Raw genomic sequence first — 121,896 nt, 5'->3', positions numbered from 1 at the left:
CTTCCATTCCTATTGTTAAATAATCCGTAACAAAGTTTAAAAAACTGAAAATATGGGCATTTGGGGAAGGTATGTACCAGTTAATTTAACTTTTGTTTTTTCCGAATGAAAGCTTCCGTATAAGCACTTGAAGTAGATTTTGACATGAACATACATTTAAACAGAGTTTAAAATGTGTTGCACAACTTCATTTTTATTGATTTTTGGAGGGTCAAAAAAAAGTGTGTCAAAAAAGTATAGCCTTTAAATGAGCCACACTTGCTCCACTACTATTGACACGTTATGTGAATTTCCCGTAGGAGGAGCTTACTGAGAAACTTCCTCGAAATTTTGTGCAACAAGCAGTTACAGCGAAACGGGCCACAGCCAGTAACTTCCGAAGTGTGTTTATCTCTTGCACATGACTTTCGGTACGTTTTATCTTGTATATATATATATATAGGCCTATATATCCTTTGTTGCTAAGGTTACATTTATAAAAAATATATAGTGCGAAAATATTTCAGAACTACCCGGGTAGCTTGGTAGCTAACAACCCAAATATTACACAACACTTCAAGATAGTTTCTTATTTTGCTTCTACATTAACCGTAGCCTAGTCTACATGTTGTTAAAGGACAGTTGTAGAATATGTTTTCATAGTTAGTCATTGGATTAACATAACTTGACTGCTTGCTTCTCATGGAAACAGCGTCACGTGTAGCTATAAAAAATGTCATCAAGACGGGAAAATGTTCGAGTTGCTCTTTTAATTAAATTGAATTTATGAGTTCCATACGTCTTTGAACCAGTATTATTGGTAGATCGACCAGGTAAACAGATATGAAGACCTGTGCCGTTGCAGACTAAAACAGTCTCTCCGCTCCCTGGCGTCACCTGGCGGGTGACCGGCGGCCACCTATCGCAGGGCTCATGATCGCTGGAGTTCCGGACAGCCGCGCTGCTGACACTGACGCCTGCACGTAAACGACTGGATGGTTCGACTCCGGGATGGGTCTCCCTCTTCGCAGTAACTCTGCTTGACTCTGCTGCTTGTCACCCTCCGCACCCTCGGCCTGACCCCTCCCTCTGACGAAGCTCGGCGACTGCGGGCCACTGAGGAAGAGACCAGCTGGACAAGTAAAGATGTAAGTCCTTATGCGCTCTCTTCTATCCGTATAGCTAAATCGTCCATTCCCTTTATCCAGTTACTTTAACACGTGGATATTTAACATGCAAAATTTGTTACTAGAAAACGAATGTTTCATTTGTTTTTTGTTGTTTGGTTTTCAGTTGTTTTCCTTCCTCATTGAAATATCAACGTGTATCACTACGTTATTTGAATAAATATTCTGATCAGTATAGCCAGTATGTTTTGGCCGAAACATTTGCTTTAATTGCTCCGGCCACGGAGGAACCAGTACATAAATCGTGGAGGGTTAGTGAATTTATAGCTGATCAAATAACGAGGCGTCCCTTGGAAGCATTATTAAACTCTGTATAAACAAGTCGTTTAATTAATTTGGTGGCATATTCAAAATCTCTTTAAAAGGAGCTGATCTGTTGATACACTGCAGAGGTTTTCTACCGTAATAAAACGGCACAGTAAGGAATCCTGTTTTAATGGGAGCATTTTGTCCTCATTTGTGTCATTGTAATTAACAAAATGGAGCTCTTCTCTAATGAAACAACTTAAAAATGCTACTGCAGCGACGATGGCATGCCACAGCATTGTTCTGATTAGTGCCTCCATCTCCTCTGTGTGTCTCCAAGTATCTCAGCTTTCAGTGATACCAAAGGCTTAAATAGGCCGGAATACCCAGCGCTACTGTTTTTTTTTTTAAAAAAAGTATATATAAAAAGTATATATATATACACACACATATATAAATCTTAACAGTCTCTGGAATACAGCTGGACAGACAGAAACTCTCAAAAACTCTCAGATTTTGGTTGTCAGGATTGTCAGGGTATGGCCATTTAATTTAATGCTGTTTCAGAAGTACAGTTCACTTATCATCACAAAGAACCTGTCAGGGGTTAGTGGCTCCTTATCAGTGTGTCTCAGTGTCTCACTGTCCTGACCGTCCTCTGTATCTCACCCGGTTGCATGTTGCTGTCCCTGTGTCTCTCTGCTCTCGGCTCTTTCTTCCAGTGGCAGCGTGCACACTCATATGTTTACAACTGGATGTCTACTGAGGCAATTGTGGATTAAGTGTCCTGCCCAAGGATAAAACAGCAGAGCCTCAGCAGAGAATTAACCCTGCAACCTTTCGGTTATGAGCTGTGCTCCTTACCACTACACCACACTGCCCGTTGTTCAAAGAAATATCAAATTATCAAAATACTTATGTTAACATGACATATTCCTTCTTTACTCAGCATAGTTGTAAGTGTGCAGAGATGTACAGGTAGACTGTATGAGACTGTATGTTTATTTTTACTATTTTCCACATTTTAGAATAATAATAGTAAAGGCATTAAAACTATGAAATAACACAAATGGAATCTATTTTATATTTTTGATTCTTCAAAGTAGCCAAAAATATATATAAAAAAAATGTAAAGAAAATCATACATAGGCATCAACTTCACTATTTATATTTGTCTAAGAAAAAAAAACATTTAAGCATGAGTCTTTGGATAAAAATGTCTTTGAATGTGTCCCAGGTGTGTCCAAACCTTTGAGTGGTACTGTATATTAATGTATAAAATGTAAGTTGTGGTAATGTTTGTGTATACAACATAGATGATGTTTTTGATGAATTTCATATCTTAAAGTTGTGTTTATGCAGCTTTTGCCTCTCTCCTACTGTGTCTATCCCTTATTTTTCTCCCCTCCCATCTCTTTCTGATGGAAATTCAAATAAACTTTATTTGCATGACAGGAGGTCTTGTGTTGCTGAAGCACTTACATAGTTAAAAGTAACAGAATAAAACCTTATAAAAGAGAAATGATTAATACACCACTTTACCCCATCTTGAATGAAACCAGAAATGAATCCAAATTAAATAACAACCCTTCCAGAATTAATGGAGATTGCAGAGATTATATCTTTGTTATGGTTCCTAAAGGGAATGAATGAACAAATGAATCCCTGTCTCCTCACGCCAGTGTCATCCTGTCTCTCCCAGGTTCCATCTTCTCACTTTCCTCATCCCTCTGTCTGTGGTGCTGGTTGCTCAAGGAGAAACCTCTGTGACTGCACCCAGCCATGATTCAGGTGAGTGACTGCTCTAACCATGGGCTAGTGGGTGTTGCATGTGGCAGAAAAGATGTTTTGCTTTAGTTTGTCCTCTTCTGGCTTTTCTTATTTCTTAAGATGGCTTAACAGTGACTGAAAGGGCAGTGTGGTCTGTAGTGAGGAGTATTAGCACCACAAAAACTGGAAACTGAGAGTGGAGCAGGGATCCACAAGCCTGCTGTAGAAACAGTCTTTATGAAGTGTTAAGGTGCAGGCCAGTGATGACGGGAGTGTGTGCACACGTGCATGTGAGAGGAGGCTTGAGCTGTCGGTGTTTGTCCCCTGCAGTTCAGTGCCTTGACTGGGGTGTGCAGAATGCGGGCGCAGTGCGGGTGTACCAGGGTGAGATCGGCTGGCTGCGCTGCCCGCTCTTCTCCCGGAACGCCATCTACAGCTACGCCTCAACCCAGACCGCCGGCCTCAGCCTGTTATGGTACTGGGTCCAGGCTGGCCAGACCCTGGAGCAGCCCATCAATCTCAGCCTCCCGGGTCAGCGGATCAGCAAAGAGGGCGAGCGGCTGTGGTTGGAGCCCGCAGCTGCTGAGGATGCAGGACCCTACATCTGCATGCTCAGGTACACAGCCGTCAGCAGGAGAATGAGCAGAACGCGGCAGGATCGGACCGAGTGGAAAATTCGCTTTTTCGTAGCGGTATAAACCTGATAAAAGCTGTTTGGTGCCATTGGTTATTGACCACTATTTCTAAGAAACTGTGAGCTGCTAAATGAAATACTTCAACAGTACTAAAAATGCTACAGCTAAGGCCAATAAAGCAAAATGTTCATGCAAATGAAATGATTAGAGAGGAGTAGACAAGAAAGGCCAGAGTCCCAACCAAGTGCCATTCCCCTCCACCAGAAACAGGACGTATTGTGTGAAGGTGACCGTGCAGCTGGAGGTGATCCCCAGGGACAGTGGGGTGTGTGTAGCTACGGCAGCAGTGGACCACCCCCTGGTGAATATTTCCTTGGAGGCAGGGAAGACGCTCCACTGTCCCGACCTTGAAGAATTTCAGCTCTCCCACAAAGTTCAGTCTGTCACCTGGTTCCACGTGAGTCAGCTGCATTTATATACTCTCTTGCCCTCAGCTGTCTTCACCTGTACTCACGTGCCGTAATCTGTGTAAACCTGTCCTCTCCTGCATTCACCTGCCCACAACTGTCCTCGTGGTGGTTTGGTGTTGTCTGTGTACTTGTGTTTGTGTCATTTGTGCTTGATCTTCCTCCTTGGTTGTGTTTGTGTCTCTTCCTGATTGTAGCCTATACAGTACATGCTGTGCAGATTCACTAGGTTTCTTTTATGTGAATGGTTTTCATGCAGGAGGCACAGCCACAGCTTTTGTTGGTTTACAGGCTTTTTTCTTTTGTGATGGTGCTTAGCTAGTAAGCTGTTAATTTCCTTTTCTGCCTCATAAAACAGACTTTGCAGTGGTTGTCTTGTAATTATTTGGTTGCGTCAGCTAGCTACGAATTTACCTGTCACTTCCTGCTGTGAAAATTGAATCAATCTAGAAAAATGAAATAAATATTGCAAAGAAAGGAACGGTCACTGTTCCATGCACTGAAAAAATAAAGTTGAAAAGCATAACTAGTGAAATAAGACACCTCAAAAAGGGTTTTAAAGGAACATGCAGTGCTAGTACATTCATGCTTGACATTGTTTAGTGCTTTTGCTTCAGAATAAGAAAGTAATCAAATGTTGAGGCAGCCAGTGAAGGAAGAACCCATCATGCCTTTTAAGAGGACAGTAGGAGACAGAAGAGACGATCTATTTCAGCTGAAGTGAAGGAGGTCATCAGAGCCCAGCATGTGCCATATATTTATTCCTTTTTCTTTCATATGTATGTCTGCTGTCTCCTAACACTCCTAGTTCTTAAATTTGTCAATGTGAACGGGGTAAACATTGCTTTACGGTTGTGATCTTATTTGTCTAGTTGTGCTTCTCACTCCAGTTGTGTATATGCCTCTCTGTCTTTATCCCTCTCTGGTTACGTGTGTGTCACTTTGGGTGTGTTCGTGTGTCTCTGTTTATGTCTCGTACTCTGTGTAACGCTGTCTCTGACAGTGTCAGTAATTGTGTAGATGTGTTTTGTGTTTGGTACAGAACTGCCGCATGGGTTCAAGATGGAATGGCGACCGGGAGGTGAAGGGTCACAAGCTTGTAGTTCACATCATGCGCACACCGTTTGCGGGGAACTACACCTGTGTGGTCACCAGTGAAAAAGCCCTGAGCTTCACCAGGGTGGTCAATGTGCGGGCTATATGTAAGAGACAAGACTCCCTATTCACCACTGCTCTTATGCCATAAGGCTTATCTGATTTAACTCTAAAATAGGAAATGTCAATAGGAAAATGAATTTTAATTACATGATGTTTACTGCAGGCTAAGTCTTAGGGCTTCATTCCGCTGGGGATAGGGGTGGATAGGCCAGCCAGGGTTACCTAATGCTCTCAGGCAGCTTGCAAATCCCTGCGAGTAGCACAGATGACTTGATCAGTATAGTTGCATCTATCCTCCATTGAGCACTGTCTGAACTGTGCGAAAAATATTTGTGTACATAGTTGCGTGTGGATTATGTGGACTGTGTGTGTGGACTGTGTTCCTATTGTCTCAGTGCTCCTGCACAAGTGTAGAGGTTGTCGTCAGGAAAATTGGTGCAAAACTGGTGGCTCCAAAACAGGGTTTTTCATTTCTGTAGTTTCCCTGATGTATTATTTCAGTTAGGCAATAAAATAGAGATTTATTTACTGTTTATGAGAAAAAGGCATATAGCCAATTACTAACAGTATAATTAAAATTAACAACATATTACATCATAGTGACTGTTTATGATATTATATCATATTTATGATATTACAATATATATTAAATTATTTAAAACGCATTAACATATATAGTATACATTAATTATTGTCACTGTCACTCTGTCCAGTTTTATGTATGTGTATGTAGTGTGTACTGTGAAATATCTTTTAAAATATGTAACTTCACAGAAACCACTTTAAAGAACATGTTCTTTGTTGGGGGGAAAATTCATTAGATGCTAGCTTTTGGCTCCTTAGTGAAATTGAAGAAATTCATGTTTCGTCCATTTTTGATGTTTACAGCCTCCTACCTGTGGCCAAAAAACCCGGTCATACACAACCCAGATGAGCATCAGGTCTTCACCGTCAAATTAGGTTTGTAACTTTCTCCTGATGTTACCCACAGGTTTGTGTGGGATTTAAAATGTTGCAGCAGCAGTGTGCAGCAGTGCGATGGTCAGACTGTTATCCTGTGTGGTGGGCAAGGCTGCCTCGTCATCACTGTCTTCACCTTCGTCTGGCTCTGTTGGTTAAGCGGCCTGCTGACTGATTTGCTGTCATGTCAGTCGGAGGCCTTCAGTTCTGTGCCTTTAGCTGCTTAAATTCCTGCCCTGTTGTTTCTTTCCTGCAATGTTTTATTAGATTCTGAGATGCACTACTCTACTTGTGTTGAACTTGTCAGTAATTACAAGTAATTGTTGCCTATGTTTGTGCTCTTTGTAAACACTATTTAAGGGGTCCGAACACCTTGCAGATTGCAAGTCCTATTTTATTATTTTGGGGCTGCACAAACAGGAAAAGTTGTTATTTTACACATGGCTTTTTATCATTTGCACTGATTGGGTGTGACAGGTGTGTCACCATTATTTTTGGGCAGTGGATTGGCACAAATGTTTGGCGCAGTGATATTTAAGTGATGCTGTTTTTTTTTTATAAATTTGGAATGCCCAATGCTTTTGAAGCTGTCCTGTAGCTGCACCTAACGTTGACAGTCTGGGAGGTTGAAACAAAAAATGTGCCTTCCTCTGAAACATGATGTCAGCCCCTGATTCTTTATACACTGCCGTCCCCATGTCAACCCTGTGCAGACATGAAACTGAAGAGGACATTTCATACCTACAGTAGCTCTGTACAGGCAAACTGTGAGTTCCCGACTGACCAGCAGGGGTCATTAATGAGCTACAGGACAGAAAAGCCCCTTGCAAATCCAGCAGGACAAAGACAAATTTGTTCCAGCGCTACGGGCTCCCAGTCATCGTCGCCTAATGTCATGACTGGAATTGAACCCAGGCTGCGGGGCTCAGCCTTGCGATTAAACTTGAAATGCTTTTACTGACTGAGCTGCTCGAGAGCTGAAAGATACTCTTTATGCAAACGCAAAGAACTAAGTGTAACCGAGGTGTCATACCAGAACATCTGATCTGAGGGGGTGATTATAGGGCCAAGAGTAACAGTGTGTGAAATTTCAACAACCTCATGTTAGGAAACATCTCATCTCAGTCGGGACACATTGTAAGTCTTTCAGTGTCTTTCTCTGCCTCTTTGTTGCTTCGTTGACCAATGCCCTTCTTCCCCAGCTGCTCATTTTTACAGGACAAGCTGGGTGACAAAGATTCTGGGTAGTTTTGAGTTCCTTCCACTTCTTGATAACTGATTTCACAGTGCTTTGTGGGATATTCAGAGCTTTGGAAATCTTTTTGTATCTCTCCCCTGACGTGTGTCTGTCCACAACTCTTTCCTTGACTTGTTGGGAAGGTTCCTTTGAGTTTATATTTCCTTGTATGGAAGGCCCAATAGTGGGACATCACACAGACAGGTGTATTTAACCTTACAGAGAGGTATGTTCAATCTGAACCGTTAACCACTTCAGTTACTCACAGGTGGATACCATCCAACAAATTGTGGCTTATGAAGGAGTTGTGTGTATGTTATGAAGGAGTTTTAAGAGGAGTTTAGCCTTCATTTCTTAGCGCATTGACAATCTAGAACAGGTTGTGTAGATTAGATGAAAAAAAAAACTATTAAATTGTTTGCGTGTGTGTGTCTGTGTGTGACTATAGCAGCACTGTGTCCCTGCAGGATCTGAGGCTCACCTGGTCTGCAGAGTGCTCTTGCCCCTGATGGAGGGAGAGCCGGAGCCACAGGTGTGGTGGGACATCGACGGCACAAGAGTAGAGCAGCTGTCAGATCCTCGCATCACAAACAAATGCAGGTGAGACAGACAGACAGACAGACAGACTGCCTCTCTGCTCTGCCCTACAACCGCTGTGCTCCTGGTCACTCCTCTGCTCTCTTGTCTGACCCTCGTCCCCTGTTCTCCTGCAGCTCTGAAGTGGACAGTCTCGGGGACCAAGTCAAGGAGTGTGTTCTTCTTGTCCAGGATTTCACTTCCCACGACCTGCAGCGGAACTACACCTGCCATGGCCGCAACAGCAGGGCCCATGTCTCCAAGAAAGCAGTGCTCAAGGCTGAGAGTGAGGACAGAGCACACATAGCAAAAAGCACACTCCACAATCAATACGATCATCTCCTCACTATACACTCCACACAGTCAACACCTCTAGCTCTAAACTGCATAGAATCAGCACTCCACAATCAGTGCTTAAAACTGTATGTTCCACACAGTAAACACCACTAAATCTAAACTGCATAGAATCAATACCCCTCACTGTAAGCTTCACACAGTCAGCACCGCCAACTCTAAACCGCATAGTCTAAACAACACTCCACAATCAACACTGTGGGTTATACAGTATGTCCCACACAGTCAACATCAATAAACCCACAGTGTGCAGAATCTGTACTACACACTGAACAGTGAATTACACCTATGTGAAGGCTGACCTCAGTGTCGCAGTATCGCTGCTCTGTGGTGGTGTTGACCGGCGTGTGAAGTGGTCGACTGTGGTGTAAAGGTTTTGACTGCAGTACGCTTTTCTTGCAGAGTACCTGCCCTCTGTGGAGCTGGGCTGCGGTCTGGGTGTAACACTGTTCCTCATGCTGGTCCTGTTTGTGGTCTACCACGTGTACCGGCTGGAGCTGCTACTGTTGTACCGCGCCTACTGTGGTACCGATGAGAGCGCCACTGGTAGGGCCACAACCACCTTACTGCCATTACCGATACCAGCATTCCCTCTCACTCTACTGTGTTTTCTTCCTTTCTCTTAAATTCAAATGGGGAGTACTTGCAGTAATTACATTATTGTAAAGTCTACAGTTGCATACTTTACAGTAGCAGAGGTGGCCCAACTCACTCAAAGTAGGAAACTGAATTTGCAAATGTCCAAGGGCCTCAGCAGAAACATTCTCTAAATGTGTCTACCCATTTCGTTTATTGTACTGTCAAATGATTTTGCTGTCAATTTATGTATTAATTTGTACATGAAATCTGTTTTATTTTACACCAGACAAGATGGGGAAGTGTAGAATGTTACTGTCAAATTGGCAGATGATTTTAAGAAATTATGTCTCTTCCTCATGTAGATGGGAAGGAGTACGATGTGTACATCTCCTACGCCAGGAACAGTGAAGAGGAGGAGTTTGTTCTCCTGACGCTCCGAAGGGTCCTGGAGAACGAGCTGGGATACAAAGTGTTCATCTACGACCGGGACAGCCTGCCAGGGGGGAGTGAGTATGGAACAGTGGCACACCAGAATTCCCACACACCTCGAAAATCTTCAAAAAACTCTGATGGGGCTGGAAAATCCTTGAAAATGTCAAAATATTTAGAGGTACTTTAAAGTCCTCACCTACTTTTGGTGAGAGGCTCTGGCAATCATCTTGAAAAGCTTCATGCCCACAGTCTACGTAAATGATGTCCTTAGAAACTGATCGTAGATCAGAATCCACCATCCACTCAGAATGGCTGTTATCAGGACTGGGTGAGTTGGCCTTGAAAAAGCAATCAGGGGTAGAGAGTATGCATGACTTCCAGGGGATTTTGAAAAACAAAAACAAGTCTAATATTTATTGCAGTTGGGATCAGCCTCCGGAATGTACATAGATTAAGCCATGCTTGATTGCATGCTAGATGTCAGCTAAGGTCAAAAGGGTCACTGCAATCTCCTCAGTGTGCCTGTGTGAGCTTTACCTTGCCTAAATTGGAAGCAGTCAGTGGTGTGTGTGCTGGGAGGTGTGTGTAACAATGTATGTAACAGTGAGTATGTGTGAGGATATGTGTGCACGTGGAAAGGTGTGCGTGTAAGATTGTGTTTTACAGTGAAAGGGTGCATATAACGGGGTGTGTAACAGTTGGAGTGAATGTATGCAAGTATTGTGTTACAGTGAGAGGGTGTGTGCGACAGAGTGCCCTACAGTGAGTGGTTGTTTATGGGTGCGTGTTACAGTGGAAAGGGTGTGTGCAGTAACAGTAAGTATTGGTGTGTGTAACAGTAACAGCGTGGGTCCGGCGGTGTGTAATGTGGATTCATTCCTCTCTAGCCATCACGGATGAGACTCTGCGTTACGTGGGCCGCAGTCGGCGCTTGATGGTGGTTCTGAGTCCTCGGTACGTCCTGCAGGGGACCCAGGCCCTGCTGGAGCTCAAAGCTGGGCTGGACACCATGGCGCGGGCCGGGGACCTTCGGGTCGTTCTGGTCCAGTACCAGCGCGTCAGCAGGGCCAGCTGGGTCCGGGAGCTGCGCAGAGCCCGGGTTGCACTGGCTCTGATCCAGTGGAAGGGGGAGAAGTCCTCTGACCTCTCCTCACGCTTCTGGAAGCAACTCCAAGTGGAGCTTCCCATCAGGAGGGCAAAAGCCACACACTCTGACGACAATGCCGTACTCCCACTGACAATGCACACATACACTGACAGCAAATAAAAACACACGGTCTGATAACACACATACCCACACTCACACATTGGTCTCACACATACACGCAGTGTAGTTATAAATCCAACTCGTGTTTATTCACATCTGTGAATAAAAGTAGTTCTCTTCATGGTATGGTCAAGATTATGTCACATGACAATCTGTTAGGTCTCTGTTAGATTTCACCCATCCTCATTTTCACAACCAGTCATGGACACTTTCATATTCATGTATATGCTAGCTAACTCATGACATCCTCTCCATGGAACATTATCATGTTGCTGAGGCATTATAGCAACAATGTATGAATGTTATGCGTTTATGCAAGAAGTGCAGCCAAGTTAATCCTCATATCTGTGACAGAATGAGGCTGACAAGACTGCGTTTGCAAGGAAGAGTCTTACAGTATGAATCAGAGCTAGACACTATCTGGTCCCATTCTGATCCTGCCCATGTTCTGTGATTTGGTCATTAACACTCTGGTTAGTTCTAAAAAAACAGGCTTAATAAATAAAAAACAGGTCAGTTGATACAAACATGAATTGAATCCTATCTTCCACAGACAGAATGTTATAAACACAGGCTTGAAATTGAATTTTGTAAAAATAGCTAAAATATGTACACATAATATGGTGTAAATTATTTGTATATTTGTATGTAAGCATACTTGACCTATCAGAAGTCTCCGCTGGGGAAATGTTCAGCATTGTTACATAAACTACTTTGGGCCTGTGTTTATTTCTCCTCAAAGGGCCAAGCCCTGATTGGGAAAAAAAACTTTGTTGTCTCTTTGATTACTTTTTTACACCAGCAAATTCACCAGCTGTTTTTCTTTCTCTGTCTTACTCGCCTACTACTGATGTAAAGTAGGATTTTTTATGTGTCATGCATATTCGTTGGTGTAGATTCGTGGGAGATGTACAGCGTGTAGGTAAATTGTTCTATAGAGTATAGGGGTGGGATTACAGAGAAAGAGAAGGTCCTATCATTTTCATTTTTAGTCAGGTTTTGATGGCATGTGTTACTGAAAATAGGTATTGCTCAGTTTCCGCAGTTCACCTCCACATGCCTGGCTTCCAGCTCTGGTAGTGATTTAGGTTGACTATGCATTTCCCAGAAGTAAAGAAGTATATGTGGAATGCCCAGAGCTTTTTTCCACTTTTTTCATCCATTTGTATCAGTGCCCCTTTGTGTCATAGAGATGTCGCTCATCTCTATAGCCCCCACTTTCAATCAGGGCGACCACAAACACATGCTCCTCTCCGAAACGTGATGCAAGTGCCACTTCCTTTCACACCATAATCCCCATGCCAGGTTTGCACAAACATGAGTCAGAGGAAGATGTGTCCTGTGCAGCTTTATACAGCAAACCTGTTGGTGCTCCATTGACCAGTAGAGGGAGCTAGTGTGTGATGAGGCAGACAAACCCTTGCTGGCCTACACACCCCTATCCCGGGCTGAAAAAAAATAGTTTTTTCGCCGTTGTGGGCTCCTAGTCATCGTCAGCTGATGACATGTTTGGGATTTAGCCCTGGCCATCGAGTTCAGCTTGCGTTCAAAGTGAATGCCTTGACCACTGAGCTAATTTTGGAGCCCCTGAGGAAATAACACTTAAAAAAGGACTGCCACCTGGACCTACATTTTTCTACAGGAAAGTTTTCCAGGCATTCACATGGAGCAGACTTGTGTTCAATAAGTCTTTGGAAAACATGACTACATACCTGACTTACGCAGTCATGTTACCGCTGTATTTTGTCATCTTAGCTAGTGAAATAGCTAGCCACTTCAGCAGAGTAAGATGTGCACTTTTATAACCTATTTGCACTGCAGCAATACCAAAGAAAACCAGTTACACTGGGTCTGAGAGTTATTTGTGTATACCTATTAAATTATTTCTCTGAAAGAAGCAGGTGGACTGTATGTTGCTAACTTAACTTTTTTAGGAAGCAGTGGTAAGGTGAGGTCAGTATTAGTGTTTTTGAATCTGACCTGTACCTGGAGGCTGTGGTATTTTGCTGGTCTTTATTACAATGTGTGTTTGAGGAGGGTATTGTATCAATGCCTTTAGATCAATTTCTGGTTCATTGCAAGTGGTGCCATATGCTGAATGGGAAATGTCTCTGTTTAGTTTTCTCACCATTCTGTATTTTTGTCTATTAGTTATACATTTTATACATTTTTATTGTTTTGTATGTTTTTATTTAAAATATTTGCATCATTTTAATAAAAGCTTTATTTTTGAACTGATGCTTCAGTATCCTCATTTATTTAATTGATGGCATTCATGATGGCTGCCATTTTTATTCATCTATCTCACTCAGTTTTTTTCAAATTAGCTTAACAAACTCTCCAGGATAACCGCCCTAATCTGACAGCAATAACCTGCACAGTTTAACAGGAATAGTCCCCAGTCCACACAGTGTGACAAGAATAACCCCTTAGAGTCCATCAGTGATAATCTCCAGGGTTAATGGAGTTCATTCTGGAGAGCTCTGAAACCACATGAGAGAGAGAACGTGTGGGTTTTGCAGCTATTGTGAGCGCTGGTGTGTATCTGTGGGTATATTTGAAAATGTGTGTGTGAGACAAAAGAGTTTTAAGACTATGAGTGTGAGAGAGGGCGTGTGAGATGAAACGTGTGTAAAAGTGTGAGAGAGACAGTGAGTTAGAGACTATGTGTGAGATGGAGTATGTGTGTGAGGGAGACAGCGTAAGATTATATGTGAGGGTGAGGGATAATTTGCTCAGTTGTGTTATCCTGCAAATGATCACGCACACACAGATGTATGTCGGCTTTGGATATGCTCAGGTGTGTCTCTCACTCTCTCCCATTTGCAGATGCGCAGAATGCAGTGTTCAGGAACATGCAGGTGAGCCGCAGGTTGCTGCTAGTCCTGAGCCCGGATTACCTGACAGAGAACAGTATCAGTCTGCTGGAGTGCCACACCGGCATTTCTCTGCAGCACACGCACAATGCCCACATCATCACTGTGCTCTACCAGCCCGTGCATAACTGCATAGAGGCGCAGCACCTCCGAAATACCACCACCCTGACCTGGAGGGGGCGCCACTCGGAGCGGCCGAGCTCAAACTTCTGGAAGCTTCTGCGGCTAGCGCTTCCTGTGCGGCCACTAACGTTGGGCGCACGGCTCATTGACAGCACGTCTTCGCACTCTGACCTCGCGGCGGAGGTGCGGAAGGGTCAGCCGGGGGTGGCTGTAGGGCAGAGGGTGGGGGCATTGGTGGAGCCACGGGGTCAGAGTAAGGTCTGTGTCCACCACAAGGAGCACCAGGCACCCATGTTAGCGGCCCACATCTGTCTGCCCAAAACCTACGGCACAGAAACCCGCTGGACCCACGCAGGATCAAACCTAGGATGGAACCCAAGACCAAACCCAGGAGCACATGCAGGACTGCAACCTGTCGACAGTCACATCCACTCTTATCAGTGCAGCTGTGACATGGCCAACGACCATGGCTGTCCGCTGTAGAGTTTCCCACTCAATAATGTATGGTGAGCAGGTGCAGCAGCGATGTAGCTTTGAGTGTGCACAGTAGCACACCTACAGGAGCATGAAACTAAATATAGTTGTCAATACTGATGTACATTGTTCACAAAGGAAGTTGATTTGAAAAATACTTTCAGACTTAAATGGCCCCTAGCCTTGACAAGGAAAGAAAACACTTAATAATCTGTGATAATGCATTGTTAATATTTTTGACAAAGATTATAAAAAGATAATTAACATATAATAAAAATACCTGTGCAGACTTGAGTATCTAATATTTTCATTCATTATCCTCTGTAAGCCGTGTCCTGTTCATTTATCAGCATCCACCAGGAGGTGGCGCTTGTGAGCTGTGAATAGCGGCAAATATACCGCAATTCTCTCTCTGCATGGGACTCACCACCACCCACAGAGTCACCTGAAAAATCACCTGTTTCTGTAAGTATGCAGAACAAAGTTTCAAGTAAAAGATGGATTTCACTGGAGTTAAGCACTGGTGTGTGTATTTGTGCGTATGTGTACGTGTGTATGTTGGTAGGGCAATGGATAAACCAGTCTGACGAGTCCTATAACAATTAGAGTCACTCTTGAGGGGAGGACGTGAGAGGTGTCACCTGGGCGTGTGTGTGATGGACAGGGTGACAGACAGGTCCATACCACAGGTGGGGTTAGAATGCCTGTCTAATAAATGAGTCTGTCAAACCAGGTTCTATTTGTATGTGTACGAGTGTGTGCGCGCGTGTGTACCTGCGTACGTGCGTGTGCCTGAGATGCACATCTCGCCACTGACAGAAACTTTTATGATGAGTTATAAATGAGGGACACAAGTGTCACATGAAAAACATTCTCCTCGTCTCCCGCCCACTCCCAAGGCAGCTGCAACCTCTTGGCCTTTATTTTCCACACTTTATCTGCAGTGGTGAAGAGGAGATGTATGCAAGAAAATTACTCCGAAGCATTAATAACGCTTTAAAAAGTAGTGGAAGGCCAAGGTTAGTTCAAAATTCATTCAGTTCTAAATGTTTATACCAAGTGTATTTCAAGACAGTTGAAACATCTCAAAAAGAAGGAGACTATTCCTTATTTGTTGCTTTTCATTGACGGAAAATATCACCATGAATTTCTTTTCAGGTTAACACTCGCCTGAGATCACTTTTGTGGTAAATTCAGAAACACCTTCTCACACCTTCTCCGTGATTTAAATGAATTCAAAGAAAGAAAACTGCCCTAGAAAAAAAACAGACTACAGCTGTAGGGCGTAAGTGTTTGCTTTTTTCAAAGGCTGCTTTTGGTGAAGGTAATAATTTTCTATGCAGTGAAAAAGGCTTTGGAGCATGGGGGAAACACAGTGGTAGCGCACACCTGAGGGAGGAGAGATGCCACTCAGACATGCCGCACTCAAACTCGCCGACTTTGTTACTCTTCCAGTTCCTGACCCCCTGATACAATCTGTGCACAAACATGCGGAAAATCACAGAGCTCACATTTTCTGATAGGAATCTGGTTCAGGGGCACAAAGCTGACATGCAAACCGAAGATGTGCCTTCCCTTAATGAAGCCTGTGGACCTCGATGAGGGGGCGATGCGGGGTGTGGTGTGTGGAAGAGTGTAGTGGGCCGCAGGAGGAGGTGTGCAGTGTGTGATATGGGGTGCTGTGTTCAGTGGAGTGCGGTAGGCAGCCGGTTAAGGTGCCATGGGAAGAGGTGGGCAGTGTGGAGAGTTGTCTGTGGGTGAGGTAGGCAGTGGACAGAAGTGGGAAAAGAATATGGCTGGCAGAAGGTGAAGAGGTTATTAGGCGAGCTGGGATGTGGAGTGAGGTTGGAGAGGTGGGCAGTGGATTTTAGTGAGCAGTGGGTGAGACAGGAAGTAGAATATTTCTTCCAAGAAGCCAAATATTGAATGGATTAACATAAATCAGATCATTTAAATTCACCTTTTGCCAATTGTCAAAAGTAAACACACATTAACATAATCCAAATTCATCAAAAACGCCTCAGGCGTATTACACAACAGATTCATTTTAGCCACTGGAGGGCGCCTGTGGCCCAACACAGCCACAATGAGTAGTAGGTGAGGAGGGTAAGGCTGTTACCTAGACAACCCCTGGGGTAAAACACATTTTCTGTGTCTCATTAAGAGAGAAAGCCCCAGGTCCTCTGTTAGGGGTCAGAGCTTGCTCTGCGCTGTCAGATATAACAGATCGACTAACTGACACATTGTTTCGGAAAGGGACACAATTAAAAGCAAACACAAACTTTGCATTTGGCGTATATGTGCACTAGTGAACTCTCTACCCCCCTCCCTCCTCCATGAACTGATGAACTATGACTCGAGTTGGGGGGGGGGGGGGGGGGGGGGGGCTCACCCCCTCCTCTATCTGCCTGCAACAGGTGCAAAGGATAAACTGGGTGTGTGAATGCGTGAAACCAAAGTGCATGTTTGCAGATGGCAGCGTTATCGTCTTTTATGAAATAATTACAAAGTGACATGACGACTGACAACACGCCTCCCGGGTAGTAAAAAGACATATCACTAAGAGAGAAATGATCAACTGAATATTCTCTATCATCTGGCCATAGACACAATGACGTCAGTCACATCTGGGTAATATTTTTGACAGATGCAACCCCATTTTGATCTCTGGACTCTCCGGCAGCTCTGCTCCTTGAGGTATCTTTAAAAATTCACAAGAAAGGAAATGTTCATTAGATACATGTGACAGGCAAACTCCACTCTAAATACCAAAGAGAACACTTCAGACAGACTGTGCACCATGAACCAAGGTTCATATCTGAACACTAAACCATGCAAAAATGTAGTATTTTTGTCTGCACTGAGATCATCTCCATGCTGTACAACAGACTGTGTGACTTTCCCAATTCAATGCAATGGAGGGATGCCCTAAAGTTTAGCTATAACAATGTACTTAATACATAAAGTCAATTGCCCTTTACTGAACATTTCTTGCAGTGCAGAGATAAAGATATTTAGAAATGTTACAAAACTGGAATGAAACAAACTGTGATCTGTGTAAACCAAAATATTTATAAATACACATTTTGACTGGAGACAGAAAGAAGCACTATAGCAACTGAATGACACTTTTAAAGAGATATATGTAAATTGTTTTACCCCCTTTAGCTCGCTTGCTAATGCAATTTTTGTGCATGGTTTCATGTATATTGGTTTTGTACATGAATGAGTATGCTTACATATATTTGCTGTAGCAGCGAACTTCTGAGGTGGCACATCAAAAAACACCATACATTATATATATACCTTTCAGTTATGACTGAGGAGGCACAGAACTCTTATCCAGAAATATTATCATCAGGAAATTGTCAGATATTACAGAACTTATCTCTCACAAGTTTATACAACCTGAAGCCCATCCCTGGAACAGAATTGCTTCAGATTGATTAAGTTACTGTTTATTCATGACATATTTGATTAGTCCCCACTATCTGTGATGAATGCTACGGCTCAGTACCACGATCGGCTGTACAGGGATGATCCCTGCTGTGATGGCACATTCACAACCCTAATAAACACTTATCTACTGTTAAACATCCCATCATTTTTATGCTCTGCAATGCAGGTGTTTTAGTCTAGTTTATGTTTCAGTCTCATGTTGTTTTACGATACTGCTCCCTTGTCTCTGTAATCTCGACAGTATCCCTCTGTTCAGTGTAATCCTATGGAAATATTACTTTAATAAATTACTTTGTGAAAAAAGTTTCACTTATGTGTTGAACCAGTTACGCACTCCTGGTCGTAGCACTGTGTTGGTGGGCACTGACACATGTTTGAATACGTCTAATCGCATCCCTGTTTGTACAACATGACATGCTGTTTTGCTAAATTCACTTTTTAATAGCACTTTGGCACGTTGCTCTAGATGAGAGTGAATGGCAAATGTAAATGTAAACATAAATAAACATAAATCTACTAATCCTAATTGTTTCTAATTTCTTGAAATCTGTCTCTGTGCTGTGCTGTGCAAATGGTCTGAAACTATTACCATTGCAAAAGGTGCCAAACAAAAAATAAACTGATGAATGATCATTGCATTAGGAGGAAAATACCTTCAGAGGATAGGTGTGTCGTCCTGACTCTAACTGAATAACTAACAGGGACCCAAGTGGCTCCCAGGGTGCTGAGCAACAAGGGTACTCTGGCTGACCTGCCCACCCCAATCCCCATTAGATATTTTCCACAGATGTGGGCTCTTGGTCACTTGGCAAATGAAACAGCTGGTTTCGAACCCAAGCTGCAGGGTGTAGCCTGCATTACACTAGCTTTCTGAGTTATTTGGGAGCTGAGAATGTCTGAGCCAATGTCTGAACAGGGAGCTGTTTATGCACCCTCAGTGGAGTGCAGAATCTAGATACTTTGCTTCTCTGTATTCTTGCAGACACCCCACTGCGACGGCAAAATTTCCTTATATGCAGGAACTAACCTTACCATCGGGAGTTAACAGAACACCTTCAGCGCATGCAGCTGCCAGAGGCGTCCCAGATACCGCCCCCTGTTAGCCTGTGCCCCTCAGTGGCTTCTTAAGCCCTGTACCACCTGCCACCTGGGCAGGAGAATGCCCATCCACACAGCCTGATCCAGACTGACAGCGCTCCGATCAGAAACTTTGCTGCCACGGCAACTGTCCCCTCTGTGCCAGCACCCGCTGCCTCTGAAGCAGGAACTCACTGTAGTACCCCAGGGTGAGCATCAACCAGGCCAGCCTCCTCAGCTGCCATTCCACCTGTCACAGCACCAGACAGGCTTCCCACCACCGCACAGCCACAACCATCAACAGTACGTAGTCAGAACCCCTTCATTCAGCGGCCCATGCAGCACCGGCCCTCTGAACCAGTCACAGGTATGCCCTTTGGTCCTTTCAGAAAGCGGAAGGGATGACATTCACAGAGCTCATTAAAGAGGACAAGATTGTGTACATGGTGTTGAGGATGGCATTGCACAACTTGCCCAACCTTTATGAGACAGAACAGTACAAACACCGCATAACCCTGGATCATTTCTAAGTAGACCCAGCCCAATACCTTGCCCTGGTCCACTTTGCTATGCTTAAGTGAGAAGTTTGTTTCCAGATTTAGGCAGAACCAGAAGGCCACTGACTTAACAGGGGTGAAATATGTCAGTGAAATACACAAGTTCTGGTGAATGAAATGGACTCATGCACTACACCTCTCTTGAGAAAACTCATTCTAAAGAGAGTAATTTCCATGCTCTCTAGGATTTAAGACCTGCTAAGATAAGGATCCAGAGAAAGGGCGTATAGCGTAGAGTTGAAGAAGTTGGAGCAATCAGGTTATTTACACAGATGTGAGGACTGCTGATGCAGGTATATCCCCTACCACATTGTTTGACACAATGGGAAGAGTCAACCTATCTTCAACTATTCCTTCATATACAAATGTCAGAACCTGAAAGGACTTTTTCTCCTTGGACTGACACTCTAGCTTTAGATATCATGATAGAATGTTACACTCGTTTCAAAAACAACTAAAAATACGCACTCAGAAAACTTTCATTTTTACATTATAATTTTAATAAAAATTATTCACTTATGCAGACAAGACTCACATACATTCATTCATCTTGTGTCCTTTGGGACCACTACACAGGTTGGTCACAAGCAGGAATTACATTATTAAGATTCATACTCTTCATACATATGGGTGACTTCATAACTAACCTAAGTAATAATGAAAGATAATAGCTCCTGGATCTTGTCTGTTGAGGTAAGGAATTAGAAGTCTTTCAGACTTTTCAGATCAAATCATGTCAAATCACTAATAACATCTTCAATCTGGCACACAAAGTTTTGTGCACACTCACTTGGCTATATGTAAAGTGCTACTGTCTATAAGTACCACTGCTTTGTTATTTTGTCTTTGCCTGCCTTGGACCTACTGATAACCTCTATGTATTCTATGCTCTATCTGTATCTCTGTCCAACTCTGCTGCAACACACCCTGCTGAGGACGCTTGCTCTGCTTTCATGCTGCAAATTATGTATCATCCCTGTCAAATCAATGAAAAAAATACATAAATAGATAAACGAATAAATACAAACGTGCAAAGCAAACAACACGTGGTTCACAAATACACAGATCTTTTAAAATAGGACAGGAAACAAGTATACAGCATTAACCCTGTATGAGGTTTAATATTTATATTTAATATTGTGTACTGGTTTGCTGTGCTGTAGTCCGAAATAGTCCGAAATGAGGACAATGTCACAGGCACACGCATTTATCACCAGTGCACGTGCCGGTCGACACATTGTGCCTTGCGGCCAGGGGGACAGAGGGACGACAGACAACATTCCGGCAGTGATACATTTACATGTCTTATCACTCCTCAGGTCAAAATTGTTCTCTTTCTATTCAAAACTTTATTTATTGTCAAGGTGATCATTTGCATCAATACTTCCTGTATCTCAAGTTCCTGTCACGGTCACGATGGAGGGATGGATAATAAAAGTAGGCTATCGTTTGCGAAAGACCACTGTTTATGTCTCTCTCTTTCTCTCTCGCTCTCTCTCTATGTGTCCATCAACTGCGAGGGAGCAGCTTTAACCAGAAAGTGCAGTGTTGTCACTGACGGACTTCTGCTGCGCCCCTGACTGATACTGCATGTCGAGGTTGTAGGTCGGGTCGTGGCACAGACAGGGCAATCTCCGATGCAGATTATGCTGCTTTTGCAGTCGTTGCACAAATATCTGCTTGAATAAAATCGTCCCAAATAGGGCAGCGAACGACTGAATCAGGCTGTTTTCACACAACGGATCACATGTGTGACATTAGGTCCTACCTGTCGATGATTCACGGTAGTTGGTAGTTGATCAGTTTCCTTTCTGATAGAGAATCGTGCAGCGTGTGTCCAACTCTTTTATATACTACTTTTTAATATTATGAGATTTGTATGAGTGACCTTTGGCTTTAACACATTCCGAGTAAATGAAACACGCTGTGCTCTCGGTTGCAGTCGGTAATTTTACATTCCTGTACGCCGTGCCACTCACGCGCACACCAGGACATATACGTGATAAAACGTCCTTAACGTCGTTGACCGGCGGCACATTATCTGCCCGTTTTCATTAAATGTATCAACATGAGTGGCCTATACTCAATGAAATTTTGTTTGAATACACATGCTGTTGACAGAATAACATTTCCCCAAGCATGGAGTTATTATTCAGTTATATGGTACCTTGTTTAGTGCGATCGGCCGCGAGTTTCCTGCCGAGACAAAGGTCGGGTATGTGGTCAAGTCACATTCCAGTCTCTTAACACGCGATTTAGGCAATTTGATACTCTTTGCGAAGAAACAACAACAAACAAACAAAACCGTAGAAAAGCAGAACAAAAGAGCACTTGCATATATGTCTCGTGCTTATTTTCTTTTTCTGGATGCGTTGCCTCGTCCATACCATATCACAGCTATGCGGTCTTGCTCCATATAAACGTAGTGTTTCAGGGCGTTCATATAAAGAAGCAAGAATTATAATATATAAGTTAATTAACAGAGCCTCCAAACAGAATTTGAAGGCAAAATAACAACATTGCCACACATGTCATGGGTACATTGGTAATACCTTGTCATATCCAGCAGATGGCGTGTCAACCAGAAGTATCTTCATCTGCTAGTAGGGAAACTTTTTCTTAAAATTCATAAAGTGAACTAATTATACTCAGACCAGCGAGTACTCAGGCCGCATCACAGTTATTCAATTTAACAAGGGCATCCTTAACTGCTTAATTTAATTTACCTGACCGAAAGTGTCACCTGTTTAAATGTGCCTGAATGGAAAACACCGTCACAGAAAATAGCCTAAGCACCGGCACAATTGAAGTACGACAAAAAAAAATGAGCCAGGGGGCTCAAATCAGTCATACAGAAACTTTTTTTTTTTTGAGAAAAAGAAAAGGCCCTTTAATTTTCATAACTTTTCTGCGCTATGTATATTCTTTTCCGCATTTGTAAGGCTCCTATTTAAACGTCCTAAAAAACAATCCAATGAGTCTGGATTAGTAAACTTGCAAATTTAAAGCGAACTCTAACCATGAACATTCAGATTAATCTATTGATCAGATTAATAATAATAATAATAATAATAAATCATAGATTCGTTAAGGATGCACTTGTAAAACTGACTGAACATTTTCATAGTATAAATTAAAATTTGTATATTTAATATTTTAAAAAATATTCATATTCTTTAAAAATACTTTAGAGTATACAATGGATGGCAAAACTATGCACAATAATTTTAGTTAAATTAGTTTAAAAAGAGCCGCTCAAATCAACAGAAACTGCATCCAGAGAACCTACAGGTCTAGCTCTGGAACGTGTGGCGCTCTGGACAAATGTAATTTTGTAGCCAGTTAGATAATCCTCTACAGCTCATGGTACCCTGCAGGTGAAAGCTCTACATATATTAGACAATAAAGGTGGGAACTACACAATTGAAGCAGCTCTGCTCACAGAAACAGGCCACTTGAATCCTTAGTGTTCTCCTGCTGTGTCTCTTTGCCTATTGTTCCGAAAGGTACACCTCATATCTTTTGAGCATCTTTTGAGCATTGTGAAAAACATAACAGAACTTAAATAGTATGTGGAACATAACGAATGTCTGACATCACCATGGCGACCTGTGTGCACACACAGCACATGTATTCCAGCGTGTATTCAATCTGAGCTGAGTTTACAGAGAGTTTTGCGGACCTCGGTCTGTGGTTACTCATCACACTCCAGGAGGAGGTCGGCTGCTCGTCCTCACAGCGGGGCACCGAGAGGGCTATAAAACCACATTAACCATTAAACCAGCAGGAATTTGGCCTGCTGTGCGGAGGGTGCCGCAGCGTGTGTAAGCCCCCCGCTGGGGCCAAACACTAGACAGCCGGGCCTTATACATCATGTATTACCAAAATCTAATTAGCTCTGGAGATAACAAGGGCATCCTTAATTAGGAGGACACACTCCATCCTGAGAATGTTTAACTTCAGACACGGCCCTGTGATTCCACCTGTATGTGTCACATGCGCACCTGTCCCATGATATTGTCACGAACATACTGGTCCCATTATGTTGCTTGCACACCCATGCCGTTTTATTGTCATGTACAAACCTGTGCCGTTTCACTGCCATGTACAGCCTGCCCTGTGAATCTCTGGCACACAGACCTATCCCATAATGTCACTAACGAACCTATGCAGTTCCACTGTCACATACAAATCTGTGCTGTTTCGCTGCCGCGTGCATACTGTCTCATGATCCTGTGACACGCGCACCTGTCTTATTATGTCACTAACACACCTGTGCTGTTTTACTGTCACATGCATACTTGTCCCTTGCTATTACCACATACACACATACTGTTTCCTCTCACTGTAACATAAAAAACCTGTGCCATGTTAATTTTACATGCACATTTGTCCCTTTCAATTACCATATATATATATATATATATATATATATATACCTCTCCTATGTTTTTTTTTTTTTTTGACATGCCTGTCTTTTGCTGTGGTCATATTAGCACAAGATCTCCTCACTTCTCTTTGTTGTAACCACAAATCTGAACACATCCACTCATAGTACAATTAATATTACTGAAATATGTATGTAAGAAGTTGATCTCTGTTTTTGCAACAGAGGGTGCATGCATTTAGTGTCAGGCAGACATGATGGAGCTCCACTGTTTTCTGCTGTCAAGAGACAGAGCGGTCTGCCTTGTGGCCGCTAAGTCTACATTATTTCCCTGGCTTCCAAACTAGCGTGGATTTCCGAGCTATTACTCTATGAATACCATAAATATTGGATATTTATATGGGATATGGGTGTTTTTGGGCACTACATAGATATTTCATGTAATGAATAAAAATGGCCTGGTCTTTCTTCTTGCTTTATGTTGCTAAGTAAGTAGCTAGCTAACGTTGGTTCAAGGTTTTTAATGCACAATGATGTCAAAACATCTAAGAAAATTCCATTTACGTGAGGTATATCAGGGAATATTGTCACAGCTTGATTGCAAATTGACCAATAGGAAGAATGGGTCAGAACTAGCACATTTTAAATTATATTCCACACCATGCACATCCAGGGAATGGATGGATTGACTGACGATACTGAGTTCTCAGAGGAAGCAGCTGAACAGACATTTATACATCCGTTTGGTGTGAATAATCAAACTGCATTGTCCTGAGAATAAATTTGTCAGTGTTTTTTTTTTAATTTTATCCATGAAATATACCCTACAGCTGCCTTGCTGTTTTTCTGTTAGGTGTGTGTAAGTATGTGAGTGTGTGTAGCAAAGCTGAAAAGGGCATCTGAGTCTGCCACAAGGTATTACATCACCCTAGGAGTATGGACAATAGTGAGATTGGTTCCCTGTTTGAGGGACCTGGGTCTTTATCCTATTGAACTAATAGAGGTTTTCCTGTGGTTGCAAGTGCTTTGGTTTGATTCCTTGCTTGGACCACACTGGTTATGCCTGTGTGTGTATGTGTGTGTGCGCGCGAATGCGCGCGTGTGGCTGAGTTATTGGTGATATATAGCTCATTAAGGGTTAATGAGTATCTCTGGGAGTGTGTGCATGGCTGGAGATACATGAAATTGCAGTGTTAATATTACACTGTAATATACTCATTAATCTACACACACACTGCGAGAATCATGGGGAAACACCTATTCATACAGGAGGATCTTAAGGGATAGTAATGGTGGGTGATAATGGCTTACGTTTAAATCGCTGAATCTCTCACACCACATGATGGTGATGACCCCAGGATTATTAAGGTAGAAGATTTTGATTTTCAACAGCACTTTTAAACCCCATTTTCTGTGGGGAGTGCAACAGCATCTAAGAATCACAATTATGTTCAGCAATCCAGCAATTATAGCATACTACACTGTTTCATTGACCTCTACATAGTTCAGACAGAGGACCCCCCCAATGGTCCAAGAACATTCAATGGCACCCTAGTTTTCTTTCGTGGTTCCCCCATTCAAATGCTCCTCTGCAATCTACTCCACCCTATTATCCCCTCACCTTACTACTAACTCATCCCTCATCCCATTAACTCCTCCCCCACGTTAACCCCTTTTCCTAGTCCACTAACCACTGCTCCATTCAACTAATCCTTTCCCTACTCAGGTTACTTCTACTCCACACTTCTTAAACCTTCCCTTACGCCAATAACCCTTCCTTCATTCCGCACACACTGTCCCCAAATTCAGACAACTAACCCTCACTACTTCTGCATGCTAGCAACATGTTCTGAACTTCAGGAATTTCTCTTCCACTCCTCTAACCCCTTACCGTGTTTCACCAATTGCTTCCCATTCTGTTCATCTAACTGCGCCCCTACTCCCCTAATCCCAACTGCAGTGCAAGAACTCCCCACACCAACTTCCTGTCTTCACTGTGGGCTCACCTGCAATATTATACCCATGGACCAGCTTTCTTCCTCATTCCTCATTCCTGCATTCTTCCTTGTTTAATACGCAATATTGAACAATAACCCCTTTTCTGAAAGTGTACTGTAACAGGGATTTTTCATGCTTGAGTGAGGATTAAAACTGACCACAGGAGCCCTCCAGTTTTGGGCAACAGCTTTCTCTCTGTCAATTTCTCTGGTTATTTTTTGGAAAAAAAAACCCATAAATAATAAATATTGTTAATGAAATTAGTATCATTACTTAAAGCGCCCTATTTGAGTCTAATCTTGTATCAAAATGTGATTATTTTCAAGGAAGTTGCTTCTTGCTGATTCACACTGTTCTTCATCAGGTTTAAAAACCTGATGTTGAACCTGATGTGAATACCTGTTTGAATATTACCCACTGTCAGTCTAAGACATGTCTTCTCTAATCTTCAAAACGATACATGACAAAAGATGGGTTTTACATGCTGACAATATCAGATGTCCCATTTAGACATCAAACATTCTTGCCTTTGATGGCTGATGTTTTACTTGACGTTGACGTTGGAACAAAGCTTTTGGATTGCTGTAAGTGATGACATTAGTGGCGTCCTCCAAAGGCTAGATTAAGTTACAGCCGTTGCCTAATGAGCCCTTTCCTGCCCGATACTTAGCTGGAAAACAGAGGAGCGGGTTTCACCTCCCTCCTGCTTCTCCGGCTCGCGTTCTTTTTAGCCCGGGCTGCCTTTCCTTCCTCTCACCAAACCAATCTGGTGGACATCTGGGGTGTCTTAACCATGTCATTAAGGATAGACCACTCACTGACTCCAGGACTGCACCATCCCTGAACCCCAGCCTTCTCTCGGGGGAGCAGGGGACACACCTCCCTTTCCCGTAGGTCCCGAGGGGGCAGCTCTGCCCTCCTTTTGGGTGGGTCTAGGGGGTCGTCTCTCGCGGGAACTGCCTGGCTCTTTTGTTCTCCAGTGATGAGGGAACAAAAACACACATTGATGCAGAGAACAGACAGGTGCTACGCTCAGCTCAGTGAAAGCCGTTCCATTCTGACCGTAGATCAGCTCAGAGCATCCCAGACTAACCAGGGATTAACTCTGTGAGTGCCATTTCATACTGACCTCAGATCAGCCCAGTCAAAGCCATCCCAAACTGACCACAGATCAGATCAGTTAGAACCATCTGAAGCTGACAACAGGTTAGCTCAGCCAGAGCTGTCCCATACTTACCACAGATCAGATAAAAACTATGCCTAATGAAATTAAATAATGTGTTTGGAGGACCCTGGAACAGAAGGCTTTTAAATTACATTGAAGGAAGAATGAATAAAATAATACTCCATAAATAATCATCTCTTAATAAGCACCCTTGATAACAATAGATTATACTTTAGAGAGGACAGTTCTGTCACTTCAGCAATTTACAATTCATTAAACAAAACAGAAATAAATCAGACCACAACAATTCTGTGTTAGCCTTAGTTTTTACATAAAACTAGAAATATATTACAAAATGAAGTAATTACATTTTTTACAGTTTTATACATATGATAAAGTAACAAAGATGTGCAGTTATTTGCTGTTGTGCTTATGGGGCAGTTCTGTGTCAGTTTGTTAGATTCTTTCTGTCAATCATTCTGTCTCTATCAAGTGCAAATGTAAGGCTTCTTACAGATAAGACTGAAATTATTAAAAATTAGTATTTAAAATTAGTAATTGGTTTTTAGAAATGAGAGACAGATTTAGATGTATTTCTCTTTTTCACTTATTATTGTATACGTGTTCTGGTGTCTGTGTTTTTCAGTGTGAGTGTATATCTGTTTCTGTGTATGTTTATCAGAGTGACACCATGTGCGTGTATATGTTTGTGTGTCTTTATGTATTAATGTATGTTGTGTGTGGTTAGACATAAGTTTGTTTGTTTGGCAGTGTCTGCAGGTAAGTGGCCTGTTTGTTTGGCAGTGTATGGCTAGGGGACATGCATGCTTGGGAGTGCTAGCTTCTAGGCAGTGTCTTTGGGGACCCAGGTGAAGTTCCAGCCCCCACATGTGTCCCTGCAGACGAAAGCCTGTCCCTGGGGGAAGCTGTGTGTCCTCACGCTGCTCCAGGGTTCCAGGGACATGCTGAAGGCAACCTCTGTCCGAACTCGCGGGGTACCAGGGGTTGGGTAATGCACAGTGCTGCCCCCTAATGTCTGTTGAGTGGAACTAGATTCCAGGCAGTGTGGTGTTGGGGTGTGGTGTTGCCCTGTCCCTGTGGCATAGGGAAACAGTGGCAATGGGGCAGGAGAACTGGAGCTGGTGTTGCAGCTGTAATTAGTGGAGGAGCTGATGTTAGAGCTGGAGTTAGCAGAAGAGTTGATGCTGGGGCTGTAATTAGCAGTGGAATTGATGTTGGAGCTGGAGTTAGCAGAGCAGTTGATGTTGGAGCTGGAGTTGGAAGATGAGTTTATGTTGGAGCTGTAATTAGCAGTGGAGCTGATGCTGGAGCTGTAATTATCAATGGAGTTGATGTTGGAGCTGTAGATGGAAGAGGAGTCAATGCTGGAGCTGTAGTTAGGAGGGGAGACTATGTCCGAACTGTAGTTGGAAGAGGAGTCAGTGCTGGAGGTATAGATAGCAGAGGGGTTAATGCTGGAACTGTAGTTAGCAGAAGAGGCAATGATGGTGCTGTAGTCAGCAGAGGGGTCAATGGTATCCTCGTCCTTCAGGCCCAGGGTCTGCAGGATCCAGGAGTCCATGGGTGGGGTGGCAGCCAATTCCTCGGCCGAGCAGAAATCCAGGGAGAGGTTCCGGCAAGTCCGTTTGCCGTGAGTGCCAAGGAGCAGATGGCTGGCATTTAACCGGGAGAATTTTCCATCTTCTAACAGCATCCGCTTCCTGTTCCTTGTTCCGGTGCCCCTCTGAGCAGAGAGTAACTTCTGTATGAGAGGGAAGGCATTAAAAGAAGGCCCAGTGTGTAAAGACTTGACCCTGTATGGTTCCTTCAAAGCAGGGTGTATTAGAAAGAGGGACAGTTCTGCTGTAGTATATTTAGCATAAACTACAGTCCCACACTCTGTGAGAGAAACAGCTAAACTTTTTTTGTTATAATTAAATAAGTATGTCTTCTACCCTCACTTAAAATTTGCTTATATTTAGTCATATGGAATTACCTTGGTTTTGTCCTCCAAACATTTCACTATAGAGGAATTCAGGAATTCTTTCAGTTTGTTGTTTTCTTCCTGGAGTCTTGCTAGTTCTTCCTCTCTTTGCAGTAGGGTGTCCTGCAGCTGCAAAACAGTTTTAAACAGTTTTAATCGACAACAAGCCTTTCATCGTTGTGTTCACTGCATCCATCACAGCCCTAAAAAAAGCAAAAATAGCAGCAAGATAAAACTACAATAAATAACAGAAAAAATATTATTAGCAGTAATAGTGGAAAAAGGAGCAGAAGTAGTAGTAATGGTATTAGTAATCAGTTGTAGCTGATGCTGCAGCAGCCCTAGAAAGCAGCACGCTAATACCTGCTTGTTTCTCTGCAGTTGCGGTGACAGGTGGTCAGTCCAGGTGGGTTCAGTTTCATAGCCAAGATTATAGACGGTTTCTACAAACGAATGAAAATGCGTATTTTATAATACCACATTCGCTAAAAATATTCAGCGCAACGTGTACCCTCATATTCATCAACAGTGACATGACGGAATCAGTGAATTGTACTGGGGGAAAGTAAGCAACAGGAGGCATACATATTCCGACAGCAAGTCAGAGCTGAAGAGTATGTGTCTTTCTCTGTCCGACGAAAAAATTCCAAGTGTGACACTTTTAGCAGCGGAGAGAGGCCCACACCGCTGATCCGGCATATTGCTACGGAGAAAAATTCATTTCAACAGACTTACCCTGCTGAGACGGCTCGTGCAGGCAAACTGTGTTGTCCAGGGGACCGGCCGCCCAAAAGGAGACCAGTGTTTCCTTGGAAACGTCAACACTTTCGGCTGACGTCGGGACGGAATAGGGGCAGTCGTAGCGTTGGCCCCCTACAAAGCTGGGCTCTTGGCAGGACACGGCGGTGCTCTGCAAAGCAAACGGGCACGAGTGGGCGACCCACAGTGAAGTAACGGCAGGAGTGCGTCTCAGCAAACACGTCCTAATTGTATTTGTTTATTGTGATAGTTTTGTGACCATCGTTAGACACTTTTATGTACAATATAAACCACATATGGCTCACGACACTGTGCAAATCATGTCTAAATATTGAAGGTTAAAAATAAACGTTTCAAATGTTTGAGAAAATAAGTTTACTCAAGCATACAAATCAGAAGGATCAGCATGGGACTACACACACGGTTTTCAAACTTATGGATGGCAACTTTCATGATTGCTGCATGGCTTTGAGTATGAATGTCACTGAATACAAACTATTTTAAAGTCCAATATGTGTATACCCATCAGGCTACATCACACTATATTTTCTCCACAAATGGAACAGTTTAAAGGTAGAGAGAGAAAATAGGGATAATACATTACTCTTGGTTCTCAGGCGCGCGTCGCTTTTGACATATAGTAACATCAACCCTAAATGTACCTTCGACTATTGCAATGTGATTGTCTCACTTTATGATAAACAGTAAAAATAATAATAATAAAAAAACGACTCCAAAAACACGAGATATTCAAAGTCTGGAGACACGTTCAGGTTGACTTAGGCTACTACAGCAGTCTGGAATGCACAAAAGAAGCAAGTCCACCATTAATCATTTGCGGCAAATAGCACCAAACAAACCAATTAACAACAACAACAACGAAAAATGCAAATATTATGCGTATATTCTGTAGTTCCTATTGCATATAACGTCTCCATGTGGTCTCGCAAGAATCCATTCACCAGGACAGTCTCCAGTGCCACCTCAAAGTTGGACGTTGTGCTTACAGTCTCTTGGCACGCGGGACTTTACCGTGATTTAATCCGTGATTAACCATTTTAAAGAAACCACAATACCTTCCATGCCTCCCTGTTTGTAGAAGTCTCACACATACGCAGGGCTGCCCCATAAGGTGGCATCATGCCCAAAGAACAGGTGCGCGTAAAACCACTTGGTACAATCACCATCCATGAATGAGTGAAAAACATCCCATGAAATTAAAAAAAAAAAAAAACAACGCAGGAAACACATGCTAAAGCTCCAGCCAGAAGCAGAATAGCTGACAGGAGACTCACCATGGCGCATGCAGGACGCACTTGGGCAGCACGCGGAGGGGACTCCTCGGAGTTCTCCAGACCTTTAAGGAGAACTGAACGGATCGGGGGAGGTGAGTTCTAATCTTAATCCAGCAGCTGTGACGCCCGACGTCTGTCCTCGTACCCTGCAATCTGATTTGGTCTGAAGCTGTCAAACTTGTGACGTGAGAAATTGCACACTTGAAGTCCAGATAAGTTACTTTTGCCCCACAGATGGGGACTGTGGTTTCACAAAATACATAAACATTAACAGTTAATTTCCCTCATCTAATTACATCAACCATCTTTATGCAATAACATGTAGCTAATAAAATGTGGCACCCCTCTTCCACGCTAAAGTATTGGCGCGTAATATGCCCATACATGCAACCTTTCTTCTTAAGAAAGATTCAATGAAGCCCTCATGCTCCGGAGAGCTTTAGAATTTTGATGAGAGGTGGTTAAGTTAATTTGTTACCCACGAACAGATAGTGAAATCATGACATGAATAATTAATTTAACCAAACGTGTGATGGGTGGAGATGAAAAACTCATCTAGGTTTTCAGTCAGATGAAACACACATACCATAGTGACACATTAACACTGCGTATGTGTGTGCGCGTATGCACCGGTGTGAGTGTGCGAGATAGGTACTAAGTGAATTTGTGTGTGTGTGTGTGTGTGTGTGTGTGTGACAAAGACAGACAGATAGACACACACACACAGAGAGAGAGAGAGAGAGAGAGAGAGAAAGAGAGATTCAGTGAATGCGCGTGTATAGGTAGGTGTGCGTGCGTGCACGAGCGTGTGTGTGTGATTGTGTGTTGCTTGGGGAGGGGGCAGTGTTTTTACTTTACCTCCAGTAAAAACTGAGTGCGCTATATGTTTAGACAGTAGAATGTAGGGTGTAAAATTGTTAGTCGCCACGGAGTTGGGGACTACTCGAATAATTTGCCTAAAATAAAAACCAGCGAAATGCCATTCATTATCACATATTATCATTATTATGACCTGCAGGCTAGGCTCCAAAACGCCATGTCGTAAAAAGCGTAATATTGTTGGGTGGGGGCATTCTATGTAGACACCGGGATATAAGGAGACAACTGAGGGTGCACTGAGGTCCCCCATAGCGCCGGCCCTGACCGGCAAAAGATTCTTCATTTCTTCAATTGATGGGTTTCACACTTAGTCCCGAGACTAATCATCTTTTGGATTGACACAAATTACAACACGGCTTCTCACTGCGTGCGACTGATAAGTACACAACGAGAAGCATTACAGTTTCCAGACTCAGAAGTACACTATCTGCATGGTCACGGTCATCAATTTAGAACAGGTGCTTGAAAGACCCTCTAATGCCTGTTTGATATAGATGCATTAGTCAAGTCGTTGGTGTCCACTGTCAGACAATCCGGGTGATGAAAAAAATCAGTAGATCCGTTTAGCGCCTGCCCTAAACAAATACCACTTAACCAAACAGTATAATCTTCCATATTTGTTTAACAAAATAAGATAGGGTGTCTACATCAAGGATAGGTATTATTATTATTATTATTATTATTATTATTATTAAGAAATATGCAGGGTGCAATACTGTAAGGAAAATGGAAAATACTGTAATATATTCAGAAATGTGTTGTTCAATCCAAGAATGTATTCCAAGCACATTTAATACATATTAATGCAAAACAGAAATATATTGCAATACACCAAAAGAGCAATGATTTATTTATTTTGAGTTCATTGAAAAAAAGTATTTTCTCTAAAATATATTCTGAATATATATATTTACATACACTGAATATATATTACATTACCATTTTTAGCACATTGTTTTCAGGTCTGGTTCACACTGGTTCACAGTCCGCTGTATATGCACCAACTTTCACACTAATTGACTCAAGGATGAATTAAATGTATAATGCAAATTGATTGGCTTGTGGCAGTAATATTATTTGACATAAAATATGAATGTAACAAATCTGATGTTTGAGATTCCATGCACGGTGCCTACAAGGTCATGTGTTCACTGGAGGAATAATTTATGATAACTTCTGGGGGGAAGTCCATATGGGAGTATCAGAAATGTAAGATTAAGAAAAATGTGTTATAGTAAGTTGAATAGGTGTGAAGTTTTTTAGAGGTTTTGTATGCCTCATGGTTGATATATTGGAATTTTTATGTAATATGTATGTCAAAATTGGATTTTGTAACTGAATCAAAGGATGTGAACAGATGTGGCCCATTGCTCTCTACAAACCAACAAAACTATAAAAAATCTTTTTTTTTTGATTCAGCAACAACAATAACAACAGCAACAACAACAAACAATATATATCAGCACTGCAGTACTTGGATCCCTATTCATGATAAGCAAAAGTGGTCATAAATTGATAGTCCCGCTCTCTTTTCCGGCTACTTTCATCACACTGCATCAGACATAATGAACAGGTCTGGACGATATTTACTGATTTCACTCTGTGATGAATCACTTTACTGTAAACGATAAAAACTCTCGACACAGCCAAAGGAAAATGGATTATTTTGCTGACAGTGTGTACATGGTGTGTCTGTATTGATGGAGGAGTACTGATGAGCACAGTTCTGTCGAGAAGCTGCTGCAGTGTTGTCTCCCTGCTGCATTTATGATCACTGTAATGTTTTATGATGGCTGCAAATGTTCCATTCTAATCTCATTACTGTCATAATAATACGTAAACTGGCGGTACTAAAACACTGGACCCACCCTGCACAGGTTGGCCTCTAAAATTCAAATAGAGCAGATTGCAGGTGTGCGATCTGTGATTAGCCCTGTGCCTCTTGCCTATGGAGCAAACTGTCAGTCAAATGAATTCCTGCGGTTTAAAAATTAGACACCATCTGAAAGCAGGCTTTAAGCCAAAATTCGTGCTCACTATGTTGTGTAAATGGATATTATTACATAACAGAGATGTCAATAATGATCAGTAGTCTTGAAGCTTCTGTGCTGTGCTTAAAAAATAAGCAGTTTTTTGGCAAATAATATTTGTGTTAATTTTCAAACTGAAGTCTTTAATGTTGAAAAACAGGGGAAGTATGCAAGACTGTTCTGTATACAGGAACCAAATAATAGAACCAAATCAGAGATTCCAGGCCACCAAAAGTTCACAGCTTCCAGGAAAGAATAGTCCTTATCACCATCATTGAAAATATATTACAGCAAAGCATTAGGCTTTTAGTTCTATGAAATGAGATTGATTGCAGTTGTGGCCGTACAAGGCCATTCTGTCCTTTATTGAGGTAATTTTCTTCCTGCTTTAAACCCCACGCCTTCTTGTAATGTACATGACCTTGCTATAAACTGCTTAACAGCCTCTATATGTGGATGTCTTGCGTTGTATCTTGTGTGTGTGTGTGTGTGTGTGTGTGTGTTTGTCTGGGATCTGTCTCTGTGAGTATGTGCATTTGCGTGCATGTGTGTGTATGTACTTTTGGGGTATGCAGGGAGGAAGCAAAGCTGATCACCAGAATTTGGTGGTGTTTCAGCTACTACACTCTGATTACCTGTATCAGAACTTACCTTACACTCCAATAACACTACACTACACCTTGATCAGCATGGTTCAGAACTCTTCTCTGTGTGGTTTAAAATAGCATTCCCTTGCTCTTGGCATGATTCTAAAGTGGTCTCTGTGTGGTTCAGAACTCTTTCCAGTATAGTTCAGAACATTATACCAGTGTGTCTGTGTCCCTGTTGGACCTTTGGACCTTCTACACACGCTCTCCAAAAGTCCCCTAACTAACTGAGTTTTAATAGTTTTCTTTGACACCATTACCTGATAAATTCAAGCCCCAGGGGGATGAGCTCTCACTTTTAGGCTAGTTCTTTTTTGTTTTTTTCCCTGTTGAAGGAAGTTCTTCCTTGCTCATTTCACCTTTCTCTAGTTTCACCTATAGTTCATCATATCAATTCCTTCTCTGGTACTTAGATGCAATCTCCAGATCTATCCATGTGTCATATGTTGCCTTGATCAGTGATGTTCTTCTCTTCATTGATTCTTTGTTTCATTTTTCTTACTGAAAAGCACTCTCTGACAAATGCCTTGTAAAGGTATGCTGTATCAAATGAAATTTTGCTTAATTGATTGATTGATTGACTGAACTGCTCTCGATGTTATTCAGAACTGTTCTCAGTTTTCCCAGGCAGGGGGAGGGGGGGATTCCTATAGGTTGTGAAAACCTGTTCCTGTTTCTAAAGCGTTTCTTTGGCACAAGAAGAGGGCAGTGAGTGTGTACCGGTCCTGTCTGCCCTAATTGTAGGGTTTTAGAGTGACTTAGAGAGGCCTTCCGGGTGTGAGTGGGTGGAGGCGTGGGTGTCAGTGTTTACTCCTTTTCTTTAACTGACAATTAAACTGCTGCTGCTTTTTCTCCCCTCACAGCTCCACACCGCCTTCAGGAGTTTCACATTGATAGTGACCCTCCCACGAGCCAATGAGTTTAGAGCACACACATTTTTAACAGAATGCATGAGGGTGTGTATTTACGAGTGGAAGGGAATGGGTTTTCCTCTGTGTCTGTTAGTACTTTCACCTTAAAGCTCTGATTACCACGTGCACACAAATCAGGTGAGCTCTAAGATCGGCCTGACCTTTTTTACATGGAATTTGAGTGACAGGTCAGCAGGGCATGTCCACCCGTGCCTCTGGTACTGTGCCACAGGGCCTGTATTCTCCTAAATCAATCATGTAGCTGTCAATTGATCCGTCAGCTAATCATTCTGTCAGTCTTTGAGCCTCGGCGTAACATTCTTTGCACAAGTGTTTAATAGTGAACTGGTGCAGAAACAAGGCTGCAATGAGGGTTGGATGCTGGTTTCTCTGCAGGGTGTTGTAGGGGGGAGGGGGTGTGGGGGGTACGCAGGAGGTTTGAACAGACAGGGGGTGTGGAGGGGAGGGTCTTATGGCCACAGTGAAGGGCTTTCCTGACTCTAATGTGTTTCTATTGTTAACCAGCCGCATGCTGCTCCAAGTCACAGACGGGTAAGCCTTGTTGTAAGTGAGGACTGCTGGTCAGGTCCAACATCCACCAACCACCCCCCCCTCCAACTCCCAGTCCTCCCTGATGCTTCAGGATCAGGATGCCCCGCCCCCCCTTCGGCTGGCAGTCAGACAGTTATAATTGCCCCCACCCAGGGGCAGTAATGAGGCTGCAGTACAGGTGGAGTACCTGGTAGTCTAACCCTGCGGGCCTGGCACAGATGTCCTCCGGTCCGGCCTTTCTGCGATAGGCTCGCCTGCTGACAGCTCTAATGACAGGGGGCTGCACAGGCAGGATTTGTTGGACAACAATCGAGCCACGCTGGCAACCTGCAGCCTGTGGTTAAGCGCTAAACACATTGTGAAGAGGTCATTTCACACGCTGGGCTACAAACAAACAGCTGGGGGCTCTTCAGCTTCTCCGGGAGGCCTTGTTTTTCTGTCACATTTGTTTTCTCCAAACATGCGGAGGGTATAAGTGTGCCACTCTCTGCTCCTCTCACACCAACCAGGGCCAGCTTCAACAACACCGGGTCAGCCAATCACCCCATGTGCTGAAGACTGGAACAGCCAATTAAATAATTCCTTGTAACTGATGAAAATATTGCATTTTAGGATCATAACAGGGGTACTTTTAAAGTGTGATTAGACATGCACAGATAACACGGGGAGGTGGCTTTAATAGGTTTGCAAATGTTGTTTTCTTTTTAGGACTTTTCTGTGTCTCCCGAGTGATACCACAACATGCTAGGACTCTGCAAGCTTCCAGCCATCAAGTCACACCATCACAAGTCACAGTCTTGGTTGGACCTTTTAGTTACAGACAGCACTGGTCAACACTAAGCTGTCATCTAGTATTTCATTTTAAACAATTATGTACATTTTAGCTATGGGTGTCCTCATCCAGGAGTAACTGCCTCCTGTCTCTGTCTCTTCTGACTGCCTGAGTCACTGCTGGAGTCTCTGCCTGATTTCCTACCTAAGCCATTGCTTGAAACCCTGCCTTAGTCAATACCGCATACACTACCTTAATTAGCACATTAGTGATTGGCTACCTTGACTGAGTCAGTACCTGAATCCCTGCCTGAGTCACTGCTCTGGACAGTGGCTGAATATCTGACTCCTCTCACTACTTGCTACCTCTCACTGTAATTCTTATCCAATGGTCTTGTGCTATCACATGCAACCTCTGCGCTCTCCTCTCTCTGTATCCCCCTCTCCTCTCCTCACTTTCTCTCCAGCCCTCTCTCCTCTCTCCTTCCCTCTTTCCTTTCCCTATCCTTCTCTCCTCTCTCTATCCATCTCTCCATAATTCTGCAGTTATTAATCATCTGTGCCTCGGCCCGTGCTCCGCCCGGTAGCGGGCTGTGCGGCTAAGCCTCTTTCTGTGGAACAATGGTCGCCCGCCAGGAGCTCGCTGCCAATTAAGCCCTCTCCCTGAGAGTCCAGGCTGGCCGCTGGCTCGGGGGCTGTGTGCAGACACAGGCCGGCCCAGCTGCTGAGTTGCGTCCTGCCGGGAGACAGGGGGCTGCCCTAAACAGGTCCTTTGTGTGGAGCAGGAGGGCCATATTGGCTCCTGCGGGACGCGTGTCGCCCACGTGCCCCTTCGCCCCGTCGCCCTCCAAGGCGCGAACCTGCCACCGACCCAACATCAAAGCATGGTTGGGGACATTAGGAACTGCTGTCAGTAACTTGCGCTAGCCTCACCTTCGACAGCCAGCAGTCACACCACTATTGGCTTTCCATGACAATTCTGTCACATCTTCGGCTTAGAAGTGATCACTTTGGACCCCACCGGTGCCAAATCAAACCATTTATGATGCAATCCACAAATCAGTTAATTAATCATCTCAAATGATGTTAATATACTGCAGATGATACCCCCATACCTCACTCACTGGACTATGCTCCCCTTGCCCTCACCACATTCCTCTGTCATGAGGTCATTAGGTTGCTGTGAATACCATGGTTCCCTCATTGGTTCACCTGTTGTTTCATAGAGATCAGAGTATGGAATGCACAACTGAAAAACGCCTGCAGATTATGGAAATACGAGACCTGGACTTATGCTGCTGATTATACACTCCTTATGAGATAACAATAAATGCCTTTGTCAAGGGGAATCTTGGTGTATGCATTCTAGAATTCCAGCCCAACCTTACCTTGACACCATTTACATAAACTACGCAGTGAAACAATAGTGTAATATCAAGTGGTGGCTGTTCCTCTTGTCTGTAAACATTGGTCAAGCATAATGGTTTCCCTCCTGAATAATGACATCACTCCCCTGTTTCTCCTCTATTGGCCTTTTTCCTGTCACATGACTCTCAGGAGACCACTGTTCAGGATCCTGTGCTGATACTCTCCTTGGACAAACCGTTCTTTCTAAGCAGTCAAGCGTAGAGGATATATAATACATCCTGGAAACATAACCCTTATTAGGCACGTTCAGGGTGTACTCGTCCCTTCTGGGGGCGGCATTGTGCCCTGATCTGGCAGGGCAGGTCAACCCTGCCAGCACCGGGTCTGCCAAGTTCACGGGCTTTCTAGTATTAGTATGAAGAAGAATGCGTAGGACCTGAAGCCTGAAAACACTGGGCTCAGGGCAGGACCTGTCTGATTATAATGATCTGTATCAGATTGTGTGTACATCTGAGGAAGAACAGTGTGTAAGAGAAGGAGAGACCGGTACGTCTGAACTTCTCTTTGAGACTCTTATCCAAGGCCTCATTTGCACTCTCTCTTATAAAGTCTCATATAAAGTCTCTTATAAAGTTTCAAAGTCTCTTCTGTACAGTTTCTATGGTGTGGAGTCTACTTTACAGTCTCTTCTGTATGGTCTCTCCTGTTGCATATTTTTTCTGTATGGTCTGTCTTGTATAGTCTCAACTCATAGCGCTATGGTGGAGCTCCAGCACATGTGTAATCTCTTCTAATCCCACCTGGAATCCATTTAACTCCTCACAATCTCCCTTGAAACTTTTAAATACTTCTATATTAACTCATTTATGGAAGCCTGCTGGTAAACAGTTTAGTACTGCCTTTTCTCTGGGAGATGATACTTCATGCCATTGTTTAAGTGAAACACATTGTTTAAGTGCAGACCCAAAGATCTAGTGAAAGGTTTGTGCTGCATAAAAGTTGAATTTCCCCTTTTATCAACACAATTAAGACCACAATTATATGTCTTTAATGAAGTGAATACTACTAATAATGTTAATGAAAAACACAAAGAAAAAACTTGCAAGAAACCTTTGCATTTATTTCAGTTTTTGCAAAAAATAGTCATCCCCATAACTGCCTCAGTCTAACATAGGTAGGTCTGTCAGGCTTATTTCTTGTTGATGAATAGAAACGTCAGCATAATAATAATAAAGTGCGATGGCATCAGGTTCATGATGTACATTTCTATGTAGCTTCTTTGGTCCGCAGTGTGATGTGTAGTGTTTATGGGGTGGGGTCTGTAGGCATGGTCTGAAGTGTTTTGGGGTGGAATAGGCAGATGTAGTTTTCAATGTTTTGGGCTGGAGTCTAAGTGGTCTATAGTACTTTAGAGGTGGAGAATGTACATTCAGTTTGTTGCACATTTAGTGTTCAGTTTTTTATGGTGGAAGCTGTGTGTGTGGTGTTCAGTGTTTTAGAATGAAAGCTATGCATTTGGTGTTCAGAGTTTAAGGTGGATGCTGTGTGTGGTGTTCAGTGTTTTAGGGTAGAGGCTGTGTGTGGTGTCCAGTGTTTAAGGTGGATGCTGTGTGTGTGTGTGTGTCTGTGTGAGTGGTGTTCAGTGTTTTAGGGTGGAGACTGCATGCCGACTATGATGTGCGTGAACATGGTTTGTGTAGGATAGTGATTTACATCAGTGCAACAGTTCACGGAGTGTGGCTGTGAGATTGAGTGACAGCAACGTCTGTTATACTTAAAAAAGCAATGCAAATATCAAAGTGTTAATCTGAAATGTGGTAAGGTTTGATTGTCATGTGCTTAAAGTAAAAAAAAAAAACACTTAAGCACATAATTAATGTCGAGCGAATGTTTTACACATATACAGAGGACATTAACGTACCCTATTCAAGAAACTAACGAGGAACAGGACAATTGACAGCAGGCGGAATGTGTGATAAAGACCAGGTCTTAAAAATATCATCTTTCTAATCCCCTCTTTTGAAAGTGCTGCTACTTCACTGTGACACCCCCTCTCCACAACACTACCCCCGCACTCCTGACTACTTGTGTGTGTTTGTGTATGTGTGTAATGTGTGATGTACAAATTGTTTTTGTTGAACGTATGTATGTGAATAGTGTCTGTAAGTAAGAGAGTGTTTGTGGATTGGAGGTGTTTGTGAAGTGTGTGTGTGTATGTGTGTGTGTGTGTGTGTGTGTGTGTGTGTGTGTGTGCGTGTGCGTGTGTGTGTGTGTGTGTGTGTGTGTGTGTGTGTTGGAGGTGTTTGTTGAGAACATAAATGTATACATGTGGTTGTGTGTATGTGTGTTGGGATGTCTTTGCAAAATGTGTAAGTATGCATGTGTGTCTGTGAGGTGTGGGTGTGTTCATAGAGCGTGTCTATACATATTTGTGGTGTGGATGTGTTTTTGTGCCGTGGGTTGTGTGTGTAAAATGTATGTGCATGTGTATATTTGATCTGTGGGGTTGTCTGTAGAGCATGCATTACAGGTTGAGTGTAGAGTGAGAGGATGGGGTTGGTGGGAGTTCAGCTTCTTGGCTCCATCAAAGAGACCCAAGCCTCCCCCTGCAGGTCACATGCTGCAACTATACCAAGGAGAGAGAATTTCCATACGGCTTCATAAAAAAAAAAAAAAAAACTCATGGACCTCCTGCATCACAGTTAGAACTACAGTCTGGGTAAGTGACCAGCTACATACCACATTTTTGAAAAAAAAAAAAAGAGCAATAATGGATGACAAATAAGACACAAATCGCAGCGATGAATTGGAGGTTTGCTGATGATGTGATCAGCTTGGCAGCAGGGAAGGGTAGTTCAACAGGACTCACAGGGACTTGGCCGTGGCTGCACCTCCTCTGTGTATCAAAGCCTCTTTCTACTCCTGCAGTGTGACCTGGAGTAACCCTCTGTGGGGGAGGGACTGGGGTTTGGGGGGGGGGGGCTGCAGAGGTTGGGGGGTTCATGCAAAGGTTGGGAGGGGCTGTAAAGGCGGTCACTATTCGGGGGGAAATGGTGGGGGGTTTAGGGGTTCCTCTTTTGGGGGTTGTAAGGGTAACGGGCAGGGTTGTAGGGGGATAATGGGGTTGCGTCTATGTTTTCTTTGTGGGCGTGTACTGTGCGGATAATTTGCAAAGTTTATTTGTGAGGGCTTTGATTACGCCCTCATTCTGTGATGACCGTACGTGTTACATGATCACTGGTGATGGTTGCAGTGCTGCTTTAGGCAGTCAAAGCATGGCCCTGTTCCAGCCTCCCAGCGCGCGCTCGGATGAGGACCGATTCCGCCAATCAGCACCAGAAATCCCTGAATCCCTGTTCACCACTGACTTCCAGGGGGCTCCTGGCATTCACCCCAACTGGTACAAGTCCAACCCAAGCCAGTCACAATAAAACCAACCACAACGACCAGCCCCAACCAACCACACTGCAACCAGCATAGTCCCTACCAACCACAACATAACCAGCCAGGGCCCCACCAACCACAACACAACCAGCCCAGCCTCATCCAGCCAAAATACTACGAGACACAAATAAAGTTGGGGGGGTTGGTGGGGGGGGGGGTTCCAGACACAAATGCACACACTTGCAGACTCAAAAGGGTGAGCTCTGGACAACGGCCAAGCCTCAAGGGGCGACATCGAAGAAAAAGGGAGATGAAAAGAATCAAAGAGAAAAAGAGAACCAGGCCAACATTCGCATGCTTTCTGTCCCCTCAAGTGAAATGCAGTTCTTTTTGTATTATTATACATTCACACGCTGCTTTCTTCTCAGTCTGCCCATTAGAGAGAATATGTGTGCTCTGACTCCCTCATCTGGGAGAAGCGAGTAGTGCAGCATTCATATTCTTACAAAATCCAGAAAAATCTTGATGTCTTCAGGCACTGTTAACACTCCCTTTACACAGCAAAAGAAAGGTTGGCACACTTTTACAGCACAGAATCATAGCGTTACATGCATGGACAAGTGGGAAACTAGCCTGCAATCGTTGCAATTATGTGGCACAACTCCACTGACAAGACACGGTTACTTCTTTGCTGAGGAGCCCCAAGTCTGTTGTCCATACACAGGTGAACACATTACTTGTGGTCCCCCTAAACATTTTCATCAACCTCAGTCAAACTCAGACATCTTGGTAACTGATGTATGAATGTAAACTGATGTGCACTGAACAGAGATCAAATCTGTAAACTTAGCAATGGCACAGCACAGGTGTTCACAAGACATGGACTCAAATCAAACTCTTATGGGGGAGGCAGTAATCCAGATGTCTATTACAGAAATTTCCAATCCATCTTCTACACATGTAACTAAGAATCCATTAAAGAATATGCCTGACAAACTGACTACATTCAGTCCTTCTCCTTCCATTTATCGGCAGGGATAAACTTAATGCCATTAAAACATATTGTCGCTTGGGTGGGAATTAGATGGGATGATTGTTATAATGACAAGAGCCACCCCTGTGATCCAAAGTGAATGAGAACCAAGCTACTGAGGGTTCGAATGTCAGAGCATCCTTCAGGACTGCCTTATTCAGGTCCAGGGTGCACTCGTCAGAACATAACGGACATTTAAAAAAAAAAAACGTAATCAGCACCAAATCACTTTTACAGACTCTATAAATAAACCATTTCAGTCATAACGTTTACAGCTGGCTGTTTTAATGCTCTGACCTGTGCCTTCAGCAATAAAAGACATTCAGAGTGTTAAGTACACAGCGCTCCTCATTTGCAATGCAAATACTTCCAGGCAGTAACGTGAGAGGAGGAAGCAGGAGCCTCTGCCATTTGCGGCTGATGCATCTGCTGATGGCTTTGTGTCACGCATGGCAACCTCCTGAAGTCTTTTTTAGTGTGCATGCACAAACGTCTATACAGCCCACAGAACAATGCCTGGGTTTGAGAGGGAATCAAACTATGGGAAGCTATAGGATGTGAAGTGAATGTTAAGTTTCCATGACATTGACATATGACATTAATTGTGCTCCCGTTCACTGTGGGTACTGCTTTCCAAAACTGTAAGTAAATTGTTTATCAACAATACCATAAAAAGGTCTAACATTATTTCAAATGTGTTCAGACATTTGTTTGGCTTTGCCTTAAATGAGAACTTAGACACATTTGAATCACTTAATGTTTTTTTTAACTATTAATGATCTGATTTTAGTAGAGACACGAGGTCGAACTGGAAAATGCAAGTCCTATCTGTATTCTTCGCGCCAAGGTCAACGGATTCCCGTATCTGCCCAGATACAATACATGTGGATCCACAGTATCAACACTCTTGTCATCCAGCTCTAGCTGTACCCTAATCGTTCATATCTGTGCGCAGTCTGCACACCAATATCTAGTCCCACGCTGCTCCAGCCACGAGACTCTGCTCTGTCCTCTCCGTGAGCAGCCCTCAGAGTGGAAACGTTGAGAGAGGCACATCTGGAACTGGGCTGCCGCTGCACAGGAAGCTGCAGAGTCTGTAGGAAGAGGAGAGAGGGGGTTTTCTTTGTCAAAGTCTGTCCCCTGTTTGTTTACCCAGTAATGAGTGTAATCATACGCTTCAGCAGGTCTCGGAGGCACCGCTCCGCCCGCCCACGCCTGGACCCCGGTCCCACCGCGGGCAGCCTGCCGTGGCCGACGTAACCCGAGGCGCCGTGTGAATCGCACTTTAATCGAGACGTGGGGGAAACTTTAGATTTGGGCCGGTTGTGAGCGGAGGAACCCGGCTTCCTCCGCTGCAGTTTTTCCCGGGACGGCCGCGTGAACTCTATCTGTGATTGCTCCTCACGACGTCGCCGTGGAAACAGGTGAGGCAGCGCTCTTGCTGGCGGGCGCCCATTCGCACGGCCCCGAGCTAAAGCTGCTCTGCGGACATGCTGCCAAAAGCAAACAATTACCGGGAAAATGTGGAAAAAGTAGATAATGTTCATCTTACACCCACAGTGGAGAAAGTGATGTGGCCTTCAAGAAACGGCAGGTGCCGCTTCTTAAAAAACACCTCCTCTGCCCTTCCTAGTGTCTCTCCAACCAGCTGATCCAGACAGGGGTCAGAGGTCACCTCCACACAAAAACACCGACACGGTAATAACAAACAAAGAACGCAGTGGAGGCCCAATCAAAGCACGTCAGTACTGAGAGTATAGTTAAGCCACACAATTACAGTGCTGAGTGCAGTTACAGGGCAGCATATTGTTACCTGGCATCCACTTCCCAAAGATAATAAACACCATATTTGAGCAACAATATTATCCTCCTGTCCAGAGGATGTACTCTGGTGGATCTGGCTGTATCAAGGCCTGATTAAGAAATATGGCTATGTATTCATAATTGTCAGGAAAGGCAGAAAAGGTCTGATCACTTGCTCTGATCTGGCATGCTGAGAGTTCAAATCTGTCATCAGCTGAGCACGACATGCAGAAACAGATGCCTACGGCATGATTATCTGATGGGGATACAGAACCTTTGCAAGAGTGCTCATCCTTGCTCTTTACCGTAAGGCCAAATGCTTAAAAGGACATTATGCGGTGTCTGCTGCTGGACAGATTTAAAGAAAAGAACAGTCATTCTCTCCTCAGATCTCTCTGTGTTTGACAGTCTGCACAGCTGCATGTTTGCATACCTTATTCTCTCAAGAGAGACTGACAGACAGATTCACACAATGCAAGCACAGTGTAAAACATAAAACATGACCCAACGCAAACACCATGGAAAAAGCAATGTGATCGCATTAATAACGCAACCGTGCATTTCATGTAGACACTCATCTCACACACCAGAAACAAACAAACAAGAAAAGAACACCACAGGTGTTTCTTCTACTGCTGTTTCCAAGCTGTGAAAAAAATGTTTTTGTGTAGTCATTTTAAATCAGAAACTGTGTGTTTAGTAGGGATGATGAGCAGAACCCATAAAATATGTGACCTGCTACCAGGAAACAAAATACAGAGGGTGTTTTGATTGCATGAAAATTGACATTTCAAAGGAGATTAAAATCACTACCACTAAAACAACAAAACCAAGAGCTCAGGGGCAGAGCATGCCCGTCCCATAGCTCCGTAACGTTCCCCCTTGAGAGTGAAATCACATGCAACTTTAACGATCCCCTCATTACCTGTCACTCTACCTGTCACTTTTTCCAGTGCTAGAGGTGTGTGTGTGTGGCTGCGTGCGTGTTGTGGGGTCAGGACTCATGACCCTGACGGGGGTGACCCGGCTCGCCTCTCTCTCACTGACCCTGACTCTGCAGTCCCCGGCCCTTGCTGCCTAGCAACGGCAGGTGGGACGGATGACATCACCACTGAGGTCTTCATTAATAACAGGACTCAGCTGGGATCCGGATCGAGGCGCAGTTTCCGACATTATTAAAGTATTAGCCTTGTCATTATTAACGCAGGTGTGTTTTCTCAATGACCAAATTCTTCTCCCCACGAACGGGTCCTGTCAGAGCGGAGAGGAGGAGGGCACGTGTGAGCTGTCCTCTCTGTCCCCGTTTTATTTTTACATTTTAGGGAACCCTAATTGTGGACTGGGAAATGGCCACTGATATGATTTAATTATAGCACAAAAGAGGTGTAAAGAGGTCACCCCCCATCCAGCCAGCCCGCGCTAAGGCCCAACTGTATCTCACTGCTGAACCTAATAAAAGCTCAGCATCTGTGTGGGGAGAGCAGACATGCCCTCCAACCTCCACTCACTCTGCTCTGTTCTCATCTAAGTGTTACCGTGTCTAAGTGTTCCTGAGGTGCAGTATTATGTATTAACGTGACTGTGGGGTATTACAGTTCAGATTTTTTTTCACTTTGGTAATGCTGCAGTGTTTTCACACCATCAGCTGCCTCCATGTGTACAGCTTGCTTCATTGGTGTGTAGCATGGCGTAGCATGGCAGTATTTCTGCACAGTATGGTGGGGTGATATATTCTAGCAGTGCTGTGCATCATGCACACTGTTTTTCATAACTTTTCACCTTCCTCTGCGGTGTAAAGGACAAACAGAGAAGGCTTTGCTCTGAACGGGGACTGAATGAAAGTATGAATATTATTGTGGTGACTTGTGTTTCAGTGGTAAAACAGAGGGCTTTGCTGTGCTGCTGTGTTCAAACCAAAAGCGCTAGGCGTGACCCATGAAGGGGCTGCTGGGAAAACCATCATGTGAAACTGAACTCGCACTGATCTTAGTGTTGATCTGCAAGACAGACCCAGATGTTTGGGCTGAAGCAGAATGGATATTCTTTCCTGAAAAGAGCATCGTCAAGGAGACGCATTTGGAGGCTTCCGAAAGTGGCTGGTGTTTAATGAAGAGCCATTAGCCGAATCTCATCCCACATCCCCTCATCTGTCTCCCCAGCCGGACGCCCCCCCCAACCTCTACTCAGCGCTGACTTCATTCCCTTCACCCGGCCTCATCCACACACTTACAGACTCGCACGCACACACATACACACACACGCACCCGTGTGCACATACACACACAGATATCCATAAGCATTCACTCTCACAGACAAGTAAGAGCAAAATACTTTCCCTTTCACCTTAACCAGTGATAATACAGTAATAACATCCTTAAAAGTTTCATTTGGGATCCTGCTAAGTACATTTGTCTATATTTGGGGTCATGAGTTTCTGGGATGACCATAATTGTAAAGGAATAAAATCACATTTCATGCCTTAGTTCAGACCACTACAAATTTAAGTCTGTACTCTTTGATGACTGAGGTTATAGTATGAGAGATCAGAGTTTGAGCAGCCTGAGTGCAATTTAAACTGAAAAAGATACATTTAGACAATGACGGACAAGTGAGAGATCAGAGTTTAGACTGTGGAAGATCAGCGTTCAGACTGTATCAGGTCAGTTTTTAGACTGTGGAAGATCAGTGTTCAGACTGTATCAGGTCAGTTTTTGACTGTGGAAGATCAGTGTTCAGACTGTAGCAGGTCAGAGTTTAGACTGCGGAGGATCAGAGTTTAGACAAGGAGAGATTACAGTTTAGACTATGGAAGATCAGAACTGGTAGAAGGTGGAAGATCAGAGTTTACACAGCAGCAAATCAGAATTTAGAGCTGTGGAACATCAGACTATGGAAGATCTGAGTATCGAATGTGGAAGAACAGCATTTAGACTGTGAGAGATCAGAGTTTTGACTGTGAGAGATCAGAATTTAGAGAGTGAGAGATCAGAGTTTAGACTGTGGAGGATTAGAGTTTAGACTGTGGAGGATCACAGTTTAGACTATGCGAGATCTGATTGAGACAGAGCTGCGAGATAAGCCTGCTGACTCGCCCACACATTCTCCAGGCTATCCCGTCCACCACTCTGCAGCTGCAACTCCATCACCCGGACAGCATGCTCATCGGAGCAGCACCTGACCTTTCTTTCGCTTTCTGGGACATTAATTCTGGTGCCCTATGCAGGGGGGTGTCTGGGGGTGGGCAGTAGCCCCTTCTGCCCTCCCCAGCTGGTCCTCCAATCCCCAGGCACCCATTAGCAGGTAACAACCCAATGCAAGGTAATGAAGAGAGGGGTTTAGGGCAAGGAGCAGTGGAAAACGGGGGTGAAATGATGTCAGAGAAATCGCAAGTGCTGATTGGAACAGAGATTCCAGAGGAGAGCCTATAAAAGTGGGAAAGTCCACACCAGGAACAAGCAAAGCGAGAGAAGGAGAAACGTGAGAAATTCTGGGAACTTAGTCTGGGAGTGTGTTCCAGAGTCCTGACTGAAGGTAGGACCCAAGAGGGCTTGACATCCTGTATGTGTGTATGTGTGCGTGTCTGAGTGTGTCTGTGAACGTGAGAGAGTGAGTGGCAGAGAAACATTATATTTGAGAGAGTGTGTGATATTATGTTAAAAAAATGATGTTAAATGCTATTTTGGGAGACAAAAATAGAGTGTTTTGGTGTGTGTTCTTGAGGAGTGTATGTGCACTGGGTGTGGTAAATATGGTTTTTGGCAAAGCTTATGATAGGATCTCAAAATAATCAGATTTTACCTAAATAAATACTATTTCAGTTTTTGGTGTTGAATAAACTGGGCAGCACTGGGGAGCACTGATTAGGGACTTTTATACATTAACTAGTTACTAAACCTGAATTGCAACAGTAAATGCCTTGGTGTACAAATACGTAACATGGATAAGAATGTCATTTAAGTAAATAAACAATATATTCTAATATAAAAAATAATTGTAATTTGGGCAGATTTACATATTTTTTCAACAGCCTTTCCTCTCTCATAATGATTAATGCTGGCATAACTCAGTGTGGTGCTGTAACTTATGGGGTGCAGAGTGGAGTCGCCATTGTGACAGTGTAATACAGCAGTAGGGTGTGTTTTTTCAGAAGGGACAGGAGGTGGCGGTGTGGAGTAATGAGTTTGACATGAGAGCGCTTTCAGAGCATGCGAAGGAAGGGGGAAGGATGCTTGGTGTAGAGAAGAGTCTGTTCAGAGAAATGCTAAATATGAGATCAATATTCAAGAAAACAATGATCAAAGCATGAATTTTGCATGTCAGCTGGCTCTCTCTCTCTCTGGTGTTCAAGAACAGGCAGTGTCACAGCTGGGTTAGGGTTAAAAGACAGGCAGTGGTGGAGTCACGGTTAGATTAGGGTTAAAGGACGGGCTGTGGTAGAGTCACGGTTAGTGTAAGGTTGAGGTCAGGGGTAGGTCAGGGTTAGGGTTAGGGTCAGGGTGGACATGAGTTAGATGCTGGTCTTGATGTCATGTGTTTATGTAAGGGGAAGGGTTGGGGTGTGTCGCCAGTAGCGTCGGGCCCATTCTCACAGTCAGGGCTGGGCTGCGCGGATCTCCTGCTGTTTTCACAGATGGAGGTTGGGTGAAGGTAAACACAGCTCTGTATCACAGAAACCCAACACCTCAGTCTGTCTGTGTCCGGCAGAACAAAGGGAAATCACACTCTGAACACGCCGAACACTTTCTCACACACTAAACACTCTCACATACCTAAAACCTCTCAATACGCGCTCGCACATATTGAGCACTCCTAACATTCTCACTGAACACAGTCACTCCATACGCACAGTGCCTGAACATCGTACCAGCTCGAACAGCTTCTTACACAAAGTGTGTGTGCGTGTGTGTGTGTGTGTGTGTGTGTGTGTGTGTGTGTGTGTGTGTGTGTGTGAGGGAGAGAGATAGAGAGTGCGTTTCTATGTGTGTAATCAGTCTGTGTGCATGTGTGTTTATGCATGTGTTTCAGATGCTGGGCTGTGGCTGTGTTCTGCTCTCTTGTCTCCTCACTGTGACTCTGCTCCACTGTGGTGCAGACAGCCTGCACATCACACAGGACCCCCCGGAGGTAAGAGCCAGGACAGCGCTGGGCAGGAAAGGAAGGGGGGAGGGCAGACACACTGCCATAAATGGAATGGCAGTGTGTTGTGATGTCAGACTTTTCAGAGCAGAACAGCCAGAATAGGCTCTGAAATGTCAGCAGCCGCACATAAACCTGGGCACCTTTAAACACACCAGCATGTTCAGTCGCACTTTATAGAACATGAACGTTTTACAAGAGAATGTGAACGCTGGGTAGTTCAGGTAAGATGCCCTTCATAACAGGCAGAAAGGTAAACACAGGAACCTGCCAATGAAGGCTTCGCCACACATAGGCACAACCGTGCAGAATTCACACAGGCAAAACATATGCACAGGGGCAGAACGCACCTTCTGTCTGTGGAACTAGACAGAGTAAAACCTAACATATTCTCTGTGATGTGGAGCCTGCGAGCGGAACGTGCAGGAGCTGCTGGGTCCTGCAGGACCGAGATGGAGGCGCTCCTCTTGCTCTGTTGATCCTGGCTCCACTCGGCAGGTCAGGACACTTCCCTTCCCTCATCTCATTATGTGGAACAAATTGAGATGACGAGCTGTCATCACCCACACAGAGAGGGCTATAAATACATCTCTGCTCTCCTGACGGAGGTAAAAACAACAGAAACATCAGGAAGAGTGGGGAGAGAGGTGCGCTTGTCCGTCTGTCCAGCCGTGCCTCAGATAATTATCTAATTATGCAGTCCCCGCGCAGTCAGAACAGCCCCTAGGCTCTCTCCCTTCTCTGCTGTGTGACTTTGCATGGACCTGGAGTCTGTCTGCTCCTGTATCTCTGTTCCAGATGTATGTCTTGACCGCACATGTATCCGCTCAGGAAACCTGCACCATACCGCAGTGGGGTAACTAAACAGCTGCTGCTGAGACTTGGTGAAGGGAGTCCCTTTTAGTTGTGTGAGCTTTGGAGACAGCTGTCGCACGTCCAGCTGAAACGTTGTCTTCCTGACCGCAGTATCTGGACTCTGCGGTGCTGGAGGACCCCGGCTTGCCAGCCCGGTCCGGGGAGGAGAAGCCGGGCAGCGACCTAACAGCCAAACTGCTCCTGCTGGACCAGCTGGTCCACCTGGAGAACGATGTCATCGAGACGAAGAGGAAGAGGAGCTTCACTGGGGGAAGCGCTCCGCTGGACCGCCTATCCATCAGCAACGTGGACCTGGGTAAACAGGGCAAACAGAGGTAACAGCCCACGCCCTCTAAAGGCATGGAGTCAAGAGAGGAGGAAGGAGAGAAAGTCACATAATGTTGACATCTTCTGAGCCAGTTATGGGTCTCACCATGCTGGATCTGACAGTGCCGATCATGTGCTTTCCTCAAGCCCAGTGAAGCTGGCACCAGCCTACCTTGACGGCACAGCTGTTCAGAAGTGACATGCTTAAAAACAACCACCCTCCCCATGACTTTCACAGAGGTGTATGGTATTAGAATGGGATGGAGTGGGACAGCTCAGCTCTGCTGTTGCTCCCTGTGCAGTCCACTGTAATGAGCACGCTCTGATGTATCACACCAGGAAATGCTTGTCAGTCATAATTTGGTCCCTTTTAATGTGACTAGTAGAGTGTATTGATGTATTTGTAAGTTTTATAAAGGAATAACAATTTATAAGGGAATAACAAAGAAAGTTCTGGCCTTATGTCAAGCTATTTTAATGAAAATATTTAACCAACTATTATGTTCCCAAAAAGGAAATTATAGGAAAAGGAAAATATTTCAAGAGCACACACTCACTCTGATCCTGCATGGTGTTAATCTATATAATGAACAGCTGTTAGTTAATTTTGCTCCCTGTAAAGCCCATGCAGTACAATGTTTTACAGCCTACCGCTGTTGACCATATTTGCATTTTCAGTAATAGTTTAACCACATGTATTACCGCATTGCCATTTAATTTCCTGACGCCCTTTTTTGGGCCATGGAATGTCCAGTTATGGTTTGTATCAATGGCTGTCTCATATTATTCAGGACCCCTTTGTGGGAAGGACATGTTGAGGTTACACGTGATCATACTACAGTCACAATGGAATCACATTCATTACATCCTACCTCTCTGATGTGTTTTGTTCAGCTTGAGTTGGAGCGCACATTACTTTTTGCAGCCGTTGAGTGTACAATATATCAAGATGTGGGAATTCAGGAAGTCCCACTGTCCCATATAATCCCTTGGGAAGCAGATTGTTTGCATTGAGCATTTGTGGTGAGCAATAATTGAGTTTGCAACAGTTAGCATAACATGCTGTAGCTAAGCTCAGTTTCTCCCTAAACAGAAAAGTGGAGACACCACGGAGGCGAGTGAGTGCTCCCATTGACCGAATTGGAGCAGGTCGACTCCCCAGCACACGGGGCTAGGTCAGCCTCCATCTCTCTCTGCCTGCAGGTAGGATATACCGCTTTTATTTCTGTCTGCAGTTAGGACACCCAGTACCCTTTTATTTTTAAACTGGAACACACAGATCACTGTGAGAACATTACCAAAACACTTACAAACACACAGAAACAGTGGAAAAAAAAACAGCATGGCAACATTGCTACAACTCACATATAGGCAGAGACATTTTGAAGCACACCTACACACAAACCGACATACACACAAACACCTGCGTTTTAACCAAGTAGCCAGGTTATATGACTGAATGTGAATATGAAAGATATGGGCAGGGCAATTGATAGTCTGTTTTTTAATCTCCAGGTGTTCCTCCGGCAGATGAAAAATGAGGACCCCCAGCCCCCTCCCCTTCACAACGTTGCCAGGGAAACTGAGGGAATATCTAACACAGTGTGCATATCACTGTCACATGCCACCCCTTTTACCTGTATTTGAGCTCACCTGTACAACCCGTCTTGCACAACCATCCTTATAGACACCGTGTACCTGTACTCACTTGTACAACGTCACTGTCTTGCATACTCAAATGTATACACCCACTGTCTACCTGTACTCATCTGTACAGCCTTACTGTCTCTCACACTCATCGTAATATACAATCTGTTCACAATGACTGAAGGTTGCATGTCTGTGGCCTTGACAATTAAATTGATGATAAAAAAATAACCTGGGCTCTCGTTCTGATATTTATTGCATGATTCTTTTATCTTATGCTCTTAACACACACACACACACACACACACACACACACACGCGCGCGCGCGCGCACACACAATACCATTACATTATATTACATTACATTATGTTCTTTAACAGAGTAACAGAGAGTTACAGAAAGTGCTAAACTAGTATAGAGTGTTTTTTTTTAAAGAAAATAGGGATAGATAGAGAGGAAGGTAGACTAGAGATATAGCTTGAAAAGATGAGTTTTCAGCTTTCTCTTGAAGGCACCCAGGGAGTCTGGTGTACCAGTAAAAAAACTTAACAACAGTAGTTGCACCCTGTGTGTAACTTTTACAAAATTTTCAGCATGTCAATCTATGCCAGTGTTTCTCAGGCCTACTCCTGGAGGCCCACTGTCCTACATATCTCCTATCTATCCTTATTCCAAACACACCTGATTGAAATGAGTGTGCATGCTCTTGATTAAATCAGGTGTGCTCAGCTAATCAAAAGTGCCACTGATGAGTTCAGTCAGGTAGTTAGAGCAGGGAAAGATGGAAAATGTCCGAAGCAGGGGGCCCCCAGGAGCAGGACTGAGAATTAGTGATCTATGCGACAAATAGCTATCAAGGGAGAACAGGACCTATGCTTCCTTGACTGTCTTTGACATTCAAATTAAAGGTATTCATTTTATTGTAATATATTTTTAACGCTGACATTTAACAATAACTTGCTAGCTAACTAAATTGTTGGCTATAGACACTTAAATCACAACAAGACCATTGAATAAATGTTGCTAATGACACAGTGCAGTACCATAGTGCTGGCAGAGAGATGACAAATAGAACAGGTAAAAAGTTTGGACACACCTGAATAAGATAATGGGAAACATGCATTCGTAGACATGTTGATCTAAAGATTTATGTTTAAATGCTTGAAACCTGTTTCTTAGACACACATATATAGTATATATAGCCTATGTATGAATTTGATTCCAAAAATGTAATGTTTTTTGGCTACTTTGAAGAATCTAAAATATACAATAGTTTTGATTTAACACTTTTTGGTCATTGCAAAATTCAATTTGTGTTATTATATGGTTTTGATGTCTTTACTATTATTCTACAATATGGAAAGTCATAAAAATAAAGAAAAACCATTCTATGAGTAGGTGTGTTCAAACTTTGGGCTGGTACTGTACATTGTCCTGGAACAGTTAGAAAGTATCATGGACCACCTAGCTGACCAGTAATCCAAACCACTAACTCAGTGGTCTGGACCACTATCCTGAGAGGCTAATATTGTATTACAATTTCTACAAAGTGTTACAAATCCTTCACCATCAAGTGATTCAGCCATTTCCTGCATGGGATGCAACAGCACAGACGACTTCGTAAAATTTCTCTACTTTGCTGTTGATCGACCATCGAAATGGATTAAATGAAATAATTCAACAATAAAACTCATATAGTGTACAAACCTTTCACTTCCACTCTCATATACAACATACAGCAACTAATGACAGAGAAATGTTCTCATTTTGTGAACTCACATATCTGATATTGACATTTTATGCCATTTAAGTTTGACCATTTTTGCAGACGATCTGAAAACACTGCCCACCTCAGTTCCAGAGCTGCTCCGTTCATCTTTCATAATTAAAGTTGCAAGTGTTGGTTGTGTGTGGCTGGGTTGGGTTAATAATAATAATAGCAAAAACTTTTGCCAGAAGATATTTTATTTGGCATCCAGTCTTTGATTTCTGTCAGGCTACGTGTTTGCGTTTGTGTCTACATCACAGAGAATGTTCTCTTTGGCTATACACCTCATGACAACACAACATGCGTGGTGGAGCCACCCTGATGTTTTCACATACCTTCCATTGCCTGGAGAAGCAGTCGTAAACCTTCCAGCTTGAAGAGTTACAAAAGTATGGGAATCAGGAATAGTGAGTGTGGTTGGAGGAGCGCCACTGAGAGCTCACTTGTGGCCCTTTTAATTCACGACAATGGTCCTATTAATTATTGTAATATTAAGGAACTTGCATGTGCAACATTGAATTTAGGCACTGGCATGAGTGCTGCATACTGACAAATTTAAATCTGTGACTATTGTTTCAGTCACTGTGTAAATGTGATTAAGTGAAGCCTATGTTCTCTCAAGATCACTGCACTCTATCTACAGGACTGTCTCGACCCAACAGCTTCGCTCTTCTCAGACACAATCTCTGTCAATACTGGTGCCTCAGTGGTGGAATGAACTTCCCATGGAGGTTAGGACAGCGGAATTACTGGCCCCCTTCTGACACAGACTCAAGACCCACTTCTTCAGACTGCATCTCAGTTCCACTTCAATCCCCACTGCTTACACCTGCTACCTCTAGTAATCAATGTTAATTTTACATGTAGTATTGTGATGTATTTTGATTCTGTGTTCTAGGGACTGTTGTACTGTACTATACTTGGCTTCCATCAGATTGCACAAGTTAATTTGTGGTAGGGCTTGAGAAGGGTAATGCTCACATTCACTGGTCTGGGAATGTTGTTAGCCTGGTCTGACACTGTTGCTTGTTTAAATTTTATGCATATACTTATGTTCTATTGTGCTGGAAGTTGCTCTGGATAAGAGCATCTGCTTAATGCATGTAATGTAATGCAATGTAAAGTAAAACATACTCCTCTGTTGAACCACTGTCCTCAGTTTAATCTTTATGTTCATGGTGAAGACCTGTTTTGAAAAACAGTAGCTGATTATCTGTTTTATCCTGGTACAACACATAATAATTTATGTTATGGAACAGCAAAATGGGTCCACAATGCCAGTTAAAGATTAGAAGTGTTTCTATTATATGTTTTTTTATTGTTTAAACAAATTTCAAGAGAATACTGAAAATAATAACACACATTTCACATCAACATACTGATCTGTTCATACCCTTTAATTGGGTCTCAGCCCAGGAGGAGATGTTGCACTTTGTCTGTGATCACAGATATTCCATATTTTAACCAAATATTCACTTCTTCCATCTTCTGTACTCCCTTGTTGACGAAGTTTTCGCTGGTAACAGGAGATTCCGGTGCTGTCTGCGATGATATCCTACCTATGGCTGTTCTGTCTTTGACATATATTCAAGAATACTTATAATAAGCCCACAAATCAGAACACTTCAAATCCACTTTTTCTATGGATACCCACAGAGACAGCTGAGAGTAATGACTTCCTGAGCAAGGCCAGAAGGGGGTGCTATAGCACCATCTCTCATAGAGATAGTGGGCCTAATTCATGTTCCAATAATGTTCTGTAGAATGGGGGGGGGCGGGAGAGACTGATAAAACAGAGGAATGGAGAGAGTATGAGAGAGCAAATGAGAAAGTGCGGGAGAAAACAGAGAGGAGAGGAGGAAGTAGGGGATGAGTATAGTGAGAAATGATACACCACTGACAGGGACAGGAGGCACAATCCCCTAAAAATCTCCCCCCTGCATGGTCCCCTGGGATGTCCTGCTCAGCTTCACTGCATCCAACCCATGTGTCTCGCACACTGCAAAAAGAAGAGGCTGAACTGAACATGCTGATCTCACACCGAAAACACTCCAAGAACATGCTGTGTACATACTAATTATACATAAACTGAGCACATGCACACGCGTGCACACACATGCACACGCGTGCACACACACACACACACGTGCACACACACACAAACACACACACACAAACACAGAGAGCAAATAGCATGCAAACACTAAACAAATGCACTGAATGAATGGCATACACACACTCAGCACACTTTCAACACAAACTGCACTGTGAGGACACATCAAACACGCAAACACAGTGAACACACATGCACATACAAACACCCTGTGAAATGTAAAAACGGAGAAAGACTAAGTGCACTGCAGTAAGGGGAAAGAAAAGAGGTCAAAGATTATGAGCCATGGGTGACTTTGCTTTTTCCAATGAAGAGAACAGAACAAAACCTTTAAAAAAGTGAAATCAGATGTCAAAGAGAGATACATGACATAAAATGCCAAACACTTTGGCAAATTAAGTGAGTTTATTGTCATGCCAATTAAGATAATTTTAATGAAAATGGATTGATAAATATGGCATTACATGACAAGTATTAAAGGTTTATAGCAATAGTTATAATAATAAACAGTCGTCTGTACAACATGATGAAAATCAAACACGTCATTGCCAATCATTTTCCCTCTGTAGTGTCCTGAGTTCCAGCTGCCTTGTAAGCTTCGGCATAGTCGTTAGCTCTGGGAGCCTCATTAGCCCACATTCCTTAAGTATTACGGACATCCCCAGATTATCATTTTCTCCCTGAACAAATATCAGCCACACATGTAAAGCACTGTTTAAAATCTTGTGGTTGGTTTCTGAAATGGTCACGTCATGTGACTAGCCATACTGGATCCTGGCTGCCATTCTCCTTCCTTGGTGTGACCATGAGGTCACTGAAATAACAGCATTTTCACTGTATATAGGATTTACAGTGAAGCTCTGTGAGTTTATCTGTGAAATACCCTCCCTGAGCATCTCTCCTGTTCCTCCGCAAAACCAGAACAGCTTTATGTAAAAAAAATGCACCAATTTATATTGCAATAACAAACAATGGACATTTATTCATGCACAAAATGATAGTCACCAAGATACAAATGAGCTCATTAAAACAAACAAACAAATGACAAATTCAAAAGCACCAAACACAAATATTAACTGAGATTACACAAATGCCTGCTAACATCCTTCAGAGGTCTGCAGTAACTTAAAGCCTCAAACTCTGGGCAGTGCAACAGGAATATGTGATTCAGGAGAGGGCAGAGTTACATGAAAATGTGGGAGGAGTATGAAAATGTTGTGGGAGTAAGCAGCATGGTCTGGTATGAGTTGGAGTGTAATGAGGGAGGAACTATGACTGATCAGTGGGGATATGGTGAAAGGGTATTGAGGGGATTGTGGGAGGATAGTCTGCTATGGCAGGGGTTAAGAGAGTAAAAAATGTGAAAGAAAGAGAATAAATAGAAGAATTAGTGTACTGTGAGGGATGGAGTGCAGTAGGAAGTGACATCAGAGTGCTATGAGGGTTAAAGTGCAGTGGGATAGTGAGAGAAGCGCACTATGGGGGTTGGAGTGCAGTGGAACGGTGAGAGCAGAGCACTATGGGGGTTAGAGTGCAGAGAGACAGTGAGAGTAGAGCACTGTGGGGGTTGGAGTGCAGTGGAACAGTTAGAACAGAGCACCATGGGGGTTGGAGTGCAGTGGGATAGTGAGAGCAGAGCACCATGGGGGTTGGAGTGCAGTGGGATAGTGAGAGCAGAGCACCATGGGGGTTGGAGTGCAGCGAGACAGTGAGAGTAGATGATTATCAGAGGTTTCTGGAACTCTCACCGCTGGCTGCCTGGGTACAGATAGTTCTGTAGCCACGGGGTGAAGTTGGACACTTTAGTGTATACACCGTAAACACGTTGGCTGCCGCATTTTTCTGGACCCCCCCAGGATACTAGTCCCTGGGCCACCCATCTGCCTGTGAGAGGGTCTTCCATCACAAAGGCCCCCCCACTGTCCCCCAGGCACGTGTCACGCCCCCCCTCGTAGAAGCCCGCGCAGAACATGTTCTCTGTGATGTTGTAGTTGCGGGAACGAGAGGCATAGCTGGACTGACACTCCTCTTGCTCCACAACCGGGAGCTTCACATACTGGAGGACGTCGGACAGCTCGCCGAGGTCGGAGGTCACGGCATCGTCCATGGACACATTGGGATTAGAGATACCCCAGCCTGCGACCAGCCCCAGCGTGTTGGGCTGCGGGCTGGAGCTGTCCTGGTCGGGTGGGGGCAGGCACACGGGCATGACCAGCTGGCCGAGGGGGACATGCTGACTCAGCTTCACCAGAGCAATGTCATTGTTGTAGTTGCGGGGGTCGAACTGTGGGTGCAAGACCACTCTCTCCACAGAGCGGTTTAAAGCCAGGTGTTTGCTGCGGACGTCATGGAGACCGAGGTACACGCGAATATGCTCGGGGGACACGGGGACGACGCTAGCATCGCGGCGGTGAGAGCGCAGCACGTGGGCGGCAGTCAGGACCCAAGTCTCAGACAGCAGCGCCCCGCTGCCGAACCAGCGGCCCTCTGGGACCCGAGACACGTCCTCCACCATGAGCAGTGCCTGCCAGGGGAACAGACCAGGGATGGCACTCCGCCCACCCACAATCCGCTTCAGCAGAGCCGGCAACGCCTGTCCTGGCTTTCCACACGCTGCAAGCACACACACACACAAGGTCACACACACACACACACACACACACACACACACACAGGGTCACACATACTCACACACGCACACACACACACACAGGGTCACACATACACACAAACACATGTTGGAAACACATGCAGGGTTATACACTCACAGACGTGCACATAAGTCTCTCACACACACACACACACACACACACACACACACACACAATGTCACAGAGGCACACACATACACTCGCAAAGAGGAGAGGAGGGTTTAGAAGGTATTTGTGTGTGTGTGTGCGCGTGTGTGTGCGCGTGTGTGTGCATGTGTGTGTGTGTGCGTGCGTGCGTGCGTGCGTGCGTGCGTGCGTGCGTCTGTGCGTGTGCGCTGCATGCCTGTGTGCCTGTGTGTATATGCTGTATTGGGAGTTGAAAATAAAAAATGTATCTAATTACTTGGCTTCATGCAATCATATTCCATTATGTTACTCAGACTCAGTGATGTAATGAAAATGCTTTTGGAATATTATAATGGTTTGCTGAACTTGATTAGCTGCAGCAAATCTTCGGCAGTAAAAACAGATAAGTGAAATGTAAGCAAGCTATGTAATTTCATTGTGTCTGAACAATGTCGTTGACGCTGATGCTAATCTATTAAGTCTCGAGCCCTGGGCGTGCTATCTCACTCTCATACTTTGCCTTACCACATGAGGCATTTCAATAACTGGGATCAATTAGCCTTTTCTGCTATTAAAATGCTCATATATCATAGATTATCTTACGATATTTGCAGTAAGTTACCAAGGCCTGTAAGAACCTGGTAATTTATTGTGAACTGTGAAAGTCTGTTCTTTCACAGTTCAAAACATGGTGACAGGAAGTGACAGATAGTATGCAGTCCCTCTTTGCTTACTATCACATACCTTTACATTGTGGAGACCACTGTTCTGCATTTAAAAAAATGACTGATTGGTTGACTATTTGATTTATTGATTGATTTACTGACGTGCAGGTGGTTTCCATGCAGGGCTCACCTGGCTGACAGGAGGGCAGTCTGGTACCAAGCTCCTCATTGGTCCAGGCCCCTGTTATCATGCAGGTGTAGGTACCTGCGAAGTGAGGGACGATGAGAGGGATGCAGACCTGAAGGTGATGCTGGAAACACGACCAGAGAGTTTCTTACTATTCATGCCGGGATAGATATGGTACTGTGGGTCCTTGCAGGAGTACTGGATCTTTGACCCAAGCCAGGTGCTATTTCTGGGGCTCTCAAAGGTTACCACTCCCATCTCGATGGCCCCTGGGACTCCGCAATCCACGACTGAGAGAGAAAGGAGGAAAGGAAAAACATAAGTAAAAGTAAAGAGAAACAGAGAAAGAAGAGTGATGTAAGTATTAGTGTACTATCACGATGATGTCAAGATGCGGAAGTTGGAAACAGCACATGAAAGCATGAATCAGGGACATAGGAGGCACAAATCCAGGATACAGGAAGTGAGGCTCAGACTGTTTTCCAAATCTCTCGCTTGCTCACGGCAAACCATGGCCTGAACAGGCAACAAAGTGTGAGGTACTATGTAGCTTATAGGGAACAAAGACAAAGCTTACTTCCACATGCACTTCACGAACAGGAGACACTATTGCTTTAAATATCACACAGCGCTAAGAAGGTTTTCTAAACTATCCCACTTTTCAGTGGTTAGATTGTGCTGCTAGAATCAACACTGCGAATAAAAGATTAAACTTTATCTGTCACCAGTGCTTAAGTAAACTATTAAGATATTCAGGTAGCTTATGTTAACACATAATATTATTGATAATAGCTAGGACCCAATGAATTAATTAGAATATTACTTCTACACTATACATCATATAGCTAAGTTGGAATGAACACAAGACTGTTAACATGCATTAAAATTTTACTGAGTTTATATAATTTATAAACAATGTAGCCATCATTTTTGAACACAGTAGGACTTGTTTAAAGACATTCTTTTGTGGTATGGAACAGTTCATGTACAGTATACTTAAGGGTTTGATTTGGTACATCATTTACCATGTGACTTTTGCTTCCAAAGAGTTAAGAAATCCAACAAATTGACAGATATCCTAAGTGCTTAAGAGAGCAGGAGAGATTTGGGACACAGCCATGAAGTCAGGACACAGGTAGTCAAACTCTAAGGTGTGGGATGTTGATGGAACACAGATGCCATTTCTATAACCTATGATCTAGGAAACATTTTGCTTTGGCTGCAGTTAAAATTTATTGCTATGGAAATTAATTTTATATGACAAAATGGATGAAGTAGCTATAGAAGACTCTACAAAATGAGTGGGCTACGGGTGGGATGCTGTCCAATGTGGACTAATTGGATGAGGGGCTGGAAGGAGACAAATGGGAGAACTGTGAATCGTACCTCACTTCCAGAGCACATACTCTGTTTGGTCTGAAGGCTGTTTTTCCTCTCACAGTGTACCGCATCTTATTCTCGGTTATGTCTGTGTGTCTGTTCACACTTTTATCCAGGGGTTGAAAGTCTACATTTCAGTAAATGATCACCTCTGTGTCTAACAAATTTCAGCAACATTAAGAGACAAGCAATGGTGACAGCTTAAAGAGACTAAACAAAGTCACACACATGCACACATATACGCACGCACACACAAATGCACGTGCATGCATACACAGATATTCACACACACACACACACAGTGACAGATTCCAGCCCAGTATAGGTAAAGCAGTACAGAATTTATTTCATTGGCAGTGGAGAGTGCTGGATGGAACAGTAGCTTCTACTACAGAGCAGCTACAGGGTACAGGTATAAGGTACAGGGTGTGGAATGGAGGGTGCAGGGTGCGAGGGCTAGGGGGTTAGGAAAAGTGTACCCATGTGCTTCTATACCTTACTATTCCTCACTTTTATCAGCTACGGGGATGGTGATCCAGACAGGAAGATCTATGACTCTCATACTGTCCCTCACTTAGAATATTCCAATTCAGATCAGAGGAGCCTCCTGTTCTAGTCCACCCCTCTCCCCTGCACAGCACTAGTACAGAATCTGGTTGGTTAGGATGCTGGACAGTGATCGGCGACTCTTCTGCAAATCCATTTCTGGAGGGCAAGGCGGATGAGAGAGAGAGAAAGACATAGAGAAGCAGAAGAGGAAGAAAGACCACCATACATTGAAATACACAGGAACAGAAGCAGCATATATGCATTACTTTATGTATCGGCCTCCGTAAGTCCACTTCCACAGCAAATAGTGCTCTCTCAGTACTGAGAACACTGACCTCACTCTCACAGCACATGCCGCACAAATGATTGACCTCACTTTCACAGCACTCACTGCTCAACAAACTGACTCATCTCTCACAGCACCTACTGCTCAACAAACTGGCCCTTCTCTCACACTGATACTCATACATATACTGTATACTGCACTTTCAGTACTCAACACTGGTCCTGTTCTAACAGCACATGCCGCTCAAAACATTGACCCAGTTGTCAGAGTGCGTACTGCTCTTTTAGTGATCAATGCACTGACCACTCTCACTCTCATGTGCTCTCACAGCACATACTTCTCTGCCACCACTCAACACCCTGACCTCACTCTTACAGCAAATACTGCACCACGCTCTGACCTCACTTTGACAGGTTTCAAGAAGCAAAAAAAAGTGAAAATCAATCTTACTTTTACAAGTCGGCACTTTGCTGCTCCAGGAACCATCTTTTTGACACACAATTTGATAGTGTTCCATTTCTTCATCATCCTTTGAAACAGAAATACACTGAGATGCTTCTCTCCCACAGCAGACAGAAATAAATATGTAGAATCAGTGTTCAACATTATGCTATTTTTCTCACCCAGTCAGGCAAGTGGGTCAGAAATCAGTGATATAATAAGTAGCTAGCTATACTAACCGACTGAGCTCATCATATAAATTAGGCCTATAATAAGAGGCTAGCTGTAAAAAATTCAAGGTTCAGGCTTGTTACGCCTGAAAATTTCTGTAAATCAGTTGACATCAATGTAAAAATGAGTCCCATCATGCAGACACAATTACTGTCAGATGGCAGGCACATAGGAATCAGGGATTTGTGAAATGTTGAGTATGTTCTGAATCATTACTTTCTCAAATGAGCAAGCCATTGGCTGGTTTTAGCCAACTTATCCAACCCATGTTAACCCTGGGAAAATAGGTAATCGTTTATGTTGAACGCTGACAAATATTCAGCAAGCATGCCTACAAATGACCAAACCACAGGTTCTTGTACTGAAATACCAAAATATATTTTACACTGTAAATTCTGTTGTAGGCTAAGGTAGCACAAAGAATTGCTCTTTGTGTTTCATATGATCAAACTAATTTTTTCTATTCATCTGACCAGTCTCATACATTCTTGGCTCTACACTTGGCAGGTAGAACATCAGGACATCTGTTCCATCAAACATCAAACATCGTCCCATAACCATGTCAGGGTCCCAAGACACAGCTGACAGCCGTGTCTACTGTTTTTCACACCAAATCTGACAAAACGGATCACCTGTCAGTCTTACTTTGAACACTTTGTATCCCTCATCGCAGGTGACTAAGACATGGTCTTTAAAGGAGTACTGTGGGAGAAGGGGCTCCAGCTGGCCATCCACTGGGGGTTGTAGCACCGGGCACTGACTTCCTGTTGAAAAGAGTTGAGATTTGCTGAACAGTGAGTCTGACCTGCTGACCTGTGTTTAGCCATCATCTGACTTGCTCACACCCACATGACACACTTACCCACAGCTGTATAAGACAGTCTCCAGCCAATGTTTTCACCCGAATTGTCACTGTGGAAAAGAATCTGGATGCTGTTGCTTCCGGTGTGGATGCGGCCTGGGGAACGGTCACCACACAGTGGGCCAAACTCCCTCTCCCCCGCCTGGATCTACACAGCATCGTTAATGTCTTCATCATCATCACCTTCATCATCATTACAGTCGTCACCATCATTATCATAATCATCAACAACCTCACCTCCATCACCATTGCATTGTACATATATTTTAAAATGAACTGTATCAATTTTTTATATTGATTAAATTGTTTGTGATTGACTGATCTCTGATGACTGACTATGATATGCCTGAGGAGCTTTGTTGTACAAGCACTACATCATTAGTCAGAAGGGTTTGACTGGGTGCCTGTCATGTAGTTTAGATACTGTTGCTCTCCTTCTGAGATGTTCGTCAAGCGTTACACTTAGCCCAGCTTTCAACCCTCAGATCATATGCAAGTGTTGTTCTCTTGATAAGTGATATTGACTAATGTGCGTTTTTCTGTCTTGAAGTCAACAGACATAAAATTCAGCTGGTTAAATTCATTTATCTCTTGGGGCCATCTACTTAGTCGAGTAGCAGAGCAGTGCTTACACGAAATGTCTTTAGGTTGTAAACAAGAAACACAAAGAATAGAACTGATAAATGTAACAGTAATGCAAAGAGGCAAGAAAGAAAACAAGGACACTTAAAAAAAAGTACAAAAAAGAGCAGGAGGAAAAAATGTCAAAATTGTAGAATACTTGTACAGGTTAGAAAGAGTGCATAAGGTACGCTGATTTAAGAAAAAACACTACGTAATTCTTAACAATTATCTCTACATTTGAGGGTTTGAAAAAGAAACTTTGAGTGTTACAAGTTCAGTATTAATGCAGTGACCATTGTAAACAGTGACAATTGTAAAAGCAGGGTGAGAATTGGCTTCCACATGTTGTTAAAAGACTGTAGATGGCTCTGAAGGGATGTTGTGAGGTGGCCTACAGTGGCAAGATCTAACCAGTAAGCCAAGGCTAATTTGCTTCTGCCTTTCCGTATGAGTAGGATTATTTCCTACCAACAGTACTTAAGATTAGACATTTATGGCATTTGGAGGGGATGTTTGAACCCAGCAGATCCCCAGTCAAGTGGAGGGAGGGGCAGAGTGAGATTGCTGGGGCCCAGAACGTGACCCAGTTTGTCTACAGCAGCCTTCCAGGAGCAGTGGGTGGAGACATGTGGAAACAGTGCTTCTGCAGTGTTATTGGGGCATTGTGACCACGTCTGGAAGAAAAACCTATTATGAGCAGTTTCCATTCAGTGAGCTACGTGAATGACTCTGAACTTCACTTGACTGCAGATTTGTGCTGAAGGACACTGAATAAACATTACTGCATTACTAAGTATTTTTTGCAGAGGGGTGGTCATTATCCAGTTTCTCCAAAGGTGTGGATAAGATGGATCAGATTCATAGGGGGAGCAGGGTTTGCGTACTTTGGACAGGGGGTGTTTGGTTGTGTCACATTTTCTGCAGTGATTCAAGTAATTGGAACAGTGGTTGACTAAACATGATTATTTTAATTTTTCGGACTCTCTTAATTATAGTAATTGGAAATGGTAATAGACTGGTGAATTGAACTTAGATGACAGCTTGTGGAAATTCTGCAGAGATTTGTTTTGAGATAAATGGTGCAGATATATAATGCTTTTATTTCCAAAGGGGGAAAATGATGGGGTTTATTATTAATGATAAAGTCCCATCTGGACCATACTGTGAATGGAAGATGAATGATCATGTTTCCATGAAGCAGTGAGGTTTGATGAATTTCCCTAGGTGGGGGAGATCATTAATGGATTGATCTTTATATTCGGTTTTTTCAATGTTAATGTTAAAAGGAGTTTGGGTTATTAGATTTAAGTCTGTCCATTTAGTGATGTATTGATGTTGTGCTGCCAGAAAGTAATGTCTGAGATTTGGCCAAGATAACCACTTTTGTAAATTTAGAAATGTCCATTTGATTCTTCCTTGGTTTCTAATCAAACAACAACTTGAGCATGCTTCTAGAATTTGATTAGAATGCTTTCTTTAAGATAACATTGCTCCCTGCCTGCAATATGTCTTTTATTGCCTGGCAATTCCTCCCAAAATTAATTGGTACACCTGTGGTGATGCTTTAGAGTTTAGAGAAAAAAACAACGCCATCACACAACATTACACTGATGAAGGCAGTATGCAGAAAGGCTTGAATTTTAGCTCTGTCTTTACTGACAGATATTTATCCTCACCTTAATTGAAAAACATTCAGCATGGATCTTTTGTGAATATAGGCTTACACTCCCAGGCCTATGCTTGTTTGTTTTCATTTAGTACAGGCAATTTAGTATGTATTTCTGAATTAAGTAAGAGAATGAAAAGAATGCATAAGCTTATCTTAGTGAACTCTGAGTGCAGCAGAACTCCTTTTGATGGTGAAAAGACTAATACCACAGAGAAAGAGTAAATCATTTTCAGAAGATTTTCTTCCAGAAATCTAATTTTAAATATTCATATTTATTTATTCATATTAAATATTCGAATATCTACTCATCCTATTATTCTGTCTGCCAATACATTAAAACAAATCAATATCCCAAATCTATATTATTCTGAAAACATACATGCAGAACATATAAGATATAATGCTAAGTACAGAACACATTGAATAAATACAACCATGGCGAAAAGATTTAGTTCAGTCTGATGCCTTTGTAAACAATTAAAGCTGACCAATTATGTGTGAAACTGACAAAAGCAGATCTACACTGAAAGAGCTGCAGATTTGGAGGAAGCAGTGGAAAGGCTGCTTTGACCTTGCTTGTCTAAGCCTGTGGGTTATTATTAGTTATTATATGCTGAAAGTGAAGATTTGTGAGAAGTTATTCATAAGCCTCTGTAAGGAGGAGTAATCTATCTGATGTAACCCTTGAGTGATTATGTATGGATTTTCAGGCTTATCCAGATTCCTCAACTTTTTTCACATTTAAGCTTTTGTAAAACACTTACTTCCCAATTCTGTAGCCCACAAGCACACAAAAGTACAATGGGCACAGCAGATAGAGTACTCTTCAACTGCTTCCAACATATATGGATGGCCAGACTGTGTCAATATGCATGGTTGCATGATTGTATGCATTGTATGACTGCATGTACGATATATAACTGGGTATAGGGTTTTTTTGACTGGATGGATGATTACATGATAACACATATGTCTGCATGGCAGTGTGTTGTTGGAGGGAGATGACATCCAGCTCACCTTTATGTAGTCATAGGGACAGGTGACTTCAGGATGGTCCTCAATGTCAAAGGTGTCATCAAACTCCAGGTCGAGCAGGAAGCCCTCCTCCAGTTCGATGCGGTAGAGACAGTCAGAGCTCTTAGGGTATGGGCTGGGGAAGTCTGAGCTGGTGAGAACCCCCGTCCTCTCTGTGAAGACGCTGTCACTGCACTCCACTGTAGAACCACACACAGACAATGATAATTCAAATGCATACACACAGCACCAAGTCTCACGCATACACACACACACACACACACACACACACACACACACACACACATCAAATTAAAAGCATACACACAGCACCAAATCAATCACACACACATAATAAATGCTAAATTAAATGCATATGAACAGCATCAAATCACACAGACACAGACAGACACACACACACACACTCACACAGTCATACACAAACAGACAGAGACAGACACAAGCATGTCCCTCAGGGAAAGCTGTGACTGAGTCAGAAAAGGCTCTATTAGATTGCTCACAGCTCCTATCTCAACCATATGGACATTTTTCACATTTTTAGACATTAACACAAATATTTACACTTGGCTCAAGCTGCTATCAGTGAAAGTAAGGGCAGTGAAGACAAAGAGCAGGCTTTACTGCTTCTGTACCAAGTCCTCACATACAGCACATGGGTATATCACATACCCAGCACCACACTGGATACACTCAAACACACCCAAGTTCAGTTACCCTAGTGTAACCTACTATGGTTATTACCATGCTTATAAATAAGACATCCAAATACAGAGCCTTAAGAGCAGTGTACAATATGTATGCACTGCAAATTGATTACATTTGCAGACTTTGAGCTTAGATAATGCACCAAGTATATGAGAGGGAGGATAAGATTTCCTAGAATATTTACATACAAATACAGTTTGGAATTGGTTAACATGAGCTGTCTACTAACATGTGTCTATGTAGTAAGCCAGTTATAGGCATTAAAAAGTGAAGTTTTTTGTAGCTGGCTAGCAAGTGTTTTCCAATCCCAGATTGATAGGGATTCTTTTCACTACAACAAATGATCCTGGAAATAAACGATTTACAGCTTATTAACTTACATTCCTTTTGCGTGAAGCTGCAATCCTACATTCTAATCCTCCCATACTCCTCTCCTGAACCACACTTTTGCACTTTTGCAGACTGCCACTCAGGGGGGCAGCTGAGGGTGTAATAATTCTCCTTACCTCTATCAAATTTACCCCTGACATTTTGGGACACCGTTCAATGTGAGCAGGGTAACAGCTTCAACTCCCAAAGCATGTCAACAAGGGCACAAGGGGCATTCAAACAGGCGTCCCTGCCCCATCGACTGTCCTTGCCTACAGGAGGCTGATTGGCCTCGCCTTTCCTGTCCTACCCATCTACAGGAAGCTGATTAGCCCAGGCCTACCTGCTGGTTGGGGTTATACTCTCAGTATTTCATTTTCACACCTGCCGCTCTCAGCCAACTGCTCCAACAGGCACAACAACGCAAATGTATGACTGAGTTGCAAAGCAACAACGTCCCATCACTGCATGCTTATGATATCAATCAATCATACATTCCACACACATCAACTCACATCATACTGAACTTCTGTTTAAGCCGCTGCTCCATTAACAACTCTGAACTCCAATGCCTTATGGTTTAGAGCAACATCATTAACATTTCTTAGAATATTAGCCTCAGAGGATTACAGGATTTCATCACTCTCCCATGCCCTGTTTTCCAACTGACTAGAAGTTTACATTTCATCTGATTTGTTGAGATACAGAGAATAAGAATAACACACAAACAGAGCAATACAACAAAAAGCAATCTCTACACTTGAGAGATGGTGAATTTTACAGTACGTTGAGACACTAATACCAGACACCACACTGTTCAAACAAAAGAGGGCATATCTGTGCATCCAACTAAGACCAACACCATACACTTGCATTCAATTACAGACCATGTCAGTACATGCCATACCTCTACAGGTCCTATTGTCAGAGTGCAACAGGTAGCCATAGCGACAGGAGCAGTAGTAGCCACCGATATAGTTATGGCAGTAGTGGTCACAGGCCAGATCCTCATCATTCCTGTCTCGACACTCATCTACATCTGTAGAAGAGGACATCAAATGTATATAACTGCCCACATCAATATAAAACTGTTCACCTCAGTGATGTGATGTGTCAAGGCTCAGGCAAGGACTCAGTCGCAGACCACAGTGCGTTGATTTCCGGGCAGATTTAATAAGACGTGAGCAGATCGTAAACAGTACACAAGCAGGGTCAAAAACCAGAGAGGCAGTCCGAGGATTAATCCAGGTATGGGTAAACCGGAACAGGCAGGGTTGAACAACGGGTAGGCAGAGAGATTGGGCGAACAATGCAGAGCGGCAGGCAATAATCAGGTCGAAAAACAGGCAGGTCGAAAACGGAAAACAGCTAACATACAGGGAAAACCAGCGGGGACGAAAACAGTCAGGAAACTAACTGCTACAAACTAGCAACAGGACAGGGCCACGCAGGGCAGATATAGGGCAAGGCTGACAAGGGGATGGGAGGCAGGTGTGCAGGCGGGCAGGTGAAGGCGATGAGCAATCAGACGGGTGGAGAACCGAGCGGGGAGCAGGGCAGGGCTAAAACATAAGGAAAACAAAAGCACATGGACAGGAAAAAGCAAAAACACCACAGCTAGGGGGCGGGAGCACTGAAAGATGTATGTTTCAGGTTGGGTTAGGAAGTGTTTTGGGAATTATGCATGGTTTGCTTTAAAGGAAAACAATGATGTATGGAGGTCAGAGCTGGTGTTGGGTTTGCCTGAGGCAGATATTCAGTCTTCGTGTGGCGGGTCTCACCCACAGCACTGTAATGTGCTTCAAAGCCAGAGAATCGCTCCTCGTTGGAGAAGTCCGACCTGAAGGTGACACTAAGCACATTCCTGGGAGACATGATGACCTGGTCCCCAGGGACCTGCTCCGTGTCGGTGTCCTCCCTCCCACAGAACGTGGCCAGCACTTCTTGCTCTGCGTCCACCTGCAATTGTAAAAATTGGAGACTGCTGTCAAGAATGCAGTGCATTTAGAAATGAAAGATGTCACTGTCACGACAGTCACTGAAAAATGACTACACAAATGTTAAAAGTGCATGTCTGCACTGACAGGGTGGACAACATTCAACCATAAAGGTGTTATAACATTCATATAGTTGGATCATTAGTTAAAAGCAGGGGTGATGATCCAATTGGTTTTCCACAAAAGATGCTGCCAGCATGGATTTCTACACATGGTAAGTACTGAGCATATATTGATTGAATGAGCACACTGCATTTATGAAGGACAAGCTGAAACCTTAGAGACAGCATGTACCATGATCTTCAAAGTGCTACAGTATCAGGACTGCCAGGCCACACTGCAAGGTATGAGAGAGGCCAGGGAGATGGTGTCCCTCCGGGATGCTGGCAGAGCATTGAGATTCTGCAAGGAATATAGTCCATTCAACCGCAAACAAACAGAAGGAGATTCCCTGCAGGGAATCATTCCACCATTCCTTATCTACCCAGCAACACAGGGTATCATTTACAAAGGTGAGAAGCTAACCTTAACCTAGGTAAGCTTTGCCAAAGCTGCAGTTAGCTAGGCTCTGCCAAAGCTGTGCAAGATTTCCAACTGCAGATCACAAATTTGACAGCCAGAAGGCAACCTGCCTCCACAGAGGAACATGAACAGCAGGAGGCAGTGAGGGAGGACTCCAATCTGTGGCTAAGAGATGGAGCAAATCACTCACCTGTTTTATAGATACTCAACAGGTGAAATGCTAGACAGCTATATGTGCTTGCACAGAAAGTACATAGATGTTGTACTAATCTAGAAATCCCATTTACATTTATGTATCGTGGATGTATCCTGTCTGCATAACAAATTCCACAGTTGTAGTAGCATAAAGTGACAGGAATCCGTTATACTATTTAAGACAAAATTTCCCTTACTAATCAAGAGGAGATACCAGTAAAAAGCTTTTATATTAGTTTATGCTTGTGCAATTGCATGAAATGTGCTTTTGTTTCAGTTTATGCTCCTGCATAAATTCACCATTTTTCCATAGACCTAATGAATTATTAACAATATCAGAATATTCAGTCATTATTTGGGGAGATATTAATATGGCTGTAGATTTGATCACAGACTCTTACTCTAAAGCTAAACAACTGACCTCATCCACTGTCAATACTTTTTTTCCAAGTTTTGAACCTTGTGGATTTATTTAAACTCCTACTGTTTGGGATTACACATACATAGAAGTCAAACACATCCTATAATCTTTTATCTGTTGTGTTCATGAGAGCTTAGAGCATGTATCACGGACATTGTGATACTGCCTACAATACTTTTTTATCATAATGCTTTGCAGACAGTTGCTGCCCCCTGGTCCAGAGATCACTGTGCATGTAATTTAATTCAACCCTTTATACTGTGACTCTGACACTGAATTCAATAATTAATATTAATTAATACCTGAATATCAATGCAAATTCAGTTGAAGACCCTGCAATTGTAGAGGCCGATACATTTATTAGAGACTTCACATCATTCTTTGCTTACCATCTAAATGAGAACAGAAAGAAAAGAATGTGTGAATTAGAGCTTCTATGTCAATACAAAGTGCAAGTTTTGAAAATTAAGTACTCAAAAACACCAGAAAATTTCCTAAAATCTAACTTCTAAAGCCTTATTGACTGGCACTTATCGTATAGGAGAGCTGAATGTCTTATGCATAGGATCAGGCAACATTAAAACGTTTAAACATTGCTAAACCTACTAGGTTTAGTAATGCTGCTGAACCTAGTAGGTTGCTTTCACTCTGACTTAAAGCCAGTCCCATGCTGCTATTAACTCCACTCACTCACCATCCATTGGTCTTGTCACTGACCCTAAGGAGATAAATGCTACATTCCAGTCATTCTTCTCTGATTTGTACCAACATAAGTATGTTGTAGACATGGACACTTGAAAGACATTTTTTCAAAATCAGAACCACCCCGGGCTGACCATGAATGAATCTGAAAAATGTAGCCAACCAATATCTCTTGAGGAGCTGCATTCAGGACACAACAAAAGTGAAAACCCCAGGGCCAGATGGGATCCTGCCAGAATTCCTTTTACATTTCTGGAATATCTTCTGGGATGCCAGCTATACTCAAAGCAATAATTTCACCATTCACAAAGCACTATTTTCAGAAACATCTCAATACCACACTGATTTCTTGATATGCACCAGTCTTGGCCCTATATGGGCAAGGTTTTAGTAAACTGGTTCATCTGGATCAATCAGGCTTAATTCCAAAACATTTGGCAGCAGACAATATAAGCCTGTTATTTCTTATTATGAACAAAGCAATTGGACACTGGATGCCAACAAAGCCTTTGATAGGGTAGAATGGAGATATCTTTGGACAGTACTAGAGAGATCTAGGCTGGGGGATAACTCCATCAATATGATTCATGCTATCCACACCAATCTTCTTCAATGGTATTGCATAGTGGCCTACACTTGCAGCCATTTAGCATCCTAAGAGGAACCTGGCAGGGTTGCCAGCTCTCACTCATGTTATTTGCTTTGTGTCTGGAGCCTTTGGCACAAATGATTAAGTAGACTGAAACTTGCTTCATCCCAATACAAAAGCAACATGAGATTTTATTATATGCACAAAATACAACAAAACCAAAAAATACAATAAAAATAATCATGATGGGTTGCAGTCTATATATGGTGTACATACATTGTTTATCTCTATTTGTGGAATGTTTCACTGGGATATTTAGAGCAGATGTGTTTTCAAATGTCCCCCTCCTTAGGCTTTAAAATTTGGCTTGAAAAAAAAAACAAATGTCAGTTAAAATTTTTCTGTGTATGTATACATGTAACCTGAAGCTTTTAAATGATAAGGTTTAACAGTCATAACGAATCAAAACATCAACAAGTCGAAAGTACAGGTAAATACAGTGACAGTGTTGCACTGAATCTTAGAATGTGTGTCCTTGGGGATCTAATTAAAAGGGTTTTTAGTTAATTACCAATCTGTTTTTCTTACAAAATGCTTCACATGATTTTACTGAATTCAGTAATGCAGTGTTAAGAGATCCAATCTGCACATTTCTCATTAGCTAAACAATACTGAGAGCACAAGTGCAGAGACAAATGTGCTGTCAGTGAGATTCATCTGTTTGTGCTCCTGCTTCCCTTCACCGTTCAGTGGATCGAGTTCTCCGCCCACGTGAGCCATGCCGGGGCCTATCATGACAGTGTAGTCATCAAAGCCTGTGCAAGCTGAGACAGTACAGCCATCCTGAGAGAGTACAGAGTGTTACACCCCATTTCCGTTGTAGAGTTGGAATCAGGGTAGCTGAATTAGTGCAGTTGGCTACAAGTGGTTTTCCATTATCTTTTTGTGAAGTCAACTGTGTCAGCTTGGCTTGCTATCCTTGCTTCTCCTGGCTGACTTGCCTACTTACAAGCAAGCTGTGGGTGGAGTCGGCAAGATGCTTTACAGCATTGTTACCGTTGGCACTAAAACAGGGGAGATAAATGAAGGAGCATGCCACCGTTCCTGACCACAGAAATCAACAAGAGGGAGTCTGGAGAAATGAAAGAAGGAAAAAGAAGGGAGCAGAGTAGTATTGTGTTTTGGAAAAGTCACAGCCTTGGATAGCAGACAAAACCCAGGCAGTTGTCTCGATCTGGGTACAAGCCAGTGCTCATCAGAAGTTTGAATCAACGGCTTAAACTTGAGCTAGCATGGTCCCAGCTCTAGAGTGGAAAAGGATTATTAGAATCCATTTCAGCTGCTAGGTTGACTGTCAATACCTGGAAATGTAAGTTTTGATTCTCTGAAACAAAGTTCTGGGGATACATCTCTGGGAGGGAGGTAATCCCATCCCAAGCAGGGAGTGAAGTTGCTGAGCAGCTCTATCTTGGCTATGTAGGCCCATCAGAGGTTTCCTGCAATCGGCTGACTGTTACTGCCATTTTATCCTTAACTTCTTTATCCGGGGCAATGCAGCAGAGGCCAAAAGAACAAATAGGTCTATGTAAAGCCGCATTTAGGGAACTTCCATTTGTTTGCTGCCTCAGAGGCCAGCCTGGGACGGTGTGCCACAAAGCTTAGAGAATGCAGAGCACCCCATCCCGCCCCATCCCACACTTCAGACTGGAACTGTTGCCTACAGACAGGCATTAACCCACGCTTAAGGAAAACCACTGATTATCTAGGTAGTTGAAGCACTATATATGGCACTGTACTCCTTTATATTGGCTTTTCAGTCTCAGGTTTTCAGGCTCTTCACCAGGTGGCATTTCAGAGCCCACTGTGCATACAAGGACCATGGGAATGCTGAATCCTGGTCTGGCTTTGATTTACATTTTCATTTAAGCAGCCAGAATAATAACATGGTTACACAACCAACGAATGAAAAGTTTACATGTATATTGGCATAATTGATAAACGCCTTTCATTATTTTGAAACAAAATCAGAATATTTAACTATGTAAATCTGTTTTATAATAGCCATATGGCACATTAGCCTACAGAGCTGCCTCACTGTCAGTATTCATGATAGACCACAGCTTATACTGCTTTATCCAAATTACAAAACAGTATTGATGCAAACTTAATTTTGTGTTGGCTAATATAAAGTATATCTAATGCCTTTAATAATACAGGAGGAACAAGGTGTATTGAAACAGTCCAACTATCCAACATTTTCAAGACCAGATCATTGAAATAAAACAAAATGTTGCAAATGTTTTAAACATACAATGTATATCACAGTGCTAACAAGTATCTAAAACAAGTAATATGGTTTCAATTTCATTTCATAAACTGGTCATAACTACCTCATTGCTGTGCATCTCTTCCTGTCTAGACTAGGTCATTAGCACTGCACATGGTCTTTGTTGTCACAGGGAAACAGATCTCTGTTTGGTCATCATATCCCCAGTGCTTCCATGGAACTAATAAACTACCTTTGCACACAAAGGGGATAAATCTCAAACAATGTCTTGCAGCTGTTAACTTTGTTTATGGTAGTTATGAATGGGGTAAAAATATATTTAATTTTTACAACTTTGTCATCATATCTTAATGTAATCTGATATGGATCAGGTGGACAAATCATGCCGACACTTATTTTACTGGGAGTCAGTCGGGCAGGGGTGAGATTTTGGCAGGAGTTGGGAGTTTAGGCTCTCTGAAGAACTGAACAGGACTGGACAACTGAACCTTTGCTTTCTGGTTTGTTCACTTCTTGGTGCCCATTCCCTCAGCACTTGGCTCTGTAAAGCCTTGTTGTGGACACTCCATTATAGGGTAATGTTTCTGCTCTCTGCAAGGGATTATTTATACCTGCCTCAACTATGAACTGATTTTTAACTTAGTCAATAAAGACTTTTTGTTCTCTTAAAACCCTGCGCTGTCTGCTTGGTGTCGGCCGCAGAAAGGCTGTGACCTCATAACAAGTCCTGTTTCCAATAAACCATCTCATGCTTTGGTACCCAGATGTAATGAAAGGGAATGCTGAGAATGAATGAGGTCTGTAGTGAGGTCTAAGAAGAGAGAGAGAGAGAGAGTCTGGATGGAGCTGGGGGACTCACACGCTCCACAGATGCCCCTCTTATCTGCTTCTCATGCAGAGAGTTTACAGCGAGAGTCACTGAACCCCCGGATAGACCGCAACCATGCCCACAGCCCTCCAGATGCACCCGCACACTCACACAGAAGCCACACAATGCCCAACACTACATATACGTCTATCACACAACAGCATGCAAATGTGCACGATACCTTCATAAACATGATAAATGCAGACAGCAAATGAAATTCTGCAAAATACACAGCACCATCACAGCATTACAGGAGAGAACATTTGTAAAAACTGCAAGATCCACATTAGCTGCCAAGTTGAGTACAAATAATATCAAATCTGGATGTGGTGTATGCCAGCTTCTCTTTTACTCTTACTGATGATGAACTTGTTGTAGCTCTTGACATCAGGAAGTAATGAGAGACACATTTTATGTCTTAATAAACTTCACTTTCCCTACAAAACAGGCTGGACATTCCATGTTGGTGGGACACTAATGCATTAAGTCAGGATTTTTTCACTGACACCCCTCCCCCCACCCACCCACCCAAAATGAAATTTTGTTTTTTAGCCTGCTAACTAATTCTATCACTTCAGGTGTGCAGTTGTCTATAGCACGGCTACTACTGTTTGTGCAATAATCCTATTACACACACAGGTTTGCCACCTGCCTCTAGCATGATGGACGACCACGATTATCACTGCCATTTGTAACAAATGTGCATTTGTCTGCATAAAAAACAGAAAGGGGAACCTGCAACCAAATTAAGGTGCAATGTGAGCAAACCACTAGATGCAGAGCATTCTGTGTCTGACGCAGTAATAGGCAATGTTAATGAAAAGGTACTATTGTGTGTTACAAGTGGGGGGTGGGGTGGGGGCCAGGCCCACTGGGCACAGCCATAGAGACATGGTGGGGGAGGGGTAATAAATACAACTATACTTTTCTTATGACCCAGGAACAAAAGACTTTATCTATGAGCTGTCTCTTCACATGTCTTCTGCTGTTGTGTATTAATTATTGAAGTAATACTCAAAAGTGACAGACTCTGACAACTTTCCTCTGACTTTCCATGTTCTTTTGGGACTTTTGTCAGCAGAATTAAGTGTCTTCTAAAATAATCAGTAAATAATCAATAATATGCTACAGCCTAAACTCTTGCCTGCAAAACCTGTAAAACGAAGCATCTTGGTTCTCATGCTGATGACATGGTGATATCTGTATGATGGCATGACCTTGCTAATGGTGACCTCAGTAAAAATGTCCTCTGATTAATGGCCTGCCAGAAGCTCATCTGTTTCACTGGTACTAATGATGACCCCCCTGTTTGTGTATGTGTGGATAATGTTTATATGTATGCACCTGTGAGCATCCGTGTTCATGCATGGATGAGTGTGTATGCTGTGTGTGTATGTGTGTGTATGTGTGTGTTTGTGTGTGAGTTCATGTGTAGGTCTCATTGTTGTAAACCATACTGAGTGTCCCAGTGAGTAAACCAGTTATGAACATATCAGTGACATAGTATCAGTGGTGAGCATGTCAGTGTGGGTGAGTGGTACACACTGTGGGAATGCACTCATCTGGCTTTGCCCCATCCCCCATATGTGCCCTTTGTGTCTGCCAGCTGCCATGCTCCGGCTGCCCTGTAGCTTTGCGGGGGCATTTGAATATGAATATGCTCACGGGCGAGTGGAATAACCCCCCCTGGGGATTTGCCACCTCCTGTGGATTGCACTGCTACTTAGACACACCCATCGTTATGCTGCACATGGGGGAAGAACTGAAAGGAGGTCAGGCTCTGCTCCTGTGCCATTTAACAGGTCATAATGTCTCAGTTATCCCAGGAACAAACAAAAGTGATAGAATGACATGGCACCCTGACATGTAAGAAGACATTTCTGTTGTATCTTCTAATTTACGTTTAAAGGATATTGATAGGACAGTCATCTAGATGAAACCAAAAAGGGCTCAGTTCTACCCACAATGTACTGCTGTCTGGCTGGTTCCAATCTAAAAGAGTGATTCTACCCTCCATGAAATTTGTTTTGGTTTATTCTGAAGGACCTGTTGCGATTCTGCCCACAATGCACTTTGATCAAGCCAGTGCAATGTACTCACAATGTTGTTCTATTGCCATGGTAACCACACAGTGAGGTATCTAAGTGTCTTTTGGAGCTTCCAACCTTCTTTCCCTCAGATCAGAGGTCTGTCTTGGCAATGCCACAACACCATGCTGGAGCTTTGCCCTGGCAAAATGACTCTCTAACTGCATGCCAAATTTGTCTGTATTAATAGGTAACTGACAGTCCTGCAGAACATGTGTGTACCACATTATACTGTGTTTAACATGGGAAACATTAATTATTTACAGAGGTAACAGTAATGGTTATTATGCCATGTTCCATGGCACTATGCAGCAAATGCAACTGTTTAACAGTATGTGCAGTGAATTGATGTTCTGGCCCAGTTCGGCCTTGTTCTGTTTGTTTCTCTGGCTAACTGATTCTGCTGAGGTCAATGACCCACAGGACAGAGAGACCCATCAACACAAACTCTGTTATCAGTCTGGGATGAATGATTCACAGAGACCACATGGGCTGCCGATTCCTGAACCCCCTTACGCCCCCCGTCCATATCACTTTGCTCCTGAACACAAACACAGACACACACACACACACACACACACACACACAAACAGACCACCCTGATGCAATCCCCCCACTCCTGACTCCCTATCTGCTCCAGTACCATCACTCCCCATCTGACAAAAACACTGCATGCCCCCCAAGCATGACTCGTTGCACTCGCGATTGATGCACCCCCATCCCATTCCTCTCCCTGGATTGCTGGTACAGCATGTGCCCTTCCTCCACCAAACATTACAGTCTGAGGTAAACAATGTGAGGCTGTAGAATGTGAACTGCAGTAGTGTCCTTAAGGGGGGGACATCGAGGGGGGGGTGTGACCTCTTACCTTCACAAAGTCGTACTCACAGAGGTAGGAGGGCTCTAAGTCAAAGTGTATGAAATAAAGTTTGATCTGGAATCCGCTGGGGACACTGATATTCCACGTGGCCTCCGCTTCTTTAGGATAGGATTCTGGGAAGTTGGGGGAGTGGAGGGTGCCATACATGTCAGTCAGCAAGACTGCTTGGCCCAGAGCCACACCCAGCAGTAGGACTGGCAAGACTCTGTGCAGGGGAAGATTAGTTCACACCATCATCTACAACTCTTCCATCTCCACCCACAGTGATGCTCTAACTATTTTAGACTGGAAGATTAAGTTAACTTTGCACTTCAGCAATGAGCAGAATGAGTGTGATGTTATTTTACTTAAACGTAGTTCTCTGGGAAATCCCCTCATTAGTGCTCCCCCCCTTTCATGCACACTCAGCCTCAAAAGGCCAAGTTCATCGGCTCATTTTTTTTTATGTTTCACCTGTCACTTGTGATCACGTGAAACAGGCGTTGCTGATATAACTTAAAATAAGTTTCATCAGACCCAATGCATTTCTTCACTCTGTCCTGATATAAATGTATTTCATTTACATATAAATAACATAAATAAAGATGATAAAACGATTTCATTGCGGGAAGCATTCCTCTAAATGAATCAAAAATTCTGTCTTTTATTTTTAAAATACGGCGTTTCTGGAACGATTACACTCGTTACTTGTGGAAGAAAGGTAAAGACTCACCCCATCATTTTCGAAGTTGCGACGGCGTCTCCCGTCTTCAAGTGCGCAACTCTTTGTACTCTTTGAGATCCCCGCATGCACTCGCATTCACAATTCACGTCACATTTGCTGTATTCCAGAGGGAGGGAGCGATAGAGAGAGAGAGAGAGAGAGAGAGAGAAAGCGACGGGGAGGGAGAGGGAGGCAGTCGTTAATTCAAATAAACAAAGACTCGGTGTTTTGTGTTTCAGTTCTACTTAGTACAACCTTACTTAAACATGCAATGTAAATCGTAAGCAGCAGGGCACGTCAATATAAATTTCCACATAATCCCACGTAGGTAGACCATTACTTTAGTATAGACCAAACGCGACAACGAAAGCGACACTCCAAATAAAATATTTCTGATTAGAAAAGCCTCCCTCTTTGTCTTCACCATTAAATGGAATACCCGGCTAATTCGACGCCGTTGCCCTGGAGACGGCTGGCACTGGGTGACCTCTATCCGCACGACAGGGTCTGCTCCTTAGAAGGACCAGTACGATACAGTCATAGTTGCAGCGGACTGCCATCATAATCATGTGTTACGTTCAACAATTTAACTACACAATACATAATTTTGCCATGACTTCTTAACACTGATTCCTCGCAATAGTGTAAGGAAAGCCTATAGGCAAAACACTGCCCAGTTTCTTTGTCAAACTTGCTTAAAATATAATAAAAGAAATATAATTTTAAAACTGTTGTTTAAGTGCTGATATTTTTTTCAAATGTTCTTGAAAATTTGTCTGTGCTCCAACTCGTTTACCGTTGATCAGTTTGTTTTTTTTCTGACTTAAAAAAAAAAACGCAATGATGCCTAAGCCTGCGGTAGAGCACATACTCGCTTTTGAGTAGAGTAGATTGTATAAACAAAACTAGGATAATATTTGGTGGTTGCCCGGTAGCAATTAATCATAATTATAAATGTGGAACGAGTTATATTTTCGGGGAGTTATGCATACACTTACAGTAGCATTAGTGTCACATAGCGTCCGGAAGAGCAGATGGGAGCGAGCCTGTCTCTGCATTCAGTGATGACAGAGACAGATTGACGTGTCTTGGAGGAGAGGTGAGGAGCAGGTTTCGCCCTTATCACTTCTGTCGTCACAGATGTTTTACCTGATTGTTTTTGACTGGTGACAATTACAGGTCTGTGCAGCTGGAGATCAAGGTTGTGATTTTGAAGGTTGACCCACTAAATACTACGATCAATACTGTTTAACAGAAAATGACGTGAGGGCGATAACACTGAAACAGATTTCAAAAGAAAGTAATCACATAGATCAGGTCTTTAATTTTCTGTCTTCATATTCATCTTCTTATTCTTCACACTTTTTCTTCCTATTTTCACAAAGATAGTTACTGAGATCCTTTAATTATCATTAATGAAGTAATTTACTTAAGTGATTGCAGTTTTCTTCCCGAATGCTAACTCGCTTACTTACCATTGTACTTGAAGATATGGCAGCCTCTGACCCAGTAATGGTCTGGGATGCCTGGAGGGCTTGAATCAGTGGCTTGATCATTTCACAAGCACAACAAAATGACTTAAAGAAGAAAGCTATTAGGACAACTTGACTTTGAACAAAAAGTCTCCCGTCTTGAGGAATGATTCAATGTCTGTAGGTCTTGAAAGGTGTTAAAGGAATAGAAGACAGCTTGGTCATTATTACTAAATGACCTAATTACTCACAAGCCCAGAAGGAAATCTTATTTGCAAGACAATTATTGTTTGAAACAGGCAAACAAAAAGTGTCTTAAAGAAAGAGTGGCTAGTAATAGGCAGAGCATACATTATATTGCAGCAATTAAAGACAAGAATGGATAATGGATTATATTAATAAATTCTGCACTTTATGCATGAGAAATACATTGGGATCATTTAGGTCCTATTACAACTTTCTGAAGTCAAAGTACATAAAACTTCGATGACTTCAATGTTTTTTCTCTGCCTATCTCTGTTGTGAAAGTAAGAGTGCCTAGTTATATCCTCTTTCCAATCAGAAGAATGACTAAGCCCTTACTGATTCCCAGTTCTAGCTTCTTAAGATAATAAAGCTGATGAAGGTTTAACACGATGAAGCTCACATCCTAAAATACTGACAAACAGTTGGTGTCACATTTTCAAAAACAAGCACTGTTTACCCAGGGTTTGTAAAGGGATGTAATTAGTTTTGCATCAGTTGGAGGCTAATGAACATTATGCATTATCTATATAATCAATACCAGGAGGCTAATGAACATTATAAAATGTATATAATTAACACTAGGAGGTTAATGAATACTCAATGTTTTGTTTATATGGGAGCACAAAATGGCTGCCTGCTTTCATCAATGCTATAGTATTTTCTGTATACGATATAGATGCAACATAATTTTTGTATTAACAGTGTAAAAAGGGAAAAAATAAGCAGAAAATTGTCCTTCATGCAAACGTATTCCCTTTCTGAAATGGTATGAACCAGTTTTGTGAAATCTCAGGGTGTGAAGTACATGTAAATATTACAGACAAATGCCATTAGTAACATTGCACTTAGATATATCAGATATAACCCCCTATTTCACAGCTATATTCTTTTAATGTTATACTTTCAATATTACAATCAATAATATACCCTTATCTCATCAGAGGGAGGACATGAATAAATGGACCATGCCCCCACTCCAATATTCAAGTAAAAGTATGGGCTACAGTATATCTACCCACACACTTACAGCAATTTTCATACAGAAGTCTCTCCTGACTGTGTGAAACTAATATGTAACACAACCTATGGGAATGTCCACAAAGATGTATGTTGTGGACACAAAAAAGTGAAAAATGTCTTTAATAAACCAGTAAATGTGAATTCCTTTATGGCATATTGGGAGTAATACCGACATCCCCTCAAGACAGTAAAGAAGTAATTATCTTCAGCCAGTCAGGAAATGTACTGTGGTCAGTTAGGTTGGGGGTGTGATAATTTTATGTATTTTGCCATGGGTGTCCTTGCTTAATGTTATTTTGACAATATATGTTGTGTACTCTGTCTGTGTGTATTTGGATGTCAAGAAGATGTTTCTTTTTTTAGGAGAAAAAAAACTACATATGATCAAAATAAATTTACAGGGTGTCATATGTGGGGAACAATGACCAGGTGAAGGAGCTGTGGTATCAGTATATGAAACTACAGATGCACACTGTTCACTGAAATCAAGATAGTTATTACTCTAGATGCTGCAGACTTTCATAAACTTTTACCAGCTTGAAGAAACTGTTTGATACCAGTATTTAGCCACAAGAACACATGCTTACATTTGTGGACAATGATGGATTTAATATGAAGATTGAAGTGTGGATAAAACATGACCGCGTCATCTACAGTAAAAAATCACAAGCTTTGATAGGCTAAGGGGCCTGTTGTTGTCATTATGATTGACATGTGGATGATACAAGGTGAGTGATCCACGATAATGCACCCGTATGGCACAGTTTTGTGTTCTATCTGCTCTGTCAGCATCCAATTTCTTTGTTTGCTAAAGATATTTGTCTGAACAATGCATTTTATGTGGAAATCTCTTAACTAATTAATCTGCAGCTGGTATGATCACTGACATGTTCTTAAAATGCGGTCACAGGGACTTCTTGACAACAGCACAAAGATATCTGACTGAGATCTGTCATTTAGACTTCTTTTGTTCAGACTTCAAAGCATAGCCCTGAATGCAGCTGTGTCTGAAATTATGTCAGAAACTAATTGGTGCTTCTCTGGGGCTGTGATGTGAGGTAATAAGCTGATTGGTCACCCTCTCGATCTGGAACACTCCATGGGGCATCAGTTCTCAAATTGATTTATGTATTCATTTCCTATGGTTGAAAATGATGGTGGTGCATTTCTGCTGATTGGCTAATACATGCAAACAACTTTGTGGTCCTGAGTCGTGGATCTATGAACAGCAAGAAATGTTAGAGAGAAATAGGATAGTAAAGACGGATCAAGGCAACACTTGGCTTCTGTTAAAATTGTTCCATTTGTGCTCATTTAGTCCTAAACCTTTGATTTTCCCCCTCTCCAAGTTCCTAGGAGAAATATTCCCTGGGTAGCTGGCCTGAACTGAAATGTGACTGTCTGTACCTGCCTTTGGTGTCGTACTCTCAGCATGCTGACTAACTGCTGTTTTACGCTACTGATTCTGAATGCCACAGAAATTCATTGGTTGGTTGCACATTGGTGATACCTGAATGAATGTTCATTTGTGAAAGATCAAGGCTGCTTTTGTCTGTAGGAAGGCAGTACCTTTTTCCACTGCTTATTTTGCTTGTTACTCCACCTCTGGTCATGCACTCCATGTGTAGTTCACTTTAGTGCCACTAGGTAGAGCTCTTTACTCTCATTGCAATGTTGGACGCTGTACGCACGGAGAGTCTCTCCCTGTGTATCTGTGGGTTGGAGATGGACAGTAATCTGCAGACATTGCAGATTGTGTCTGTTGACATTTTTTACATTTTCTCCCTCTGTACTACAGAGGTAGTTCTCAACCAACAGGCCTACTGAACCTGCTCAAACCAAAAGAGAAAGAGGCTGAGATGGAGTGAAGTCATCAGTGATAGGGCAGTCCTAAGTCAGATCTGATGGAAGACTCCCTGTCCTCTTTCCATGCATACAGGATGCCTGGAAAGAAAAGTGTCTGAGGTCAGACTGGAGTTGGCAGTTAGAGAGTCATACTGCATTGTTAACATTTCTGTTTGAGCTCAGACGGACTTGACTTGACTAAAATCATGACGCGCTGCTCAAGCTTAATTCAGTTTCAGACTTCACCTGTCAATGTGCTTATGGTGTACTAATGCAGCATGCATGCTGTGCTCACATGTTCCACACGTCACACTTGCACTTTACAACACCCATCGGGGCACTGTTCTATTCAGTCTCTCACTGTAGCCCATTCATTATCTCTATTCTTCCTACTGTCCATCCCTTAAGGGTAGTATGGAGTAATAGTTTTGAAGCTAGGTTTGTGACCCGATGGCTGCAGGGTCAATTCCCAAATGGTACATTTCTGTTGTACACTTCAGCATAGTATTCCATCTGAACTGCTTCAGAAAACACCTCAGTGTATATATTGACAACATGTGTAAGGCAGATCATCCTGGATAGGAATGATGCCAATGCAAATAACCAATAATGAAACATATCTCTCTCGGTGGTTTTTAGGCTCAAGTAACAGTCTAATTTGTTTTGTTCCTTTAGTTACGATTTGGTTGACTGGCTGTAATTGTCTGTTTATGTGTTATGATATTATTTACTTGACTCTGCTTTGCGACCCCCCACCTCCACGACTCCATAACTTACGCCTTGTGGATAGCAATAATATTCTATAAAGCAATAAGGCAGACACAAACTACAAAGTACTGAACACAAATTTCTGCATACACTATGGAATGAAGCAACATTTGATTGTGTCTACGTGCATGTGCATGTGTGTGTGTATGTGTGTGAGCCTGTGAGTGTGTGTGCATATGAGAGAGAGAGAGAGAGAGAGAGAGAGAGAGAGAAAGAGAAAGACAGAGAGACAGACAGACAGAGGGAGACAGGCAAGGGGAGGTGTAGGGAGATGAGGATGAGGAGGGGGTTGGCAGCAGGCAGATTGGTGAATGAGGGAGGACTGCTTGTTATCAGTGGAAACCGTTCCCCAACACTCTATTGTGTCCTGAATTAAGAGACTTTGTCTCCCTTTTGTTGTTAATGGCCTTCTCCACACAAAATCCACAAATCACTGAACAATAGCAGGCTTTGTGTTGACCAGAAAATGCTGTCTCTCAATCCCTCTTGGAATAAATGTATTTCTACCTGCTGAGAAACAAGACATGGTATGCTACTCTTCCTCCCTGCCCCTCCAGCTCCTGCTCCTCTTCCTCCTACATTTTTTCTTCATCTCTCATCTTCATCAAGGGTGATGTGTCCCGGTGTCCTCTGGCATCCTTCCCCCCTAAATGGGGAGTGGCCTTGTGTGTGTAGAATGAGGAGGGATTATTGGGGGACAGAAGAGCAAAGAAGGAGACCCAGGCAATCTCACATGAACATCTTCACATAAATCCCCAGAGCCACTGCATCTGATCTCTATCACATCACCATAATTCCACCCCCCCCCCCCCCCAATCATTGTCGCCAGGCAACTTCAGTGCTCATCACCACGGCGATCTCAGACAAGCATCTACAGACGGCTGGAATAATCCTTCTGTCCTCGATCAATGGCTCCTGTCTCACACCAGTCACATTCCATCAGTTCACGCAGCGGTCTTTGTGTGGTCACATTGTGGTCACTGAGTGTTCCTTTTTTATCAATAAATGCAGTTGCAAATAGTACCAAAGAAGAAGCCAGCATTAGTGAAGTGGCAGATCTCTGAGAAAAATACCCCAATGGACAGGGAAGGGTCTAATTTAATACCTCTGTAATTGAGAATCATAATTGGTTATGGAAATGATATGTAAATAGTGGCAAATGGATGTCTTTGGGCTGACAGGGTTAGCAAACTCCTCTGGGACAACACAGGCAGCACATCCCCTCCCCTTCTGAGAGAACATCATCTCCCACTGTTTTTCACTATTAATGTGTATGAGAGAGAGGTTGTGTGTGAGTATATGTGTGTATGTGTGTGTGTGCGTGTTTTAGAATATGTGGTGTGTGTCTGAGTGTGTCGGTGTGTCTGAGTGTGTGACAGCATACTCTTTTCGCATGCTGCTTAATGAGAGTAAGAAGAACCACAAGGCTAATCCCAGAGAGTGCCCCCTGCTGTTCACTGAAGGGCGCTCATCCTCCACTGCTTTCCATGATTGGGTCCATCAGCCCATTAATGACGGAGATGAACGCAGGCCAACGTTCTCTCACTGTTTTTCAAACATCACTTAGACATGCTGAGTGTTTGATTGAGCTCTGCTCTCTGCAGAGATAACCTCATTACCAACTCATCACAGGGCTGCAACATGAATTTTCATGAGTGTGTGTCTGCAAGACAGACCTGTGTGTGTGTGTGTCACATTGCTGAATGAGTGGCTTTCCATTTTTCACTTTGTTTTATTGGATTTTCCGAATATCTGTGTTCCAGTTCATTTAACGCAGACCATTAATGCCACCTTCACTGCGGCTGTCCCCAGGGGGGGAGCAGTTCCACTCTGGAGATTTCTCCCAGGCTCGCTCCCGTCTCCATGTGAAGATTGCTTCTGCCTGTACATGCTCTCCAGGGTGGTGTGTGTGTGTTGGGAGGGGGCTTGTGACAGCAGGACAGGACATGAGGAGCCCCAGTAGGAATCCAGGAAATGTCTCCTGGTGCAGAATCAATGCATGCACTGACCTTACGTGTACTTGCAGCTGAAACCACTCCCCCACCTCCTCTTTCCTTGTTTATCACGACTATTCAAATCAATATAGAGGCTATGCTGAGTTGGGGCCAATGTGTCAGTACTGACCACACAGTAAATCTGAAAATTAGTGATCCACAAAGAGAGAGAGAGAATAGGAGACAACCGGCATACATTAAGTGAGAGCAATGTTTTCCAGATTTGAAAAGATCAAGGATCAAACGCTAATACAGAAATGTGGAGAGTCAGGGTATTCTTGATTGGTGGATTTAGATAGAGGGGAAGAACATCTGCAATGCAAAAAAATTAAAGGCAGCGGAGAAACTAAAATGACATGACTCCAGAGCAAATGCCTTGAAAAGCAGAAATGTGGCACTCAGTACAAGTGGTGGGTTTTTGGTTCTGAACCCACTTAGTCAGAAAAAAGAGTGAAACAGTAAATTATAGAGCAGAGCTATGAGTTTTTGCTCCAAAAAAGGAGCAAAAAAACAAAAAAAAACAAACTAGAATGACGCAGGAGTCAGGTGCAGATATTCATAGGTCTGTTAGAGTTTTTGAAATTGATATGCTTACTGACAAATACAGATAAAGACTAAATTTTGTCAACCCATATGCAAAGTATTTTTTATTTCAGCTGCATACTTATGATTGTAACTCTGCTTCTTGTGCTTCTTCCATTCAGCTGCATTAACATATGCTATTTCAAACACAGTTGTAATATTTTCACTCTTGGAAATATAGAGATGAGAGCTTACACTTGTATGGAATATGATATTTTGTGGAAGCGCAGGGCGAGGCAAATGCAATCCTCCAGTACATACAAACACCTGTAGCTGTGCAACTATTACTGACACTGCGAATCACGTAGTTCACTACAGTGAAGTGGGGACACATTGGGGCACAGGTGTTATTCCACTGACCTCATCCAAGCAACTAGCAGGTGCCCAAGGATTCACAGGGTAAGGATGAATGGTGTAATATAATGATAGAACCATGGTTGACCTAGCCACTGTATCCTGAAGCCAACAAAGCCAATTTTCATTTAGTCCTTGTCAGCAGATGACAAGGCTGGTTTTCACTCAGGCCATAGGGCTCAGCCTGTACTCCAGACATGTTAGGACCTCCACCTGAGGCCCTCCTGTAGCATGTGTTTTTCCCTGTCTGTCTGTGTGGGTGTGTCTTTTGTTTCTGTTTACAGGTCCTTGTGTTTCCTTGTCCCGCCTGCCTCCCTGCCCTCCTGTTACTCGGCCACGCCCATCACCTGAAGCCTGTTCCACACACCTGTGTCTCGTCCCCTCATCATCTCCCTGCCTACATATACCCTGCTGTTTTCTTTGTCCTTTGCCAGATTGTCTCAGTATCTTGCTGTTTCGTTCCCGCTGTTTGATGGTTGGCCTTCTCTGTCTCTGCCTGTTACCGACTCTGCCTGTTCCGGATTTCTCTTTTGCCTGTTGTTTTTTGATGTAGCCTGGTTTCTGTTGAATTTTTGGTTATTGACCTGGACTGTGTTTCTGACTTCGAGTTTGGTTGAGATTTTTGGATTATCATTAAAGAACTGCCCGAATTGTCTACGCCTGGGTCCTTTCCCCACAAACCCTGACAAGACAAGTGCCTTACTGACTGACACACTCAGAAGGTATAATGTCAGAGACACATTTTTTGTTTCTGATATTCAATAGAAGATCAGCTGTCCATGATCAAAATCTTAACCATATGGTAAATGTGAATACTGATTCCAGATCATCACTTAATAGAAGTCTCCTCGCACGTCTCTGTTAAAACCATCACCCAATCACACACCAACATTGTCACCTCTAGCCAGTCACAAATCTGTCCAAGTTCACTCTTCTGAAGCGTTTTACGTCAGTCGGCAGATGTACAGCTGAATGCGCAAACATGTGTCATCTGAACGCTGCGCCAATGGCTGTCTTTGGATCAGTTTAGTTGGAGCTCCTCACAAAATGTTAGATGTGGTATAAAAAGTTATTCAGGTAAGAAGGGGAAGCAGTTAAAATAGACCCTTTCAGGATTAATGACAGAAAGGAAACACGTCAGATACACAAAAGTGCCACTGCGCTACTCCTGGTATGAGATCTGTGCTGCATTATATACAAGTTGATGCCAATCACTAAAAAATGAATTGCCTTTTTAGTGAACAATATTGCATATGAATATATGATTATAAGCTACGTATTCCTGAGTTCTCCTTTGTTCCTTTCTCAAAGTTTAATAGACAAGCTGAATAAATTTAGGTTATTTAAAGGACTTCATAATTGCAGTGAGAGCGGTGAAGCAGATGCCAGTCATTGCTGTGGAATAAGAGCAGGAGCTGAACATATGAAAGAGATTCTCCAAAGCCTGATTATGTGTGTTAACACATTGAAAATTAGTGTGATTATTGTGGCTGTATGGATACGCAGATCCACACACACACACACACACAGATCTTTGTGCCACAGAAATCTCAGAGTTTGATGACGCTCGTTCTCAAAGCATTGCAACACGTCCCTGCAGCCACGCTCATGCTGGTCACAAGGAATTCTGGGACAGTGGCATGTCCTTGATAGGAGCTCAGTGACTGATCACGGCTGTCAAGTCAGTGGCGGGGAGCAGTCAGCACAGCAGCAAGACAGTGAGTACAATGGGTATGCAATGTCCAACACAAAGACTGGTCGTTGACAATGCAGTGGAGTGGCTGATAGACCTTCATTCTACCACATCATGGCCCCCTGACAGCCTCCCCCAGACCCAGCAATTAGCCCTCTCCCCACTCCTCCTGCCAGACATTAGTGCCCCCAATTCTCAGCACAGACTCCAATAAACCCCCCATCTCTCTGATTAAAACACAGAATGTTTTATAACACTGAGGCACAGGGGGAACTGCTGAATCTGTGACGATGTGCAGAAAAGCTGCACAGCTAGAGCAGAAAAGATGGTGACATGGACACCTTTTTTATGCTTACAATCAAAAAATGATGCTACAGATCATACTTTAGCCAGCAGATCAGGGCATATCTGAATCAAACCCAGGTGCATCTGAACCCTGTACAGTCTAAAAAGGGTAAGACCTAAGAAGGAGATGGCTGAGCATGATGAGTGACTCCGATTGGATCTCAGCCCTCCAACAGGAAACCTAGGCTGAGAACAAACAGATCTTCACGTCATAGTTATGGCAAAGAGGGAAAGACAGATTGTACGCTTTGTGAACAAAAGTTCATTTATAGAGTCTGAAAAGTGCATGAATGAAAGATTGATCTGGAAATAACAGATATTTCTCTTAAGCATAAGAGGAAGGGGAGGCATTATCTTTATATTGAGAAAAAAAAACCCAGAAAAAATCATCTGAAATTGTCTATGCTTTGTTGGTAACCTGTGTTAAATGTCAAAAAGGCTTTTTTGCCTATAATGTCAAAAATAATTATCCATTTCATGAGACAGAAAGAGACAGAGAAAAAAGAGACAGTCAAAATAATAAATGCCACTTAGAACTAAAAACAATTTCATATAGTTTCAAAAAGACAAATATGAGTTTAAGAAGGACCTCTAGATCCCCGAGACCTGAGGGAACTTGATCTATTATCCTGGTGTGTCCTGGTGTTTCCATCAGAAAACTACAGCGTACCTGTTGACGCTATGTTTGTAGATCCACTCTGTTGACCATACCCCAGTTTTGAGGAGAGGTGAGAGATATAAATATTGAGCTTCTGACACAGCTCCATCAGTCCAGAGCTTAGACTGCACTAGGAGACAACACCCCACATAGAGAGAGCACAGTATTTGTCTGGCTGAGAAGGGGTTAAAAAACAAGTGACAAATTCTCCATCCTCTGACAACGTCTTGCCCACACAATTCTAATTGTTTAAGAGCTTTCTTAACCAAAGCCCCTAATAAGACTGGGGTTATTAAGAGCACTTTTCATTCTCTACAATTTCCTAATCTCAAAGAGCAGCTGGCTTTTCCTGCGGTTATTCTGGAGACAAATGGGAAAGGACTGTCACACCTGCAGCAACATTTACCCACACATACAGTCTCCTGTTGCAGGCAGAGCACTTTAAACATTTTCTCTCACACACAAACACACACGCGCGCACACACACATACACACACACAAATTCTCTTGTGCACATACAGACACATAAGTGCACACACATTAGTGTTCAAAACACCTGTCTGTCTACATACCTTCCTGAGAAGAGCTGCCAAAGAGCAGGAATAACATTTAGTTATTTTACTGTCTTACAACTGGGAGAATGTCTCCATGAATTATTAAACTTGTACATCAACATAAGATTTTGTTCAATTCGAACCTCAGAATAGCACTTCATAGTTTGCAAACAGGTGAACAGTGCACTATGTAAACAATTACAATAAATGCAGCTGTCAACACTTTTCAGTTTAGGATGTTTGGTTAACATATTTCATCCCTGTCTCACACAGTGCTAAGGTAATCTTTATTTAAACATAAGGAAGTTCTCTGGGGGGACAGTAACATTAGCTCTGCAGGGTGACTGTCAGTCACTGCTCAATAAGATGGTAAAGTAAAGAGGCTTGACTGTCGTTGGTCTTAGTCTTCCACAAAAATACAGCCCAGAACATCAGCCTCATCCCCCTCAGCTCTGCTCTACTGAAGCAAGTCTTTCTCTGTATTTACTAATTAAATTCGGTAAATCAAGAATCCAATAACCCATTAAACTCTCAATCATCGTCCTTCATTGTGGGCACAAGCGGAGTCTCGGCTCGTGGGAGTGATTTCTTATAAAAACAAATCTAAAAGAGCCCTAATTATCATCGCTGCTGGTACTCTATTAGAATCCTAACGGAGGTCGGGAGCGCGGGCCAGGCAGGGGCACGCAGCTCTGATTCACTGGAAAGGGATGGGGAGAGCGCTGACTGAAGGCTTGGGAGCGGTCAGAAGAGAAACAAACCATGTTCTAACTTTCAACATATGTCTGTTTTTCAAAATCCTGTTAACTCCTTGAGATGAACCACTATGTAATGCGTTTCATTCCAGATTAATAAAAGGGAATGGTAGTCTATGTTCTGTATTTTCTTTATTTTCTTTTGTTTTTCAAACGATGACACCTGAGCAACTGAAAGATTTTCTCTCAGTAATGAAGAAAAACAGAACCGAACTTTTAAAGAAGGTGTTCCGAAGAGATTCGAGTCTGAAACATAGATTTTATTGAAACAAACAATTAAAAATAGTATATTTGCCAGAATACATATACCACAGTCGAAAGCAGAATTGCATACATTCGAAGTACATTCTTCGTTATGAACAGTTCTTTCGGGGTATGGGGGGAACTTTATTAGATATTACAAATTAAATGGAACTATTCTTATGTGAAACTAGTATCAATGTTACCATCATCACAGTTTACATGTGTTATTTACATACTTTATTTTCAAGAGTGGCGGTCAGTTGAGCTTGGTCAGCGATGATTGAAAAAAGAATGAAATGCATTTTTAAAAATACATGTGGTTCAGGTTTTGCACGGACACAAGTCAACACGACGTGAAGGTTTTCCAGAAGAAATTCTTGCATCCCGCCTTGCGTTCCCGGGGAGCCAGCGCTGGGCCGGCAGCTCGCTCGAGCTCCAGGTGTACTTCGTCTTGCTCAGCACGGGACAGGTCGTCGGACTCCAGTGCTTCGTTCTCAACCTGGGCGAGCTCGGACAGTAGCTCCGCGAGGGTATATCTGGCAAGTTCCTACAAATGGAAAAAGTAGGATTCATTGTCGTTTTATAAATGGTAGGAAAGCAGTATATTTGTATTTGAGGAGGAAGTGCACCGTTTTAAAGCACTCACTACAAATTCATAATCACGATGATGTCCGGAGATTATAAATATAATTTCACGCTTCCACGTGTCCTTTCGCTTCCCTGACACATAGGCCTATCACCGTTTTGCAATGTTTTTGTAAGATGTTTGCATTTCATTTTAAAAAGAATTCAGTACTGGAAACATAATGCTTGAAAAGTTTTTAAAATGTTCACCTTTACAGGTAATGCTAATCTTAAAAGCAAGGAGAAAACAAGTAATTGGGCTTTTTCCGTTATTGTCACCAGTGTGCGTGATCGTTCCTATGGGAATATTTGCTTTCAATTGTATGTTATCCAGGTGGAACAATGACGAGTACAATGGACATCAAAAGCATTGCAGACTCTAGATCTGTTCACTGGAGCTGTAGTCACGGCAATATTAGTACCATGGAGAGCTCTCCACAACGCGGAGCATACAGAGAGGAAACGTAAACGAAAGCCTGCGATTCCGTCCGGTTCTGTAGAGTACTAATAGACAATACATTACAGTCAAGTTTCAAGTATTTATTTCACAAATAGATCCGACTAAGTTAAAACTCACTTGGAACTCTTCGCCTTAAGCCATGAAGGCTTTCGTAACAGAATGCGTTTCGGCACCACTGTTTAACTTCTCTTATTTCACTCAGGTCTGCAACTGACTGCATGTTGAATTTATAACTTGAGCATCATACCTGTTTTCCTGCAGGTGCAAGAAGTGATCTCTGGAGCAACTGGCGGAGTTTCACGTCTGATGGCGCTGCAGACACACTGCTGAGTGTCAGTGCAAGAGACAGGAGGGCAAGAGCGCACTGAACACGCGTGGAAAGCATCTTTCTTGAAGTCTTGTCGAAACCGGAGCACACGCGAAGTCAACTGGCTAAAATGGAACGGGGTAGAGCTGCTTCTTCTGCTCTTCAAGATCCCCAAATCTGCCTTTTAAACGATCTGTCTGACGTCAGATGAAGAGGGGGGTCTTCTTAGGCTGCGCGTGGCGTTAGCCACAGCATGATGCGAAATGACAAAGTTTCCACAGATTAGAGGCGTGCTTCCGTCAGGAAGTAAAGAGGATAAATGATCATTTCTTCTGAAGGTTGTCGCCCGATTATTAAATGACGAATCTAAACAAGTCTACTGATGTAAGAATGGTATTTTATACTCAAAAACATTTTAATTCACTTAACAATGAAACTCGTTTGTTTATTGTTTATGTCTATGAAATACCCATTGATCTGAACCCTGAAAAGGAAAGGAATTACTCCGTGCGTGTCTGTCTGTGTGTGTGTGTGAGAGAGTGAGAGAGAGAGAGAGGTCAAATCGAAATTGCATTCTTTGACAGAATCACTGCTCTTTAATTCATAATCTATTAATGTCATATCAACGACAGGAACATTTAGTGTCTACTAATCAAAATGTAGGCCTAATAACGTGTTGGCCTTTCAAACTCAGTGTTTCATCACGTTTATAATAATCCCGAACAATATCACTCATTTGCCTCTTAAGTGGTTTGACTGCTTCAGATTTGTTAGGAACATAACACAGTCGGGGAAAATAAAATAAAAATCAGTGAACTGCAATAAAAATATGAGTATTCGCTAATTTGGTTTTATTATTGATCAAGGACTGTATGTGAGTCGTGACGAACGGCAGTTTAGCAGTAAGTGGTGAAAATGACCGCTGATGTGTTTTCAACTGTATGCATCTTTCCTTTGTGTGGTGAGGTATTGAGTTAGTCATACTCTAAAATGTATCTCACCCACAATGTTAACTGTTTAACCGTGATTGTCATTTTCACATGTTCAATTCATAAAACTTTATTGAGAAATAGAGTCAAAACCATCAGTTTTGATGCGGAGCTAGAAAAAAGCGAGGACTGCACCTTACCTTATTTTTGTTTTCAAATAGAGTATGTTTTGCTGTTGTACTAGATTATTTCGCTAAATGTGATAAATGTTAAATAACATGATAACATAAACATGTTAAATGTGATAAATGCTAAATGTTTCTGAACCATCGCACCTGAGATATAATCAGCGAAACAACCCCTGCATTACCATTAGAAATGGTAACTTGTCATAGTTCGGATCCATTGAACAAATAGATTTTTTTGTTACGACTTTCAATTAGTCATGTAGCATTCTCTGTTAATGATAGTTCTCCCACAAGAGAAAGGAACACAGTAAAGAAATAGACAATCCAAGCAGTCACGTTTGAGTATTGATTTCACAAATAAGGGTTTACACAAATAAAGCTGAGATGCACCAAATGCGTGGAAGTCATAGTTGGGGGTCCATAATATTATATGAGATATACAATTATTTTATTGTACTGGTTTCACACTTGTTCGCTGGTTTCACGATCGAATAAAAATTTCAAATTATACATATCAGACTATATATTACAAATATACATTTGATGCACTTGCCATTACCAGCCACGACATTTAGAAACTGTAATATTCATTTATGATGCATTAAATAAAGTAACATTTAGCAAGTGCATACAATATTAATGTGAATGGATGCCAAATTTGCTAAATGCTTGAATCATTCGTTAATTATGTTAAACCTTAAATGAAAGTTAAGGTTAAGTAATGGAACATTCTTTACATTTATGAAAAATATATGCTTTTACTAAATATTCAAAACTACTGTAAAAAAAAAAAACAGTATGCTTACAGTTTTGCTCAATTGCTTGAACATATTTCCAGGAACACTATCTGTACAGTCTCAAAACCCCACCACAAAAATCAAAAAGTATACGTCTTGTTAACCAGAATGGAATATATTGTTTTTATTTGAATTCTATCGCTCCCATATTCATTTATTCATACAGTCCTTGGTCACATCCTGTCTTGCAAAATGGTTCAACCAACAATCAATAAATTGACTGTGTTTTCAAAAAATTGAAAACATTTGTTTCATTTTGGCATTTTTGGGGGGTTTGTGCTATATTTATATCTGTTGAGTGAAGCGAGAATGTGTAGTCTGACTTCCATGTGTTTTGTGATATATCTTATGTTAATATGTTACACTATATTTGATTTCCATTAGGTTCTGGCAAGTCAATAGCACTATAGTAATTGTTCAGTTACACAGCTACCTGGATTGACTTTGAGAAGGGGCAAGATCTGAGAGTGCTCTCCATAGGAACCAGTCATTTGTTTAAGGTTTAAATCAACCAATCCCATATACTTTTTGCTTCACCTCACAGGTGCATTTTGTTGCTGATAAATTACCCCCAAAACAATTATTAGCCATAAAATACATACAAATATTAAGCTTCAAATACTGGTGTTGATCCTTGTGAAAAATGGAGTCAGACCAAGCAGACAGACAGGGACAACAACCTCGACCTGCAAGAGGAAGGCAGTCTGTGTGCGTGGTGACATAGTGGAGGGAATGGGAAGGAGGAAGAGAAAGGCACACAAGATATTGTGAGAGACTACATCACATGTAATGCGGATGAAAACATGTGGCCAAACAGAGAGGACAGACTGAATGGCCGACGACACTTGATGCTACAGTGAAATATGTCTTTTCCAATTTTCTTTCATACTACTGCAGTTTGGAACATTTGCTTTTGTTGACTTTCCATTTACTTCGTATATTGTAACTTTATTGTGCGCAATACACAATAACATTCTTTTGAAAGAAACATAATTTGGGAAACTCCTAACTCAATATAGCATTTGTGTTGAGAATTTTGTGTGTGGCAACATCATTATTGACAGAAACATTTTATGTATACAAAATATAACTACAGAAACTTTTTTATCGCCAGTATTGATAAGATAATATAAGATAAATGAGGAAAAGGACTATGCACTCAGGTTTAACCCTGTGTCAAATGTTTTGAGAATACTAGGGCTTTTGCAGCTGAAATGTGTTGTTATGCCAATAACAACACATTTTAATTAAAAAAGGCTGCATGTGGGGTAATAAGTGACATTTACCTTGAATAAGGAAAATAAAAGCATGTTAAAATAAGTGCTCCTTTTGCTGCCCGCTTCTCCCCTAACCTCCTCCATAGGGTTCCTTTCTCTGTCAGTCTGCAGAATGTTTTCCAATGTTCTGCATTTCTTTGTGTCAGCGTCTCTCTAATTCTCCTCAGGTGGAGAAACAGAACTGTGTTATTGTAAACCTGCTCTCTTCATGCTCACGCAGACAGCAAACAGTGCTTCCAGCGCATATGAGACCACGCATAAGAACTTATTATTTGTAGGAATCCAGCTGAATCTACGTGCATTTTTATGAGGACATTCGAAATGAGAATTGTGTGTTCAAAGTTGGAAGTTGTCCCTCCTCCAAAACCTTGGAAAGAAGCTAACTAACAATGACTTGTTTGAAAACAAGAAAGGCAAGTCCATTTTGGGATCCAGTTATGAGGATCTTTTGAATCAATGAAAGATTGAGTACTGGTGGCATTTGAAATCAAGCTACATTAAATATTTGATCGATTATTCACATTTAATAGTTATTGGAAACTCCACAGTTACTTACCATTCACTGTTTTGTATTGGTTTCTGAAAGCTTCGTGTTTCTGATTAATGGGACTTTTGTATGTGATTTGTGGTGAGTCAGATACTCTTTCCTGGTTTTACAGTAATGAAGGATTAGTGATGACTGATGGTGATAAGTGATGAGTTATGACAATAACAACATTGTGTCACAGAAATACATCCAAAGTCAAATATTTGTTAATGTGCACTATGCAGAATGTAATAGAAAAGGGTTTGTGAATAAATGGGAGAAAATGTGAGTGTTAGTGGGATCTTTGATGGGAGAAGATATGAGTACAGGCATGTGTTTATGGCTAGACAGGAGAAGATATGAGTATAGCCAGGGGCTACGGGTGTATAGGGGTACATATGAGAATTAACAGGTGTTAATGGGTAGATAGACGAAGATTTAAGTAAAGCTGAGGGTTTATGGGTGGATACTATAGGAGAAGATTGGAGAGTGTTCTAAGCAGATTTACCTCCTATTAGTTTTACTGATATGTAATTATTCTCCTGCTGGTTGTGCGTGTTTAATTTACTGGCTTGTCTTCTTTTCCACATGGGTCACCCCCCACCTTCACATCAATAATTTATGAGCTCAAGTGCGGCATTTTCATAAACACCCTGATTTACATCAAACAGGCCTCAAATCCATCTGTCATATCCACAAGCTGCCATCATCGTCATAGATGTATTACTCACTACTGCCCCCGATGTCCTTATTATTTGATAGTTTTATTTCTGAACGTTTGACACACGAAGCGTACGGATGTGATGAGACGGCTTTATTCCTCAGTGCGCCTCAGACTCGAAGCCACGTGGCACCACACACTGCTTCTCCGTGGGAGACCTCCGATTTCTGGGAAGAACCCCCCTGAACACACACACACGCTCCACACTACAGAACATGTACTGCACACACACACACCCTCTACCCTCCAGAACACACACCCCATAAGCACCACACACTCTGCAAATCTGTGAAATACATAACCCCTCCTTGTTCAACGAGATCCAGTTTGCTGTGGTTCTGATCCAGTCTTGTAGAGATAGGTTCTCAGTCCCTCTCATTTTTGGTTGTTTAGTCATGGTCAATTGACCAAGCACTAGCTGAGCCTGGGGGCAAAGCACCCCGTGCTAATAACTACCCATGAGTACAGACATTGGAGAGATCCAGCATCTGCCCAATATTAATGTCCAGGTCAGTTCAGAGGCATCCACAAATAATGTATGACCACACTAACCTGATTAACTTCATCACTGAAGTGACATGGTCTGTTTTGGTCTTCTGTCCATCACTAGCACTTTTATGATGTTCAAGCCATTAATGGTCAATTAATTTCTTGTTTCGTCCACTATAAAGTCAGAGAACAGAAATAGATACTAAGATTATGAATAACTTACTAACCAATGACATTAATACTACAATTTCATAACACTGATAACCCTAACATAACATTACCAAATTAACAACAGGGTTCTAAAGAATGTTGCAGTGCATGGTTAAGATGATGTTATGACATGTTAGTCATCAGGGATAATAACTAGAGGGAAGCAATTTCAAACCCTGAAAATATATAATACAATCAAATCCATTCCTGGATGAGCAGAAAATGAATGACTCATTTTACCTAATGAGACACCTAAAACTTCTCTTTTTTGTTCTTAAGAACAGACATCAACAAACAAACAACAGACATGTGCCTTTAAAACATGACAACATTTTCATTTTCAGCTAGAACTGCACTAACAAATATCCACATCAGTCCAAGTGTCACAGACATAAGTGGCACAATAAGCAATTAACACATTCCTTTGTGACTTCAAATTTTCATTTAATGACTGAATGCAGGACAACAGAGGCACTAGAAGTGATCAAATAATGTATTATCCCCTTGCCTCTATTGCAGCACATTTAAAATGTACATATACCACCAGAAACTTGAATATAGCAACTGGAACGCTAATTTAAAGCAATGAAGTTAATCGACACACATCTGCTTTTTATTTATTTCAGCTGTTTTAGCTTTGGCCTCAGGTTTAGATTTGAATTGCAATAGGTTCATATTAAAAAGACAGATTGAAATAAACCATCTAAATAAACAACAATTGCATATGTGCATATTCAGGTGCATACATTACTCAATGCCTTCTCTAGGTTCCTGTGGCCCTTGCTGGGTTTCCTGGCATTATAAGTTTCTAAAAGTGCAGTGTTCCAAAATCTAGATGGTCAAATGACAGGGAGGAGTGGAAGGGTCTGTCCATAGTTGCAGGAGACCCCTGGCTGCAGTGAAGCCAGCTAAAGAGTTTCTTTTCTGATATCAAGATGATCTCAATGGTGGGATGTCACCAAGAGGTCTTCAGAGATTTGAACATTTAATCAATATGGTATCAGTTACCACAACCAGACGTTCCCAGAGATTATGTTGGTGACATGCTCCAAATGAGAGAATCTGGTTGATTTCCACTTTGAAGAGAAATCATGGTGTGGCATGTGTTTACATTTTTCATGTGTTCCCTGGACTAAGTCCTTGAACTAAAACTATTTTCCAAATTAATGCCCCAGTTCAGCATCCTGCTTATTTGCCCAAGCTCCTGTTCCAAAAATAAGCATAAGATTGAACAGGGATATTTATGCAAAAAACCACATGAGTAAGTTTGACTTTTGCCTTCCCTGAGTACAAGAGGATGAGGATGGACACTATGAAAGTTTTAAGTATAGCACAAGACGTAAAATGTCCAAGGAGAGAAAAATCTTTTAAGTTTTAAAAGAATCTTTCAAAAAATTCTTATAAGTGAATAAAACTTTTGACCAGGCATGTAAAATGTTTTTTCCCTGTATGCAAGTGGTTGTTGTTCCAGAGTAGCAATCACTGGGTAGTTAAAATGATCCTTCCAGCTTTTTCCGCATTGTGCCAGTTATGCAGAGAGTCATTCTCATAATTCTCTCCACAGGGATGAGTGTAAATGTTAAGTCTTGTAAAGTATAAAGATGAACCACAACTTCTGATTTACACCGCAATGCTGGTAACTGCAGGTTCTCCCAGGTTTTAAAAGCATTTACATTTATATTTACATTTATTCATTTGGCAGACGCTTTTATCCAAAGTTATTTAAAAGTGAGGCAGAGTACCACACAAGCAAAATCCATACACGGAGTCACAATATTAGAAGTGCTGCATGAGCAAGTTTCAATAGTTGGCCAGACAAGGTACTACCCGGCTGGTAGAAACACAAATGCATTATTTATCTATCTATTTATTTATTGTTAAAGGAAAACAAAGGTTAGGACAGAAGAAATTGCTTTAGGTGGTAGCTCTTTAGATGATCAGGTGAGTGCAGAAGAGCTGTGTCTTCAGATGTTTCTTAAAAATAGCCAGGGATTCAGCAGAACGGATGAAGTGTGGAAGGTCATTCCACTGCATTTTGTATCAGCTGCAGAGGCTTAATGGTGCATGCAGGAAGGCTGGCTAAGAGAGCATTGCAGTAGTCCAGTCTTGAGATGACAAGAGCTTGGGCAAGGAGCTGTGCAACATATTCAGATAGGTAGGGCCTGATTTTCCGGATGTTGTACAGCACAAATCTGCATGATCTGGCTGTTGTCGCACCATGGTCCTTAAAGTTGGTCATGAAACACTACCCCCAGGTTCCTTGCAGACGTAGATGGAGTTACTGTCATTGAGCCAACCTGTACGGTGATGTCATGCTGAATGGAAAAGCACAAACCTTTAGAGCACAACAGTATCATTTCAAGTCTGGGAGGGATACATCAAGTTTTTGAAGCAAAAGTGGACACATCTTACTGCTGTAGATAAAATGACTGATTGTCTTAAATTTTGTTTTGTTCCATGTGGACAGCCTGCCAACAATCTCTAAGACAGTGCAGTATCTCATACACACTCAGTTTCTCACATAACCAAAGCCTTTGGAATCAAGTTCATAAGTGAAAAAATGAGGCACTGCAAACACACAATCTCGCTAAACAGTCATAAGAGCTCTTCAGAGGAATAACTGCCATAATCCCCACATACCCACATAACCCGTTCTTATTACTCTCATTGTTCTGATGAGGAAATTCTCATAATCTTCAGGCTAATTGCAAAAATCACAGACACAAAAGCTTAAATGAAATTGGGTGAGTAATACTGTCATTAATACATTTTTGAGATAGAAATCAATCTTCTCATTATTTTAATTACGCGAAAGGTCATCTCTCATCCGTCTTACTGTAAAATGCTATCTTCACTGGAGTGAATCACTTGATTACAGTGGGCCATTCCCTCACTCAGAGCCGGAAAATTATATGAATATAACTTAAGTATGTAATTTTAGTAACTTGACTTACTACTTTCACAGGAATTCTGTAGATGTATCATTATATAGTATTCTTGCTCAGTATTACTTGGTCTTGGTCCTTATTATTGCCGTAATTTCACTGACCACACAACATAAGGATACTTTTGGTAAAATTTAGCTGTTTTGGGGGTTTGTTTGCAATCTGAGTTCCCACATGTACATCTACTATCTGTATTAGAAACTATCTTTCTTACTAGGTTTGAACTAAGAGCTGCACTTTCCATCTCCTCATTGTTAGTGGATCTGTCCAGCACTTTCATTAGGGACCCTGTCCAGTCTCTCTCTCCTCCTGTATTGAGGTCTCTAGATGTAGTCTGTACAGCTTGTCTAGAGGTATGGTGTTGGATTGAAGTGCTTGAATTTACATTACATTATATTATTGGCATTTAGAAGACTCTCTTATCCAGAGTGACTTACATAGATTACAATTTTTTACGTTACCCATTTATATAGCTGGATATTTACTGAGACAATTCTGGGTCGAGTACCTTGCCCACAGGTAAAACAGCAGTGCCCTAGCAAGGAACTAAAGCAGCTACCTTTTGGTTACGGGTCCTACTCCTTACCACTATACCACACTGTACTTTGTACTTGCAGTATTGGTCTATATTGGATTTTGCATATGTAGTGTTAGTTTGTAATCTGTAGTGTGTGTGGAAATATATAGGAATTATTCTTGTTCAGTCCCATATGATGAAGACCAAGATGAACTCAAAGGAACACCTGCTTTCAGAATCAAACACTATTGATGTTTAAATACTTTTTATGCAGCGTCCAATTTATTTACCCCCATAGAGGTAATGATCCATTCACATCTCCCGTGAGCAAGGGAAGGAGAGAATCAAGTGTTTCTCCATGTGTGTGTGTGTGTGTGTGTGTGTGTGTGTGTGTGCGTATTTGTGTTTCTAATGTTATCATTTTGGGAGATTTTCTCTCTCACCCATGTGGAGCTGCTGTTCTTTTTGCGTCTACTTAATCTGCTAAACATATTTTTTTAATGCAAGCTATTCTGTGACAAAGCATCTAATTTGGAACCCCTGCTGATATGAACAAATTCTACATGGTTGTCAGTACCTCAAAACAATTATATCTTATAGCTATATCTAGCTTATTTTTACATGCATTTTATAAACATACATTTTTGAAGCTATGGCCTAATTGTAAGGAAGCAGACAGTCCATTTTCAAAAGTCAATTTTCAAGAAGAACATTCCTTCATGTTTAAAAATGTAGAAAATCACAGGATAGAGTAATAGATAAGAAGAAGATAAGAGAATCCCCATTACCACCTACAGCTGAAAGAAAATCTGTATAGTTACACAAACACGGATAATGACATTATCAGCAGCATGGTGTTGCTTGCTGAATTCTGGCACGTGACACGCCGAAGACATCTGAAGCCTTCCTTCAGCTACGTACACTGGTCAAAAAGAGTGCAGTCTGGCATCTCCACTGGTATGACTACTGAAGCCAAGTTTGGAATGAAAGCAGTTTCTATCATTTAAAGTAACCCACAGAGATAAAAAACCAAATAAAATGCAAGAGTTGGGCTCCTGGCAAGTCTTTATATTTTCAATTTGCACTAATTTGATTGATCTTAGATTGTTTCATTTAGTCAAACTTGTTTCATTTAGCCCGGCCAGACAAATAAATGCGTTAAATAAATAAATAAATAAATAAATAAATGTATTCTCATTTTAACTGTGCCTCACACAATTTAAAAGGAACCACCTAATTAGATTAAATCTTACTCATGTGCATTACAAGTTGCAAGGAAATAACCACAGTAATTGAACTGTGAATTTGCTTGTGTATCAGAGGCTTTATATCCGTAGGGTGTATGTGCATGCATGCATGAATGTGTGCATTAGTGTGTGTGTGTGTGTGTGTGCGTGTGTATGTGTGGGAATATGTGACTTCGTTTAGGTGGGAAGGTTGTTGGGATGGATTGACCATGCTTATGTCCTTATCTCCAGTTGCTCCTGGCTGTTACTGGTCAGATGGTCCTGTGTTTTAAACTCTGACACATTGTTCCCATCAAAACAGCTGTCCTTATCTCAGCCTGCCACTCTGGCATCTTACGTCAGACACACACACACACACACACACACACACACACACACTTGCTGTCTTCCTCCCGCTCTTTCATCTTTCATCTCTCTCTCTCTCTCCCACTCTTACTAACACACACCCATAAGGGTTTTCCCTCCAGGAATGAAAGAGTTACTGTTGCTTTGTAAGTGCTTTGTCCTTAATGTTCAGGAAAGGATTTAGGAAAGGAAAATTTAGAACAATTATTTTTGGTTATTACACAACTTCATAAGTAGGGTGGTTACTCACATAGAAAAATGCATGTGTTTGTGTACTGCATGGGAGAATCGCTATAACTATTTAGAATTTGTGAAATTTAGATGAAATTCTCCACACATATACAAATACACACACACACACACACACACACATTTGCATATGTGATATGAGCAGAGTGATGATGGATCAGGGTTGCTTGTGTGATGGATGGGCTGTGACAAACCATAAGGAAATGTCAAATTTACTATAATTTCAACCTGTCAGAGATAGTTTCCATCCTTGAGGACTTTGTGATTGGACTGATTGAAATAACCTGAACAAGACTGTGTGTGTGTGTGTGTGTGTGTGTGTGTGTGTGTGTGTGTGCACGAGTATGTATGGACCTGTGTGTGTCAGTGAAGGGATGTAGTGCTGGAAAGCTGCTGGATAGATACAGAGAAACAGAAAGCCCCTGTGTGAGAACACAGTTCAATGGGTCTCTCTGAGGGGCAGTTGCAAGGGTGCAGATCTTGTCATGCTCAATGTAGCAGCAGACTATACATTTAAGGTTTTTTTGTAACCTTCTTGAGAGATTTTTACAAACTGAATTTCCATGTTAAACCCACCACAGCTAAATACAAATTTTAAGAGAATACAGGCATCTGTGACTGAGAGCATCTATTCCACCAAAGCTATTATTGTGTCTTTCTCAGGATTTGACATTGTATGGAGAAGTCTCTGATTTCATCTTTATGGATCTTTCCCCCATGTGGTCAAGTCTACGCAGAACTCCTTTTGACCATGCGGTTAGATCTATGTAGACCTTCTGTGTGGAAATGCCTTCCCTGAGACCCTTGGGTGCACAGCCAGGCTGCAAGTCTGTGAGTGACAGGCGACTGAGCAGTAAGAGGAATGTTATTATAGTGCAGCGATTACATTCCCTAATATAATGGGCCACATAATGAGCCTGACATATGAGTGAGGGAGATAATGTTATATTGTCTCTACACACATACACACACACGGACACTCTGTCTCTTTTCCCTCTCTCTCATGCACACACACACGCCCACAGATACTCCTTTCATTGTGTTTTACACACACACTCACACACGCACGTACATGCTCACACACACACACACACACACGAGCACACGCACACACACACAAACGCACACAAACACACACACACACACACACACACACACACACACACACACGCACACAAACACACACACGCACACAAACACACACACGCACACACACACACACACACAAACACACACACACACACGCATCCTCTTACACACATGGGCAGAGGATGCGCAAACAGTCTGAGAATAGGTTTTTACGCCTGACAAAGCTGCTTTTCAAGCTTGATAATGAAACCGCTCAGATGTGTGTAAATGTTGACACTGTTTCAAAAGCATAATTAAATAACAATTACTGCTGACTAAATGCTTTTCCACGTTGTCTGTTGAACCACGGGGGAGAAAACACGTAAAAAGGTGTCCCTGTTTTCTTAGGCAGTGACACTCTAATGAAAAACGCATCAGACAGCCCATTAGCCCTCTCTCAGAAGCTCACTTAGTCAGCCCAGAACACGAGCAGGAGCTGCCTCTAATTCTCCTCCGCTCCCTCTTCCATCCATTACAGCTGGGAACAGATTGTTTTTTCCCTTCCTCATCACTCCTAATTGTGTCATCACGGAGCGCTCTCTCCTGCTGTTAAAGAGTGCCCGGCAAAAGTGTCCCAGTTGACCGCGAATTTGACGTAATCATTTCGCTATGACACACGGAGGTTCATAATTCCTAGGCGTGGTCATGTGGACTTCCTTCCTCTGACCCCCCCCCCCCCCCCAACCCTCCCCTCGATCCCCCCCAGCCATCTGTAGTGTGTATCAGTCTGCCTGTGTGTATAATATGTGTATCACTCTTATCTGAAAACCAAAAAGCACCTAGGCACTGAGCCCTTTTTCATCAAATGAAGCTTTTCTCTTTATTTTCATTGATTAGTCAGGTACAGAGTTCTCTCAATCTCATTAATCAGGCACGTGGTGTGGAGCAATGGTTGCTGCTGGGGTGCGGTGGCAGGTTTGGAGTAGGAGGGGGGCGCTCAGCAGGAAGTGAACCCCTTCCAGTAGAAGTTTTTACAGCCGGCTTTGCGTTCGCGCGGCGGCAGGTTGTTTGGGTTGTCCACAGAGCGCTCCAGCTCCACGCGCACGTCCTCGCTCTCGTCCGTCGTCGACACCTGGCCCTCCACGGCCTCGCCCTCGGGCGGTGCCAGCTGTGACAGGAGATCCTCCACCTCGCGCTTACTCCAGTCCTGCGCAAAACACAGTCACAAGGCTGCTTCAACAGTGCTGTACGTACGTCTGCTAATGCAGACTGCATTTTTTTATTGTCTTTCTTTCCTTCACCCCAGATTGTTTTTTTTTTCCTGGAATCACCAATATCCTGCTCAGCTTACCACTACTCCTCCAGCACCCCAATTAGATAGTGTGCGCACTCCTCCGATGCACAGAAAATGCGACCCCAATGGCTATCCCTCACTCCATAAACTGCACCGCACAACAGGACAACCGCTAGCATGGATTGAAAGAGTGGCGCAATACTTACTCAGATCATTCAGAACTCATAGATTCCTGGCAAATTGGTAGGAGGCAGAAATGCAACAGAGAGCCAAGGAACCCGGACCAGTTTAAACCCACCACACCCTGGTAAGGTGAAGTCAAATTTGACCGTCCACTGCGGCCTCTGAGTCATGGATAGGCAATGGCATAGCTAATGCTCAGCCTGGTGATGTCAGGGCTGTTGGGCTCAGTCCGCTCTCAGAATGAGCGCCTTTGCAAGCTGAACCCCTCGGGAATTCATTTAATATGAAAAATATAGACAAATTATTAGCAAAAAGCAATCAGAAGAGTCACTGATGGAGAATGGTAAGAGCAGATACAGAGGCAGTCTGGTTTATGTAGCCTGGGGTATGCAGATCCTGTGAACAAAAGACCCCTCAGCCCTCATATCAACTTTCTGCTCAAATTTTTGTGGAAGCATCAGAGTTACAGCAGCTTAATATTGATATTGCCAGGTATAAATGTCAGCTTGGTACTGCAGTTCACTGGCTTTTATTCAAATAACACGAAGGCCATATGCAGGGAGCATCAGGGCCAGTTTGTGCCCCTATCAATGTGATCCAGTAATGGCTGACAGACATCAGGAAAAGCAAAGTATCTCTACATCTGGTGTTTTAGTGCATTAGACTGTTTTAGAATGTGTGCCAACAGGAGGAGAACACTAGCATGTACTGTCTTCACATTTCTTGTTTTTGTGGCGGCATCTTTGGTTTATTGGATTACAGCCCTCGCTAAAGTCTCCTGTAAGGCAGTGTGATTATGGTATCACATCAGCTCATTTCAAAATATCCTAACAAGAGCAGCTGCAGGCCAATTGTGACAAAGAAGAGATGGTTTATTTCAGCTTTTTCAGGCCAAATTCTCTGAGATGCTAAATTTGCTTTCATTCTGCAGCTTATTCCCAATCCTAATACATTTCAAAAGAAGCACAGCTGTATAGACTGCGTGCTTCACCATATGGATATACACCATGCCTGTGTTGCCATGGTGATGTAGCCTACCTGTGTACCCATGGCAGCGGCGCGGGCTCTCTGGAGGACTCGCCGGTAGCGCAGATCTGGCTGTGAGGCGGCGCTCAAGCTGCAGAGGGTCAGGGCCAATCCCAGGAGGGCCAGGGTGCTGGAGACTCGTAGGGTTTGCATGCTGCTTGGAGAGCCGGGCTGGACTGGACTGGACTGCGTCACCGTGGAGAGTGATGCTTGGGATGGGACCCCCATGCTCTTTTTAAAGTCCCCGTCCTCTCATCACAGCATACCTGAGGGCCTGGCTCCGCCCCTGTATCCACGGTAATGATGGCATTCCAGGTACAAAACCACTCAGAGCTACCTGTGCGTGGTCATTTAGTCACAAAGGCAAAGTGGAGATATATTGACTTTATAAAGAGCCCTATCATAAAACTATTAGCCTGTATAGACTCAGCACTTACTAATAACCTAAAACACACACAACGGAGAAATGTGCACAAACCCCTTCATCCTGGAAAGAGCCAGGAAGAGCAGATCCCATGAGATCACAGGATTGCAGGACTGCAGTGTATTTTGAGATGTTTATTCTATTAATGGATTTGATGAGGGAAAATGACAGCACTCTCTCTTTATGGAAACTTATGAAAACAGGTCTGAGGGATTGTCCATAAAGGCTATGACAAGGAGCTCACCAGAAGAAAGCCTCAAATGGACATTTCCAAATTGTCCCTTTTCGTAACTTGTCCTGAATGTGCGTCTTCCCAATCAAAAAATATAAATGTATAAACGTAAAATAGGACACAGCATGGAAAATATGCTGCATACTGTACATGTTCTACACAAATCACATACTTTATGAATATAGACACAGGTGTGACCCTGCCATGGATTAACCTATACAGTGCGAATACAACTAACTGATAAGGATGAACAGCAGGTCTGTCACTGACATGGATTACGCTATACAGTACGAATACAGGCTGTGAAAGGCAGTCTCAGTGAGTGTAAACCTGAGGGCCATATTCAAAGTAAAAGGTCAGTACAGGGCTACCAACTGTCACATATTGACTGTGACATACGCTTTGTTGAAACTTGTTCTCAGTCTCAGAACCTCGGTGTCATGGTGGATGTATGAAATCCTCTTTGTCACTGGAACATTATATGGGCTTAAGCAACTGTGAGCTCAGAGTTGAACTCAGAGTGTATTGATGAAGGAAATAAACAACAGTGAAGAACTGGGGGAAACTCTTAGACGAAAAATAAAGGGCCTGATTTTAGTGCTGCAGCAACACAGCATAAACAGCACACACTGTCAGCACTGTTGTGTCTTTTGAACTGAACAGTGCTGTCACAAATGACACCGCAGTTTTGGTCCTTACAATATTAGGGCTTTGCCCAGAGTAAGTGGGTGGTGGTCAAATAATTATGGCATGGTTGTGAATATTCAGGTGCAGTGGTATCTTGAGCAAAGCACTTTGTTCTTGAATTTTCATTACCTGATGTCTATCTAATTAATACGGCTCTGGGAATTCTGTGAGAACAAAGCCATAGGCTGGTGCTACATGACCCCACTATCTATAGACAGAGCAGTACCTACACTGATCTGCCTCTGAGGTCATGGTGAGCACATGTGCACAAAGAAAAATATAGTATGGTCCTTAATATTTTTCCTTTTTCCCTCCTATTTTAATTTCATTCATATTCTTTTGAGTCAGCAACTCAAGAAAAGTTGACATTTTATAAACTTAAAACCAGAGCAAGGTTGCTTTGCATGTTGAACAATTGTCAATATCCACATATACACAGTAATACTCAGAGTGAATTAGAAACTATATTGTGAGTGGAAGCAGAAAAATTCATGATTTAACACTTGATTTCTACAAATGAACTGTCAACGTATGCCATCTGGCGGAGATTATGAGTTTACATTGGACCATTCTGAATTAAGAGATACAGTATGTGGCATGTGGCAATGGGTCGTGAAAATTTTACAGCTTTGTGCTGCCACCTAGTGGTCATGATGTGATACGTGAAAGAGGGCGGTTCATTGTCTTTACAGAGACAGAGCAAATTAGCCAATTGCAGTAAAAATGATAGTGTAATAGAAAAATTATTATAAAGAGTAATTTATAATAAATAGTAATTCGAAAGAGAATGACATTAACAGAATTATAACTATTGTGATGGGAAAAGAATGTTAAAATTGTGGATGAAATGTAATTGCAGACAGCTTTATGTAGATATAGAATTACAGTGTGGCGGAGGCAAAATGATAATGTTTTAGAAATACAGGAATCTCTAACAAAAACACAGTCAGTGTATAAACATGCTATGTTCTTCTCTGGAACAACTGAAATATCCATCACATACACACTTAAAAAATCTTAATCCCTAATCCTAACACTAGCCCCCCGCAAACAGACAACATTGAAAAATGAAAAATCTTATTCTTCGATGTTTAACATTTTTTCCATTATTTTGTTAAATATTAAAAATATCTGGGCCCAAAAATACATAAAGTAAATGAAAAACAGAGAAGCAAACAGGGGCACAGGGGAAATGGGCTAGGGGGAATGTATTTGAATAAATAAATATTAATTTTTAAAACACAAAAAGTGGTCTTATTTGTAACATGACTTAAATGGTGTGTAATGTACCCTTTAAGCCTAGCCCAGTCAATCATTACATTCAGGATTAACTTCTTCTGACAAGTGAATGTCAAGTAAATAAATGTCATAAAATATAAAAAAAAAACTTCAAGTGAGATTAATCTGTGATTTTCACCTAAAATTTGGTTCACACTAAACTTGGTAGGGTTAATGGGTGCAATTACCCTATATCCCAGTAAAGTAATAATTTGACACAGCACAAAATTAATAATTAAAAGGCAATTTATGCAAAGTGCAAAAACATTCATACATAAATTACATCTATAAATAAAACAGAATGGATGGATAATGCATACACAGTGGAACCACAACACAACTTAATATGTGACAGAGATGGATGGACAGCTGACATGGCGCTGCTTTGTGCTCTGAGTCATTTCTTACAATAAACACTGAGAAGGCAGGATCCAGTTCCAGTTCTGACATAGGTGTAACTCGTATAGAACTCCTTTCAACACTGTCCTGTAGGGCACACATTTACTTGCTCATTTTAGAATATAATGTTGCTGTGGGTGATATTACTGAGTGGAAAAACAATGGCAGGGCTGTATTTTAACAGAGCTGGTGTCAGACAGGAGCTTCAGCCACCCCTGCTTGTTTTCACGTGTATAAGGTTTGTAATACTGCTAAAAATATCCTGCACAACCGTCTGCACCTACTAATATAGACAGTCGCCTGTACGTCACACAGAGAGGTCAGTCAGGATCAGCCTGTTCATGAATCTGCTAAATGTCTGATATAAATAAATCTTAAATTCAGTTGCATAGCCATGCTACCAACGTACAGTATAACACATTTGCAAGTAACCTGAATTCGGTACCATTTCAGTACCTTCCATTTTCAATGCTATAATACATCTATTACCTTTAAAACAACATAAGACACATCTACATTTAAGGATCAAACATAAGAAGTCACAGTGTTGTGGAGATAGGTCCCTGAAGAATAAGCTTTTTGCCACGCTTCTGCATGTTCCAAAATAACATCATAACATTAATCACACAGGCAAACATATGTAAAATTACATTAAATTCAAAAATGGAGTGTAAAAAAAGTCTCATTTCTGTTTTGTACGGGATCATCATATTCAAAAATGCAAAAAAAGTCATGGAAACCAGAAGTCATGTAAGTAGTGATATGCCCCTTATGACAAGTACCATGATCTAGTCTCATGTTTTCTCTAAGCAGATCAGTTTCTCTGGCGCCCCCTGCTGTCACACCACAATGTCATGCCTCAGGGTGTAACTCCAGGTCCCTTGCGGGTGGGGCCTGCAGTTATTGCTTCATGCACACGCGACAGCGACTGATGAAATTCCCTGGGCAGTCTCTTTTGTGTGTCTGTGGAACAGGCTTGCTGTATGAGGATAAGCACAGTGCAACACAACAGTGAAATAGTGAACAGTAGTAATGCTGAACACAATACACTAATGCTGAACACAACACTAATGCTGAACACAGAGATTATGCTATACACACAATACACTAATACTGAACACAGCACCCTCGAATACTGCACACCGTACTAATGCTGAACACAATACAGTCTAACACTATAGGCTACCAATACTGAACACAAAGCATTCTAATGCTGATCGCTCAACTGACAATAAAAATAACACACTCAAATGATTAACACAGCACCAATGCTGAACACAAAACAACCTAACACTGTATACTAGTAATGCTGAACACTAGACATTCCAACACCTTACACTGCTAAAACTGAATATACACCTTTGGCAGGGATGTGGGCAGTGGTATGGACCACTAAATGAAAACTGGGTTACCTGAACATGTTATTGGGGTCAAGAGCAGCTAGCCAGTAGCTGAAGGAGTCACTGTAGTAATTGCAGGTGCCTCGTCCGTGGCACTCCAAGGAAGGAGTTTTAGTGAACCTCTCCAGACAGGACCCAGGAGAGGCCAGCGGCTGGCTAGAGCCCTCTGCCCCCGCACCCGTTTGCTATGGAAACAGACCCATCATGTGGTCAGGGGGTGTGAGACAAGCACACAGAGACAGAGCAACAGTGCAGACACTCATCCTGTTTGATGGACTCGGCTAGCTCAGTGAGGACTGTACGGAGTCTCTCTGTCTCTATGGGCGAGAGCAAAAGCTGTGTGAGTGTCAGGTCTCAGTCAAACAGAGAGAAAAAGTCGGCTCCTACCATGACAAAGGAGTAGCCTGTCCACAGAGAGCGCCATCCATGAGGGCATTCAGGGATGCCGCTTGTCTGACTGTGAACAGCTAATAAATTGTCTCTGGTTTCACACACTGAACACCTGAGGGAGAGAGGGAGAGAGAGAGAGAGAGAGAGAGAGAGAAAGAAAGCAATGAGGGAGAATGAGAGGACAGAATTGAGCTCCATGCTTCAATTGGATCGACAGGTGTGGAAGAAATTCCTTTAGACCCATTAATTATTTTTAATCTAATGTAGGCTAGCCTTCAGTTGTTTTAGGCATACATGACCAATGTGGCTTCTGCTCACTCCCCTTAACAGTTAGATATTAATCAACTTTGCCGTCAAAGATGACACCGTGTGCACTATATATCTAGCTTATGTATGGGGGCACTGTTATCTTGTGAAATTGGGCATCTAGTTTGTCTTCTTTTGTGAGAATATTCCCAACATATGTATCCTGTCAGGATTACTCTACTCACAGTCTTTTTATTTTTTTAACTCTACGACAAAATATATATTCGACCTTATCTGTGCTTGAGTCAGAGAACTGCAGCGCTCTGCACTTCTCTCCATGATATCATGCAATAAAGCGTGATCCCGACCGAAGTCACCAGTTGTCTGAGAATTATTCGACAATAGGAGGCGTCAGGTGTTCAGCTGCTCTCAACTTGCAAGGAGTCTACAGGTCCCTTTTGCCCTAACACACCCCCTTATATCCTGGCACGCCCCCAGTCCTCCAGACTCTGAAAGCAGAGGGGAGCTGCGGAGGGGGAGTCCCAGATTTATACTCTCACTCTACTGCCCTGGATGAATGGACACACTTCCGTTCTCTTGCGCTAGAAGTCACTCTAGATAAGAGCGCCTGCTACATGAATGTAACCTAATGTAATGTACTGCATATGGACTCTTCTCTGACTATGCTCTGATGCTGTACCTGCTGATGTATTTTTCCACTGATTCAGCTGAGATGAGCGCCATGTCACTGGGCGTGGCCTCGTTAGTGGACAGCCAATAGGAGTAGTCGTTACGGGAGGCATAGTGACAGGTGTCATTGGGGTTGCAGAAAAGGAAGGGCATGGTAGAGAACCGGGCCAGGCAGCTCCCCAGAGAACCTGAAAGAGAGGAGAATTTTATTTGGCCCAAAAACTCTAACCCTTGATTAGTGTCATTTTTTCATGTGACAGGTGGGTTTAGGATTAGGATTACATATCATAACTGCACAGGTTATTGGGGATGGTGGGCAGGTGGGGATTCTTAGAAGAAAAGAACAACTGCACACACTGAAGCAGAGCCATCTGCAATGACCTAATAAAACAGGTTTGTTTTATGAAGAAACAGTTCGTCACCAACAGCATGTCATCACTGTGCGTATATCTTCTCTATTCTATTTCATGCTGTATATTTGTTATGATTTGACACGTTCTCTGTCAAGCATTTTATAGGGACTCCTTGACCGCAGACGTCATATTAAGTTACATTTGTGTGTGTACATATGTGTATGTGTTTACCAAGGTCCTGGCCGTGCCCTCTGCTGTTGCCATTGATGTAGAGGAGGGAGTATCCAGAATATATCAATGTGCTGCCATCTGGGCACTGTGGCACTTGATGGTTCTGGCTGTGTCGAGTAAACAGGAAGCCATCATCCCTGGTGCCCAGGATGTAGGCACCTGGAGGTCCCCGAATACCTTTACGGCCCGGGAAGCCAACAAATCCCTCTGGCCCTGATGGGATACAGACACGGGAAGACACAACCACAAAGGCGCAGTGTGTTAGAACAGCGTGGATACATGTATGCGTGTGTCTAGAGCGTAGTTTCTCAGTGGTCCTACCCTGCTGTCCTGGGAGCCCTCTCTCTCCTTTCAGTCCCTGAAACCCCTGGAGGCCTGGCAGCCCGTCTGGTCCGATTGCACCTTTCAGACCTGGGGGTCCTACCAAAGAGGCGGTCGTGGGTCAGGTTTCAAAAAACACAATCAAAGAATAATCAGAGAGGGAAGGGGCGCTAGTGACTGAGGGTAGCTATAAGACAGCAGGTATTCGTGTGTGTGTGTGCGTGTGTGTGTGTGTGTGTGCGTGCATGTGTGTGTTGGTGTGTTGGAAGGGTGTGTTGTTCGTGCATGAGTAACAAAAGAGCGATTGGGCAACAACGGCAGTGCAGTAAGAGTCACTGAATGAGAAAGAATAGCTTTGACGGTGGCAGCGGTGAGGGAGAGAAAGTGGCAGTGGCAATGAAAGGGGGCACAGTAATGGAGGTTCAACAGCATGTTATACAATCTTCATTTCACCTGGTAATCCTGGTTGTCCCGGCTCCCCTGGGGAGCCCTGCTTGCCTGGAAGCCCTGGAGGCCCTGGCAGCCCTGGTTCCCCCTCTTGCACTAATGTATTCGCTCTTACATCCCGTCCCCTTGGCCCTGGAATGGGAGGCAAGAACCGGAGAGCAGAGGATCAGTTGCTTGAGATGCAAGTCACTCCAGTAAACCTATTCCACATACTGTACATATAAGCGTCTGTTTCCACTGTTTGTATGCAAAAAAGTTTTAAAGTGTGCTCTCTACAGAATTTATCATTCAAGAGGTTATGTGCAATCTTAATCAAAAATTTTTTATCATTAATTTTTATCACTTATTCTAAAGAAGAAATCAGACACCTAAATTCACCTGTACAGACATCAATTTCACCAGTATAGAGTCAGGTGGTAATATATGCAGAGTTTAGTGATGAGTGCAGAGAATTAAATGTTAAGTACAGTTAACAGACTGGTCTTGAGCAGCAATACTCCCTACCTGTTCGTCCTGAAGCTCCTTTAACCCCAGGGAAACCTTTTTGACCTTTTGCGCCTGGGTCTCCTCTATCACCTGAAGCAGAGGGCACATTAACATACAGTACCAGTCAAAGGTTTGGGCACAACTACTCATAAAAGGACTTTTCTTTCTTTTTTACTATTTTCCACATTTTATAATAATAGTAAAGTCATCAAAACTATGGAATAACACAAATGGAATTATGGAGAGAACAAAAAAGTGTTAAGCACCCCAAAACTATCTTATATAGTAATTTATACAAAATATTTTAGATTCTTCAAAGTAGCCAGAAATATTTTAAAAAATAACGTTTTTTGGAAAAGAGGTTCATACATAGGCATCAACTTCACTATTTATATTTGTCTAAGAAACAAATTTCAAGCATTTAAGCATAAGTGTTTAGATCAAAATGTCTTTGAATACATGCTTCCCATTATCTTAATCAGGTGTGTTCAAACTTTTGACTGGGTCTGTATTTCTATGGTTATCCATTTATTTGGCAGAGGCATTAGCAGATACTGTGTAGAATTAAACCATACATTAACAGTATATGAGCTAAGCTCACTGAGTTAATATGTTGCTACATAAAAAACTACCAATACTACTCATATAACAATAATATTCATATTTCAGCATGTACACAACTCCTACAAAACCTCTCTTTACACTTGAAAATTTACATTGATAGACTGTGCTTTTGAGTAACAGTGAGTATGGTGAGGTTATTTAAGTAACATTAATGACTGATGAATGTCCTGCTTCTGGGCCAGTGATGATGATGACAGCATTCAAGTAATGGTGATGATGGTCAAGGTGTTACAGTAACAGTGATGATGGTCAGGGCGTTTAAATATCAGCAATGATGGTTATGGCACTGGAGTAGAAGTAATGACTATCATGGTTCTGCACCTACAGTGATGAATGTAATGTTCATAGAGTGTTTCAAATATTCAATGTTTCATTACCAGTTCGTCCCTTGAGCCCAACGGGGCCCTGTTCACCTTTCATCCCTGGAAGTCCATTTCTGCCATCCAGTCCCTGTGAGCAGAACCAGAGCACAGCATGAATGAGTGAATGAGAACATGAATGAGTGAATGAATCAAGGAGTAAATGTGAGTGAATGAGTGAGTGAATTAATCAGTGAATGGCTGAGTGAGTGATGAAGTATAAGTGAATGAGTGGGCAAATAAGTGAGCAAATGGATGAATGTGTGAGTGAGAGAGAGCGAGTTAAGTATGAGTCTGAGAAATTCACTGAGTGAGGGAGTGAGAGAGCCAGAGCATGAGTGAGAGAGTGAATGCGGGAGTTTGAGTGTGAATCTGTGAATGAGTAAGTGAGTGAGTGAGCAAGTGAAAGTGACAGATATTTGAGGATATATGTGAAAGTGTATTGTGTCTTTTGTGTGTTACACCACATTGTGAGAGTAGATCAGTCACTCTGTGTCGTCAAGGTGTAACTTACATGTAGTCCGGGCAACCCAAAGTCACCTCTTATCCCGGGACGCCCCTCAGGCCCTGGAACACCCCTGTTCCCTTTGTCTCCTTTGATCCCTGGCCCTGGAGGCCCTGGAGGGCCACGTGAGCCCTTCAGTCCTACAAAGGAAAAACAATCACCAAACTGACAGTAACACAATGAGACACTGCGTTAGTGGCAATGACACCCTCTTCTCACCTGCTCTCCCCATGATGCCATCTGGTCCACGATCTCCTTTTGGCCCATTAAAGCACATTCCATCAGGCCCAGGAAGACCTGGGTCCCCAGAGAGGCCTGGTAGGCCTGATGGACCAGAGTCTCCCTCAGGGCCACGTGGACCAGGGGGGCCCAGGGGGCCGGGAAGTCCAACGTCTCCCTTCAAACCTGTAAGCAGACAGCAGGATTAAGAACACAGCAAAGATGCACCACACAAGGGCTAAGACTCAATCCAGCAAGACACAGACTCGAAAGACAGCATTCAGCTAAAAGCATTTCAGATGACTGCTTGTGTAAGCCTTCTGAGCAGCAGTCTATGTGGATGAGATCATCAGTCTCATACTCACCACTTTCACCCTGCTCTCCTGTTTTGCCTGGCTCTCCAGTCATAGTAGCTGTGAAGTGAAGAAAACAATCAAAACTTAGGACTCAATACAAACACTGCTGTATGTACGACTGCATAATCGTATGTGTGTGTGTGTGTGTGTGTGTGTGTGTCTGTGTGTCTGTGTGTGTGTGTGTGTGTGTGTGTGTGTGTGTGTGTGTGTGTGGCATTCTACCCACCCCCCACATTGCCCTTCTCTCCCACGGGGCCTGGAATTCCATCAAAGCCTTGGTTGCCTCTGCTGCCTGGGATACCAGGATCACCAGCAGCCCCTGTTTTTCCTGCAACATTGGAGCAGAGCTCAACTGGTTACACAAAACAAAACAGCCCCATACAAGCAGGCACGGTGACAGAGTGAGAGTCAACAGTTACATCATCACACACAGGCTCTCACTGAAACACAATTAGACACAGGTACACACATGACCACTTTTTCAGCTGTCCTTGAAGGGCTCTGAACACTGAGGACATTGAAAACTTTGCACATTCTGAACAAGGGGCAGCAGTGCAGCATAATGGTTAAGGAGCAGAGCTAGTAACTGGAGGGTTGCCCGCTCGATTCCCTGCTGGGGCACTGCTGCTGCACCCTTGGGCAAGGTACTTAACCCACAATTGCCTCAGTAAATATCCAGCTGTATAAATGGATAACTTTGTAAAAAACTGCAACCACTGTAAGTCACCCTGGATAAGAGTACCTGCTAAATGCCAATAATGTAATGTAAAAAGAATGTATGGGTCACTGAAGGCTCTGAACTCTCTCAACATTGGACACATGCTGAACAGTAAGCACTAAATTCTGCACCCCCACACAACCTTTCTCTACGCACACACATGGGCTGCCCCCTCAGACATGCTCTCCCCCTCCTAGCTGGCTGAATCATACCCCGAAGGCCATTTTGCCCAGGATTCCCCGGGGGTCCTGGAAGTCCATCAAACCCTTTCTCCCCCACCACGCCTGGAGATCCTGTAACACACAAAGCAAGGTTGGGGGTCAGTGATGAGTCAGTATTTCTGCTGGGAGTCAGTGAGGAGTCAGTATCTCTGCTGGGAGTCAGTGAGGAGTGAGTATCTCTGCTGAGGGTCAGAGAAGAGTGAATATCTCTGCTGGGGGTCAGTGAGGAGTCAGTATCTCTGCTGAGGGTCAGAGAAGAGTGAGTATCTCTGCTGGGAGTCAGTGAGGAGTGAGTATCTGCTTGGTGTCAACAAGGAGTGAGGACCAAAGTGATAGTAAGTTCAGTTAGGAGTCAAAGGATAGCAAATATATAATGGGGTATAATTAGTGGTGGGGGGAGATACAGAGGTCTCTCCCAGAATAAAAGCATAGAGGTACCTGGAGCTCCTGGAAATCCCATATCTCCCCGAAGTCCAGCAGAACCACAGGAGCCTGGATGCCCCAAAGGACCCAAGATGCCTTTCTCTCCCTTCTCTCCTTTGATACCTGGCGGTCCCGGCACACCCTACACATGGATACATCACAGAGAGGGGGGGACCTTTATTTGAACAATAACATGAACAGCATGTGCAGATATTACAGAGCAGAGCCAATAAACAACAGTTTTTGATGTGCAAAAGATAAACAATCAAACCAGTCTGGGAGTGCTTGCTAAGGATGTTAACAGTTCTAAACACATCGATTAAAAACCCACACAAAACGTAAAGACATTCTCACCCTCGTAACTCACCGTCACTACCCACATCCAAAAAAGCTTAATCTTAAATGGATTTGGTTGGCTGGTATAATGACAGCATCGTGTAGCGTGGAGTAAAGCAGCTGGAGTAAAGTGCAATAGTGTTATATTACTGGATGTTAAATGTAAGCAGTTGAGAGCTCATACCTTTTCTCCACAAGGTCCTTTTGGGCCAGGCCCCGGGGGGCTGGGGTCACCTTTCTGTCCTTTTGGCCCATCGCAGCCTGGTTTTCCATTTAATCCTGGATTTCCAGCAATGCCATCAACCCCCTTGGGTCCTTTCAGACCTGGATACGGAAACCAAATTTTCCATCAAACCTTCAACCAGCGTACCACATCTCCAAATGTGTGGGTGAGTGCATGTGTGTTACCACACGGGCCCATCTCTCCAGGGTCACCGAGGCTCCCAGGGAAACCAGGACATCCAGGGTTCCCATCAGCACCTGGGTCACCAGGAGGCCCTGAGGACAAATACAAACAGCGATATGAGTATGCAGGCATACATATGATGGGATAAAGGCAGGCACTTGGACAGGGAAGGTAGAGTATGATGCTATATGTTAGCCTGTCTGAAGCACCATATTATGGTTGCAAGAGTGGTAAAGAGGTGGTGTAGAACTGGCACAGGGAGAGTGTAAGGGTGGTGGAGGGGTGTGGTAGAACTGTTGTGTGGATTGGTGTAGGGGTTGTGATGATTAGTGTGGGCGTAGTAAATGGATAGAGTAGGGGTGGTGTATGGAGCAGTAAAGAGATGGTGAGGGTGTGGAAGCCAGGTCAGGAGAGCGTTGAGGAAACAGGGAGGATGCAGATCTGGCTGGTACTGATCACCTTGTGGACCAGCACAGCCTGGGTTCCCATCCTTCCCACTGGGTCCGTTGGGTCCTCGGTAGCCTGGATCCCCTTTAGGACCTGTCACCCCTAGCAGACCTATCAGAGCACAGAGTGCACACACCAGCCAGTCAGAGAACAGAGCCCCAGCAACCAGTCTGCACAGCAACTGATCAGACAGGAGGGCCTCAGGACTGCTGATTGTCCCTGTTATATCAAACCCTTGAATGGATATTCATTTTCCTGTGATTGAAGGGATTCAGATTTAAGCATTTAAAATATGGGGGCAATCTGATGTGTAAATATTCCAGTGAAAATTAATTATTTTCTCCTCTCAAGCACACAGCACAGTGGCTAACTATGGCTAAACTCTGGCTAACTCTGGAGAGTCTCACAATACAAACAGGTGAGAGAAGGCAACATGGTCAATTTGTTATTCTTGGAGATGCAAAGGAAGCACTAGCATTAATATTTGATGGTTACCAATAAATAGGCATCAACTTCAGCATCAACTGACAGAGTCAATGAGGCGACTCCCACAGGTGACTCCCACATCCACTCTCTCACCAAGGTTACCAATGTTTTTTGTATCAGTCATCAAAACTTTTTTGTCAATACAGACAATGGGTCCCAAATTCTTGATCCATGGGAGACATGTAAAGTGATTGCCAGACAGCACTTGTTTTTTTATTGAAAAACAAATATTTGAGCACATCATCATGTCAGTCAGGCTTCAGTCAATACAACGTAAGGAAAAACAAAAATATCTACAGTACTTCACTGGAAAGAAATCTGAATGGCAATGCTTACCCTGTAGTCAGATTTTAAGATTGCTTAGTTAAGATGGTTTGCAAGCGGTGAACTATATGCCATCTATGTGTGGTGACTCTTTTTTAAATTTTTACCAATTCCACAGTTAGGTTTCTGGGTGCATCATTGATCTAGTAGTTCAATATGAGCAATTCAAACTTTTTGATGTGCGCTGCAAGATAGAGATGCATAGGAAAGGGGTTTAGTTAAGGGTAGGAAGTCACCTCACCTGTAGATCCAGGGTCCCCTGGGGACCCATAGACATCAACATCAATAGTGGGTCCTTGATCTCCAGGGGGTCCTGGGTCCCCAATGGGTCCTCTGTCACCTGGTAGGCCCTTCTCTCCAGGAAAACCTGTGACCCCTGTAAAACAAACCAACCAAATCACCTCCATCCTTCTTTCTATATAGAAAAATGCTGGTGTTCATTTATACACAAAAGAGACTTTATCTGCATGAAAGACGTTACAGTGTTGTGCATCTCCTGAGAGTGTTTGGGTAGACATTTGTAGCTGCTCTTTGTGTACCACCCTCAGCAGACATTCTCAAAAAAATTCTCAAACAATCTATCAGTGTATCAGTAAGCTGTGGGATGTATCCTCAGATGCACCTAAAATTATTCCAACAGATTTTAACTGCGGCACACTCCAATCTGTATTACCTACCTATGAACAATAAGTCACATGCAATACAATGGGAGCATACAGGGGCGACATATAGGGGAGCCTACAGGTCACTGGAGAAACCACAACACATCTGACCACTATACACTATACAAATAGAAATTAAAGCAGGCCAAAATAAGGGAAAGGCTACTGCAAGTGTGGTCAAAGGGGGAGATGGAGACCCTGCAGGGGTGTTTCTCTTGCGCAGACATGTGCAGGAGGTATCCGCTATGGACCATACTCCAGAAGAATCTGTTTCTGTAGTGACCTTTGCTTCTGCGAGGGAATTTTATTCCAGCTTTTTAATAGCTCTCTGCAGAACACAAGGTACCCTTGGGAGAGCTCTGAAATATAAACTGGTCTCAAAGGAAAGCAATTCTCTTGAGCTTAATGATTATCATCCTGTGGCATTAACTTTAGTTGTGGTCAAGTGTCTTGAGCATGTAATCTCATCATGCATCACATCTCAAGCAGATAGTTTTCTTGCCTCATTGCAGTTTGCATATAGGGAGAAGAGTTAAGTAGATGCAATTTTGACCATACTGCACAGCACCCATATACATCTTGAGTGGCTACGTTCATATGTGTGGATTTTTTTTTTTGGATCTTATTTACATTTGCATTACATTTTACAGTAGACACCAGGATTAAGTTATGGGTAATAGACTTTCTTCTCAATAGGGGACAACATGTTAAGGGTAACATCTACATGATGACATCAACAACCTGTCATTATTATTAACAACATGGCCAACTCTGAAGCAAAAATGGAGGTGTACACTTGGTGCAAGCAGCATTTCTAAAAATTAATGTGAAGGAGACAAAATTGACTTCCAGCGAAAGAAGGTGAAAGAGTCAATATGTACATCAAAATATTACACTCTATACGTGTCACACAGAGCACCCTGGCCTTTCCATTCCTGGCCTGGAACAGTGGACTTTCAGTGAGCAATAAGAAGAATCTAAAGAAAATGGCTGCCTTGTGGTCTAAACACTATGGAGTGGAGTGCAGTGCAGGGGGCA

General features: G+C 42.7%; 7 protein-coding genes across 10 annotated transcripts in view; 2 read left to right on the top strand and 5 right to left on the bottom strand.

Moving 5' to 3' along the window:
- Positions 1 to 329: 329 nt before the first annotated feature.
- LOC118783344 (interleukin-1 receptor accessory protein) lies at positions 330 to 11,410 on the top strand. Of its 2 annotated transcripts, none has more exons than XM_036537164.1 (12): positions 330 to 410; positions 908 to 1,127; positions 3,115 to 3,203; positions 3,513 to 3,798; positions 4,082 to 4,274; positions 5,327 to 5,486; positions 6,331 to 6,402; positions 8,107 to 8,239; positions 8,353 to 8,501; positions 8,972 to 9,115; positions 9,511 to 9,654; positions 10,468 to 11,410. In XM_036537164.1, coding segments are annotated over exons 2-12 (1,752 nt in total). In that variant the 5' UTR covers positions 330 to 410; positions 908 to 1,125; the 3' UTR covers positions 10,848 to 11,410. The 2 variants fall into 2 exon arrangements, with proteins under 2 accessions (XP_036393057.1, XP_036393055.1); XM_036537162.1 differs by having other exon boundaries at positions 845 to 1,127.
- A 15,994-nt stretch (positions 11,411 to 27,404) lies between these two features.
- On the bottom strand, positions 27,405 to 38,190 carry gmnc (geminin coiled-coil domain containing). Its single transcript, XM_036537631.1, has 7 exons — positions 38,180 to 38,190; positions 37,355 to 37,527; positions 31,002 to 31,063; positions 29,683 to 29,857; positions 29,311 to 29,390; positions 28,960 to 29,076; positions 27,405 to 28,725 (listed from the first exon to the last, which is right to left on the bottom strand). Exons 1-7 carry the CDS (start codon positions 38,188 to 38,190, stop codon positions 27,808 to 27,810), a joined length of 1,536 nt encoding a protein of 511 aa, XP_036393524.1. The 3' UTR covers positions 27,405 to 27,807.
- Positions 38,191 to 47,843: 9,653 nt separating this feature from the next.
- Positions 47,844 to 52,468, top strand: ostn (osteocrin). The gene is made up of 5 exons (XM_036537173.1): positions 47,844 to 47,910; positions 49,405 to 49,503; positions 50,482 to 50,705; positions 51,791 to 51,900; positions 52,213 to 52,468. Exons 2-4 carry the CDS (start codon positions 49,405 to 49,407, stop codon positions 51,870 to 51,872), a joined length of 405 nt encoding a protein of 134 aa, XP_036393066.1. The 5' UTR covers positions 47,844 to 47,910; the 3' UTR covers positions 51,873 to 51,900; positions 52,213 to 52,468.
- Positions 52,469 to 55,896: 3,428 nt separating this feature from the next.
- On the bottom strand, positions 55,897 to 79,370 carry masp1 (mannan-binding lectin serine peptidase 1). 3 transcript variants are annotated; one of them, XM_036537157.1, is made up of 11 exons: positions 79,267 to 79,370; positions 78,543 to 78,759; positions 69,788 to 69,965; positions 68,914 to 69,045; positions 66,915 to 67,111; positions 63,605 to 63,752; positions 63,388 to 63,506; positions 62,521 to 62,599; positions 60,008 to 60,145; positions 59,859 to 59,933; positions 55,897 to 56,112 (listed from the first exon to the last, which is right to left on the bottom strand). In XM_036537157.1, the coding sequence occupies exons 1-11, from the start codon at positions 79,341 to 79,343 to the stop codon at positions 56,036 to 56,038; spliced, it is 1,437 nt and encodes a 478-aa protein (XP_036393050.1). In that variant the 5' UTR covers positions 79,344 to 79,370; the 3' UTR covers positions 55,897 to 56,035. The 3 variants fall into 3 exon arrangements, with proteins under 3 accessions (XP_036393050.1, XP_036393049.1, XP_036393051.1); XM_036537156.1 differs by lacking the exon at positions 55,897 to 56,112 and adding an exon at positions 56,647 to 58,839; XM_036537158.1 differs by lacking the exons at positions 55,897 to 56,112; positions 59,859 to 59,933; positions 60,008 to 60,145 and adding an exon at positions 60,796 to 61,940.
- Positions 79,371 to 91,841: 12,471 nt separating this feature from the next.
- sst1.1 (somatostatin 1, tandem duplicate 1) lies at positions 91,842 to 93,322 on the bottom strand. Its single transcript, XM_036537174.1, has 2 exons — positions 93,118 to 93,322; positions 91,842 to 92,333 (listed from the first exon to the last, which is right to left on the bottom strand). Exons 1-2 carry the CDS (start codon positions 93,253 to 93,255, stop codon positions 92,130 to 92,132), a joined length of 342 nt encoding a protein of 113 aa, XP_036393067.1. The 5' UTR covers positions 93,256 to 93,322; the 3' UTR covers positions 91,842 to 92,129.
- Positions 93,323 to 105,629: 12,307 nt separating this feature from the next.
- On the bottom strand, positions 105,630 to 107,341 carry sst1.2 (somatostatin 1, tandem duplicate 2). The gene is made up of 2 exons (XM_036537175.1): positions 107,201 to 107,341; positions 105,630 to 105,892 (listed from the first exon to the last, which is right to left on the bottom strand). Exons 1-2 carry the CDS (start codon positions 107,339 to 107,341, stop codon positions 105,683 to 105,685), a joined length of 351 nt encoding a protein of 116 aa, XP_036393068.1. The 3' UTR covers positions 105,630 to 105,682.
- Positions 107,342 to 110,037: 2,696 nt separating this feature from the next.
- col4a3 (collagen, type IV, alpha 3) overlaps positions 110,038 to 121,896 on the bottom strand; it is a 36,655-nt gene continuing 24,796 nt past the window's right edge. The window contains exons 34-52 of the mRNA XM_036537176.1: positions 120,438 to 120,572; positions 119,399 to 119,497; positions 118,942 to 119,031; positions 118,718 to 118,857; positions 118,213 to 118,339; positions 117,766 to 117,846; positions 117,062 to 117,163; positions 116,845 to 116,892; positions 116,480 to 116,665; positions 116,270 to 116,400; positions 115,774 to 115,846; positions 114,791 to 114,862; positions 114,293 to 114,418; positions 113,840 to 113,938; positions 113,519 to 113,731; positions 112,945 to 113,122; positions 111,996 to 112,110; positions 111,621 to 111,793; positions 110,038 to 111,187 (exon numbers count right to left, since the gene is read on the bottom strand). Coding sequence (XP_036393069.1) covers positions 111,109 to 111,187; positions 111,621 to 111,793; positions 111,996 to 112,110; positions 112,945 to 113,122; positions 113,519 to 113,731; positions 113,840 to 113,938; positions 114,293 to 114,418; positions 114,791 to 114,862; positions 115,774 to 115,846; positions 116,270 to 116,400; positions 116,480 to 116,665; positions 116,845 to 116,892; positions 117,062 to 117,163; positions 117,766 to 117,846; positions 118,213 to 118,339; positions 118,718 to 118,857; positions 118,942 to 119,031; positions 119,399 to 119,497; positions 120,438 to 120,572 — 2,267 coding nt within the window. The 3' untranslated portion in view covers positions 110,038 to 111,108. The remainder of the gene's footprint in view (positions 111,188 to 111,620; positions 111,794 to 111,995; positions 112,111 to 112,944; positions 113,123 to 113,518; positions 113,732 to 113,839; positions 113,939 to 114,292; positions 114,419 to 114,790; positions 114,863 to 115,773; positions 115,847 to 116,269; positions 116,401 to 116,479; positions 116,666 to 116,844; positions 116,893 to 117,061; positions 117,164 to 117,765; positions 117,847 to 118,212; positions 118,340 to 118,717; positions 118,858 to 118,941; positions 119,032 to 119,398; positions 119,498 to 120,437; positions 120,573 to 121,896) is intronic.

The sequence above is a fragment of the Megalops cyprinoides genome, chromosome 9, assembly GCF_013368585.1.
Source record: "Megalops cyprinoides isolate fMegCyp1 chromosome 9, fMegCyp1.pri, whole genome shotgun sequence".
Classification (NCBI taxonomy): Eukaryota; Metazoa; Chordata; class Actinopteri; order Elopiformes; family Megalopidae; genus Megalops; species Megalops cyprinoides.
The sequence above is the reverse complement of the archived record's forward strand: the minus strand, read 5'-3'. Positions and strand labels throughout refer to the sequence as shown.

Excerpts from the sequence above, each read along its gene's own strand:
- masp1 (XM_036537156.1), bottom strand. The coding sequence starts at position 79,343 with ATGCGGGGATCTCAAAGAGTACAAAGAGTTGCGCACTTGAAGACGGGA. Across the intron at positions 69,966-78,542 it reads GTGAGTACGACTTTGTGAAG|GTGGACGCAGAGCAAGAAGT; the intron begins GTAAGAGGTCAC and ends TTACAATTGCAG. Across the intron at positions 59,934-60,007 it reads TATCTATCCCGGCATGAATA|GTACCTACACCTGCATGATA; the intron begins GTAAGAAACTCT and ends CTCACTTCGCAG.
- sst1.2 (XM_036537175.1), bottom strand. The coding sequence starts at position 107,341 with ATGCAAACCCTACGAGTCTCCAGCACCCTGGCCCTCCTGGGATTGGCC. Across the intron at positions 105,893-107,200 it reads CCGCTGCCATGGGTACACAG|GACTGGAGTAAGCGCGAGGT; the intron begins GTAGGCTACATC and ends TGTTTTGCGCAG.
- gmnc (XM_036537631.1), bottom strand. Across the intron at positions 31,064-37,354 it reads CGGGCGGAGCACGGGCCGAG|GTCTGGAGAACTCCGAGGAG; the intron begins GCACAGATGATT and ends TTCTCCTTAAAG. Across the intron at positions 29,077-29,310 it reads AACTGCAGAGAAACAAGCAG|CTGCAGGACACCCTACTGCA; the intron begins GTATTAGCGTGC and ends ACTGTTTTGCAG.
- ostn (XM_036537173.1), top strand. The coding sequence starts at position 49,405 with ATGCTGGGCTGTGGCTGTGTTCTGCTCTCTTGTCTCCTCACTGTGACT. Across the intron at positions 49,504-50,481 it reads TCACACAGGACCCCCCGGAG|TATCTGGACTCTGCGGTGCT; the intron begins GTAAGAGCCAGG and ends TCCTGACCGCAG. Across the intron at positions 50,706-51,790 it reads GGTAAACAGGGCAAACAGAG|AAAAGTGGAGACACCACGGA; the intron begins GTAACAGCCCAC and ends CTCCCTAAACAG.
- sst1.1 (XM_036537174.1), bottom strand. The coding sequence starts at position 93,255 with ATGCTTTCCACGCGTGTTCAGTGCGCTCTTGCCCTCCTGTCTCTTGCA. Across the intron at positions 92,334-93,117 it reads TTGCACCTGCAGGAAAACAG|GAACTTGCCAGATATACCCT; the intron begins GTATGATGCTCA and ends TTCCATTTGTAG.
- LOC118783344 (XM_036537164.1), top strand. Across the intron at positions 3,799-4,081 it reads CCCTACATCTGCATGCTCAG|AAACAGGACGTATTGTGTGA; the intron begins GTACACAGCCGT and ends CCCCTCCACCAG. Across the intron at positions 8,240-8,352 it reads CGCATCACAAACAAATGCAG|CTCTGAAGTGGACAGTCTCG; the intron begins GTGAGACAGACA and ends GTTCTCCTGCAG.